Genomic DNA, 144,179 nt, shown 5'->3' with positions numbered 1-144,179 from the left:
AGTCCCACTGTCTAGGACCGGGTCACCTCCCCATGCCTAATGCCAGTCCTGGCAGGAGATTTGAGAGGCTATAATTTATGCTCTAGATCTGGGAAAGGCTCATTTGAAAATCAGAACTCTGCCATCAGAGAGAAAGAAGGGGATGAGTAACTTTGGATATTTAATCAAATGTATCTTCTCCAGAATGATTCAAAAACAGATGTAATTGAGACTTTCAAATTTTGCAAGCCAGACAGTAGAATATATGCCCTTTCAGGTCCTTTTAAATATTAAGTTTTTATGACTAAATGAGAAGCCTGACAGAATTTAGCATTAAAAAAAAAAAAACAGTCTGGAAATAATTGCTTTCTAGTTGTGTTGTAGATACTGACCTAGACTAATAACCCACATGATAAATATGTGATGATTTATACCTTATATAATTCCAAGTTCAGGACCTATTACAGACTCCTTTCACAGGGAGGCCAATTTATAAGAAAGTCTTTTCCTTAGTTCAGTAACTCATCTCTCTGCCCTCTCTGCCTTGGGAGCACAAAACTGGAGATGTGGGACTGACTTCTAGATACTATATTGCTATGGGGTCTGCTTTTTCCACCTCACTTATCTGAGCTATTTGAGCTGCACTTTCCTCGAAACTAAATTTAGAGTTCAATAGCCCAAAGGGCCCATTTCCAACTCAGAATTCTCTGATCCCATGACTTTTGCCAACAAAGGTTGATAAACTAATACGAGTAGGATATTATTGCCACCCTGTCAAAAGTGAAGAACACACACTAAATATATGACAGAGTTCTGAATGAATGCTGGATTTAAGGTGCTCTGGCTAATCACATCTTGGCATAGGATAGGTAGGGAAAGGGTGGAGAGAGAAGGGAGAAATCAAAATCAGTTTTCTATCCTAAGAGATACAGCCTTCAGTAAGCTTTTACGGGTGGTCTAAGTCATTGCATTTTATAAATCACCAGAATAAGTCCTATAGAGATACAGATATAAAGTAAATTTCTATATTATTATAGTAGAGACACAAAATTATTTGTTTTTTGAGACTATAAATTGTTTTTAATTGAAACATGTATTTCCAGAACCATTATTTTGTTCGCATATTTTCATGAAGATGAACTTACAGAGGAGAAAGATTTTTAAGGTGTGTAGACACAGGGTTCTGTTTAAATGATTTCTTCTTACTATTTAAAGGAAATTTTATCAAGCATACAAGAAGTTCCTTATAAGAAAAAAAGACCAGAGAAAATAAATCAAAGGGAACTGCTTACAAGATAAATTTTGGGAGATGCCTGCGTGCCCATGACAAAGGTTGGTCCAGTATTGGGGAGAGGACTCTGCTGTGCTCTGAACCCCAAGGGACAAGTATAAGCACATGGAGACAGGAGACTTAGTGGGGACACGAGGTATCTTACAAGAGATGTCATTCATTGTGGCAATGAATAGAGCTCCAAGAATACTGATTATTGACTGAACAAGGTGGACCAAAACAGGAAAGAGACATATTTGGCTTCCTTAGGTAATTATTTTAAAGTAATGGTTTGCAGATGCACTGATTCACCTATTTAGTAATATTCGAAAATACTTGAGGTACAGTTTTCAGTTGTAAGAGAGGCTGCTGAAGTCAAGTGGGTCAATGTGTAGTGATGAAAAGAAGAGCTTGCTTATAATACTGGATGTTTAAAATTGGAGATATATATGTTTGTGTGCATGTGTGAAACTTACATTTTTACTAGTTTTCCTAAATATATTTTCTCTTCTTTCAGCTGGCAAAGTTCTTTATTCCTCTTGAATTCAAAGATGGTAATAAAAATAGTGATAAAAATAATAGCATATGTTGAGTGCTTATTCTGGAAACACTGTGATGAATGCTTTATATGGATTATCTCATTTAGCCATCACACTACCCTAAGGTAAGAATTAGCTACAACTAGACAGATTTAAGATATGAAGCAAGCATGATTAACTCTGAAACTCACCCTTCAAACTGCTAGATGAGGTTTCTTAATTTTGTCACTATTGACATTTTGTTCCAGAAATATTTTCAATCTTTCGTTGGGGTGGGGGTGCTGTCCTGTGCATTGTAGGATGTTTAACAGCCTCCATGGCTTCTACTCATTAAATAGCAGACAGCGCCCAATTTCCCTCGGTGGACAAAATTAATCCTGGTTGAGAAAAACTACTTATTTGACACTACTATTTCCCTAGTAATTTGTCACCTGAGAAAGGAAGAATGAAGTCATTTAGCTTGGGGATAGTTGGAAGTGCCAAATTAACTCTTTGTCTGTGGTCCTTAATTCCAAGTCACTTGGGAATATGAGGTTCAGAAAAACAGAATTTAATCTTAAAGTTTAGTACCCTGCCTATTGGACATGCACTTAGATTGCTCTTTCTCCAAGCAGAGCTGGTACCAAACCTGACCCCCAAGCATGGCTTGACCCAAGAGCTCTTTGAGCAGGTCATCAGAATAACAGCATCAGAATTTACAGCTGAAATAGATGGCAGGGAGTATAACTGAGAAGTTAAAACATCACGGTGATCTTTTGAAAAATTACTTCACAGTTTGTCTTTGTGGCCATGTTCTCTTTAGGAAAGAATGAAAGATGTATCTATATACTTTTACTTCTCCGAGGAGGTTAGCCAAGCCTTTGCTTTCCTAAAGCTGTGTATACTTCTTACCACCAGGAGGCAGTTATTAGCCTTTTGAGGGCAGTCAGAAAACAACTCATAAACAAACTTTTTTGTTTCCAAGATTTGGGCCCAGGCGACTAGGAGGAGAGAATATGCATTGTTCTAGCAAGGCCAGTATAAATGTCTGCAGCTGGGGTGAGGGAGTTGAAAACTGAAAAGAATACTTTCTGTCCTCTTATGAATATCTGAGGATTAGAAAGGACAGCATTTGCAGGTGTTCAGAATGGGAAATCTAGGCTTGCTAGGGAGAATACTGTGAAGTCTGAATAGTCTTTTTTTAGATTTAACCCTGGCTATGTGCACTAAACCCACTCCGGAAAGATTAATAAATTTTAATAAAATTGTGGACAATAGGGAAAGAATAGAATATAATAATATCACCACATGTACTTAATTTACATCAGTTCAACTCCATGCCTTCAGAAACAAATTATAAAAATAAAAAATTGCTGTAAATAGACTTTGGCTACTATTCTGCTGTTTAATATAAATTACCATATGCATTATATATTTATAAATACATGTCACTGCCCAGGTTGTACAGTCACAAAGCAATATGTAAGAGAATATTTACTCATTCATAAAAACTGTCATGTAATAATGCAATTATACATATTATTTATTACTAGTATTAGTATTAATACTGTTTTCTGGAGAATATAAGAGTCTTTTAACCATAATATTAAATGGCTACAGTTCTTTCTTATGCAATGAAATCAGATCATATTTTCTGCAAACTCCCTTGTAACACATTCTTCCACTGCAAAGAATGTTCGAACTTTTTGGAAATAAAGTTATATTCAGAAGTAATTACAGGATTGAGTAAATGTAATTAGAGAGAGCAAAACAGAAAACCAAGAGGACTTAGAGATACAGTGATACAGAAAGAGCCAAAAGGAGCAAGAGAGAAAGAGGAAAAGAACAAAGGAAAGAAGGAACTGAAGGAGGGAGGGAGGGAAGGAGGAAGAGAGAAGGTGTAAGGAGGGAAGGAAGGAGGGAGGGAGGGATGGAGGGAGGGAGGAAGGAAGGAAGGAAGGAAGAGGGAGAAAACTTTGTGAGCTAGGAGAAAACAGAGAACTATCATTGCTGGGGAAGATAAGGAAAACGTTCACGTAGAATGTGATATTAAGCAGATAGGAAGCATTAAGTCATAGAAAGAAGGGCTCTGTATTTCCATGGCATAGGCAGGGGGCCTGAACCAGCATGACTGTGTAGGGAAATCCCAGTTGTTCAGAATGGCATTTGAGTTGTGGGTAAGTGGATTGGTGATGAGCCTTATCAGTCATCGTAAACAGAGTTTGTTTGGTAGATGATGAAGAAACTAAGAATGAATTTGAGGCAGAAAAATGATATATTTATGTAATTTTTAGAATAATGACTTTGTTAGCCTGTATGAAAATAGAAAAGAGAAGAAAAACAAAGAAAGACTAAGAGTAGGGAGACCAGTCAACAGGCTAGTGCAATAATTCTTTATGAGGTCACTGAATACAAGCGCTGGCAAGATACATGTAGACAGATGGGGTGCACAGGTATGAACAGTCAAGAAATCAGATTGATTGTGATGTTAGGGAGAAGGAGTACACTAAAATGTGCATCTTGGATGAGTGCATTAAGCTGTTGCATAATGAAACAGGAAATAAAGAGAAGCAGATTTTGAGAAGAGCTTGAGTTGACCATGCGAATGTGAACTTTCTGTGTCATGGGGCCATGACTTGGTTGTAGTTTTGGTCCCATGGCTTAGATGAACATATTTTCTATCAGGGGTTAGGCTCTACATGGTTTTATTTAAATCCCTTTTATCTTTAAAATTAAAGTGTCTCCACAAAGCATTTTATTATCTTATGGCATTTTAAAAAACAAAACTGGTCAATTGTGGTTGAAGCCAGAAGTATGACCAATTTGCCATCCTCAGCGGGAGAAAAAGCCCTGCAAACCTGGAAAGAACTACCTGCACCCTTTAGGCTTGCTTTCAGCTGCAGGTAACAGAAACCAGATGACCGGGTCTTAACCACACAGGACTCTACTTTCTCATATTAATGAGGAAAGGACGATGGGTACGTCAGGCTGGTGTAACTGCTCCCTGAAGTCTTTAAGGACCAGGTGTTTGTAGGTTTCTGTTCCATGAACCTCCATGTGTGGTTTTTCTACCCACCACCCCTAAATGGAGATTCTATTTCTGTGTATCAAATCTCTAATCCAGACAGATGAAGGAAGAAAGAAGAAAATGAAAAACTAAAGACAGACATCAGCCAAATATGATCCTTTTAAATTGCTTTTCAGGTGCTCTATCCAGTGACTTCTATTTGTATCTCCTTGGCCAGAACATGTTTTAACCTCAACATACACCTCAAAAACTGATATTTAGTAGACAACTAGAAATCTTCTCTCCAATCTCCTCTCTCTCTCTCTTTCTCTTTCTCTGTGTGTGTGTGTGTATATATATATATATGCAATGCATATACGTGTATACATGTTGCTTTTAATTGATTAAATAAATCATATAAAACAGGAGAAGGGACAAAGATTATTTAATGAATTATCTTGAGATAACTGGATAAAAAATATTAGATTTATACTAAATATACTTAAATAACATTGTCTAAAATGTACTGTAGATGATCTTTCAACTTAAATAGAATAATGGAAATATATGTAAATTAGTAAGTTTTGAAGCATCAGAAGAAATTATTGAAGAAATGATTGTCAGATTTGAAAGTATGCAAATTTAGACTTCTATGTGATTAAAGAGGAACATGACTAAAATATAAAGGAAATTATCTGAATGTGAAATATTTGAGTGAATATAATAAAAATATAGAAAGGTTAATATCTTTTGTATATAACAAGCTGATTCAAATACATAAGGAACATGGTAAGATTTCAATAGATGAATAGGTAAGTAATATGAACAAACAACTTGCTCAAGAGGAAAAGGAAACAAACACTTGGAGAAAATTTCCCTCACTTGTATTCAAAGAAATGAAATGAAATCATTTGCCATTTCACTGTGTGCCTAACCTGATAGGAAAATAAGAAAATTCAAAAGAGATTGGTGACATCCCAAATTTCTATTTAGTACACATTCATTGCTGTTAGCATTGTAAATTGACACAACCCACTTGGATGTGTGATGGAGAAGAGTTTTTGAAACTCTTGTGCCTGTCTTCCCCTAAGCCCATTTCTAAGGAAAGCAGGCCCTGCTTGGGGCTCATGGTTTATAAGCACCTAGTGGGAAACACACCTATGCTTTGCCCACAATCAAAGGTATCGAAAGTCAGTGCAAGAATCAAAGGTAAGTATTTATACACTGGTATGAAGGAAACCAACGGCTTCTGGAACCTTAATCAAAAATCTGTTTCAGATTAGAGAGCGACAAACTGATCAAATCCGATTAAATTTACTGCAAAGTATGAAGGCTAAGAAGCCAGCATGGATCATTGGAGAGCAGGCTAATGATTGAAAATGATCATTTACATCTGTTTAGCTTTGTAACAAAATATTTTTGGGAACATAGAGCCCCAGGATTAATTTATAGATGAGGATGAAGATAATTTGTGCTCCATCCAATTCCACTGTATCCTTTCTACTAAAGTAGAAATTAGTGTAATGATAGTGCTCATTGATCAAATTGCTTCACATATGGGAATTATTATCAGATTGCTGTAGCAAAAGCATATTTTTGGGAAAAAAAACACAAAACATTTCATTACCCCATTTTGGAACCATCCATCCCTCACCTCAGAGCACTCAGAAACTTGCAGGTACCAAACTGAAGCAAATCAGTCACTTCCAAGTTCAGAGATATAATGTCTCAGACTCCAGTCTAAGTATAATTTCCTCAAACTTCTGACAGTACAGAGTCTCTGTCAACTATATATTAATATTCTGCCACTATGTCAGTTTATTACTGCATAGACCTGTACAGATACCATTTCTTTTCATGCATGTTCTGCAGAAGTGTCATTTACACTATGGCTTTTTCCTGCAGGCTTTTTATGGATATCCTTACATTTCAGAAAAGAATGCCTTCTATTAAGGTTTTTATTTTCTCTATGGCTACTCTCACTTAGCTCAATCCAAACCCCTCTCATCCCTTCTCTGCACCCTCCAAAAGCTATTGCTATTGTTAAAATGTCCCATGTGTGCTTTACTGGACCCTTGCTGGGTAATCATTTCACTGTTCTTTGCTTACTCATATGTAGATTGCACACAGACATAGTTCCCAAATGATTAGTGACAAGTGTTTCAAAGTCAAAGGCACCAGGCTGATGTGGAGATTGTGCTAACTTGTTCCTGTGGTTGTTTTCTGCAGATGTACTAAATTAATCCTTTTCAGTCCTCCTGGGATTTGTAGGAAGTAAGGGCAGAAATTAAGATTCAATCTTAAATGCTGCCTTGATATCTAGTAAAATCCGGAGTGTCTCAAATGGATGAACCACAAGTTCCCTACCCACTCTGCTCCCATGGATAAAGTCCCCTAGCCAAACAACCATCTTATCCTGGGACCAGACATAGGGCTTGCATATCGTGGAACAGCTGGCATCAGTCCCCTGCCAGCCTGCTGAATTATTCAAGCAAGCCAATCACAGTTTCCTGCAGGAACCTGGAGTTGGTTTCCAGAGTGTAACTCCGTGTGGCCGTGTGTAGTGCTGACAGTCCTGTGCTGGGCCAGAAGTATAGTTGACTAATAAACTGCTATCAGTTTCATCTATTCAGGGTCAGGAGTCATGAATTCAGCTATCCCCAGAACTCTAGGGCAAGGATCCCTTTGTCATCAAGGAAGTGAAGAGGAAGAGATTAAAACACTTCAGTATGCTACTTGTCAATGAATTTGCTTCAAATTCAATTAATATATTTTTTGAGTAGCCTTGAATCACATCCAATCCAATGAAATTCTCTATCTGTATGGCGTTGCTTAAAGTTGAATGAGCCAGAGAGCAATTCTAATAAATATGTGATATCATTTTTAGAGCTGATATCTCTCCTATCACTTGAAATTAAAGCTTAGTGACATTTAGATTTTTTAAATTGTACTATTATTTGCTACATATGTCTTGAAATGAGGGTCATTTTTCTATTGCATCTGTTGCATCTTTGTAATCTTTGTTAATAATAATAATAATAATAAACAGAATTCTCAATGGAGTTTTTGTTTTCACAGTCTGCATCTTTCCAGGAAACTAATACCTAAAGTTTAAATGGGTGCTCTTTTATTCAGCATCTTCTATACATTAAAAGTTTTAATTGTTGAATTAAGTGTCAGATGGGACACTATTAAAAAGCAAATTAAAGTAAATCCTCATTTCTCCATATAGTTATGGGGAAGCCAAGACTAAGAGTTTCATTAAATCGAACGACTCATTTTAGCCATTAGTTTCAACCTCCTCCCCCAACCAAACATTTGACCAGGGCTGTTTAATTAACTAATTTGACTTTTCCCCCTTTCCTTTCGGCAGCCCTCCCTCTGGGGCTAATGGGCAGCCACAGGTCTTGAAGGCAGGCAGCAGGAGGGAGGAAATGGATAATCAGCCCCATGAAGAGCAGATATTCCTTCACCCCACTTGTCTTTCTTAGACTGATAGAACGGAGGAAAAGTTTTCAAGTGACAAAACTTTAACAATTAACTCAGCATTTGCTGGAAGGTGCTACATTCCCATAGCTCTGTAGCCTAGGAAAGTTTCTCAGCTCTGCTATTCCTTTAGTCTCCAGAGCCCTTCCCTCCTTGAGCCTGGAAAATGCCTACTTGGCTCCACTCTCCGACTTCAGGCATTTTCTGCATGTCTCCCAGACACCTTTGTGCACAGTTAATCACAGATTTCTCCACATCCCCATGTTCCCTGGGGGGGATATTCACTTGACAAGAGCACACATTAAATGCTTGTCTTTGTCAGAAGCATCATAACTCACTACATGGTGGTGGTTTTAGTTTTTTGTATTTTTTTAATAAATCTATTTCCTCAAATATTATATATATGAAGAGAAAAATGGTGTGTGTAGATTGATGAATCATTGAACAGTGAACAAATATGTAAAACTGCCATTTGTATCAGCAAACGGGATGTTGTTGGCATCCCTGAATGCTCCTCCAATCACAACTGCCTCTACTCCCCAGAGGCAGCCACTACCCTGCTTTTGTTATGAATTAGTTTTTCTTTTTAAAAATATTTATATGGAGTGTATCCTCTTTGATTTCTAATATTTTTTTCTGCTCAAAATTATGTCAGATTCATCCATGTGATTGAATGTAATAGTAGTTCAATCTTCTTCATTGCTTGATCGTATACCATTGTATGTATAACAACTGTATTTATGTATTCTTGTATGATGGGTGTTTATTGAGATTGCTTCCACTCTTATGGGCTCACAAATAGTGCTTTAATTTTATTTTATTTTTTAATTTCTCAAAAAGCTTTGTATTTTTAAATTTAGCTTTCTGACTCTGTGCTTGTGCTTTCAACACTTTCAGAACAATTTTCTGCTCCCCAATCAGGAAAGCACTCTTGATCCTGTCACAGATACATTTAGCACACATGGTACCACCATAGGCTCTGCTGACATGTTTTTTGGTTTTAGGTAACTTCATAAGAACTTTAGGTCTCACAGCACGAACCCCTTGAAGTCAACCTGGGCACACACCACATGCAGATTTTGGTGCTTTCCCAACTTTCTTGGTATAAAGTTAAACAATTCTATTATCAGAGGTCTGGGATAGCCTAGTTTTGTTAGAAGCAGTATTTAGGACAGCCTACGATGGTATGTCAAATGCTGTACCATTTTGAATGCCTCTAGAAGACGTCCCTGGAAAAGTCAAATAGTGCTTTTATAAGCATTATTATATATGTCTTTAGGTGCATGTACTTCATATTTCTTTAAAATATATACTTAGGAGTAAAAGTTTTGAGACATTGGGCATGTTCAAGTCCAGCTTTAGTAGATGTTAGCATATCATATTGCAAAGAATTGTCAAATAGTCTATATATATGAGAGCTCTGGTTGTTCACATATTCATCAAAATATGCTCTCTCTCATTTTAATTTTAGTCATTCTGCTGAGTAAGTGAAGTGGTATGTCAGTGCGATTTTATTTATGACTAATGAAGTTGAGTGCCTTTTCTTAAGGGCCATTTTTTATATTCTCTTGTGAAGAGTCTGTTTGAGTTTTTGCTGAATTAAAAAAAAAATTATGTTGTCTTCTATTCCATGATGATTGAATGTATAAATATGTGTATAAACAGACATAAACATACATACATATATATACATACACATACATGTATCTATAGTAAATGTTTTCTGCCCCACTCCATGATGTGCATTTTCAGTAATTTAATAGTACTTTCGCATGGTTAATTTTAATATGGTCCAATTTTTTTCTTACTTTATGATTAGTGTTTTTTGTGACCTATTTAAGATATTATTTCCTATCCCTAAATTCATGAATGCATCGGTTTCTTTTATCTTTCAGAAGTTTTAGTGTTTTACCTTTCATATTTAAAGTTAGAGTAGAATAGGAATTTATTTTTGTGCATAGTGTGAGGTAGGGGGATAATTCCAAATGTTTTTTCTTATGAGTATCCAACTGTACCAACACCATTCACTGAAAGACTATTCTTCCTCCATACTCTGCAATAAAACCTTTGTCATAAAACAAATGTACATGCATGCAAGTTTATTTCTGGACTATCTATTCTTTCCATAGGTCAATTTATGTACCTTAACTACTGTAACAACATACAAATTACTATCTTATTTTGTTAGGCCTCTGGCTTGGTTCTTCTTCTCAATGCCTTAGCTAATTTTTGCCCTTTGCATTCCCATACAAAGTTTAGAATCATCATGTCAATTTTTAAAAATAAAATCTGATAAGATTTTGACTTAGATAATATTGAATCTATAGATTCATTTGGAGAGAACTGGCATTTCAACACTATTGAGTCTTCCAGTCAAAAAATGTAGTAAATACCTTCTTTTTTTAAGGTTTTTTTTCAAAATTAAATTTATAGCTAGGTATTTGCTTATTTTAAATAAGAAAAAAAAACTGAAAAGGCTATTTTTGTATTTCATTTTTTAATTCTTTACTTTTGCTATAAAGAAATACATTGTTTCAGTCATTGTATTTGACCTTGTATTCAGTGACCTGTCTGAGTTTATTTATTAATTCTAATATTTTATCTACAGGATCTTTTGTATCACCTACATATAAAGTCATGTCATTTTGAATAATATTTGTTTTATTTATTTCTAATCAATGCTTATATCATTTTTATCATTGAATTATTATACTGAATAGGGCCTCTGGTATAAAATTAAATAGCAGAACTGACTCTGACCTCCTTGATCCATTCTCAGACTTGAGCGCTGAGGATTTCTGTTTCACCATTGAGCATGATGTTTACTCTAGGTTTTTGTGGATACCCTCTATAACATTCAGGGAGTCCTTTCCTTTCCTAGTTAGCATGATTTTTCTTTTTCATAAATGAAAGTTGAATTTTGTTTAAAAAAAAGCTTTTACTCTATTCATGGTAGCCTATGCTACTTTTGTGTGTGTGTGTGTGGGGGGAATTTCAGTGCTTTTTTAAAAAGATGTTAATTCACATTTTTTTCCTTAAATAAACCAACTTGTTTATGATATATTATCATTTTTAAACATTGCAGGGCTTAATTTCTTAAGCTTTGATTTAAAAATTTTACATCTAAATTCATGTGAGAAAATGGCCTACAGTTTTATAATTTTGTAATGTCATTGTCCAGTTTCATATCTGGATTGCCAGGGGGTGTTCCAATTTTTTTTTTTTTTCTTTGTCACATCTCTTTGCAAGCTGGTGTTTATAATTAACTACAGGACTTTTTAGAGGTTCTAGAGGATGCTATTTTCTTCTTCCTTTAGGTTCTGGTATGCAAGTTGATACTGCATTTATATTTATACTCTCAGTGTTTGAGCTGATATAAGAGTGGGTTGCAGTCTTGGTAAGAACTGAGATACCTCTGTTCTATCTTTCCTTCTAGATTGTCATCCTTCAGGTATACCATCTGAAAGCTAGCTTGATTGCCAGGGATCCTCCACTCTGACATCCAGGTTTTCACACTCCAACACTGAGAATTGCCAAGAGCTCTGGGTAGCTTTTCGGCCTCTGAATAGAAGCTATTTTGCTTAGCTTCTCTGTCTCTGTCTCTTCTGAATGGTTGGCTGCCTCCAAGAGAAAAGTGGCTCACCTCTTGGACTCACTTCTCTGAGCTTATCTCCAGGATCTGGGACTTTCAATTATTGTCCATGTTGGTAGCTCTGAATAGCATTTAGATTCCTGAGCCTCAAAGACTCAAAATCTCTATTTAAATTTTTTGCCTCTTACCAACTTCAGCTTGACTTCAAAGACTTTCTGTCCACTCCTTTTATGATCCGGCAAATGTCTTGAGGAGAAATGTAGTATAAATTCACTTTAATGAGTGTTTCTTCTCTTTGGAGCTTAGTCACTCAAGTTCTGACTTCCTTAGTAGCACTCAGATGCCCTTAAGCAGATTTTATATTAATCCAACTGTTCAAGTTGTTCTTAGAAGGAGGATTGATCTGCTAAAAACTAGCTTGTTGTAACATCAATCACAATTAACAATTGAGATTTCAAATAAGAATATCACTGCTGTGTCACACATTAGCTACTTTCTTGTCCCTGAATCTTGTTTTCTAGATTTATAATTACTGGTTTCAAGTTTCACTTCTCTTTGAGAATCAAATGTGCCTTTCAGGCCTAAATTTCAATGATCTGGGTGTTGTTCCTGTAGATTCTAGAAATTCCAGTCTTTAAAAGAACCCCTTCCCATTGTTTGGCTTCAGAGTGGATTTCAGCTTTTCTTCATGACACCACCACAACCCCCAAGACTCAACTTCCTTCAGACAGAAACAGGTTCACAGCAAATCACAGGATCACAGCTGGCATTGTCTTAGTCCCTCTGAATAAATAAGGTAAGGATATGTGTGTGCATGTCTTTATACATATTTATGTTTGAGGATATCAGAAGAATTAAAAAGCAGCAAAACAAACAAACAAACAAAATAACAGATCCCAGAGTCCATATGTCTTGCTCTCCAGGAATCTTCTCTCTGCCATCTTTATCTTTAGCCTCAGCTACAACTCTTTTGCAGTAGCCAGCTCTCCTTTCCACCTTGGAACATGGGACTTTTATTCAAGTGGGATTCCCCAACTCCTTATAACACCACTGACAAGAAACACACACACACAAAAAGCAGTTTTGCTGACACAACCTTATCCACAAAACAGGTCACTTTTTGCATTATTATGCTGAGTGACTTCATTCTGCTGTGTCTGGAATCTGTGTTTCACATTAAGGTCTTGTTTTTAATTTTATCTAACCTACATTGCCATTAACATTTTATTGTTCCCCCTGCTCCTCTCAAAACAAAGGCACAGCCTATTCTCAAAGGTACATTCAAGTCTCCACTACCAGAAAAATAAAACATTAAATATTTAAAGCCCAAATCTTAACCTTCCAAATTGAAAAGGCGATTTTCCCACAGCTGGCTATTAAAATGCCAGTAAATACTGGGATCCAGTCTAAACCAGAGCCTCCCAATATGTCATAGGTTCATACAGTGATTCAAGGAAATAAAACAATCTCACACAATTCTTGTCTCTTACAATGCAGTAAACGGCAACTCACGTGTTTCCTTCATATCACTGTATTCCATTGACACTCTGTCCAGGCAGAGCTGAAATAATCAGGGCAAGGGCTAGGATTACTATCTTTGTCTTGTGTTCTTTCCAAGGTACTCTGTTATTAACTTTAGCCTCTGTTTTACTGGGTGGAATAGTGTTTCTCCAAATTTCATGTCCATCTGAAATCTCAGAATGAGACCTTATTTGGAAATAGATTGTTTGTGGATATAACTGGATAAGACAAGGCCATAGTGGACCCTGATCCAATATAACTGGTGCCCTTATAAGAAGAGGAGAAGAGTCACAGAGACACATACAGGAGAACCCCATGTGATGATGGGGGCAGAGACTGGAGTGAAGAGCTAGAAGCCAAGGATTGCCAGCAACCATAGAAACTAAGAGAAAGGCATGGGATATTGTTTTCCCTCAGAGCTCCCAGAAGGAACCAACCCTGCTGTTGCCTTAATTTGGACTACTGAGCTCCTGACCCAGGAGAGAATAAATTTTTGTTGTTTAAAGGCACCTAGTTTATGGTAAATTGTTATGGCAGCCTAGGAAACTAATTCACCTGCCAAATGAATGTATTTAGAAAAAGCACACCCATTCAAAATACCTCAGGGCTGAGTCATTTTTCACTGACCTTAGTGGTTAATTTGTTTCCATGAACAAAGGTGGTTGATTGAATGCACCAAATCACATTCTAGGACACAAAAAGTTGTTTGACATTAGTTATGTGACAGGATGTGAAAGGCCACTCATCAGGTTTGGTAGTTCTTGAAATTGACTCTGTTCTACCAAGCACTAACACCAAGGCAAAAACCCTGTAGCTATGTTGTTTTGATATGATTTGACAAGAATAAAGAACTACAAGGATACAATTAAGAACTTGATTTAGAAAAGTGAAGAAAGAAAGAGACTCCTGTGGGAGACTTTAGTGACAAGCAGGAAAACAAAGGTATACCTGCTCATGAACTTACGTAGATATACCCAGTTCCTTCAACATAGAATACTATGACTATGATTTTATTTATTTTTTTAATGAAAAAGAAGCATGAGAAACTAAATAAAATAATCATTGTTCACAAATATGAATCATTTTTAGAATCCATTTGCCCTACTTTGCTACAAGTCTCATACAGCTTCAGAGTATAATTTATTATTTTAAAGATGTGATTTAATAAATAGGCTCTGGAAACAAGCTGAAGCATAAACTTGGCTCACCTAATTTTTAGTACCTATTAATTAAAAGTGGATTGTTCTTGCCTTCTTCTTTATTTGGCCTTAATATGCTTAATGGTGGCAAATTGAGCTCGGTTGGGTGACCTACCCTTAGGAGCACTCTGCTCAGAAAGATGAGCTTTGGCTTCTGTGTCTGTCCCTGCCATGTGGTTGAGCCTATGAAGACCTACACACAATGGATGCTTTAACCCTGTGAGGTGAGAGGTTTGATTCTCTGTCCGTTGAGCACAAGATCTTCTGAAATACTAATATGGCAAAATAGATCACATTAGACATAGGTTAGGGATAACAATCATCCAATAAATAGAGGTAATTGATATCTTTTACTTTACTCTTTTTGTTCTTCATGAATACAAAGTAATTGGTATGTTTAAAAAGAGAACAGTACACAGACTCCATCTATTAAAGGGGCAAAATAAATACACCATCTTGTGGCATTGTTGCAATAATAATAGCTATTATATAATTATAGATAAAAGTTACTGTACGGATAATATTTCGGTGGTGACTAATGGTGCTGGCTATACAGTGGGAATAAATAAATGACAACCGTTAAGAAGATGCTGACACTGATGAATTTTGGGAGAGTTAATATTGAGAAGCATAAGGGTAGCACTATTGGAAAGGTAAAGAAAAAAAAAATGTTTCTTCGTTAAATGAAACTTAATCTCCTTTTCAGGACCAAAGTCTGAAACTATTGGGTATACTTCCATCAGTTGTCCTTGTAGCCACCTACTCCCCCATCATAGCCTCTAATTGTTCCCCGGCACACATCTCAGCTGCCAAGCATGCGGCCGTACTTACCCTCTGGCTGAGCTAGCCGTGAATGGCAGTTCTTAGCTGTCTTAGCTTTGTGCGCCTTAGATCAGTGATGTCAACTACATTTCACAACACAAAGCAACTGCTGCTTGAACTACTCTTCTCTTTTGAGAAGGATCCTGTGGTATATCTGGGTTTAGAGGGCAGAATCAATTGGCCATGAGTGTGGGATGGAAAAGTGACACTATGGGTGACTCACATTTTTCTACCCCAAATCTATAGGGTTATTATGAACAAATATTTAAAGGAAAAGAGGTACAGTTATTTTATATAGTTCAACCAAACAGCAAATTTTTGAGCAAGGCATGTTCACAGTATAAATGTAATAATGATATTTTTTATGTTATTTGTTTTAGTTTAAAATTATTTCTGTAATAATTTGGAAAGATTAGTGAAGATTAGTGCATGTAACAGGTGATTGTGTGGAAATCTGTATATTGTAGAAATATGCTAATTGGCGAGTTTTTAAATGGACCCTACTCTTCTGGCATCACTTAAATGCTAATTTGTCTTCTCTGCAGGTAGCAGTTAAAAGAATAAGCAAATTAATAAAACCTTGGTAGGATACCTGTAAGGATTTAAATGCTGAGCATGTCTTCTATTGACTTTATAGCATTCTATAACAATCTTGATGATTCTACATAACTAAACCAAGTGTATCTATTCATCTTTATAACAATCTTTAATTCTAAACTTTAGTTCTTTTTTTTCTTTCCTCCAAAGTCATCCATGTATGTTAAGATTTGCAAAATAAATTACTGTACTGAAAAAAATAGTGATTTATAAAATATATTTTAATGATTTATTAAATAGTACATAAAAATGAAACCTATAATGGAGATACTTCTTAATGTGGCTTACAAGTAAATGTTTAATTAAGGAAAAGCTTTGTAATGATTAAGTAGGGCAGACTTCACTACTTAATTAGGAAAAATGGAAGGGATCATAGTATCAGGAAGAGAATAATATGAATATTTAATCATCATGCTTTCTTTAAAGCCATTTCTGAACACGTTTAGTAATGAGACACTAAAAGTATTATTTCATGCAAAAGATGTCTCCCTTAACCTATGTATTTATATAATTTTTAAAAGTTAATATTACATGAAATGCAATGAGATAGGTAACAAAGGTGTAGTCTTTGGAACAATTTTGCATTTTTTGATTAAAAACATGAGCCTATTAACCATATAGACTCAATAACTTTAGATTTAGCTGTTTATTATTAAAGCAATCAGTTTCAGTATTTATTTTCATAGCTGAGAGTTTCTATAAATTGATCTTAATTGAGACCACAGAAAATAAAAACATGAGTACTCTGGAAGAGTATGTAAGCATCCATAAAATAACTTCACAGCAACTTCCCTTCCTGCCATCTGAGTGATTTTTTAAGCACCAATTGGTGGCTGTTAAGTATTTGCATGTGAAGATACCCAATTCTTTTAGTCTGTTTAAAGATATGTATAAACCGTATATTGCATATTCTTCATATGATAAGCTTTTGCAATCAGGTGCATTTATTAAGCAATCATATACTGAGGATTGTACAATATTGTATATAATGTGCAACTATGAGATGCATTTTTGATAGAGCAAAGTCATGCTAAGTGATTGTAAATGGTGAACAGAAGTTTGTCCTTGAACTTATATTTTAAGTACCATAAAGTTGAAGTTCACTTCAGTTGGGAGCCAGAAAACCCCATTTTAAATCACCTCCTTGTGGTTGTGAGACCTAAGGCACATTACTTAACCTTAGTCTCAGCTTTCTTACCTTCAAATGGTGATTAATAACCTCATGATGAAGTTGTGATAATTAGATGAACAAAAGTGTTTGAAATGTATTTGGCATTGAATAGGAGCACCATAACTTAATCCTTCTGTTTTGGCAGATTCAGCATCATTGTGTAGAACAAAAAGCATCTATCTAAACGCAGTTGTGGGTCATGAGATAGGAAATCCTTGTTTGCATAGGTCATGTGGCCATCTTTGTGTGTGGTCAATAAGAGCCTTTTTTACATTAAAATTATGAACTGGTCCAAAGCTAATATAGTCACCTTCATTTATTAAAAATCGTAGAGGACTGGCCTAGTCTCTGTTTATTATTGATCAAGTCAGAGATATTATTATGATTTACCTGAGTCATTCTTGTGCTGCACCTTGGCATACATTCAACCTAGGTCTAAGTCAGTTCTTATTTTCCATACCAACAGTTTCATGAAAACCAATGTACCCTCACACAGCAACCTGGAGTGAAAACATTGCCTTAGGCTTCAGGATAATTTTGCATTTCATTTATATACCTCTAAATTCTGTGGGTGCTTTGTCTTCTTGATGGTCAAACTTTGCACTCTCCTCAATTCCATTAGAAATATCATCATACAGATGTTTCATAATTCAGGTATACCCTCAGATGTGTAAATATGAATGACTGAATCTCTTCTGAAGTTGGTGCTTTAGATCTGCAAAATAATTTTGCTGTTCCTCAAAAATTATGACTCCATTCAGCTTCTGATTGTTCAATGGGGGGAAACAATCTGTTTAAAGAAGGTGAGTTCCAAAAAATGTAAACTCCATGAATAAATCAGTGGTGAGTGGCTACTTACTTAATTTTTCAGGTTTAAATCTTGTGTCTTCAGATTCTTGTAATACTAGCTAAAAGGATGAAACACTTAAGAGTCATTAGCAGCCCACCACATTTGGGCCTCAGAGAGCCGTGCAATGTGAAAAGGTTCCTGATGTGAGAGAGCCGTTTATTAAATCTCTCCAGCAATTTCATCCCCTGGTCTACTAACTGCATTTAAATAAACCAAAGCTCCAAATTCTTTTTCAAATGTTCCTTTATTTCCCTAAATCGGCACTCCTCAGCTTCACTAGGGACAGTTCCCCAAATTAAAAGTATGGCCATGGATGAAGGAAGGTTTATCCACAGGCAAACCTTTGGTTAAGGTCATGAAATCTCAGAGTTCTCATGTCTTAATTTGTTTCAATGAACACAGTATTTTTAATTATCCACCATATGTATATTTATTTTGTATTTTAAGTCACATTTTAAATTACCAGTTAAGTAATTTCATTTCATTTCTCCCAAATCTCTGAGAAAGTTGACAATTCAGAAAAAGAGCCTCCATGGGTTTTTCAGTCCATATTTATCCCCTCTCCTCCACCTACTGCCCTTGGGACGTAACTGTATACTTCTGGCCATATGTGCATACTCATTTTGAGAAGCAAAGCCATGAATTTTTGGTTTTTAAGAGGATAAATCTGATGAATACTTTTCATATTGATTACTTCCTCCATTCCATCAGGCACTAAACCTGATTTGGAAAGTTCAGGTCATAACATCTCTTGAAAAATGACAATCAAATGCAGGAAGATCAGTCTTTTGTATGGTTAGAATAAACATTTAAAATATATATAAATATTTTTTTACTAGTCTTTTCATTATAGAGAAATCATTGATCGCAAATGACCTGATCGTTTCCATTTTTTAAGATGGAAGTCTGAAATTGCTTCTTGCAGGTGTTTATCCTAACTACGTTATAAATACTAGGTATTTTTAAATGTTTCTTGTTTTAAAAACATCTCAGATAGATAAGACTTTGGAATTCAGGCATGTGGGCATAATTTGACTGGCAGGCTACATCTTGGGTAGACCTTGCAGAAAAAAAAAACAGATCTAAAAAAAAAAAACAGATCTAAAGTCAGATGACTCAAGATTTGTCAAGTATTAGCTCTGTGATTTTAGCAAATTATATTTCTGAGAGTCAATTTCCCTGTTTGTAAATTTTAAATGAAATTACCTCTCTTACCCATAGTATCAAGAGATACTATGAGTATGAAAGAGAATAGTTATGCTCTTTTTCAAGCTTAAAATGCATGCATATGAAATGGCATCTAAATAGTGCTCTCTATCTGCTAATATGCAACATGTGCTTCAGGATATTAGTCATTGATTGAACAATAATGCTTCTCAACTCTTTCTAAGTTACTGCTTCCTTTGGAGGGAAAAAATAAGCATGTCTGTGTCTACCACATACAAGCTGTGTAAACTTAAGCAAATTTCTTAAAATTCCTAAGCTTCACTTTTTTTCATATGTAAAATGGAAATAATGATAGAATACTCCTAGGAATTATTTTGATCAGTTATGATAATATGCACTAAGGGCTTAAAGTGCCTGGTACTGGTAAGTAGTAACCATGTAATTAATAGTAGCTGTTGGCACTGAACAGTAGTAACAGAAGTAATAGAAAAATGACTTCTATGTTTTTGTGTAACAAAGAACAATTTTTATTTTCTGAAAGCAAGCCAAAAAAAAAAAAACCCTCTTCTTCATAGAAATAATTAAATGTCACCCATAATCATGCAAGAGCAGGGATTCCAGGGACAGAATTGAGCTATTACATTTAATAGGATACAGAAACATGGTGTTCAGGGCAGAGTGATACAGCTACAGAATTGTGCAACTCTGCCCACATTTCCAGTATTTTACAGAGAAAAAATATTTTTCTAGGAAGCAAATAGAAATAACTCAAAACAGAAAGACTGTACAAGTAGTAAAAACATGAGCAGAGTTCAAAGAGTAATGGCAAAGAAACTACTCCCCAGACAGCCTCAATCAAATGGTGACTTATTTGATTGATGTCTGCAATAAAACTTACATATAGTTTACATATTTATACAGAATATAGCTCTATAAAGGATACTTAGAGGAACACAGAATCACTCTTCAGTTCCTTTGTCCCTAAAGAACTGGCAAGAATCCATAACTAATGCAATTAAGCAAACTTCTCGGCTGAACCCCACAGTATTCTTGTTTCACATAATCACTTAGTTTTTCTGCTGCTTTCCTCAGGCCCCTTTTGCTAAATCTTGCTCACGGTTTATACACGTGCTTACACCTTTATTCATTTGGAGATGGAAGGTGGAAGATGATTCTCCCCTCTATCTGTTAACACTCTCACCTTACCCATGGGTTGCTGCAGCTCTATGCCAATCCTGACAGCAATTACTGTTTCACCATTCTCTGCAGGAATCGATATCCTTCTACTCCCTATTAGGGAGAAGGGGGCTGTGATGGTTAAAATCCCTTTGTTGTGGGGGGGAAAAAAAAAAAACCTCTCTTCTGCTTGGAAGCAAGAATTACATTACATGTCCTCATTTGCACAGAGCGATAACAATTTAAAAGGCACCTTATTATTATTATCTCCTTGGGAAAAGTGAGTTGAATTTTAGTGTTAAATCACACCACATGTAATATCATTTGACTTTCACTAGGGGAGCATTATTATTTCATATCATGTCTAAGAAAACAGCTGTGGACAAGTCACAGGTACCGTAAGCTGAGAGGTGTACATTTTTGCAAACATCCTGTTCCTTTGCCCATTCCTTACCCTACCCTGCCCTCACCTGTTTCTCTGCAATTAAAGGACTTCACACACCATAAAAGCCTTAAGCCAAATTCTATGGCATATCGCCTCACTTTCAAAGCCTATTGACTTTTACCTGAAGTGTCTGTACCGGTCCTCCCCGTGGACTCTTGCTCTTTCTCTATTTGTTATTGTTTAATCTTCTCAGAGGTAAATCCTCTCCACATCAGAAGCCAGTATCACAGATATAGAACAGAAAAGAGCCTGGACAACTTTAGCATGATTTTCATTTTTCCATTTCAGATCTATTTTGATTCCCTTCCATTCATACAGTGATTAAACATCTTAAATTGCTGCTGCTTCTAGGAAACCTGTGATTTTGCAAGTAGAAATCTTTTTTTTCCCCAAAAAAAGCACAGTGACTCTGAGAAGAGCAAGCTGGCTTCAACTTGAGGCACTTTGGCTTTTATGAGCTTTTCTTTAGAATCCTCCTTTCAGGCTCACTTTGAAAGGCTGACTCTGCTCGGTCCTTAATTTCATTGTATTTCACGGCTCCCTTTATTTTTCTTTTAATGGACACTATGGAAACTACTTTGTTCACATTAAGATCTATAGCATATATTGTGTTTATTTTATTCGGCCATTTATTAATGGGCCTATTTTCTCTTGCATATTTCTTTTTCTTCATACATTGCTTAAAGTCATTCATATTCCCACCACGTTATGGGGCTAGATTAAATTCTTTATTTCTAACTCTGATTGTGCAACTTTCTCTTGCACAATTTAATTGCACATTCAAATTGGTGTGCCATTCTGAGCCATGTTTTTTCTGATACTCTTGTCTCAATTAAAACACCAGTAGCTTTTGCAACAGACATACGAAAACAAACAAACCAACAACAAAAAATAATTGCCAATGTTACAGTGTCTACCAGGAATGAGATGCTTTGGCACACTGACTTGAGTTTATCAAGCCTCTTAGGTGACTATACTTTAGACTTCACAGATAAATTCCAACAAATCTGCCAAAAATAGATAAATATATTATCATATTCAGAATGGACCCATTAAAGATTTAAAGATTATGAGACTGTGTTAGCAGAGAGTAATAAATCATTCCAGAAATGAGCAGAAAAAAAACTCTGAGTGCTGTCAAACTGCACTAATATTGAAAAATAAAAGATGTCTCTCCTTTTCATCCTACGCAACTCAGCTTCGCTCCTTCTGTATTTGTCAGAATTCTAAACTGAGAATCCAGTCTAGTTAGTTCACAGAAAAGTATTTGCTAAGGCATAGATATTCAAGTCAAAGGATTGTTGGGAAGATTGAACCAACAGACTATTTATAGTCTGAGCCATCAGGAATGATCCTCCAAACCACAAAGCAAAAGAGGATCTTTTGTCTGTCATGTCTGCCATGATTTGAAAGCTGAAGTTTGTGGAAGCTTCCTACCTAATAAGAAAGCTGCTTTCCAAGTCGACGCCACCACAACAGTTGCTGGCTCCCGGAGCATACCTCCTAGATTATGTCTCTCTAGGAGGGTTGTCGTGAGGAATAGTCATCTAATCCTTAAAACCAACTGGCCAATCACGGGTCTCAATAATCCTAAGGGCCATTATTAACAAGTCGCTCTTCAGACCTTATTCCCACCTTGTTGCTGACCCTCTATACGAAAAACAGTTTTGTTACCCAGCCTCACTTACATCCATCCAGACATGACAGCAGCCACTGGTCACTCGCTTCTCTTCTGTTTGTTTCCGCTTCTGGCTGCTCCTTCTCTGCCTTTCTCTCTGTGCCCCAATTTTACTCTACATATAAAAGACTCCAGTAATAGAATTAAGACCCATCCTGACTGAGGTGGGCCACACCTAAGTGAAGTAGTAACCTCATCAGAGGTCTTCCTTATACTGGGTTCATACCCAAAGGGATGGCTTAAATTTAAGAACATGTTTTTTTTGGGGGTATATACAGTTTCAAACCACCATGGTCTCCAAGAAGACACTGATTTTTCAATAAGAAGTAATCTTTGCTCTAGACTAAAGACAATACATTCTGTACCCACGTTATTGGATACAAACTGAGATGGAGCCCAAGGTGCATTTTTACAGATGAAATATATTTATCTTACACTGCTAAGAAAGTCAGGGATGAATGTATGAAACGTAACCTTCTAATCCTAGCATATTCTTTATCTGTGAGTTCATAATTCCCTTTTGGTGCTTACCATTAATGTAGAAAAATACATCAGTTCTGTGAGAATAATTCTATTTGGTATATATGATATTCCAAACCCTGATACTGTATACAGAATGTTCCCATATTACACAATTTGATTGTAGGAGAATACAGAAAATATTTCTGAAGAATGTAGGAAATATTTCTATTTGCCCTGTGAATTTTGAATTGCCTTAATGTTATACGTGGATAGCAATGTTTAAAAATACTTATTAAGTCAACTCCAAAACTGGACATTTCATGTGCTGAGCTACTTGAAAAATTCCCAAATTTTAGTAAAAAGGCGTATGCTTTTTTTGGTCTTCAGCAGAGTAATTTTCTTTTCCCATTAAAGTGAAAGTAGCTAAATAGTGTATGTGTTATTAGGGAGCCAAATTCCTGAGGGCTTGACATTTCTGGCTCTAGAAGCAGAGGCTTTGTTATCTAGTTGATATACTTAGAGGGACAATGCTACACAATAGACTTGGTTGAAAAGATTAAGAATCCTGTGTTTGTCTAACTCAAGAGCAAGGCCAACATCTTCTATTTACTCCTATGGTATAACTTGGGGCACAGACAAAAGTTTTCCCAGTTGGGGCTGAGATCCCCAACAACCCACTGGAGCCAGATATTATAGTCACCCAGATATCTGTCTCTATTTGTTAAAGTTAGTCTTGTTTAATTTTATTCCCTCATACACAGTTCTTGAGAGAACATTAAAAAACTGTACTGAGTGGTGAGCATGATTGTTACATATGCTATTTCTTCTTGTTCAACCCTGGGTCTAGATCTTTTTGGACCTTATCTTTGTCATGAGCGGTGGTGTAATATTCAAAGGAGAAAAATGAAGATGAAGTTGAGTAGCAGAGCAGATCTCAAGCTACCAGCCTAGCCAATGCATGCCATCAGCCTCTGTTTACTAAGCACTGGTAAAATCAGAGAAACCAGAGAAAGCATGAAGTTTAGTGGCACAAGTAAATGGTTTTGTCTGACCAATGGTGTTATCAAAACAGAATTTCTGTTAAGGGAAAAGTGAATCTTTGGAGGCTGCTTTTGTTATGTCTATTTCCTTGTTCTTAGGGTTATTACGCAGTAGCAAGATCAGCAGAAGTGTACTTAGTTACTGTCCTTTCCACCAGGCAAAGTAACTTATGGCAGTGGAAAATCTTAGTATGCTGGTGTTCCATTGGAGAATTTGAACAATTTCCAGCAAATCTCCTTTCCTTGTATTTCAGACTGCATTTCAAGCCCCCACAATTTTATCCACCTGGATAATATAGTATGAGCACCTTGAAAATTCCAGATTCCCTTTTAAAATAAAGACTTTTAGGAGGCAAATTTGGTTTTTTTCCCGGGAGCCTTCCAAATTGCCCTAGGTGATTTCCAAAATCAAATACATTGTAGTTGGGCTATGTAGAGGTAAATCCTAGAAGGTGGATTGAATAGCATTAAGTGCTCTTCCTTCACTGTGTGCAGCATGCAGAACTGAACTGGCATGGTTTGGGACAGCTAGTACAACTCTTCAGGGCAGCACATAATATTAGTGAACACAGTGTTTGTTTATACAGTTCCTTTATCCAAAATCTAAGTCTCTCACAGGGCCATTAATTCTTACAGCATTCCGTGGAGGTAGCAAGCAGGTGCTGCTCTCCCGGTATTGGAAAAAGAGAAATAAGTGGGTGTGTTTAGTAACCACTCAGGTAAGCAATTTCTTGATTGCAATCGATACCTGGTAGTCACTGGGTCTTGACAAGAAGTTGGATACTGGCAGCCTTTGTACCCAATTTGTCCCACACATTCTGCTCAGTATGACAATGCTGGCCGCATTAAAGATCAGAGGATTTCATTTAAAACCACAACTTTTGACTTCTTTCTGTAAATGGAGAGATCTAGAAGCAGTGAACTGCTCTCCCATATGACAAAAACAAGCTGGATGTGGGTAACCTTAGCTTCTTTACAGGAGCATGCACTTTCTCACCTGTCCTCCCTTCCTTGCTGATACCTCCCTGGTCTCTGAAGGCATTTGTGTTTCAGGCACCTTATCAGAAATCCTGTGATCTTAGAATCAGCTGAAAGGTTGATTTGTAAATAGGAGTTATGCTCACAGCCAGGCTTCCACCTAATTAGCCTATAAGCTCTTTGAGGTAGGAACAGTGCCATCTTCACAGTTTAGACTCTAATGCTTAGGACATTGTGTTATCAACATTTGATGGATTAATGAAGGAATGAACAAGTGAATGACTTAAAATGACATTTGACTCAAGCTGTTAGCTGCTGGACTTCTTTAAGGCAGGAAACTCTCTCTTTAAAAGGAAAACAGACTTGAGATGTTCCCAGAATTGGATTTTGTTGAATGATTTTACATTTTCTATAATGAAAAGTGCCTCAAACAAAGGGTTCATTGTAATTTGGATTTCAGCCACAGAGTCAAGGATAGTGGTGGGCCATAGAACATAACAAACGTGTATGTTATAAAGCTTAGTAAAATGTAAAGTTAGGCCATAGTCAGGGAGAACAGGACTTGGGAGTGTCAAATTGCACATGGGCTGCTGTCTTATTCTAGAAGACTCACTGTAAGTTTCTATTCTATTCTGGATGTTTTCTGCTATAAAAGAGTCCGTTGTAAATTGCTTTGTGAGAAGGTACCTTATTTTGTGAAACTTTCAGTATGGACCATTTTTATGGCAAGGAAGAATGTCCATTGGGATTTGTCATTTCCACGATAAGGCACTGACTAATGCAGTTACAACAGTTATGTACTGTCTGTGGCATGTGATAGAGGACCAATAAATGGTATCTGAATATAAATCTGAATTTCAAGTGATGGGTAAGTAAGAATTCTATTTGGAGAGATTGTGGAATTATTTTATTTAAATAGATGTCACATGCATAATTGTTATTTTTATTACAAAGGAATGAATGAATATATTCTAATGTACAATATTCAAAATGCATAGAAATATACACAGTAAAATCTGAAAACCATTGCTTTATGACACCCTAACCTTCCAGGTTTCTTCTCACCCACCCATAAACACATCTGGGTTACTATCCCAGAGATATATACAATTTCATACACCAAAGATATGTTTAAATAATTTTTTTTCTATTTCCCTAACTCTAAAAATAGCTGTTCAAAATTGAATGAAATTTGAATAAAATCTGATTGAAAAATACAGGCAGCATACATACAAATAGCAGTCAAGGAAATTTCTAATTATTTCCAAATGAAGTTACTGCTCCAAATTTTAAATTTAAGTTAGTTTTTTCATTGAGGACCAAATAATTCTCAGATTACAGCTCACTGATGGACTTCCCATTAACTCACTTGTAGCTGAAGTTCTTTCTCTTTCATTTTTGAGATCAGAATAAATTACCACAAGGAAAATTGATAAAGATAGGCTAATGCGGGTTGAGACTACTGTTTAAGTAGTTTAATGCTCCTTCCAAATGAAATGCTATTTCTGGCAACATGGTTAAGTTATAAGAATTCCGATTTAAAGATGATCAAGAAAGCTAACTATCCCTAAGACATCTAACGATCTAGAAAGAAGTAGCAGGGGAATAAATCTTACTTATCCAATGAGAACATGTATAAAATGTATATGCAAGTTCTTTCTAATATGGAAATATATACACATATATTAATAAGGATATTATTTTATTAATTACTTAATATCCTATATTGTGTCTTTTTCCTCTAATAATTTTTATTAATATATTTAGAAAATAATAGTTATAATTGATATTTACCCAGTATATTAGAATTATGGGAAACGGAAAAAATGGGAGTGTAAACTCCCAGTCTACCAATTTTTATCATGATAATTGGAAGAGTATTAAATCAATTATAGTAAGCATTAGAAAAATGGGAATTTGTATACTGAGAAGAAAGGAGAGAGGCTGAGTAGATGATAAAATAGTATATTTTCAGGGAATAGTTGGGAAACTTGAAGAAAGCTGACGCAAACTACATGGGCCATCTGGGACATTATTTTTACCTCTTAGAGGAGGTGTATCTAAATTTGTAGTGATGGAGCTAATAGAGCCAAAGCAAAGTATTATTTTAGGCTCCTTTCTGCTCAGGAATTGACTTGAAAAGGACAGAGAAAGTTACATAACTTACACATAGATGTCATTAAAAAAATGTGCACTTAGAGTGGTTTTTTTAAAGTACATTATCCATTCATGTATTTATTTACTTTTCAGATATTTCCTGAACTTTTACTACGAACAAATGATATTCTAGTACCTGAAGATAAATAGTGAAAAGGCAGTCACTTTGTCCATAATGCTTACATTTTAGTGAGGCAGACAAAAATTAAAAATACAGAAAAGTAGACAAATGCATAAATAAGCCACAGTTGATTTGCTTGGCCATAGTGATCTAGTTACCCAGAGGCACCACAGAGATGTCCAGAACTGGAACACAGAGGCATCAGCACTCTCTGTGTGGTGTTAGGTAAGTACTGAGTGATTTGTATGAATAAAGCATTATGGGAGTTCTTTGATACAAGGATAATTTTCTGTCCTCATGGAAATTTTGGTCCCCTTACCTATAGAATAATGTTTGTACCAACTGACTGTTCGGACCCCTTTATGGTCTAATGTTTCACCCAGCTGTGGTGTAGAGAGGAAATGTACCCTTCCCAGTTTCTAGTTCTTTACCTGGAGGGAGACCTGGCCGGGATTATCGGACATCCAAAAGCCAGTCAGATAATCACACGCAGGTCTCGCTGGCAGGAATCCTAAAGAAGGTATCAGTAACAAAGGTCAGAGAGGTGGCAAGATAAGGAGACTTTGGGTAGAACCAGGAAGTGCGTGTGAATACCAAGGACAGTCAACTTGCTTCTGCTTGATGTTTACTCACTCCAGGCAGTGCTTTTCATGTGGTATTTGAATTCATATTTATAATTGCTTTTTTTTGGACTGTTCTCCTCACCTGTCTGTGTAGTTAATGGTATGCTTTATTGAGGTGAAAACAATAGTTTGGATCATTGACCTTGAACAAAACATGACCAATGAACAGATCAGCACCCAGTCAAGGCCTTGACCAGTTTAGTGCATAATTACTCAGTCTTCTACGGCTTGTGTGCTGAGCACACTCTGGGGATATGAAGACATTGCAACACTCCTGCCCTTGAGAGCAATGAAGTCTGGAGGGTTGCAGTAACACCGTCAGAATGCAAAATCACATAGGTACTATAGCCAAATATTCTCAGAGCCAATATATGTTAGTGTCTTAGAACTCCTTCTAATAGATAATCCAGAAAGGGTTAGGAGATCAGCTTTTGTTTATCATGCTTGAGCAGATAAATCTGGTATCTTTAAATTGCTTAGTCATGGACTTAAATTATCATGCTTCATAATGACCTGGTTAATAAGACAAAATCAATGACTCAGCAGTTCTTTTTCACATTGCCCCCTCAGTGTTCTGTATATATAAATTCTTATAGTTCTTGCTTCCTAGAGTCTATCATGGTGCGTGGTCCATAGAATACCTGTTGAATTGTTGAAAAAGTAGAATTCAGAAGATATTTTATGAGACATAATCCTGAAAATTTTATAAAAATTATTTAAAATTTTTATTATTTGACATGAAAATTTTCACAGCTTCTAATTTTCCTCATAGTCTCATTCAAAATATATTAAGTCCAGCATGTTCTTATTTTGTAATAAAAATATGTACCATATTCTTTCTTTTTTTAATAACTGAAAACGAAGAATGCTGTGCATTGCTTGTCCTAATAATATCCTTAGCCAGTGTGGTCCGAAGTTGGTTTTAAGTAAGGCACTTAATATCTAACCCTATTAAAATTTGCAAACACTGGTTTGCCTAAGGCAGACAGAATCTTAATTTGAATTTTAAGTGGAAAGTTAATTGTTTTGTAAATTAATCAGTAATACGACTTAGCTCTATTTGCCTGGTTAATTACTTTTCCCTGTCCTGTTAACTCCAACTTTACAAGGGAAAATCATGTCTTGTGTTCATATATTCATTGTTTGTTCAGAAGGGCTTTGTGGGTAGGTGTGTGTACTGTATGTATCTGTGACCTTTTCACTCATAGATTTCGGCTTATGATATCTTATTTTGTGCAATGTTTTTGCTACAGGAAATGGAAAAACATTATTTCTCTTTGTCCTGCTCCAGAAAATACCTCTTGCTCTACCAACATGTAAACACTGCAAGAGATAATGCTATAAAATGATGCAGCAATTTGGTTGGTTATAGAGCAGGGTCTCTAATGATCTATAGTGTATAGTAGGTCAAGAGTATGACCTTGGGATTCAGACAGACTTGGTTTCCTCCACTGGCCTTTAAACATGTTAGTCATGTGACTTTGGACTGGTTATTTAAGCTCCATTAGCCTCAGTTTCCTCCAGTAAAATTGACGTTATAGTTGTACCGGCCTAATAAGGTTGTTCGGGAGATCAAATCATATAATTAATTGATCAACTAGCTAATTTAGTTAATTATCATTTCACTTAAATTAGCAATATAGCATAATAATTACTGAGTATTTTAAGATTAGAATAATATTATTATGTATTATTTATGAAAATGTATTATATTAAGCATATATAGCCATATTGAAAATATTTTCCTATATGCTTTTTCTTTTAGCTTCTTTTTGGTAATTAACTTGACTTAAATTTGATATGAATTGCTGTGATTTCAAAACAAAATTATGAGAAATTCTCTTTTTGGGTCCTATTCATTATAGAGACTTAACATTTTTTTATCACTAATTAATGTCTCTACCTGGCCAGGAATTTGTTTCTTAAAAGCGTTGCTCTACTCACTCAGGCTGCACATTAACCTTGGCATTTCATTAGAAAGGGTTATTATATGAGATTAAGAGGTTGTTGTTGTTGTTTTTTTTAAGATTTATTATTTATTTATTTATTTATTTATTTATTTCTCTACTCTTCCCCCCCCCACCCTGATTGTCTGTTCTCTGTGTTTATTTGCTGCGTCTTCTTTGTCCACTTCTGTTATTGTCAGCCGCACGGGAATCTGTGTTTCTTTTTGTTGTGTCATCTTGTTGTGTCAGCTCTCTGTGTGTGCGGCGCCATTCCTGGGCAGGCTGCACTTTCTTTGGCGCTGGGCAGCTTTCCTGAAGGGGTGCACTACTGGCGCGTGGGGCTCCCCTATGCGAGGACACCCCTGCGTGGCACAGCACTCCTTGTGCCCATCAACACTTCGCATGGGCCAGCTCCACAGGGGTCAAGGAGGCCTGGGTTTTGAACCGCAGACCTCCCATGTGGTAGGCGCACGCCCTAACCGCTGGGCCAAGTCCTGTGTGGAAGAGAGTTTTAAAACTCAATAAATGTTTTTATTTTGGCCTTTGGTGAAAGGTAAAGAATTGTTAGTGAGTTATTGAAAAGAACAATCCTAGTGGACTAGTAAAGGAAACCACGGCATCATACCTCTACTGGTCATTAATAAGTCCCTACAAAACATAAAGGAAAGTTTGCCTATATGACAGAAGCTGAGTGCACTGATTCATGAAATTGTTCACTTCATTGCACTATATTTATTTAGTTCCTATTTTAGGCAAATGCATGTTCAGTGGAGGTAAGATCAGTAAACACCATGGCTTAGTGTATAATTAAGTCACTATCGAGATGGAAAAGAGAACCAGAGACTAATGAAAAAGGAGGCCTGTGGTGACTTCAGGGGGTGACCTCTTGAGGTCTAAATAAGGAAGGATGATGGTAGAATCTCAAAGATTTCCCTAGTAGAATCTTTTCTGAATAAAATATCTAAAGACATATATTTCAAATTTCAGTGAATAAAATATTTTGGAAAGAATTACCAAGTTTGGCCATACAAATAGTTTTTATCAATGTGCTAAGTATGGAAAGACTGTGCTGAATACATTTTGTTTCTAACTGAGACCATATGTACCAGGATAATAAATTCCCTTCCTCTAGTTTCCTTTGAGTAGATAGTAGGCTATTACAGGGAAAAGCACAGGCTTTATATTCAAATCTTGTTTCATTTTCTGTGGATTCAGCAAGCAAAAGATGTATGACCTCAGAAAAGGCCCAGTCTCCCTTGAATAGCAATTTTTTCAGTTATAAAAAGGGAGTAATAACCCCTGTCTTCTAAAGATATTTAAATATAATGTGCATGTAAGGAGCCTGTCACAAAAAAGATGTTCAACACTCAGTAGCTACTGTTATTTATAGGGAAATTCTCTTCTTTTTAAATTTTTCCCAAATAATTAGAAAAGGGAAAGTTCATGTTAATTCTGCCCATACAAATTACTCATTGATTTAGAGAAAAGAAACCCCTGAGTATCTATCTGATTTAAAAAAACAAAACAAAACATGTTTTTCCCCGGGTTTCCAATCCTTTAATGGTGCTATCAAATAAACTATACTCTTTAGAGCACACAAATCTGTTTCCCAAAACATATCAGGATTCACTCCACACTCAGAGTTTAATTTTTAAAAATGCAATGAAAAGTAGAAGAAAGGTAAACACATTTCAGTAATAGCTATTTTCACTGCCTATTTTTTAATTTATGTTCACCTTTTTTTTATCTTGACAAAAAAAAAATGCTGAAGCAATAGGAATAGAACCTCCAGAATTATCCAATTATACTCCTTTGGACTATTAGGAGCTAGACAATTTCTATATAGGAAGAGTGACAAATATTTGCAGTTCATTTTTTAAGCAGAACAATGGAAAATCTATCATAGAAAAGTAACAAATATGGAGGACTGCTGACAGACACAGAGCTTTGAGAATGGAAACCAAAAAGGGCAGCTAGCCATCATGAAGGACAAATAGTATGCTGGTTTAAGAGAACCCATAGTAATTTTGCACAAAATTTTTGGGAACAACAAACAAAGAGATCTGTTGATTAGTTTACTTGTTTTCTCAGGACAAGATGACTAGCCAAGTAGATAAATTGACAGTGAAAGATCATTATAAATAAATACGAGTTTAAAACTGTCAATGCAACAGAGAAAAAACACACAAATTCAGAAAACAGTAGAAACTGGCAAGTGCTAGATGAGCAGAAGCAGTCAGTGCTAAGAATTAATTAACTGAGAAATTGGGTTTGATTGAGGATTAATCAGAGTAAGAATAAGGATGACGAAAAGGGCAGTCTAACAGTGACATTGCTTGTCATCATTTATAAAGGAGAAGAATTTTCATGTGTTACGGAGTTCTCAGGACTGAATTTAATTCTGTATATTTAAATGCTAAACTTAACTCATGCCAGTGCTGATCTAGACAATAGAGAGACTGTGATGGAGGAAGCATTGGGGGTCATGAAAACACATGTCTCTCTTGAAGTCTTAGTAGATTCTTGATTCCTTCATGGAAAAGGAAATGCAAATTATAGAATTCTATGGAGGTTGCCCTGAAACTCGAAATTAAAGAATAGTAAGAATGCCTTTAATCCTCTAATTCTCTGTCAATTGTTGCTATCTGAATTTTGCAGTCAAGTTAACCATCCCAGCAGAACAGAAAAGCAGTTAAACAGTTACTCTTGACGTTATAGTTCTGAATTCAAGCTTCTCTATCCCCAAAAAGAATCTTGGCATTAACATTTATCCTTTGTCTTACCTGATTTCCCATGACTTTTAGGGCTTGGTTATTTCAAAATATTGTCGTTTAACTGATCCTTGTTTGAAGAGAAATCTTGAGATTCTGGACCAGAGCAGTTAACTCTAGAATTATTCTATTAACCTAAGGTTGCTTTCCCATTCAGATTGTGATCTTTTGGTTTGGAAAATGTGGTAGTTAAGCCCCTAATGTTTTTGAAATGAGGAAAAGATTTTGGCGTAAGATAAGTTCCAGGTAAAGTTCAGTTCTGAAGGGAAGAGAAATTTGATCATATACAAACCCAGGACATATCAATGTACACCTACCAGGCAGATTCTGTGAGACCAGAGGCTCCCATCTAGATGCCTATTTCTGTCTCATGCTTTCCTATTTTTTTTATAGCTGTTCAGCAATAATTAAACAGAGTTTATAAAAACATGTCACACATGACAATAGAAAAGAAACTTTGAAGGCTAAACTATGTCCAATGTCATCGAAATTATTTTTTTTTTCATTTTTTTCATTGTTTCCACTTAACAGTTCATTCCTTTTTTATTTTCCAACTCTGTCATTCCCATTTCTCAGACTGGCAGTGAAAGATAAGACATATCTACAGCTTGGGATTTCAACACTCTTTTTGAGAATATGTAGAATATTTTTCCAAGTTTAACCTTTTCGCCCTCTCTTCAACAAATGTGTTAATAGGTCTGAAGAAGAAAATGCTAGATATTTTCTAAGTCAGTATAAGGAACACACTATAATTTAGCACTTAGCAGTGAACAAATGAGAAAATTACCAAAAAGATCAAGATTTAAATTTTTTTCATACTTTTGGGATGCCCAGTCTGGTAATAACAAAAATTTGGCTATAGCGCATTCCCTTTTTAGTTTTATTTTTAGAAGGCAGTTTACTTTGGCATCTTCTTTTTCCCCTTCATACCATGTACCTTTTTTTGTTTCAGTAGTCTCCATAAACCACTCAGATTTGTTGGACCTTTAAACTTTCAAAGTTTAGTAAGTGAACAGAAAACACTTTCTCCCACATTTGGATTTAAGGTAGTACAAGGAAATGGAGAGAAAGTAAAATTGTTAGGAAAAGTTCATTTTTGTGATACTAAGAAAGAAGAAAATTAAAGTGCAGCTTGAGTTTTTTTTTTTTCAGAAAGGAAGAAGAGAGTTCAAGGTGATCTCCAGAAGAATACTGTTGCTGGAGTTTTCCCAAATAAAGTTGTATGTTTATTTTAATACCAGTGATTTCATCATCATTACCTTCAGAAGAGACATATCAAATTGCATTACATTTAGCTCCTATTTCTTATTGTAGGGCCCTTTGAACAAACCAGGCTTGGCTCTAAAAGGTGGGAAAGACTAGTTTACAGTTAACAGCAAATAGAATTCAGTTCAAAGTATATAGTTGCCTTGTCATATAAATATTGCTGTTTGCATAGACCCAGGGCTCTCATTCTATCTACAGAATTCTAGTTCCATCAGCCTAGAGAGGCAGGACAGAAAATAACAGAGCCAGAAAATAAACTAAGAAGCTGTAAACCACTTCATCTTGTAAGTTTTATAGAGCTTACAACATAAGGAAATCAGAGACTGTTTTGTTTTGTGTTTTTTGAAATTTTTGCCCCCATAAATCCATATCATCAGAAATATGCCAACAAATAGTTTTCCTGGATAAAAAAGAAGTAATGTGTTTTTGTTACCAAGGAGGAGGATAACCTGTATGTTTTAATTATTTTTGCCTCATTTTGTCCTTTGGCATTATCTCATCCTTGATTTCACCCCAGTAGTGCTTGCTTTGAGTTGTAGGCAAATTAAATCAACCACTTGGGTCACATGTATCCCAAAGAATGTGGTTTCCCAAGTCTGAGCAATCTATCAAGCCCCTACTCTCCTTTCACTTTGGCATTTGGACAGTCCAGGCAGCTCTGTTAGGCAGATATTTTATTTTATACCTAGTCACAGCAGCTCTAAGAGTTTCAAAATTGCCTGTACGGTGTGTACTTTTCCTGCCCCAAGGGACTGGCATATTTCTTGATGATTGTGCAAATGTTCATAATTATGCCCACAGGTAAATATAGTGCTGTCTTCTTGGGAAAATGAGAACTACAAAGAATGTTTATGTGCAGGTCCAGCCGTTCCAAGTATCTCCTGTCGGTTTAGACACACCTGTGTTACCATCCCCCTTATTGGCTGAGAAAGTTGCCACACCTGATTTGTAAGTTTACCCGTTCTAGTCAACAGGGGGGGCACCTCAACCAGCCAACAGTAGATTTAATCTCTCTAGAAGTAGCAAAGCAGCTCTTATTAGAAAAACCCCTGGTTACCTGAGTTCATTACTAGAAGAAAACTATTTTCTCCTGGAGAACAAAAAAACTTGTCTCAGAGTCGGCACTCCCGTCGGTTAAAACCCAACCCAGAGGATCATGGCAAGCTACGCCCTGCAAATTGCTGGACTGGTGCTTGGTAGTGTTGGCATGGTGGGGACAGTGGCTGTCACTGTCATGCCTCAGTGGAGAGTGTCTGCCTTCATTGAAAGCAACATTGTGGTTTTTGAAAACCTCTGGGAAGGACTGTGGATGAATTGCATGAGGCATGCCAACATCAGGATGCAATGCAAGATCTACGATTCCCTGCTGGCTCTGCCTCCGGACCTACAAGCATCGAGAGGACTGATGTGTGCCGCTTCAGTGCTGTCCTTCCTGGCTTTCATGACAGCCGTCCTTGGCATGAAGTGCACCAGGTGCACTGGGGAGGACGAGAAGGTGAAGGGTCACATCCTGCTGGTGGCTGGAATCCTCTTCGTTATCACAGGCATTATGGTACTCATCCCTGTGAGCTGGGTGGCCAATTCCATCATCAGAGATTTCTACAACCCAGTAGTAAATATTGCACAGAAACGGGAGCTTGGCGATGCCCTCTACATAGGCTGGACCACGGCGCTGGTGCTGATTGCTGGAGGAGCGCTGTTCTGCTGTGTATTTTGTTGCAGTGGGAAGAGCAGTAGCAGCTACAGATACTCGATACCTTCCCATCGCACAACCCAAAAAAGTTATCACATGGAAAAGAAGTCACCGAGCGTGTACTCCAAAAGTCAGTATGTGTAGTTATGAACTCTTTTTTTTTTTTACTTTACCTATAAAGCCATACAAGTGACTAAAATGTTCCCTATGATCTGAAAACCGAACTCAAAGGAACATTGATTTGCCATTCTTAATTGCCTAACATTAATTACAAGAACTGTTTTTATGATTCTATAAGCTATTTCTGCAGAATGAGATAGTACATATACTTTTTTTGATTGTTCTAAGAAGTACAGTAATTTGTTTCTTAAAATGGTGCATGCATCTATTCTTTTTATCAGTCACTTCAAAGGACATTTAAGACTATTATTTTACAACTGGGATTTTACTATGATTGAGCATTATGTATGTAGATGAGTATGACATTTATATCTTGCATAAATAGAGATGGGCTTATATGATTCTATTTAAAATGAAATACTGATCCATTACATTGAGTAAATAGAACTTAACTGTTGCTTTTCAGGGGAATCGGGGATAAGATTGAAGGAGGCTAATATTAATGGTTTAAAAACAGCTTAGAGATTAATGCACTCCATTTATAATGAAAGTTAAAATGAAAGGCTTTAATCAGCAGTGTAAAAGAAACTAAATGGCTTTTTGCTATCCCGTTTATCAGCCTGGGAGTTAGAAATCCTAAATTTCTTTATCCTCTTTCCCCAGAGGCCTTCCTTCTCTTGTATATTAAATTAACATCTTTTAAGAGGCAGATATTTTGTAAAGGGGTTTTGCATATAAACTACTTTTCCCAGGCTTCAGGTCTGTATTAAGAAGAAAGCTAAAACCACAGACTAGGAAACATTGAGGACGTCAGGAAAGTGGTTTTCTTTTTTTCCTCTTAAGTTTTTATAGTTGGAGCTGAAGGATGCCTTTCAACAGAGAATTATCTATCTATGTAAATATTTAATAATGCTTTGAGTACAGACTTGGGTCTTTTATCAATATAAGAAACAAAAGGACAAAAAAGTCTTAGATTTTATGTGCTTGAAAAAAATTGTTCTCCTTTATGAACTTCATCTGCTCCTGTATGGATGTGTGGATACCTAAATCAAAACTGTCATTTCTATTCTGTCTAATGATGAATTTCCTACTTATTGTTCCATTCTTGGGGGGAATACTATATCTTCATATTTCTCCTCAAAAGTGATGCAACTGAAAGTTCAATGTCAAAGTTTATATGTAAATTTATCTAGCATAACTATATATTCTATTTGTTTTATGTCATTTGTATTAATAAATTGTGCCTTTTATATTAATTTAATATTTTTAATTATTCTCCAATTGTTTTATGTTTTATTCATCTGTAATCTGTAAAGTCTGTAAAAACCTAATATTTTCAGTTTTCCAATTTGAAAATATCAAGGGAACATTTTAAAAATAAAAATAGATTCAACATTAACTTTTGAGACTATAAAATACTATATGTCTCATAACAGTGGTATACCTTATAATTAGTGGATTCATCCACTAATATTTGATGTAGATAATACGTTTATAATTGATTAAGATAGTATTGAAGATTCCAACAAATCTAGTGTATGATAAGTATTATGTATGTAATAGCCATCTCTTTAAAAACTTTCAATAGCTGAATACGTTTCTACCTATTAGAAATAATGTTAATTATTAATGGTAGCTAATGTTTTGGGAACACATATTATGTGCCAAGCACTCTAGTGCTTTATATTAATTATATCATTAATTTTTCAAAGCCATCCCTTGAAATTGATAATGTGATTAGCTCAATTCACAGATGAAAATACCTTGGAAGAGTTCATTGATTATCCAATAGATTCAGGTGAAAAAATAAGGAATCTCTGACTTTATAGTTCATGGTCTTTCCTTTCAGGGTAGATTTTCTTCAGTAATGCCTAGTTTATTAACTGACTTTTGTACGTGGAAATGACATGTTTAACTTCTGTTAGTATGAGAACATTTCAGTTGCTTTTTCTAATATTGGTGATTTTTCAATAGCTAAGTTCTAATTCATCTTAGACTTTTCTGCCCTCTTAGGTGAAAACATTTTTAAGAACAGAAATAAAACCAAACTAACTAAAATCCTTGGAAAAGAAACCTAGAGGCACAGTTTTCTAAATTCCATTCTTTAATCAACCATTTTTTTTAACCTAGAAAACTCCCCTGAATGTCCCAAACTCAGTTTATCATTTCCTTTAAAATAGAATTACAAATCTGCTAGATCCACTTATTGAACCACTTTGCATCTCTAAAATCCTTCTCCCACTTTCCACACATAAATGCCATCGCATCCCTTTCTTACATGGTTGAAAATATCATCTAGGCTGTCACTCCCTGTAGAATCATCTCCCTCCATTTCTCCTCCATACTCCTGTCTCAGCTCTTTCTAAAATACAAGGCTTGTCCCATCATGCCCTACCCATAATCCTTGTTGGGATGCCCCATTAACTGTAAGGTACACCCCAAATTTCTTTGTATATAACAGAGAGGTAGGAAAAATATTTTATAATCTTTAAGACAAATGTTTTCAACCAGTATAACAGGCCCATTACAAAGTTGTCTAGAAACTGAATAACTCACATGACCAAAGGCTTTAATATTCTGAAGAGATGTATGTACTAGGACTTAGCAAATGGCTCAATTCATGGGTGTGGCAAATCGTGTGCAAGAATAAATTTTACAATGTAGCTTTATGGGAAAACAATGTGATGTTTTAGAAAATAATACATGGAGACAGAGGACATGGTTTTAAGCCCTCACTTTACAGGTACTTGGCTTTACAACTTGAGACAAATTATATAATCTAAACTTAATTTCCTCATCTACCTCTTCCCAATAATCAGTTGGGATAAAGGGTGAGACCCATGCATTTTTTTAGTCCTTAAAACTTTATTGAAATGCTGACACCAAAATAAAAACTATGGAATGCTTTACCAATTTGCATGTCACCCTTGCACAGGGGCCATCCTAATCTCTGTCATTTCCATTTTAGTATATGTGCTGGGGAAGCATTTTTGTATTGATAAATTTGAAACATTAAACTTGTTGTGCAAAGGAAAGACAACATGTAGACTGCAAAGAGAGCTAGCCTTTCAAAGACTCAAATGAGAAAAGATTCCATGCCTGCCCCCAGTCAACTGCGTGAATCTAGGAAAACTCCTAAACCTCTCTTAATCTCAATCCTCACTTGTAAAATGAGTAAAGTTATTGTAGAAAAGAAAAATATAAATTATATGAAACCACTGGACTAATGCTAGATTCAATGCTGAAACTCTTCCCTTTTTATAATATGCTTCCTTAAAATTCTTTGGAGTTGGGTGCAGAACACACACATGAATATAATAAGCAAATATATTGAATAGAATACTAAAGCCATGGTTTTTCCTCATCAGGTATTTATTGTGAATCTTATCAAAAGGTTATTTTGTGATTAATTATAAAGCCCTGGAAAAATGGGTTTTGCACTGATTTAAGAGAAAGATCAATATAGTTTTGAAGTTTTACCATTAACATCTAAAACAAATATATATATGTTTTATCTTAACAAGATTTAGATAACTGCTTTTGGATATAAATTAAAAATGCTTTACATTTATTCTTTCAGTCTGTTTTTTAAAAAGCTTTGAGTACTAATATTATTGCACATGAAATTTCCAGTTCATTTGGAAATGTGCTGTTTCACAAGTCTTCACCTCTGAATGAATTTTAACATCGTTGGTCAGCAAGTGAAGCTTTTAGATAGTACTCAATAGGTATCTCACTGATAAGCCAATAATAAGAATAGAACTCAGTATATTGAAGTTTCCTTTAAATAATTGATATTTAAAGAAAAATAAATATGATTTCTCAAGCTGTCAGCTTTTGATTATCATTTTTTCATATGGGATAATCAGTGAATCATGTGCCCATTACATTTTTTAAAACGTATTTTAATATTGCCGAAGCATTCATGCTTCAGGTAAACATATCACCATCTCAGCCAGAAACAATGTATTTTAGTAGTTGGGGACCCAATTCTAGAGTCTTACAGCTGTGTTTGAATCCTGGCTCTGCCAAACACAACTGCAGAATCTTAGGCAAATTATTTAATTTCATTGTGTTTCAGAGTTCTCATCTGTAAAAAGAGGACAATAGTGCAGGACTCCTAAGACTGTTATGAAGATAATTTGAGTTATATATGTAAAGTTCTTAACACTATACAGGTATATAATAAATTATATATCAAAATTGGCTCTTCAATCTACTTTTTCACCCAAAATATAATATCAATCTGTTCTCTCTTTCATCCTCACCACAAGCTGCTCCCACAATGATGCACTTCTGCTGATTCTCTATCCAACATGACATCCTCATGCATTTCAAACTCACTTATAAACTATTTTATGAAAAATATTTGGAATACAAGGATGGATAAGACCTTGAGTTTGGTTTAAAGAATTAAAATCCAACAGCAAGAGACAAATATGAGAAATGTGCCCTTTTTTGATGCTTGTCTTTCTTTACCTCATGGTCTCTATGAATTAGCTATCATGAGCCTTATTTAAATAATGAAAACACTGAGTCTCAAAGAGTTTAAATATGTGTGTGCATTTTTAATAAACATATAGAACACCCTGATTCAAGAGGCTGTGATCTTCCTTCTGCAGTTTTATTGCAGGTCATCCCTATCAGAGTTAATTTTCTCAGCCAAAGTGTCATCTTACCCTCTGGCTTAAAAGGCTTTGCTGTTAGGAACGGCAGGAGGGGTATGTGGGGGCCACCCCTTCCTTAAGGCTCCTCTCACTACTGCAGCATTCTTTCTCCTGAGCCCCAGAACCATCTCTTCATCTGGCTTTGTTACAGTTTTACCTGCCCGTCTCCACCTCCTGCCTTACCTTGAGAAATCATTGAGATAATTCACCGCTTTCAGTTCCTGACATCTATTAGCATTTCCTCAGAATAAAGTTCTATTTTTTAAGACCCCTATTATAGGGCTTCTATTTCAAATTCACAAGCCCTCTCCATTTTCCTGAGAAGTATTTTTGGAGACAGCTGCCTGAGGAGTATACCACAACCCCCTGCTTTCATCTCTGATCCAACTACTAATTCAATTCACAGCAGTAGCTGGGGCCCAGCCAACAGGCAGAGCCTGGAGGTTGTTTTTCTTTTTCTTCTCTGAAAATCTTCTGGCTTTACCACAATCCAGGAGTTCAACCCCAAGTGTAAAGAGAAGCAGAGGCTTTGTAGTGTCCAAGACTGAGGCCAGACCTGAAGTTCCTTGGGCCTACCTGCTTCACAAATGGTCCTGGAAGAGAGGAGGGGAGACACCTGTCCAGCTGTGATGCTTCAGGAGGACATTCTCTGTGCCACAAAAACCACAAGGGACATCTGCCGTGGGTTGGGATCTTCCTATCCCAAGCCTTGGAGGTGCCAATCATGAAAGTGAGGAGCACAGTTTCAGAGGCTAGAAGTTTTGCTTCATCTGGGATTTAGAATTTTCTGGCTGACAGCAACACTTGGCTTTTCTGTCATATGGTATTGCACTTGGCTGGTTCTGTTCATTTCCAGCTTTTGACCGCTCCCTGTGGCTTCCTTCTCCGTGCCCAATTTCCTTTGCTTATAAGGACGTCAGCCATATTGGATTAAGGCCCACCCTCACTCAGTCTAGGCTCACCTTAACTAGTAGCACCTTCAAAGGCCCTATTTACAAATTGTTCACACCCGTAGGACCAGAGTTTGAGACCCGAACATGCCTTATGTGGGGGACATGATTCAATTCTCAACACCTAGATTTTAAAAAGTCCTCAAAACTGCAACTGGGCTCTTTGAAGTCCAGGGAAAGGTAAAGGAAGGTTTTAGTAAAATTATTACACTCTAAGTGCAAAAAGAAAGTATTCAAGCTTCCACCAAACACACACACACATGCACACACATGCACACACATGCACAAAAAATCTTAATAAAATCATAGCGCCATCAAATATTTCAACCACAACCTTAGAATCTGAAGTTGGTGGATTGACTTCCAAAGACTAATAAGAGAGAGAATAGTCCCTAACCCAAGAAATCTATTCCTAACAAGGTTGACTTCACTGGTGAGTGGGAAAGGCATTTTGTATATAGTCCAGGCTTTAGTAACTATGTATCTCACTATACTTTATCTGAAGAAAATACCAAGGAAATGAATAACTAAAGAGATTGTAAGGAAGGGGAAGACCAAAAAGAAGGGTGCCAACATACCAATAAGAGCCGTGACTCTTAGATATGGATAAGGAAATAGAGTAAAGACAAATGCTAAATAAGCCCCTTCAGTCTTACAACACACGGTTTCCTCCAAGACAGAAGCCATTTCTTTGAAATGTAGGCATCGTAGAAGATAGCACTCCCTATTCCCCCAGTTACCAGGGGAAAGGAGCATAACTTCAGGTGGCAGTTGACTCCAAATTGCAAAGCTACCTCCAGTCAAGAAACAAGATATAAATTCAGAACGTGTGTGTGAGGGGTTGTATTCACTTTGCTACACAAAAAGTGAACATTCTGTTTGTCTTTGCCATTTTTTAGCAGATTTCTTGTGATGCATCACATACTGGATTAATATTTAATCAGTAATTAAAGTGATTTTTTTTTCTCTTCTACTTTTGTAGAGAGATTTTCTGGGTTAGGAGAAAATTTAGTTTTAATACTATTTCCTCAAAAATTGGATGAGAGTTGGGAGGAAGATTAGCAGGATTTTTCCTGAATTGGGCAGACATTCATATTCTTGTTTTTGAAAGTAGAGCTCTGAGTGGGTATCTCTTCACAAGTATATAGAAATCCTCTTTGAAGAGGAACTAAAATTTATTGGCTATGAAATCACAGAAATGCTTTAGAATCAACCTGCCCTCCAGTCCAGTTTTAAAGGCGAGACACCCTCTGAAGAGAATGTAGGTCACTCTCATAGCTTGACTTGATCCAACACTAAATCTTGAGACAATGCTTTTTACTTTTATCAAGTAAGACTGAAGAAAAAAAGAAACAACATTTAGTATAGGATCTTGTTCTGGCTATTTATTGCTGTGCAACAAACAATTCAAAAACTTGGTTACTTAAAACAACAGCCACTTTACACTCACTATTTTGTGGATTAGGATTTCAGGCAGGGCTCAGCTGACCCATGACATCAACTTTAAACAACAGCAAGGGGTCTAAAAGGTCAAGGACAAGACCTTCTCTCACTCCCTGGTGCCTGGGCAATGATGTCTGGAAGGCCGAGTTTAGATGGGTCACTCACTCTCTTTCCTTATGGTCTTAACCTTGACTTTCCAGCAAGGCTATCAGTGTCAAATAAAGAGAACTCTGGAATTAGGGAGAGGCTAAACTATTCAAAAAGACTATTAGAATAGGAAGAATGTTCTTATCTTAGAAACATGCCATCATCTCAAAATCAAACAGTAAAAAAATTTTCTTTGACAGGGGTTAGAAGGTTTTGTAGGAACTTTGTAGGGTAGGAATAAGGAGGTGGCAAATCAAGGCATATCAATAGAAACTATTTTTCTCTGTGGTCAGCCAATTTTCAAAATAGCTGTTAAGGGCTAAGGAGAGAGGCAGTGTTCTGTACCTTAGTACTTATTTAAATCTAGGGACAAGCCAAAGTTTGGAGGCATGTGGGCAGAAGAAAAGCTTGACTAAAATTTGCTCAAGCCAAAGGAGGGCAAGAAATAAGCAATTATGAAAACTTGTTTATCATATCTCTAGCATGGTGGCTGAGGCTCTAGGGAACCAAGAAAATAAATACCAATCCTTTTAGCAGGAGTAATGCTGCTTCCACCACATGCCATTCATCAAAGCAGCCCAGATTCAAGGAGAGAGGAAGTAAACACTACTTCTTGAGGGGGAGGCTGGTGAAGCCTCTGGAGCCATCTTTAATCCATTCCATATGCAAAGTCAGGTTTTAAGAACTTAAAGGAAAATTTTTCTCTCAAATAGACTTTATGAAACAAGCATTTTAAAAGATGGTGATTTTTGTTTTAAATGAGATAAAGGAAGACCTATGTTTTCTACTAAACAAAAGCAGGCCATGATGAGAAAAAATGTTCCACATGAGAGAAATGTTCCATAGTGTAGAAATTTATTCTTAGACTCAATCAGAGATTTTTATGAAGTCTTTGTAAATGCATGTCCATCTGATTGCTATTTATGATGATGAAAATTTGGAAACAATCTAAGTGCTCCACAGAAAAAGGTTAAATAAATGGCTGCATGTCCATTCAGCTGCATATTTTCCTGCTATTGAGGAATCCTTAATGACATAAATAGTATTCTTGATAAAAGTTTATGAAAATAGAACTAGAACATTTTTTAAAATTACATAAAATCCATGATTTAATTTTCTCTCTCACACATACCACGCACACACATGAAAGGAAACACATAAGTGTTTATTGTTTCTTTTAAATCATTTTCCATACTTTTGAGCTTTATAATGAAAAGATATATTTTTATAAGTGAGAAAAATAAAAACACTTATATAAATGAGTATATTTTAGGAAAAGAATTGTATAAAAAACTGGAGATAATTATTTAACTTGACAGAAAATCAAAACAGGGCTGTAAGGGAAAAGGATGAGAAAACATTATTAAATTCTGAGGAAAATAATAAAACTATGGGGAAAGGGTGATAAGAAATAGCAATGATGGTGATAAATGACAGGTAAGAAAGAAAAAAAAATGGGAAGACTCAAAATTCATTTTCCAGGTCTAGTAAAATAAAACGTGTGAGTGAATGACAGCTGATTTAATGTATGTCAAGAAAAATTAATGATCTTAAGTGAAGGCTAAGAGCTAACTTAGCAAAAATTCCATCTTATAAATTTATATAAAGAATTTTACAAATATCCAACTGGAAAATGTTACGTTCAACTGAACAAACATAAACTTTATGTTTGAATTCCACCTTTAAAAAGTAAGAGAGTGGAAAAATAATCATTCGTTTCATTTTGTTCATTGACTTTGATTTTTATAATTAACATTTTAAGTCATTTTATTCAACTGAGAAAATCTTTTTATTTACTATGGTAAAAGGTAAATGTAAACTTTTAATTTTCCAAATAGCTAATTTTTAAGCTCCATTTGTTAAATAATCCATTCTCTATTCTTGCCAAAGCATTATTTATCAAGTAATAAATGCATATATACATCTCACTGTCTATTTCTGGGTTATTTATTCTGTTTCATTGATTTCTGGATCTTTTAAAAGTAGATAATAACCAATTGATGTATGAGATGGTGGTTTCATCAAATCTTTGGATATTTGTCTTGGCTATACTTCATTTTCTACTGATTTCCATAATGGAAATACTTTCACAGAGTGCTTGCCCATGTCACTGCAGAATGAGAGCTGAGAAGGGAAAAAAATGCATCAATAATAAGGAACCTGAGATTAAATCTTCTTTTTTTTAATTTGATCAACTGTTTTAGGCATACATTGTTATTACCTTGGTCCAATCTGTTCTTACAAATTTCGAAATCAGTGCTGCTGCATAAAGGCAGTCTTTTGGCTTAGATGCATCTCACAAAATACTGGCAGGCAAGATTAGTTTGCATGCTGGGCATGATGACGATTTTCACATCTCAAGCTAATATTCTTGAAATATTCATTTGACATTTATGTGGTGGGAGGAAAAGAACTCATTTATTTTTGTTCACCTTAATTTTTATACAGAATCAGATTCACTTACAGAACATATGTCCAGGGTGCATGGTAATGTTTGGATATACTCATAGTGGCAACAATTAAAAACCACAGTAGGGGGGGTACTGGGTTCCCGGCCAGTGGTGCTCTGTCGTGGTCCCTAGGGGAGCAGCGACAGTCTCCCAGGTACAGTGGTGGGGACCGGGAGGGAGTGAGGGTTCAACAGTGAGCCCCTGATACTAATGACTATGCTTGTGAGCTGATAAACCCAAAATAATAACAAGGCCTAGAGCAACTTTGTGCCTGGGAATTTCCTTCTGTCAGCCTTCATGTTACTCAAATGTGGCCAGTCTCGAAGCCAAACTCAGCATGTAAATGCAATGCCTTCCCCCCAGCGTGGGACATGACACCCGGGGATGAGCCTCCCTGGCAACGAGGGACCACTATCAACTACCAACTGATGATGCAACTGGAAAATGACCTTATACGGAAGGTTCAATGCGGATCAGCAGAATATCCATGTCTACATAAAATACCATGACTTTAAAATGCTGTTTGACCTAAAGTAAGGGGGAAATGGAAAGGAGAAATGAGTTTATATGGCTACGAGTTTCTAAAAAAGAGTCTGGAGGCTGGCAGAAGGTTTGCCCTCATGCACAACTGAGCAGAGTCAGAGAGACAGATAAAGCAGATACAACCCCCAGATATTGGTTCCTTTGAGGGCTAAAGAGACCCATGGGAGTTATGGTCATGGCTGATGGGGTTAACTACCAGGGCAGATGGCCCCTCTTTGGAAATGGTGTTTATGTGTGATGAATCTGGACTCAGATGGGATCTCCCTTCATAAGACTTTCATGCTAATGTGCTGGAGGTGCAGTTAATGTTGGGGTTTAAGATATATTTAGGGGATTTGAATCTCTGGACTGACAATGTGATAGCCAGATCCTGAGCCTCAACAGACTCCAGCACCTACAATCTGATTTATTGGACTTACCACACTCAGCTAAGATGGAGGTGAAGAAGGACAACCACCACACCATGGAGCCTAGAGTGATTACAACTGAAAATGGGAGGATTGCATCCAGCATCCAGGTGGAATCTGAGCCTCCTCTTGACATAAAGGTGCAATGGACACAACCAATCCAGTGTCCACATAGAAGAGGTGGCATTGGATTGGGAAAAGTGGACATAATGGACAAAGGGTATGGGGAAAGGCAGGAAGAGATGAGAGGTGGAGGCATCTTCGGGACATGGAGCTGCCCTGGATGGTGCTTCAGAGGTAATCACCGGACATTGTAAATCCTCACAGGGCCTACATGATGGAATAGAGGAGAGTATGGGACATGATGTGAACCAATGTATATGAGGTGCAGAGGTGCCCAAAGATGTACTTACCAAATCCAATGGATGTGTCATGATGATGGGAACGAGTGTTGTTGGGGGAGGGGAGAGGGGGGGTGGGGGGGTGGGGTTGAATGGGACCTCACATATATATTTTTAATGTAATATTATTACAAAGTCAATAAAAAAAAAAAATTAAAAAAAAAAAAAAAAAAAAAAAAAAAAAGATTCACTTTCAGAACCTGAGGCAAAGACAATGTTCTTTAAAAGTTTAGCAAAACATTTTCTACTTTTCAGTATTTTCATCTTTCTCTTTGAGATTCTTTAGTTCTTTTCCAACCTAGACCACTTCTTAGGAGGCACATTAATGGGCCTAAAATTTAGATGTTAAAATTATTACCTGTTCCCAGTAAGCAGCACCACTCAAGAAATGTGTTTCAGAATTTCAGCAGAATTTAACTGCACTTGGAATAAAATATGGAGTAGAGATGGCATTACATGCCAGTGAAAAGTGTTCTGTAACCTTCCAATCTAAGATGATAGACCAGGCCTTATAAACATTTACCAGTTTGTTACAATGATATTTGATACCCTGATACATAGACATTCAAGCCATCATCCAGCTATTGTATCATAAATTTAGGCAAATAGAAAGATGGCGCTTGGCCTATTTGGAATCCACGGCCATCACAGAATCTGTTGAAAGCCATGAAACTTCATTTTTAAAAAGGCAATTATCATGCAAACACAGAAACTGACACAGTAAAGTCTATACATAATATCTAAAGTTTCAAAGACTACTCTGATTAGCATGCATGACTCTCCAACAAGGATATATGAATTGCTTGCTTGCATGATGCATTCCTTCAAACACTAATTAATGAGCACCTACTATCTACACCTCTTCTAGATTTTACTTTTAAGAAGGCCTAGATTATCTTGAAAAGAATTTTGCAAGTAAATATATATTTAGACTAATTTCTAATTCTCCTACACATGGTTCTTCTGCCCCTTTTATCTGAACTTATATTTAGCACTAGACCTGTTAAATAGATGTCCCAAAGACTTAAATCTTCTGTCCATTCATATGCCGGTTGAGCCTTGAATCTCAGCAGAGTTGCAGTCAACACTTACATTGGACTTATTCTGGACAACTAACAAAGGGATGATGATGGGCAACATCCATCTCAAAAAACAGAGTATCTACAACTGCAAGTAAGACAGTTCCAGCCATCTGCCCCATGAGATTTAAGCTCCCTCTCAGTTAGAAGCAGAGTAAGCATCACCATCCCAAAATCCTCAAGACTGAAGAATGAACAAACATAAGGGGGGAATGCAATTATGGATTAAAGTAGACTTATTGTTATTCTAGAATGAAAGCACTTGCCACATGGATATAAAGACAGTAGTCACCAGAGCTCCTGAGGGGAGGGAGAGGGAAGAATAGACGTAACATGAGGAATTTTTAGGGCACGGGAATTGTTCTGCATGATATTGCAATGATGGATACAGGCCATTATACGTTTTTTCAAAAACTTTAAAATTGTGCAGTACAAAGTGTAAGCCATAAAGTAAACTATAGACCATGGTTAGTAGCATTATTTCAATATGTGTTAATCAATTGCAACAAATGTACCACACTAATGAAAGATGCTGTTAATGACAGAAAGTGTGGGAAGGGAAAGGGGTGGGGTATATGGGAATCCCCTGTATTTTTGATATAATATTTATGTTATCTAAAGCTTCTTTATAAATAAAGGGGAAAAAGTAGTCCTGGATTACTTTGAAAAGTATTTTACAATTAATATACATTTTATTTAATTAATTTTAAGGGAGATCCTTGCTGTGTTCCTAATACTAAAAAAATCATCAGACTTGAAGCATATGAGAAAAAGACAATGGGTGATGAAGGGAGATTAGATCACTATTACACAGTTCTGGGCACCTAAATACTTGATCTGTCTCATAATTTTGCCTAGGGGCAGACATTCTCTTTAGTGTTGGAACTTTAGTTCCAATTAAGAGCACCACATACATATCCTTAGAAAGTAAGGAATACAGAGAGGGGATGTGGCTCAAGTAATTGGGCACCATCCTCCCACATGGGAGGTCCTGGATTCAGTTCCTGGTGCTTCTAAAAGAAGATGAGCAGACAGATGGGGGAGTCATCCTGGGGGCAGGAATAAAAATAAATAAAAAAATAAAAGGGGGGAGGATAAAAAAAAAGAAAACAATCCATAGATACACACTTGTGGGCACATACTTTATGAAGAAGACAAGAGTCTATACAGATCAAAATAAAGCATACAAAAATGAGAGGCTATGTAGTGGATTAGTTAAGTTATAAAGGCTGCTTAGAAATACAGACCCAGCTGCAAAACCCAGCTTTTGCCCATTATTACAAAAATCTAGGCAAGTTTTTAATCCTCTCAAAGCCTCAATTTGATCTTTTGAAAAATGTAAATAATAACAGAACCTCACAATTCAGCTGTGAAGATTCAATGTAACAACACCTGTACAGCACTTACTCAGCACCAATTATTTTGAATTAAAGGCCTTCTTGAAAGGTTAATGGAGGCTTATCTACCATTTAAAGATTACACAAAAATGTTTAGGTATTTTGGATGAAGATAAGGGAATCTTTGGGGAAAAGCATTTGGGATTCTGAGCTCAGAAGGAAATTAGGTAGCTCAGTGGTGCCCTAAAATCAAGACGGTCATAACACAATTGAGTGGGCCTAGCATTCAGTACTAACTGTTAGAGATGACAACCTCAAAACTTCTCTCCTGCTCCACTCTCTCACTATCAGGAGGCCTTCCTTATTTCCATACTTCATGGTAACACAGAGAGCCAGCTGCAAATCCCTTCTCTTAATCCCTTTATGAGTAGCAAACTGAAGATATGGCAGTGATGTCATCCATGAGGGGGCACACCGGTATACTCTGTGCAGGATAACGGGGTAAATCATATTTTTTAATGAAAATGAAAGGTATATGTCAAAACATGCTAAATGGTTGGGCATAAATCTTTGGAATAATTTGCCATTGTGGTTCATGTGGAATTTAGAATTCACCATAACTTTAATTTTATCCTGTTACTTTGGTTTTCAATGGTGAGCCAAAGGGAACCTAATCAGATATTTCAAATTAGTAAGACCGATATTGCATAGTAGGACTTGTAGTCTGTTCCTGCTTTTAAAGATCTGTAAATATTCAATCATTTTAAAGCTATTTCCAAGTCATTCCCACTGAACCCATTTTGTATCTACACAATACAAATAGAGGAGATAGAGAGAACATCCTAAATCTCAACTCACAAAATTACTCTAAGTAATTTAGTCTCCATTTACTCCTTATGTGTTTATCTTTCCTTTATCTATTCATGAAAATTGGTAATATTGTCTCTACCCACTTTTATTCATTCATTCAGCAAATATTGATTACGCATGGACTATGTGCAAGGCAATGGGAATAAGGAAATTCATAAACTCCAATAATGGCCCCTAACATATTAAACCACCTAATGCCACATCTACCCCCAGGAATCTTACTCTTAGGTAAAGAGAGAGAGAGAGACTTAATAAATAAAAATCTAAACAGGCAAATATAATATGTCAGGTTAAAATAAGTACTGTTGAGAAAAATAAATTGAGGGAATAGAGAATACCTGGAGGGACAGAATCTTTTTAAGTTTGTAGAATGTTTTAGGAAGACTTTGTTGATATGATGCTATTTGATCTCTGGTTCGTTGGACTTACCCAGGTCAGCTAACAGGGAGCTGAAGATGGTCAACTGCCACACCAGGGATCCAAGAATGCCTACAACTGCAAGCAGGAGAATTGCATCCACCATCCATATGGAATCTAAGCCCCCTCTTGATATAGAGGTGGAGTGGACATCACCATCCCAGGGTGCACAGGATGGAGAAATAAAATATGGATTAGAGTGGACTTACTGGTATTCTACTCTAAAACTATTGTGACTAGTAATGGAAGAAAGTGTAGCATTGATGTGGAGAAAGTGGTCATGGTAGTTGCTGAGGGCAGGGAGAGGGAAGAAGAGGTGTGATGTGGGGGCATTTTGGGGACTTGGCGTTGTCCTAAATGATATTGCAGGGTCAGATGCTGGACTTTATATATCCTGCCATAACCCACTAAATGTACTGAGGGAGAGTGTGAACTACAGGGTAAACTCTTATCCATGTGGTGCAGCAGTGCTCCAAAATGTGTTCACCAAGTGCGATGAATGTGCCACAATGATGAAGGAGGTTGTTGATGTAGGAGGAGTGGGGTGGGGTGGGGGGTATACAGGAACTCTTATATTTTTTAATGTAATATTTTTTGTGATGTATGTATCTTCAAAAAATACAATTTACAAAAATGATGGAGTGGGCAATAGGGAGTGGGTTATATGGGAACCTCACGTTTTTTTAATGTGAAATTTTGTGTGATCTATTGACTTTAAAAAAAAAAGATAATTAAAAACTAAAGAAAAAGATGTTATTTGACAAAGATCTAAAGGAAGTTAGGGCTAAGCCATTTGAATATCTGAGAAAAAGCATCCCCATGAAGAGGGCACAGTGAGTGAAGAGGTTCTGAGGGGAAATACTGCTTGAGCATGTTTGCATGTTTGCATGACCATCCAAAATTTCAGTGTAGTTTTGGTAGTACATACAAGGAAAGAATGCAAAGATAAGGGGGCAGAGAGGCAGCAAGCAACATTAAGACTTTGACTCTTACTTTGAATAAGATAAGATGCCATTGTAGGGTTGTAAACAGAGAATGACAGGATTTGACCTAAATATGAGAAGCTCTTCCTGACTTCTGTGCTGAGTCTAGACTGCAGAGGAACAAGGACAGAATCTTGGAGACCAGAGAGCTGTGATGCAGATAAAAGGTGATGATGATGGTTTGGATCAAGGTGACAGTGGTGGGGTGAGTTTGAATAGGAATACGTTTTAAGGCATATGTGTAGATAAACAGGATCTGAAAGGTGAAATAAAAAATGACACAAGGTTTTTAAATGAGCAAACTCAAAAGGGGGGAGTTGCCACTCAGAAGAGAATAAGCAGTTTTGGGTGGTTGTGTGTAGCAATTGGGAATTTGATTCTGGTCATATGAAATTGGAGGTGCCTGAAACGTTTCCAAGGGACATTGCAGTTGACATATGTAGATACTTCTGAATTTCAAGAGAGAGGCCAGGCTGGGGATAAAAAATTGGGATTTATCAGTATATGTATAGGGTTGACACCATTCATAGAGTGGTCCTAGAATCTCAGATGTTTAGACATTGGGAAAATTAGGAAGAACCCATAATGAAGAATGAAAGAGTAGAAATCACTGATGACTGGAAAACAGTTTTATTGGGTTTCTCAAGAATGAAGTCTTCTGGGGAAATAAATGAAGAGCTAAAAAAGGAAGAATAATTGATTGTTTCATCAATATTTATTTTTAAATGGAACTGGAAATTAATTGGAGGGGCTGATGGGGTAAAAGAAATATATATATATTTGTTAAAGTTTGGGTGTATTGTAATAAATTTGAATGCTGTTAAGAATGATCCAATTGAGAGGGGGGAAAATGATAATGCAAGAGAAAGAATGGCAATAGCTGAAGTTATGTCTTACATCTTTGAGATATGGCATAGGACCTGGCTCACGGGGAAGCAGGATAAGTGGAGCGCCGTTCATAGAGGGCACAGATACGCAGTGGCACTCGGGTCATACATTCAGGGATGGAAAACTTCTAATTTCTTCAATTTTTCCAGTAGAGTAAAAATCAGTACCATCAGCCTGAATCTGGGGAAGGAGAAGGCAGTGTCAAAGAGAACATATGCCATAGTCCTTCAGGAAAGTGGACAAAGAATGAACCAGGAAAGAAGGGACTAGGGAAGTGCTTTATGACTACATGATCAAATGTAGGTTAGTGGCCATGAATTGTCTGCATTGTTTTTTATTTGTTTGGTTTGTTGTATGTTTTTGTTTTGCTTTGCTCTGCTTTGCTTTTAATTCAGTCATATTTACCTGAGTAAATTTAGTACAAAATCTATTGAGGAGTGGATTTAATGAAGACTAGGGTTCTGCCAGAGGAATAAAACAGAGAGAATTCGGTTTGACATTAAGGATATGTGCAAGAGACTCTAGGCTGCTTTAGGAAGTAAGTGAAGACATGATCTAGTTAGTTACATTAAAAATGTGATGAATCAATTAATGGTAGACTTTGGTGGGGACAATGAGATATTGAAGACAGAGTAGCAGAGGCAGTGGCAATCAGAGAGTGGGACACTTGAGAATGATACAGAGAGGGGTTTTAGTTATTGAGAAGGAAAATTCTAGATAGTAGATCTCGGGCAATGCATATTAGCCTAGCCTGGGAAGTTTAAATCTAAACTGAACTAAACAGGCATTTTGGGGATGGAACTCAGAAACTGATATTTCTTTACATTTCCCCATGTGATTCTAATGTGCAGCCAAGAATTGAGAAACATGCTACTGGGTGGCTGAGATGGAACAGAGACATGATCGTTGGAGGAGATGATGTCAGGAAACTGAGAGGCCAGGGCATTAGAAAAGGTATCACAGTGTATATTGAAATCACTTGTGTTTAAAATTAAGTCAAAAATTAATGATGGAAAAAGTGACAGAAAGACAAATGCTAATATTGTCAAAGACTGAGGGAAAGTGATCCAACCATCTTTAAATGCCTATAACTAGCAGAGCTGGGTAGTATCCAACAGCCTGAACTTCAAATTATGAAGTTTTAAGGACGAGGGAGATACATTTGTCTAACTTGACCATAATAAGGAATAAAAGGAAAATACTATCTCCTCTTGTGCAGTCAATGTTGGGTAGAAGGGTTTGGGGTTAGAAAGCAGCCTTCCCACACTGCTGGAGTGCTGCAGGCAAAAGGATATTCTCAACGAGTGGGCCAGGTTTCTTATGGAACAGGAGGATGTAGGCAACATGCAGGATGGAAGCTGGGAATAAGTGATTCACTGAGTATGAACAGCATGCCCCAGAAGACACAGGAGATAATAAGTCTATTGTAAAGATGAATGAGATAACATGGGGACTAGAATGTACTTTATCCAAAGAAAAGCAATAAGGAAATTTCAGCTGTTTTATGATATGATTCATAGAAACTCACATAATTATCATATATTATGTTTCAGTTCTTCTTAGCACAAGGACAATTGGATTATTTATTTTTCTAGGAAGTCTTGGGGCAGGGTATTTATTGCCTGGCTGTTGTTAGAGAAGTAAGAAAGAAAGAAAGAAGTTCCTCTCCACCTGTCTTTTGCATTACATATGGAAAATGTTTCTTGAATTCCAATTTGAAATATTTGACATAAATATGAACATAAATTAGAAGGTAAGTACAACACTGGATGTGTTTAAAGATATAAGGCTATACACCAAGATCAAACATAAGACATTCCTGGGCTAAAGTGAAGAATCACTTTCAACCATCAAATACAATGAAACTCTTAGGCATATATTTCTGTGAGACTGATAGTTATGTACCCAGTATCTATTTTTCCTTCTTCTTTACAAAGAGAACTCAAATTTTGTTCAGGGTAGAAATGTGTCTGGTTAAAAATATGCCCTACCCACCACTTTCTTTGGCTTAGGGGTTTTTAGGTGCCCTGTGACTAGTGAGACATAGGTCATACCCTCCTAGGTGGGACTTCAAGATAACTTTTGTTTTTCTGATAGATACAGGATCAAACACCATGCATCTTTGGTGACCCCTTCCTTTGCCTGCATGAATCAGCCATTTTGAGCCTCAGAGGACAAGCGTCATACCTTGGTTGCTATGAACAGGAAGCTAGATAGAGCCTGCCTGTGTCCTTGAAGATTTAATGGAAAAACTGCACCATCTCTGAGCCGCCCAACACTAAACCTTTTTTGTGTAAAGAGAGAATAAGCCTCTTACTTGTTTAAGCAACTTTAGTAGGATATCCATAACATGAATTCAATTATAACAGCTAAGCATTATAATTGCTTTCCAAGTGAGAGTTAAATACCTTACTTTATTCTTCATCATAAGGTAAAATAAACAAAGATGTTTAATCACTAAATTTAATAAATATATTTATACCAGGTTGATGTTCATTCATACAATGGAACACAGCATCATCATAAATCAGATTAGTTGGACAAATATGCAGTGACACAAAAATGCACATGATAGAGTATTAAGTGGGGCAAAAGAAGCAGTTAGGGAAAAAACATGTAGAATGAGTCCTGTTCAGATTTGTTTTCACCTAAATTTTGTCTATTTTTTAAAAGATGTAATTCTGGGCAATAAGATGTGGTTCTGGGTAGAGGGTGAGCCAAGGGGAAGATACAGCTTGAGGACCAAAGCTATGGGAACACCAAAAAGACACTACTAATCTATGAAAGGTCTAGTGTAGGTGGCTGCATCTAAATGAGGGAAAGCAACATGTATTTACTTTCCTGATGCCACTGTGGAAGGTTGCAAATTCTTCAAAATCTCAGTAAGGCAACTTTAAAAATACTTTAAAATTATATATATATATTTTTTCTGTTTTGATGTATTGGTAAATTTTATGTCAAGATATAACACTGTGAAAATATTCATCTTTGAAATTAGGAAGAGAGATCAATTTATTTGTGGATATTATGTATATGTTACTTAAATTTATTAAATAATGTTTTGGGGCTTTCTATTTTGTAATAATTTGGAACTCAGAAGACCTTGAATCACCAATTATTTTTAATGTTTATTTCACTTAATTGCAGCCAAAAAACCTTTCATAATCTGTCTTCTAAATTCACATTTGATATGCTCCAGGTCACACTGTTTTCATGTTTTTAAATGTTCTTTAATTGCTACACATTTAATTAAAGGAAAAAGTAAAGTATAAAATGACACAAAATCCATGGACTATGCATCTGAGCAAGAGCATAAACAATTAGCACTTTTATTCAGAAACACATGTTCAAAGCCAGCAGAGCATGCAGTGTAAAGTGAAACATGGTTCAATGAAGCTGTTTATACACACTCAACTCACAAGTGCATATGGAACCTAAACCTTATTTTATAACCCTTCAATCATTTGGACAAGAGTCATGATTAACAGCAAAAATATCCACAGTGTTTACACATTTCCCCAAACTTTACTGGTTAGTAAATTTACAGCCAGTTAAAAACTGATGATTTTGGCACTTAAAAAAATTATTTATGGCTAGAAGTTTTTGGATGTTCTTTAGAAAATGTTATACTATAGAGATAACAGTTTGATTTGATTTTTGAAGGCTTTTCCTTCAGGTGAATGAAGATTTGACATTGTATTGCCTTAAACTTGGATCACACATATTCTAAGTACAACAAAATGAACAAAAGCCATTTTTACTGCTCAAGGAGTTATATCTAAAATAATAAATAAGGTGAAGCATTTTGCGATCAGTAATTCTCTTAGGCTTTAAGTGTTTTCTTTTAAATTTCAATGCAGTTTTGCCTATTTCTCTAATAATTATAGAAAAAATACAGCTGATTTATGTGGCTGTAGGTTATTTCTTTGGGGCGGGGGAGGCATGCAAAATGCAGGCTTACCTGGGAGAATAATGCTTACCTGTTTCTTTAAAAGGACAGACCTTGAAATGCCTAAAAAATAGTTTCCACTTTCTCTGATAGATGACAAAACTTACCTGGCACTATGGATATGATTTTGTATGGCTAATAAATTTAGGTAAAAACTTTTGGGAACATTATTTTTTATGCCTGAGATATATAATAATGGAGGAACAAATAGCACATTGAATTTTACTAAACCTCTTATACTTTATTTTATATTAGTGTTATTTTCAAAATAAACTCAAACATATTCTTAGTGATCATGTAATGTTTTAAATTTGAGTTCTGTATTGTGGAAGAAACAAAGATGCTTAACACAAGGGAAAAGGATGGGAAGGAAGATAAGACAAATTGACAAATGACCATTATCTAAAGGAACATACTGACATAAGAAAATGGACAAAATGCTTCAAGTTTACTGGAGAGAAAGAAAATAGATAATATTTTTGGATGAGTGGGGGAGAAATGCAAGAAAGTTTTCCTGAATTCGATGGAAATTGAGAATGAGACCTGGAGGATAAGAACTGGTCAATACAGGAATATGAACAGGATTTGGAAAACTTCAGGGAAAGGTGAATAACTGTAGGCCTTTTCAAAGGCATGGAGCTGGAAAAGCACAGGATACAATAATTTTATTGAGCCTAAATAAAGGGAAATAACAGCAAATTAGATCAGAAAACTGGTTTGGATACATAATGTGGATTCAGGACCATGAATGCCAAAAGAAGATACTTCTCCAAGCCACACTAGTAGAGTCAATGGCTTTGGTTTAAAGGAATTAAATGATGAGCTGCCGTATTCAAATATCCAGCAATGGATCAGACCTAGCTTCTTAATTCCATTTCCTCTTGACTTGCATTATCTGCCTCAACAAAATCAAACCACCCTTGGTTCCCTAAAACCTCTCGTGGGGTCACATGTCTGTCCTTTTGTTCACATGGCTCCTCTCCTGGGAATTCACTGATTTAGTCAACAAGCAAAGTCACAAGTCCATTGGTCCTATTGCTTGGGATACAAGCTCCATTAGAGCAGGATTCTTGTTGTTAAGGGAGATGACACAAAGCACAGGGGGATGCCTTGTCTGGTGACTCCCACTGTGCTGTGCAAGGCCACATAAGGAGGGCTTCATTTAAACCTCAGCCTTGCAGAGGCAGAGAAAGCATGTTGGGAGAGGTCACTCATGAGCCTATTTGCTTGGCAAACACATGTTTCTAGGATTGGCCTAAGTTTCATTTCTCTACAAGGATATTACTGTTCCTTGTTTTGCTACTTAGTAGAATTTTCCATGCCATCTTTTGTACCACATGGTTACATCGAAATACTTCTTTCTTATCATTCATAAGTATTATATAGTACATAATCCTTGTAAAATACTAAGAACTCTTGTGTTTTCTACTGCTGTTGTAACAAATTACCACAAATTTAGAAGCTTAAAGCAACCCCAAATCATTCTCTTATATTTCAGAAAGTCAAGTCCTTCTGTCCTACAGGGCTAAAATCAAGGCGTCAGCAGGGCTGCCTTCCTTTTGAGGCTCCAGGGGAGATTCTGCTGCCTTGCCTTTTCCAGCTCCTAGAGGGCACCTGGATGCCTTGGCTTGTGGCCCCTCCCTCCATCTTCCTATCACATCACTCCAACCTCTGCTGCCATTGTCACATCTTCTTTTGCTAACTTTGACCCACTTGCTTCCCTCTTATAAGGACTCTTGTGATTACATTTGGTCCACCAAGGCAACCCAGGATAATTTACCATCTCAGAATCCTTAACTTTAACCACATCTGCAAAGTTCCTTTTGCCATGTAAAGTAACATATTCACAGACTATAAAATTAGGAATTGAACATTTTTGTAGGTTCATTCTTTTCTCTACCGTTCTGTAGGACTGGGACTATGTTTTGTTTACTTTATAAATCACTTTCTGGAAAATTATCAGCCTTTAGCACTGAATATGGCTCCCCGCTCCACCCCCTGGTAACTCCAATTAAACTTTTGTCAGATTTTTACTCTCTATCCTTCATAATATTCAAACTTTCTTTCATATTCTTCAATCTGTCTTTCTTTGGTCAATGTGAATACTTCTTCAAAAATATCTTCAAGTGTACTAATTCCTTTGAATTTCTGTAAAACCCATTTTCCAAATGTTTGATATTAATTTATCTTCAAGTTCTATTTGATTTTGTTTAATATTAAATATACTTGGTCATTTTTAAAATAAATTCTTTCCGTTTAATTTGAGCTTACATTTCATTTCTTCATAAATACATTTATTTTATATTCTGTTCTCAATAATTTCTGTGTCAGGATTTTGAAGGTCTGATTCCACTGTTTTATTTTATTCCTTCTGCCAGTTCTTACATATTATGATGTTTCTTTATGGGTTTTGGGATTTGTGACTGTATGTTTAGCTCTACCAAACGAAAGCCTACTATATTATAAGATAGACATTTAAAAAGAATAATTTATATTAAAATAATATGTACTTCATTATATAGTTAAAGAGGAACAACTATAAGATGTAAAAAATTTAGTTAGGTGCAGGCATTTATATGTGGATTCATCTATGAGAGCAAAAAAGACATATTGATGCAAATGTTATATTTGTGACTTAAATTCCATGAATGAAATTGCCATAGGTAATATGGTATATTTTTTAAAATTATGACTGTCTCTTGTATAAGTTCCAAACAAAACAAAATTCAACCCACCCTTGATCTACTGGTTATTTCATTCCTGGAATTTCAGTATGCATTAAAATTAAAAAATTATTTGGATTTAAATGCAAAATGTATTTGAGTTCTGTGCTTATAATCATACACAGCTTTTTCAGCTACTACCCAAAAGACCACAGAAAGTTGCATGGGATGCAGGACAATGCTTCTTTGTGCAGGATGGATTGTATTTTGTGTTGCAGGATAACTAGCAGTCCTCATCTAGTAAATGTCAGCGATGTCTCCCAATCATGGCAAACAAACTCCACCTGCCAAACACTCACACATTTTCAAAATATCCCTAGAAGATGGCATTTTCCCAGTTGAAGTCTGTAGAATGAGAACCTATTTTTAAAGAGCTAGCTTAAAAGAAAACAGTACTCTCTGTTCTTTCCCACAAAAGAATTATTGGTTCAATGAAGAGCACTCAAGAGCAGAGAAAATAAAAACGTTTTTCTTGTTACTGACTTAAAGAATGCCTTTGGCCAAGTCACTGAACTGCTCTATATTTTTTTTTTTTTCCACCACCAAGTAGAGATCTAGCACCTGCTCCTTCCCTCTTTGGAATGTTGTAGGGTCAGATAATCTGTATAAAGCCTTTGTTCCTCAGACCCTGTTACAATTATCTGTCTTCTTATTAAAATTTCTCTGTCCTGTGACATCAGTGTAATAAGAGGTCACAATGAATCATGTCCTTTTATGGATTTTCTCTGCTAGCGGAAGGTGTGTCTGTCTCCACTTCTCTTAACCATGAAACAATGTAAAATATGCATTACAGTATTATATGGTTGGGCAGAATTACACAAAGTGTCAAGTGTCCCCACGATCAGCTTTTATGATCCCCATAAAAGGAGAACTTGCTGAACTTAGATGATGGGGAACTTTGGTATTATATTGTAATCTCACAGTGAAACATCCACTTTCAAATTTAAAATGAAATAAAGGTACCCAGGAGATGGATGATTTTCTCTCTCTATGCAATTACATTAACAATTAAATGCTAATTATTATTGGCTTTTAATTTGCTCTTGCAAGATACGTTCATAAACTTTTAGAGCTGAAGGACACCTGAGTTTGAGTTTAATTAAATGCAACAAATTAAGGTAACGTACAGTATTATAAAAATATGGCTCTGCAGTCACACTGGTTGAAACTGACTCTCTGCTTTACCTATTACCTGGGCGACACTTTCCATGCTCAGCATCCTCTTCTGAAAGATTAAAATGAAGATAATACCAACCCCACAGGGTTATTTTGTGTCTTATTCATGACTCAGAATACAAAGAATACATAGTACATATCCGTGTGGCATATTTAAAACTTAATTAAACGTTAGTCACTTTCTTTGTGGGGGTCTGTTCAGAGTAATGAAGGGTGTTTAGCAGTATTCCAGCCACTAGTCATTAAATGCCAGGAGAACTGCCCAGTTGTGATAACCAAAAGAGTTTTTAAAAGGATATCCAAACGTTTCTAGGGGTGTAAAATCTTACCTGAGTAGGAACTGCTGTTTTACACTGTTACAGATTCTATGGAAGACAGCTATGAAATGACATAGTCTCTCAAGTCCTCCCCAAAGCCCACTGGAGGAGGAGACATTTGAAGTGAAGAATTTAAAGTGAGATGCATCCAGGTTTGAGTTCAGGCTTGTGAGCTGTGTGGTATTAAAAATTTAATCTCTATTGCCTCATTCTCTCATCTGTAAAATGTAGATAGCAGAAAGTTCATATCCTTGGCTAGTAGGAAAATACTTGGATAAAAACTAAGTTTCTTATTTTACAGTTTAAAATTATAATTGATAAAGATTCAATTCATAATAGTAACTAGTATGTAAAATACCCAGGAATAAAATAATAAAGTTAACAACAAAAACAACAAAAGAAATACAAGCTATACAAACTAATTAATTGCTAAGTGCTATAAATTAGGAAACAGATATAAGCATTTGCTATGGATCATCCTCAACATGATCATACCATTTATGAATTTCCCATTTGAAACCAATGTCTTCTTTTGCTGTTAGTATAACAACACAATTTTAACATTTACCTGAGCAAAAGCCGAGAAAGTTTAAAAGTAGAATAGCAAGGATATCCTTTTAAAAACTCTTTTTATAAAATTGAAATAATTAAAACATTGCTCCCTTTTTGTAAAAATAGTCTAAAAAGAAATTGAGCACAATGTATTTGTAAAAGCAGACACAGAATATGAATGGGTGCCTGGCAAATTAAAAGATATAGATATCTGTGAAGATGTCAGTATAAAATGCAGAAATAGTCCAAGTATGATTTTGTAGTGCAAACACTAAAATTATTCTTATTGTGTCCTGCCTTAGCACATGAAACCAGGAGGGTCTTGTTGCCTGTGCACTCTGTTCCCGGGGATAAACTCCCCCAGGACAACTTTCCTTATCACAGGAACCAGGCACAATGCCTGCTTATGCCTGAGTGACTGGCTTCAGATCCCTGCCAGCCTGTGGAATTATTCAAGCAAAATAAACACACCCTCCCACAGGAAGCCTCTTGCTAACCCACAAAGCCAGACTTGCACAGCCCCTGCTTGTTCCACTGTTCCTGGGTACAAATCCCATGGGGTTCTGTGTGGCATGTGGTGTCCTCCTCCCCCCGATTGTGAGTGTATGTGAGTAATAAACCACTGTCAGTATCAGCTTTCCAGTGTCTGGTGTTGTGTGCTTGGTCATCTCCAGAAGCTGAGGGCAATTGGGGTGATGATGGGGTATTTAAAACAGCTTTCCACAAATTAAATAATTCCAGAAACATTTGTTGAAGTGATACAATTTTGGGGGAGAGGTGTCCACACAGAAAAAAAAATGGCTGTATCCCTGATCTCTTAGAGCTTATTTTGAATCGCAGAATGATAACACAAAAATAAACATATGTGCGCTCACCCCTCGGGCTGAAGTGTGGTTTGCTGGCCTGGCGGGGGAGCGGCCGCCGCAGGCCAAGCCGCTGCCCCCATAATAGGGTGGCTGGTCGGACTCGCCGCCACCCCCGAAGGGAGCTCGGCATGGGCGCAGAGTGCCCTCGGGTCTCCCCTTCTCGGCAGCCATGCTTCCACGGCCGCCCCTCCTCCCGGATGGCGCCACACGGTGCCTGTGGGGCGGCACCCTTCGTCTTCTTTCTCCCTGCACAGGCGCAGGGCGGAAAATTCCAGTCTGCCCTTTTCCCCTCCCCCGACAGCAGCAACAGCCAGGCGTGGGCGGAAAAATCCAGTCTGCCCTTTTCCCTCCCCCCAACAGCAGCAACAGCCAGGCGTGGGCGGGAAACTCAAGTCTGCCCTCCACCCCAGCAACAGCAGCCACCAATCCCTAAAACCTGCCACTTCCCCCAGCAACAGCAACAGCCAATCCCTAATCACCACCCCTCCCCCGTCCAGTACCGCCCACTGACCTTTCTCCGGCAACCAATCAGAACAGGGTGTGGCTTCGACCAATCAGCCTTCCCCAGTCCCTATAAAACTGTTGCCTCTCCCTCAATAAAGTGGACTTGCATGTTTGTGTCTCCGCAGTAGTTCTTCTGCCATGCGCCCTCCAGTCCTGAGAGCCCCCGACAAGGGCCTGGCCTCCCTTGTCCCCAGTTTGTCGCCTGCTTCTCCGGGCGACCCCTTCGTCGCCGGCTTTGCCGGGCGACCCCGTCAGTCGAACCGCGCAACCCCTGTGAGACCAACCCCTCGTCTGCTGCCGGACCGACCCCTCGTCCCAAGTGGGACCGACCCCTCGTCCCAAGCGGGACCGACCCCTCGTCCAAAGCTGGACCGACCCCTCGTCTGCAGCCAGACCCCACCTCTACCGACCGAGCAAGCCGCCACACATATGGATTCATAATCTATTGTCAAATTGATAATGATCATTAATTTAAAAACAAACAAAGGATGGCAAACTGACAGAGAATGATAGATAACTTCTTATTCAGATATGTTGGTCACTCATCAGGAAGTCTTCTTTTAAAGGGTAGTATTCGAACCTCTTTCAGAAAACACAAAGGTTGCCTCATAAATATTTGAAGAAAGAGCATGGAAGGCTTTGGGGCTGGAGTAGGAGAAGAAGAGTTGAAGGAGTAACTAGTGACCAAATACTGTAGGGATACTGAATTTTATTCTAAGTGTGATGTTAAAGCCATGAGAAGGAGCTGGAGGTGGACATGATAGGTAAAGAATAAATAGTAACAACAAAATGGCAATGGGAAGATTTATTATAAAACACTCTGTAGTTCTGTGGTTTGGATTATGAAGGTAGTGATGGAGGCAGTGAGAAACAGAGAAATTTATTATTTGAATGTAGAAATGGTAAGAATTGCTAATAAGTTAGATAGGATGTGAGATAAGGAGTGAGTTAAGGTTGTCTCCAAATTTTTTGCACTGTGTAAGTGAGTATGCAAAAGTCATCTTTACAGAGACAGCAGAGGAGTGATTTTTGGAGGAGTTTGGGTAATCAAAAGTTTGGTTATGGTCAAATTATATTTGAGGTGCTATTTGAATCTCACCATAAAAAAAATGTCCAAGAAACTATTAGGTAGATAATTCCAAAGTTCAAGAAAGTGGCTACAGCTAGAAACAGGAATTTGGCAGTGGTTTGAAAGCATAGGGATGGATGAAGTTACCAATAGAGTGCTTACAGAAGAAAAGTACAGCGATCCAAAGCCCTGGGTGCTTCAAGCACCGGACAATGCAACATAATATGTGCTTAATCTCCTATTGCTGCTGTTAACAAATTACCACAAATTTAGTGCCCTAAACAAAAATAATCTTACACTTATGGTGGTCAGAGGTCCAAAATGGGTCTCATTGAGCTCAAATCAAGATGTTGGCAGGACAAGATTCCTTTGAGAGGCTCTAGCGGAAAATCTGTTTCTTTGTCTTTTCCTGGAGGTAACCAGCATTCCTTGGCATGTGGCTCCTTCCTCCACCCTCAAAGCTAGCAATGTCAATCTGTTCTCACCAGCCATCTCTCTTGTTCTTCTTCTTCTGTCTTTCTTTTCCTCTTTTAATAACCTGTCTGTGAAACTTCTACATGACTCAATACCCCTTTTTTAAACATCTGCAACCATCTAATTCCATCTACCATCTTAATTCCCCTTTGCCATGAAACAATACAGTCACAGATTCCAGGGATTTGGATGTGATATCTTTGGGGTATGATTATTCTGCTTATCACAGTATTTGATAAAGGTGATGTGTTGAAAGCAATGAGAAAACAATGGATTACTCAATAAAGGGTGTAGATACAACTGACTAATAATGTGAAAAAAAGAATTAGAATTCTTTATCCCACACCATTAACTAAATTTAATGACCAATAGATTCAAAGCCTCATGTAAAAATGAAAACCTGCTTAATAGCTTTGTAATAGTTATGGAAAAACTTATTGAGGAACTCAATAAAAATAGAAAGCATAAAGGCAAATATTGCTTTAACTATATTACATCAGTACTGCAAAAAGTAATTACATCCAAACAAAACATAAGTAAAATTAAAAGAGGGCAACAAACAATTAAAGTTGTATACAACATCAATGTATAGTTAATATTGTTATTTCTAACATGCATATCAATAATTTTAAAGAATATTCACAAAAATAAAAATAAGCAAAGAAATGGAAAGACAATCATAAAATGCTTAAAATGGTGAAGAGTTACACGAAAATATTTTAAATTCATTCACCAGTAATCAAAGAACTGTGAGTTCAAACAGTCATAAGTTACTGTACTTCACCTGCTAAATTTAAACTTTTTCTTATGATAACCCAATAGCAGTAAAGAAATACGGAAATGGGTACTTCCGAACACTGCTGGTGGAAAACAGTTTTAAAATATTCCCCCCAAACTTGTATATTAGTATTATTTGACCTGATAATGGTAAGTCTTATAAAAAATTATCAGAGATACTCAAAAGGAGAATTTTTTAAAAATTTATAATTGGAAGGAAATTAGAAGAGACTGACTAAAGTATTTTCTTAAATGCTTACTATATGTTAAGCATTGTATCAGGTATGTTACATAGTTTACCCTTAAGCCATATAGTAAAAGAGTCATTTAATAGACTGTTATTCAACTTAAAACATGATTTCATAGAAAATTATTTAGTATAATCAAAATATATTTACAGTATATAATTATTGAAATAATCAGGCTGTTCCTTCACTTTTTTGTTCAATATATATTCATCTTGCACTAATTTACTTGCCAGGCATTTTTCTGTTAGAAAGACAACAAATAATAAGATAAAAGATATTTATCCTCATTGAGTTTATATAGACAATGAATAAAGAATTGCAAGGGTTTGAGGACCTAACATTACATGTTTGTATCTAAAAGTACAAAATAATATAACAGTTTGCAAATAAGGGAACTTAATATACTAATTTATGCTAAATGTATTAACCCATGTTTTATGCTTAAAATAAATTTAGGTATAAATAAAAGGTGGGAATAGTTGTTATTATCAGTGATGGAATATTGGTGATTTTTATTATCTTATTCATAGAAATCTGTATAATTATGTATCTGTATTTTTTAATTACTTAGAGATTTTTCCCCTCAATTCTGCTATTTGTTCCCAAGTTCTGCCCCATGGACCAGGAGAATAGAAATGAACACTTGGATTGGTGATTGAGTTATACTTAAAGTGGAGCCTGGACACTGAAAATATAATCAAGGAGAAAAATGCTTTTGCATTTTGAGAACACAAGACTGAGATTGTAGCCTTCTAAGAAGGCTGACAAGTTATCACAACCAGGTCTTCTTTCAATGGGAACCTTGTTTATCTCAAAGAGACTACTACAAGGAACACCATCATTAAAAAAAGAAAACTCAACTTATTAATGTAGTTATAGCAGGAAATATAAGTACAACTTTAAAAGCCTTGTTTATCTCCAAGTTAATTTTTGAAATGGTCTATTGAATATTCTACAGGAGAAATAACCTGCCTTATAAATTCTTACATTAGACCAAATCTCTTTCTATTTCCAGAAAGAGTTTTCATTTGTTTGTTTGTTTGTTTAATCATTAGTTAAAATAATATTGACTGCTAGGTTATCTGAATGGACATAAGAAATAATAATAATAAATAAAGGAAGTTGTATAATACGAAGAAGGCATGCACACTGTGACAAGAGATTTAACTGTACTACAAATGTATGTAACAACCTTCCTTAAGGGAATGGGGGAAAATGTGTTGATTTAAGTAACTTTGAGTAGAGCTTGTAATACTGGAGACAAAATAAACTGCACATAAGTACCATACTCTAGTTAAGAAAATGTTTCCCATGAGACTGTGGGTTAACAATTCTGATACTTCTGTATGTGCATACTGCAACTGAACAAATGAATAAATGGATGGAAGATAATTGGACCCAGGTTTCTCACTGATGGAACAAGAATTTATAGACAAGACTAGAATGATCCATGTGGTAATACGGTAAATGGACTAGAGTTGGATAATTCAGTTTGAATTTATTCTTGGTTAATTTAGATACAAATGGCTACATATAGTAATACATGTGTGTGTATATACATTGGCTAGCAAACATATATATATTTCTTTGCTATGTTAGCTGAAGGGGCCTAAAATAAATGACACCACAAGAGAAAAAACCAAAGCCCAGCTATTGGTTCTTAATGCCATTATCCAATAAAAAGGACCAAGACTTCTTAGAAAAACGGCTGATTCTAAAAGTGGGGCAGGAAATCTGCAAAATGAATCTGAAACATCTTGTGGTATCAGGAAGTAAGGAAATGTTAAAATTTTTTTTTAAAATCATTGACGGGATATTTTAAAGAGGCAAGGAGTCAATGAAAAGAGCTCCCAATGGCCAAACTTGAAACAATTTGGGCAACAAAATTGTTTTAGATTATAATCCAAAATATAAAATAAATAACCATGAATCCATTTGTATACATAAATTATTGAATGCTTTAATAAATAAGGAAAGAGACAAATCTCCCATGCAGAAGAATTATGAGTAGCACTTGGAAAAAGAAAGGGGCAAAGTAAATTTTCAGTGTGCATTAGTCAGCTAAATGGATGCTGACTCAAAATACCAGAAATCTTTTGACTTTTATAAATGAGTATTTATTTGGGGTAGAAGCTTACATAAAACATAAGCTCCTTCCCTCACCAAAGTCTGCTGCCACATGTTAGAGCAAGATGGCTGCTGACTTCTGCAAGGGTTCAGGCTTCCCCTTCCCCTGAAGCTCCATGGTTCCAGCTTCTTCCAATATCAGCTGTAGGCTGGGATAAGTCCCATCTCTATCACCGGACTTGTTCCTTGCCAGGCTCAGCTGCTCTTGTCTCTGCACAAAGTCAACCATATACTACCAGCTGAACAGCTCGTCTCTCTTCCCAGAGTCTCTGCCGTGTCTAATGGAGCCTTCTCTCTCTCCTCACATATCTGCTTCTCTGTGTATGCTTACTTCCCAGGCTCCAGGATCAGAATTCACACTGTAGCCGCTGCCATGTCATTTTCCTACTGATGTGGCCCCATCAAAGCCTTAATCATAATTTAATCAAACAAAAGTGAAACCTCTAAATCCAAAACAATCTAAAATGCCCAGAGGAACAGACCAGTTTACAAACATAATCCAAATTCTATTTTTGGAATGCATAATGAATACCAAACTTCTACACAGTGTAATAACCTGGCAAACTTGATCGCAGTCAGATGACCTAAATCAAACATCAGCAATCATAGATCACAGTGATAATATGTACTCATAATATAATGAGATGACAATGACACTTTACTTCTGTGATCTTCCTTCCAAAAAAACCTATAATCCTGGTCTAACAATGTGGAAAACATCAGACAAATTCCAATAGCTGGGCATCCTAAAAAAACTGAGTAGTACTTAAAATTATCGAGGTTGTAAAAATCAAAGAAAGGCTAAGAAACTGTCATAGCCTAAGGCTATGATTAAATGTAATGAGACATCCTTGTTGCAATCCTGGAACAGAAAAAGGACATTAGGTACAACTAAGATAACATGAATCAATTATGAAATTTAGTTAATAATAATGTATCAATGTTGGTTCATTAATTGTAACAACTGTCCCAACTAATGCAATAGGGAAAACTGGGAGTGGGGTACTTGGGGACTCGCTTTATGATCTTCTCTATTTCTCTGTAAATCTAAAACTATTCTAAAAAAGAAAATAATAAATTTTGTTTAGGTTACCTCATTGGAATGTCATAAAAATAATTATTAAGTAGACAACTTTTGATCAATTTTTGCTATAAAATTAACAAAATGATTTATTTACTGTTTGCCAGGCAGCAAGTTAAATAATTTACTTTAATTGTGTCATTTAACACTCATCCCAACTGTGTGCAGTATCTGTTACTATTCCTTTTTACAGATGAGGAAACAGAGGTTTAAAAGAGTATATTGGTGTCTTTAAACTGAGATCCATGGTGACCTGGAAGTCCCCAACATATTCAGAGACACTAGATCTTGGATCATGTGGATGACAACATTTGTGTGCTCCCCTATGATTTCCTGTCCTTGCCTGGCAATTTTGTTGATGAGCCCATCAACCCAAGCAAACACCAAAAGACAGAATATGTACATTCAACATATTTGACAAGTGCTTTGGTTTCTTTTAGGTCAACTTGCTCAAATTTGAAAATAATCATATTTGGGCTTCCTAATGTGATTGCTGGTTAAATTATTTTTATTAGTTTAAAGATAAGATCTATTTTTTTTTAAGATTTATTTTATTTATTTATTTCTACACACCCCCTTATTGTTTGCCCTTGCTGTGTCTGTTTATCTTCCTTGTTTCTTTAGGAGGCACCCAGAACCAAACCTGGGACCTCCAATGTGGGAGGGAGGCACCTAATCACTTGAGCCACCCCTGTTAACCTGCTTTGTTGTGTCTCTCATTATGTTTTTCTTCTTGTGTTTCTTGTTGCATCATCTTATTGTGTCAGCTTGCTGCACCTGCCCATTGTGCCAACTCTCTGTCTTCTTTAAAAGGCACCTGGAACCAAACCAGAGACTTCCCATGTGGTAGGTGGAAGCCCAATATCTTGAGCCACATCTACTTCCCAAGATCTATTTTTTACAATGAGAGGTCTCAATTTAGACTCAGTTTTAGATTTCTTAAGTCATATAATCAATTTTTAGATTCTTAAATCAGATATAATTTGAGACATTGATTAGCCATCATGAAAAATGACAACTTGCTATGAAATAATCTTCAAAATTATAAGGTCAAATATGGTCATGGCATGCTGTACATATGTAGAGTTCAGTCTTCTGAGGATAGCCTATTAGTGGGATAATTGAGCGCTCCTGAAATACAGAGAGAGATATATGATAACAAACAGAAAGAACTTGCTGTACTTTTCTCACATTCAGATCACATGTAAAGAGCAGATCTTATGTTTGTAAAGCTCATTAGTAGTAATGTAAATATGTAGAAGTAAGTATACAGTAAAGACACTATTTCTGCTAGTATTTTACTCAAGGGCATGTTCTCAAATGTTTTGACCCATTGGAAAACTGGATCAGTGATTGAGAATATTATCATTGTTAAAAAGAAAAAAGTAATAATAGTGACAAATGGATGCTTCAAATAATAGTGCACCACACCCAAAATCCAGCAAATAAACAATGACAAGTGGAACACAAGTTATGAATGTTCACCTTTCTGCCAGTTAACCTCCATCCAGAATTCAGTTTCAAAAATTCAGTATTAACTACCAAATCAAAGTCATGTTGACAATTCGAGTTTTATCGTTTGTGTGGTTTTTGGATGTATTTAGTTTGTAATTATTTTGGTTTTATGGTTTTTGCAAGAACTATAAGCATAAAAATTTACATCATATTTTAAGCTTGAAAACAATTAAAGTAATAATATAAATATTTAAAACAAAACTTAAACTTCTTTTTCAGAGGTATTTGAACATTAGTCACAGTTGGGAATCATTCTCATTGCTCCAGTCGAGGTGATTTCAATTGTAGTTGATACATATCATATCCTCCCTCTGATTTGTAAAAATAACATTGTCTAAGTGCAAAAAGGTAAGAACATTTTTATTTGAAATCTTTCACCATCTACTCACATAAGACTGAAATTACCCAGCATGGTAAAATATTTACATTCTAGGTTCTTGTCAAGGAAGATAGCCTCAAATTTACTCTCAAGGCCCAAAAGATCCATTGGGAGAAATGATATTAATATAAAATTACCTTAAGGATATGCAATCCATTCATTCATTCATACACATCATCAGCTCTCAATCCTGGCTGCATATTAGATACTCCCAAGATGCTTAGCATAATATTATGAAGCCTGAGTCCCACCTTGAGCTATTCTGATATAATTTGTTTGGGATGGGACCTGATATGTGTAATATATTCCTCATGTGTTTCTAACTTAAAACCAAACCTGAGAACCACTGGGATAGAAATTCTAAGCAGTGTTTCAATCCCAGTTTGTGTACTAATATTATAAGGGTTGATTTAAAATACTGATACAGCCGTAACAAAACATAACAAAAGTGAAAATACTGACGCCAGGGCACCACCCCCAGTGATTCTGGTTTAATTAGTCTGGGGAGGACTACCATTCACAAGTATTTGTTCAAAGCTCCTGCAGGAATTCTAAAGAGAAGTTAAAGCTAACCAGCACTGTTATAAAAGTTTAAGATGTGAACACCTGGACCACATTATTTTGACTCCTGTAAAATAAGAAACACTGGGCAAATCTGTCTTCTGTATGTACTGTAAGGATGTTGTTCATTGCATTCCATAGTGAAAGAGGTTTTTCTCCAGTGTCAGAAGCAAGAAGAGTTATACTGCACATGAAAACCTGTTTTTGCTTTTTTTCATGGACTCTGCATTGCTCCTTAGAAACTGAGAGTCATGTTCATGGCCAATATCTAGCACATGTGGCGTGTATTTTGTGGGCAAACTTGTGTCATTTTCATCTATTTGTTACCTGTGTTTTAATCTGTTCCCCAAATCACTTGTTTTTCATTAGTCATAAGCCTTATTTTTTTTCAAGTAATCCTAAATTATTTTCGTAGCCATATGAAGTGAGAAACAAAAAGAGAAAGAGAAGGGAGGGAAGAAGATAAATTCAATTATTTCCATAGCATATACTCATATTCATGTTCAGAAGCAAAATCACATATATTTAATACAGATTACTTAGAGGAGGCTCTGGGATTTCCCCGATTGGTTTCCATGTTCAATACTTGACATGTTAGTAGCCTCAACAAAGTTGAAATTTGAAGTAATCATGCAAGATAATAGAACAAATTTAATTGACTATCCACAATAGATGCAATTTAATTTATAATGAATATATACATATACATGTATATACACATATCTTTACATATATCTTTAAATCATTCTAGTGGGAATCCAGTTAAAACCTTTTTGGCTCATTTATACTTAGTAAAACTTGAAATGCTCACTGAAGGAGATGTTAGCTTTCAAAATAGACATATGAAAACATTTGGAGGGTATCTGAACCTTTTCAATTGTAAAAACTCTTAATAGGGAGAGAAATAACACAAGATGAGGATTCTTTGATTTTTCCATTTTTATGTTAGAACTCTATATGTAGTCACTTGAAGCAGATGCTGCAAGTGAAACTCTGACACATTTTTACAGAGAAGTCAGAAAGGGCCTCAACCTAAATTAGATTCTCTAAAACCTCAGTAAAAGTTCCAGGAGAACATGATGATAGCCTAAGTCAGCAGTCCATGCCATCAGATTCCTCTTACTGACCGTAATATAATCATAGGTAATTTGTAGTTAGGGTGGAAGTTCTGGGTTTTTACAAGGTATGCAGTCCAGTGTTTTCCTATGAGCTCCAGAACACCTGACTTCTCACTTTCTTTACTAGGATGGCTCATAGGCTACACAAATATGTTTTCTAAAAAGTTGTTCCACTTTATGTCTCACACCTCATTAAATGCACTTCGCTGCACAGTGATGCTGATGTCAATGAATGATGTGCCTGCCATGTTTGATATCTCCAGTTTCTTTCCTTACCTCTAGCCCATCTCCCACCTTCTCCAGTTCTAACTCATATGCATAGCATGAACCCATCCACTCCTCTCCATCTCCACTGCTGCCACTCTAACTGAGCCTCCATCCTCTCTCCTTTGGACTCTTGCAATAATCCTCTATCTTAATCAATCACTTTCAATTTCTTCTGGTTTCCAATTCATTCCCTCCAGTATAGAGTGTTGCGTTTTTTGAAATGCAGATCTGATCATGTCAGTCCCCTGCTTAAAATCTTTTACGGGCTCTGCATTGATTTTAGGAGATGATTTAATGGTTTACACGTCCCTGCATATTTGGACCTTGCCTACATTTGCATTCTTCACCCAGATAGACTCCATGCCTGGACTTCTCTTTATCCCATCTGTTGCCTGATTATCAAACTAATACCTACTCAGTCTTCAGGTCATAGTTTAAATATTGTTTCCTCAGAAAGCCCTTCCTTAATCCCATAATTAAAACTAAGCTCTCTTGGTTATAGTCTTTTAAAACCTATTATTTTTATACACATATTTTCCTTCATTTCTATGTCATAATTGTTAATTTTTTGCAATTCTTTGTTTAATATTTATTACTTTCACTAGAATGTAAGTTCTGTGAGGACTTTGGATGGAATTATAGTTATAAAATGTTTTAAAGCTTTGCAGGGGACAATTCAAGCATTGAACTTTTTTGCAATGCTAAGAGTTTTTGGAGGAGAAAGAACTATTGAAAACATTATGCAAGGTGGTGGCAGGCTCAGGTACTGTTTGAGAAAGGTCTTTATGGTTCCCAAATGGGGTATGGATTGCAGAAGAGTAATATCACAGCAGGGAGATTATGGGAGATATTATAGAAGTGAATCAGGTGAGGCACATTGGACACCTGAAGGCATAGCAGTGTTAGAACAGGAAATATATTCTTTAAATTAGAATGAAGTGTCAATCAATGGTTGGATTCCTGGGAGGCAGATTCTGAAGTGGTGATTCATGTTAATTATGCTTAACATGGATTGTTAGTTGGATCAATACCTGAGGAAAGGAGAAAGAAGATAGGGCATAGGGACAAATCAAGCTGAATTTCAGACCCAATGAAGACCTCACTTGAGCCACTAGTGAGCCCTGGAACTGGGATGGACCCTCAGAGTTAACATCTAGTTAAGCTAGGAAGCTGGCCCTTTATCCCCCCATGCTGATCAGTCATTGGATATGATATTATCCCCAGGAATGGTTCATGTTAGATGCTATTTTCAGGCAATACCTAAAAGGGGTTGACAGCTGAGGGCAACAATCCTACATTCCCAATAGGCATCTGGGCAGATGACCACACTGTCTATCATAGAGTCCTATTAATTGAAGGGTTTGAAAGAGAAAAAAACAAACCAAAAAAGATCCCAGGATGACAAACAGAAATAGGTCTGGATGGAAGATAGTAGATTCGGAACTTGTAGCCTAACTGCAAGTAGTAGAAGTTGTGGCCATGGATGAGACTTCCTAGAGAAAGAATGTTGAGTGAGGAAAAAAAAAATTAGGTATATATGGAAGCATGGAATAACAACTAAAAATAATGGATAAGGGCACCTACAGGATAAAAAGACTTAAATGAATAGGTAGGGTAGTAGTAAGCATGCTATTATAACAAAGGCAAATGGGGAAACTATTGACAGCAAACTTGTCTGTTTTTCAGGGCTGCTATAACAAATGCCACAATGGTTGGCTTAAACAACAGAAATTTATCTACTCACAATTTTGGAATGTAGAAGTCAAGATCAAGGTGTAGGCAGGGTCATGTTTTCTCTGAAGTCTGTAGCATTCTGTTACTGGCTTGCAGGTAATCCATAACTCAATCTCTACCTCTGTCACATAACCATATGTCTCTTTTTGGCCCTGCTCCTGTGCCCAATTTTCTCTGCTTATAAGGACTCCAGTCATATTGGATTAAGGCCCACCCTGATTCAATTTGGCTTCACTTCAACTAATAACATCCTTAAAGATCATATTTACAAATGGGTTTACAACCGCAGGACTGTGGGTTAGGACTTGAACATGTCTTTCAGGGTGCTATGATAGAATCCATAACACTTTTCCAAAATAGGTGATGTTCTGGACACATTCTATAAATTTCAAAGCAGCTTTCTGAGGTTGATATGATTATTATTCTGATTTTGCTGTATAAGCAATTTTGAGAGGTTCAAAAATTTGCCCAGGATAGATGGTTAAGGTACTGAGTCAATACTGAAGTATGTCTCTCTCTAAGAACATGGTCTTTGCGACTAAGCTATAGTGACTCCATCGGGAGATGGTAATTCTTCAAGTTGGACCACAGAAAGTCAAGTAAGCAAGAAAACCTGCCATACTTTTAGCCCCACTTTACAGGGTATTATGGTGATGAAAGACAGATTTCAGTGTGTAGTGTCGTGGAAAATGTAAGGGTAAACTAACAGATATGAGGATAAATAGCAAGGAATAGAGGTCTGGCAAAATGGAATTTTAAAATGGAAAAGAATTGTTTATATTCATGTTCTAAAGGACAACTCATTAGGAGGAGAAGGTGGAGCTACAGTTAAGGGGATGATCAATGGAACAAAGACCCCTAAAGAGGTAGAAGGAAACAAAATTCACAAAAATGTTGGAGAAGAAAGAGCCATCTCCTTCAAATGACGAGGAGAGGAAGTAGAGATGGCTACGACAAATGGCTTTAAAGTAAAGGTCAAGAAACAAAATCTCTTAAAATATATATGCTTCTCAGGTTATTCTTATCTTCAGGATGCACCTACATATTCTAAGTAAACATATGCTCCAGTTTCTATTTATTTGCAATACAAGCCAGATGCTCTACCTAGTGAAAAACTTAAAAATTGGAAAAGAACAAGTTGAAAACTTCCAGGACAAAAGGAGGGCATGGTAAAAATGAGATAGAATGAGGAAGAGGAACCAGAATGAGTAAGAGGAACAGGGAGTAATAAGTCAGAGAAATGCGGACAATTCCTATCCAGGTGGGAATTAGTAAACAGGTTCCTCAGGGGTGCAGCACAAAGGGCTTAGAAAACCCTTCATCCTTCACTGGTGTTAGGGAAATGTTTACTATATGGAAGTCATTATTTCCTCAATGATTTACATTCCTTAGAAAGGAAGTTCTCATTTGGTCTAGGACAGTGTAAGAAAGAAAATACACACGCATATATACAGTTAGAAAATAGTAAGCCTAAATTACATGATCTCTCTAGACAATCCATTTTGAAAGTGCAATGCCGCTCATATTTCCTAATTCAATTATTGGGATTAGTGGGCTCTTTAACTATGGATGATTTTAACCCACCCATCAGCTCTTTGGCTTGTGCTTGACTGAATGCGATATTTGCAAATTCTATCTCCCAGCTCGCAGCTGGAATATGCTTACTGTGCTTGCTTTTGAGTAGTTATCTACCTCAAAAAGATTGCCCCACTGTGGGCTGCCAAAGAAAAAGGAGAAAGGGCCATGCTTTCCAGATTAAGCCCCTCAATCTCTGGGTGACAGCAGGGAAGTGGTAGGCAAGGATGACAACCTAACTCTTGAATGTTGAAAGTCTCAATAGAATTTGGTATGCTTTCAAAATCTTGTTGGAAAGTATGGTGTTACATTTCAAGTTTAGTCCCACTCACATATAAAAGTTTTGTAAAGGACCCCTCCGCCCTCCACTTTTGTTAGCGAGTCACACCAGATAGAGGCAGCAGGTGAGTTAGAGACCTGTGTTTATTCCTGGATCTATTACTACAAGGCTATCGTTGACAAAGCATTCTGTAAGCTTGACTCTCTACATCTGGAAAATGAGGGACCTAACCGTGAGGACCTCAAAGAAAACGTTCAACTCTGAAGGGTTTTCTATTTTCTGAATTTTAAATAATTGCCTAACTAATCCAAAGATCCACTTTTATATTGTTCCATAAAAATCATCAACTGAAGCCTTGGCTTTTATAAATCTGTTATATTTCAAGCAGTCATTGAAAGAAAAATCTAATGAAAGTTTATATTGTAGACATTATTTTTAGTAGATACCAATGAATTTGAATCAATTATGGGGGGGTTCTCTTTGTACTTCCTTTCTGAATCTTAAGAATAAACTGGAATCTAAATTTTGCCCTTAGGATCCCTCCTTTGCAAAGTATCAGAAGTTTTAGTGGAAGCCTTATAATTAATTTAATACCTAAACATTTCTTCTAATATAGAAGTCTTCATTTAAGTCAGAGTTGACCTACCATATTAAAACAAAAGTGGCTTAGACTAGAAGAAAGTACTAGATCATCTGAAGTTCAAAGTCTTTTTCAATTGCTCTCCAAAGAACTGGCAACATTTTGGCGTTGTCTTCAATTGTAGCTTAACACATGTATTTATACTTTTATATCAGGGTGATTTTTAAGCAGGGAGGTTCCAGCTCTGTAATTAGCAATTCACAATGGAAGCTTTGGCATGTAATTACAGCATTGCTAAGACAATAATAATATGAGAAATACTAAAGTTGAATGCAGTATTTCTTGACATACCACTGGCTACCTTCTTATTGGCTGAGAAGCAATTATACATGAGTAGTAAATAATCCATACAGAAATGAAAACATGTGCATACAAAGGCAGTATGCATTTACAACAGGTACTTCTAGTTAGGCAAAGTTCAGTCACCACTGCTGATTTGGAATGTTATGGGTAGCCACAGTGGAAAGCACCATCACAGACTGCTATAGACTCAGACAACACTGCTTTCCGGATCTTGAGCATCATCTTCCACCATTCCAGATTGGACCAGTCTTCAGGGTGAAGAAGATGGCATTTTATTCCCTGCAAATTGCTGGACTGGTTCTTGGGTTCTTTGGAATAATTGGGACTCTTGCTACAACCCTTCTGCCTCAGTGGAGAGTATCAGCTTTCATTGACAGCAACATTATTGTTTTTGAAAGGCTCTGGGAAGGGCTCTGGATGAACTGCATCCGACAAGCCAAGGTCAGACTGCAGTGCAAGTTCTACGGTTCTCTGTTGGCTCTCCCACCTGCTCTGGAAGCATCCCGGGCACTCATGTGTGTGGCTGTTGCTGTCTCCTTGATTGCCCTATTTATTGGCATTTGTGGCATGAAGCAAGTTCAGTGCACAGGCTCTACCAAGAGGGCCAAAGCATACCTTCTAGGAACATCTGGAGCCCTCTTCATCTTGACGGGCATCTTCGTTCTGATTCCAGTGTGCTGGACAGCCAATATCATCATTAGAGATTTCTACAACCCAGCCATCCATGTAGGTCAGAAGCGAGAGCTGGGAGCAGCACTTTTCCTTGGCTGGGTGAGCGCAGCTGTCCTCTTCATTGGAGGGTGTCTGCTTTGTGGGTATTGCTGTTGTAACAGAAAGAAGCAAACATTCAGATATCCGGCCCCTGGCTACTGTGTGCCACACAAAGAAAATCGAAGGAACACGGCAATGATTAGTAAGACCTCTACCAGTTATGTCTAATACCTGCTTTCAGCAAAAACTATGGGTTTTTGTCAATGTGATTTTATAAATTCCTGCCAGAAACGATAAGTATGTCAGACAGAAGAACTTCCTTTATTATTGGATTTGAACTGATATGAAACATATAAATGTCATATGGATTGTAATTTGTCACCTGTAGTAGGAATGGAAATGACAATTTCAACATCTTACTTTATGTGTGTTAAATGCATTTATTTTTGTTGGATTCAAATAATCCCCATTCCAATTTACATTGTCTAACATCAAGGAGATGAATAATGACTGGCAGCACTTATTTGACAATAATATAATATCTGCTAAGAAGTATAAATAATACTCCAATTGATAATCCAAGTTCCAAAATACTAACTGGTTATTTTTTCTCCGATTATTTCTAATATGAACATAATAACAAATAAATGGTATTTTTCTTGTTTTAGCATTTAGCTTGAAAACTGTAGGTATTAAATAAGTTTCTTTTTAGTTGAAATTATCAAATATGGAAATGTCCATTCAAAACAGTTAGTATTCCTCTAAGACACCCAAATACACTAAAAATTAGATTCTTTTTAGGGAAAAAGAAAATCTAATTTCCTTTAGGACATTTAAGAAGATAGGGTTAAATGCCTAATTGATATAGTAAACTTATTAAAATTATATTTCAAAGGAAAATACTTTATTAATAGATGATAATATGCTCCCATAATCTATGATTTTCACTTAAAAGCAAATTGAAGTATCTGTCTTTGTTAACAAGATACACCAAAAGAAGGATGTGAACACTCATTTCTCATAGAAAGTAAATATGGTCCAGATTAAGGAATTGAGGCTTGGGTGTTGAAGGGAATGGTTTCTGTTCCTTGTTTTATTCTTTAGTCATTGATCAGGTCTAGACATGCAAAGTAAAATGGGCAACTGAGGTAATGATTCAAGCAATTAGTCAGGTCAAAATAAATACCTCTTTTTTCTCTGTAATAAAAAGTAGGTATAGCTAAGGCATTTTGTTTTGCTTGTATTATATGCACCATTTTTTCAATTTCTCCCTTTCAATGTGTGTGTACCAATATCAGGATTAAAATGTATGTGATGGAATGGGGTAGGGGATCAAGTAGGGAGTGTTTGTGGGATGAGCTTCTGAATATCTTAAATATCTTGTGACAAAGCAACGTTTGCATATTCACTTTTAGCTGTTCAGTTATTATTATGGCTATTTTGTAATAAAAAAAGTATTTTGTAAACAATATGTAATTGCAATGGAAATATTAAATGTGTTCAAGTATTCATTGCATGTTCTTCTATATTACAACAAGGTTAAGTAACATATTTCAATGATGCAGATATGATTAACTGTGGGATGAATTTGAAGATGAAGATCTATCCTGAAAAGATCATTTAATTGCTCTGAAACATTGAACCATAGATACCTCAAGACTAGATTTTAATATCAACCCCTCACTCCATCTTACGAACTAAATCCAAAGCTTCAGTAATTTAAAACCTTGGTTAATATAAAATAGAACTAAAAGCAATTGTAATATATAAATGAAAAGTACCACATAGATATCTTCAAAAAACAATAAAAGTAAGAAAATAAATGATTTAAACTGATTTTGTCTTAAATTTCTGCTTCAAAATGAATGTAAAGAGGCCTAATATGGGTGAGTTCAAAATGAGTCATTTATCTTATTCAGAAAAATAAGAAAGATTTCAAGACAAGCAAGTTGTATGGTTAAAGATTGTCATCGAACCATTTGTCTTACTTTTTTGCCCATTAGAAGAAGCAATTAGCCTTGGAAGAAGGATTTCCCAATAAATGAGGCATATTTTCGGCTAGCCAGAGGACCAAAGAGTATCATGGATGGAATGATAACATTATTAGAGATAACATTACCTATAATGAAGTTCGAGTAAGATTTCAGTAACAAAGAACTCTGTCATTGGTTCTCTCATTATTTAATGTATATTCTTGGAGAAAATATTTCTATCTACCCACCCTATTTTAATATTTTCTCTATGACACCTTAAAAAAATTCAATATTTTTCAATGAATTTTAGAATGTAAATCACATATTGCAAGCCTAAGTATGCAAGGAATGTATTTTTATTTTCTATAATTTAAATTAAATTCAAATTCTTGGGTACATTCCCACATGTTACTGTTATTTGGGGTCTTATACAGAGTTAAGCACTGTTCAGAGTGGTAGATTCAGGAGATGAAGAGTACTGCTGATTAGTCTAAGATTGTCCATCCACAAGTTATTGCAAAGAGTTCTGTTGTGCCTGCCCATGTGGTCCTTTTAGACTGCTCCACTCTTTCAATTCTTTGGCATGTTTAGGCCATGTTTTTTAGACTCTTGTTCTGGGCTGTTTGGATTAGCAGAGTGCAACCTTGGATGCATATTAGAATTGTTTATAAAAAAATCAAAAATACCAAGACAGCCAATGTTGGGACAAACTGGTCTTCATGATCAATGTCACCATTTCCCAGAGTCATGGCCAAGAACTTGACCTGCTGACCTGGTCTCTAGCTATTCAGAGGAGTGGTGGAGGAAATGGCACCTTCCCCTATAAGATTTTTTTTTTTTTGTCATCTACACAAAATTCCTTTTTTTCCACTGTTAATTATTTATATGATTTCATAGAGGCTTAGGCTTTCAGGATAAAAAAAAAGTTCACAAATAAAGACAGAATCTTTTAAGCTAATTTTGCCTTCAGTTTTGCTTTATAGCCCATCGTGCAGTGAAATGCATTCCTGGTCATCTTCTGAACTGGGAACCAGGAAAGGAGAGACAATATAAGGAGGAAAAAAATAACTAACATTGAATAATATTAGCCAGTCATGCATGGGTGAAGATGCTTTAAAAGAATAACACTTTGTGATTTACAAATTTAATTAAATGGGCACAAGTAACACTTCATTTGCAAAAAAAAAATCACCTTGATATATTTAAAAGCATTTTATGGGGCTCATTTGATAGATATTTTCTATACTACCAAGTCTGGCTCAAAATTAGACATTCCTTGGCCTTAAGATTATAAAAAGATTTCCTTTGCAGAAGATAAAATAAAAATGAGCAGAGTAAAGAGGGTTGAGACATCAGTGAGCCTCTGAGAGGGACCCTGGTGGACTGTCTTTCCCTAGCTCAAGTCCTGGGGAATGGGATAGGGAGAAATGAAAAACTCTCAGATAAGTGAGAAGCCAAGGGCAGAAATGATTTGTGCCCCGATCCAGAATGGAGCCCAGGAGGTTGACAGTTTTATCAGTGCCCTCAGGCTGTCAACAGAAGAAACACACCTGGCTTGTATTTATTCTGTCAGGACCAGAGATAATCTTGCCAGTTAAAATATCATGGTAACAAAAGAATATTTCCCACCGATGAGAGATGGGCAGATTCAAAAATTTCTGGTAACTGGGAATAGTGAGAACACAGCAGTGACAATCATGGACAGTCAGTGGGACTACTCATGGCCTGTTTGTCCTCAGTTTCATTCCTTGTCCTTTGTTTGAATGTAACCCATTGGGGTTGATTCCTATGGGCTGTGCAGTGGTATGCCAGGACTGAGTGGTGGGGGTAGCCTTCCCCATGGACTAGCAATAAGAGGGAACACTATCTGTAGAGTATTTAAAAGCAGTAAGAAAAGTAGCTAACTATTGGGTCTGCTCTTTATTATCATCATGTGCTAATCTTCTTGAACAACGGCAGTGATAAAATACTCCTGCTCAAACAAAATATTTTGCTGGTCTAAGTTCGAAAAAATTGCTATGGTTATTGTTGATGACAGATAGATAGGTTAATAGATAGATAATAGAGATGATAAATACATTGATGTACAGGTAGATGATAGAAATAGAGGAGAGATGGCAGATAGATGAAATAGATAAATGATTGACATACATTAGACAGGTGACTAGATAGATAGAGAGATAAATAGAGAGATAGATAGAGAGATAGACAGATGATAGAAAGACATTTTCTATGGTACAGTAAGCCCTAACACATATGGATTTTGCTACATAGGTTTGTTTCAAGAGTAAATGTAGGAGTTTTTCCCAAGGTTCGGAATCAGCAAGGCATAGTTTTCAAATAATCACTCTCCAGATGAAATGTTTTATTGTTTTAATTTTTAAATACAAAAAAAAAAAAAAACCAAAAAACTCCCAGTCACTATAAAATGGAAGAATTGAAGTAATTCATGTTCTCTTAATGTGTCCTCATAATTTCCATGCTACTGGAATTGGTATCACCAACTATACACTCTAACTCAAATTACTCTAAACTGTTTGGAACCTACTGGATTTCTCCAGAGTAATGTCTATAAACAATAAAATGTTTATTAAAGAATAAATAATAAAAATGTTCTAGCTTCAAGTTTATTACTGAAAAAAAAAAATCCTCTTACATTGGAGTGATATATTTTAAAAGTCATTGGCTTCAGATATCAAATACACCACGCAGGCACTGAGGCTGTCTTTTCCAATCTCCTATCTTCAGCTGATTCCAGATAGATTTTGCCAGCAGGAGGCAGTTGGAGGGCAGTCGTAAGTCTCCCTCTCTCTCTCTGATGTCTCCAGGGATGTCTCCAGCAGTGACTGTGTCTTTTCCCCAGCTCTACCAGAAGGGCCCACCTTAGTTACCACTCCTGCCAAGTGAACTCATCCATGGATCGAGTAATACTGCTTTTCTTTTTGTTCTCCCATCCTCAGCGTTGTAGCAATTGTCTTCGGTTGTTAGTATCTGGAAGGCCCCACAGTCCTCCCTTTGGCTTCTCAAGTCTCCCCATAACCTGTATAACCAATTCTGTCAATAAAATTCCACTAATTTGAATGTTTAGAGTGATTACAGTTTTCCTAGTTAGCCCTGACAGATATCACATATGAAATCATCCTTAAATGGTATCTCAGTAGAACCCAAGGTGGACAACTGAGGGTATTAGTGAGGAGATCAAGGATATATCTCTGTATGAGCACATAGGACTTAGATACAATTCTGAGAAAACCGGAGACCCTCACTTAATAAGATGAAGTTTGTAATCTGTGGGAGCTCAAAACAAAAAGTAAGTTCAGTTTAAAACAATAGGTACATTTACTGTACTTGGGGATTTCAGATGACTCATGTGGGAAAGGGCTTCTAGCAGCTTTTGCGCACCAGGAATTTGAAAAGTGGTGCCAAAACGAGGGGAGCCAATGGTGAGTGCTGGGGGTGGGGTCAAAGTAAGAAGGGCCAATGGTGAGAAGTGGGGGCGGGGCCAATAGTGAAAATGGTGCCAAATTTGAAAGGCTGCCAGGAATGAAAGCAATGCCTAGTCTGCCCAGCCCACCAGAGTGTAGGGAACACAGGAGCAGAGACTGAGAGTGGGAACCACAGAACTTAAACTATTAGGATAGGCTGTAGCCCCTGAAGTACCCAATCAATTGGGAACAGGGGAGGGACCTGCATGTTAGGTTTAGGGTATAAATGTCAGTGTTTCTTGCTGTTTGGTGTGCCTGCCATTTTATCCAGGTCATGCACCCATTCTTGCAAGATCATTAATACAATTCTTTTCTCCTCCATAATAGGGTGAAATTTTGATCTCTTACAGGTGCAGCTTTCTTTCTAACAATCATATCCATGATTTTATGCATACTGAAGAAATGCCAAATGAACTAATTTGAAGTATTTTGATGGCATTTCCCTTTTTAGATTTGGAGAAATTTAGAATAATGTTCTTATTTATCTTATTAAAGGAAAATTTCCAGTATATTTTGTGCTGTTTACTTTATTCTTAAAAAGATAATAATCAAGCTGCATTGGATTCCAAGTAATAACAACAACCACATCATCAAAAAACAATTCAAATAGACTTTAACATCAAACAAAACTTAGTATCTCATAAAGCAGGAAGCACTTCAAACATAATTTGATAAGGGTCCAACTTCATTTTTCTCTGGTGGTTCTTGATTTACCTCTTCATGTACAAACTTCATTTTTAGATTGTCTCCTTTCATAGTGGGATATTACAGTAGTTCTAGGCTTCAAAAATTCAAATGTCTATGACTAAACTGTGAAAGAGAACAAAAAAAAAACAACTTTGTGCTAATTTTAAGGAAAGCTACTATCTGATTGGTCCCGAGATGTAGCTAAACCAACCACTTTGTCAGAGAGGTGATGGAATGGTCATGACAGATAGAACAACTGAAAACCATCCTGAAATGGAAGCATCTCAGCAGAATCTAAGGTGAAATATTGAGAGTTTCAAGGATCAGATTCTTATTTTGAATTAAATGCAAATTGAAAATCTTTGAGAAACCTGCAAAGCAACTCTAGTTTTCATATTTATGTGCATGTGTGTGTATATTATATATAACATGTTATACATAATACATACATCATTATATATTATGTCATTTATTCATACATCATATCATATCATATATGTGCATGCCAAGCATCTGGCACATAGGAGATGGCAATTGTTTGCTGAGAGAATGAATGAATGATCATTAATGTAGGAAGAAGAACATAAGCAAAGCATGGTGTAAAGCATCTTATCTAGACATAATCAAACATTCAATTCCTAAGAGGGTCTAGAGGAGTTTGCTCTTCTGGGTACTCTCTAGCAGGATTCTTTCCAAGAGTATATTTATTTAGTAAATAAATAATGCCCATTAAAGAATTATTGCATACAGGGCATATATCCAGGGTACATAAAAATGTTTGGATATTTTCATATGGAAACAATTAAAAACAACAACTGAGAGAGCGCTGAGTTCCTAGCCAGGGGAGCTCTATCACAGTCCCTAAAGGAACAGCAACAATCCCCCAAGTGCAACAGCACAGACCAAAAAAGAAGGAAGGTCCAACAATGAGCCCCTGATACTAATGACTATGCTTGTGGGCCTGTGCACCTGAAATGAGAACAAAGCCTAGAGCAGCAGTGTGCCTAAGAGTGACCTCTTGAGAGCCTCTGTGTTTCTCAAATGTGGCCAGTCTCGAAACCAATCTCAGCATGTAAATGTGTTGCCTTCCCCCCAGCGTGGGACATGACTCCCGGGGATGAGCCTCCCTGGCACCGAGGGATTACTACCAAGTACCAGCTGATGATGTAACTAGAAAATGACCTTGAATAAAAGGGTCAACTCAGACCAGCAGAATATCTCTGTCTACATATAATAACAGGAGTTAAAAATGCTTTTTTGACTTAAATCAAGGGGGAAATGGAAAGGACAAATGAGTTTATATGGCTATGAGGCTCTAAAAAAAAGCCAGGGGTTATCAGAGAGGTTGCCCTTATGCACACCTGAGCAGAGTCCCAGAGACAGATAAAGTAGATACAACCCCAGGTATTGGTTCTTCTGAGGGCTACAGAGACCCACAGGTTTTATGGTCATGACAGATAGAGTTCACTGCCATGTCAGTTGGCCCTGCTTTGGAGTTGGTGTTTCTGTGTGATGGAGCTGGACTCAGATGTGATCTCTTTTCACAAGCCTTTCCTATTACTTTACCAGAATTGTATTTGGTGCTGGGGTTTAATATATACCCAGGGGATCTGAATCTCTGAATTGACCATATGATAGCCAGGCCCTGAGCCTCAACAGACTTCAGCTCCTACACTCTGTTTTATTGGACTTACCCCATTCAGCTAACATGGAGGTGAAGAAGGTCAACCACCACACCATGGAGCCAAGAGTGCCTACAACTGAAAGCAGGAGGATTGCATCCAGCATTCATGTGGAATCTAAGCCTCCTCTTGACATAGATGTGGAATGGACACAACCAATCCAAGGTTCACAGGATGGAGGAATAGAATATGGGTTAGAATGGACTTACTGATATTCTATTCATGAACTATTGTGATTAGTAGTTGAAGAAAATGTGGCATTGGTGTGGAGAAAGTGGTCATGGTGCTGCTGGGTGTGGGGAATGGGAGGAAGAGATGAGATGTGGAGGCGTTTTCAGGACTTGGAGTTGTCCTAGGTGGTGCTACAGGGACAATTACCAGACATTGTAGGTCCTCCCATGGCCCACTGGATGGAACGTGGGAGAGTGTGGGCTATGATGTGGACCATTGACCATGAGGTGCAGCAATGCTCAGAGATGTATTCACCAAATGCAATGAATGTCTCATGATGATGGAGGACATTGTTGCTATGGGGGGAGTAGTGGGTTGAGGGAGGTGGGGGGTATATGGGGACCTCATATTTTTTTAATGTAATATTAAAAAAATGAATAAAGACAAAAAAAAGAAATGTATATATCTACATTAAAAAATAAAAAAATAAAGAATTATTGCAAACAAAATGTGATGCAAAGAAAGCATCTTTAAAATGGGCTATCTGTATAATCAGAATTCAGATTGTGCTTTGGTAAAGTTCAGAATTTGCTGGTAGAAATGACTAAGAAAAATATTAAATGAGAAGCAAATCTTAAACTGGGCCCAGCTAGAGCAAAATGACTAGAAACTTTTACTATGGTAAAGATATATTAGTCAGAGTGATATAAAGGGGGACTAAAAGGAACATGGAATATCACCAGAGAAAAGTAATCAGAGCAGTGGCACTCAATTAATGATAAATAGTCTTAGAAAGAGTGGAGATATCACTTCTATTTATAGAGTCCCTCTCTACCCTCTCCTCCTACATAGAGCTTATCACTTGAACCTGACTAACCCTTCCTTGCCTTAGCCTGGTCTGACTCAATCCTCACTACATCCATGTATTATCTCCATGCTTAAATCTGTATACCTAAGGAAATACCTGCCTGCTAACTACACACTCACCTGCTGAGAACTCTGAGTTCTCTGGCCTGAACTCTTACTCCCATTCTTCTAGTCCATCATCCTCAACTTGGACTCAGATCAGGCTCACTCCATACACCCAAAATGCCTTCTATTTTAAGTATCCCAATGAAGATGAACTTGTTAGGTGTACCAAATATTTATTTTAATAATCTTGTCATTGAATTTTTTAAATTTTTCCTGAACTTCTTATTTTTTAATTAGCTTTCAGAACTCTCTACATTAGGCCATTGACAGACATTCCACTTTTGTATTCCTTCATTAAATTCCATATATATTTATTTATTTGAGAACCCATTTATTCCTACTGTTTCAACTGCAAGGCAATAGCAAATGGTTGAGTAGAAAAACAACTGGACTAGGAGATCTGAGTTGGACATTTGGCTAGTCCATCAAAGCTGGTCTTTAGTTTTCTTACCTGCAAAATGGGGAGAGGGATTTTTGAGCTAAGCATGTATTATATACATATAACTATATATAATTATATATAACAAATATGTGTATATTTGCATATATATATATAATCATAGTTTTCTTTTACATGCTAAAAAACTTATGCTCAAAGATACTACATACATTGTTCAAGGACACACAGCTAGGTCACTGCCCCATCATAGCAACACATCTTGATAGATCACGCTGCCTTCTACCTAATGACCTTCCTCTGCAAATGAGGATAATAACCATCCTTTCTACCTGGACGAACTACTGTGAGGATAAAATGAAAGCATTTTAATCTTAAAGCATTATATAAATATAATATGTAATTATTGTTATTATCTCCCTGCTGTACAAGTTTTAGACTCTTTATAATTCTCCTGCTTTCTCTATCCTTTAAGCATTTCACTTATATGAACTGGTGGCCTTGAACTTAGAGGCAAAAATAGCACTCAGTATGTTTCTCTAACTTTCATGTTATACCAATTTTCCTTTCCAAATGCCATGATCCATTTAGTCCAGTTGTCCTGGTGTATTAATTACTAGCACCCACTTATTATCTCATCAATCCCAGTTTGGGTGATAAATTATACAGCCACCTAACCTTGCTTCAGATACATCATGCTATGGTCACTATCTTCTTCAGTCCTTGTTCAAAACACCGCTAATTACCCCAGCTCTTCCCTGTGTACACACCTTAACTCAACTGCTTACTCGCTTTTCTTGCTGAGATAAACCCCATGTCCCTTTTCTTATCTCATTAACTCATGTTTCTGTTTTTCTTGCATAAAGAAACGTGAATATCAATCTCCAACTATTGCTATTATCATTTCATTCCATTCATTAGAGCTCACAGAACTTTAAATTCTTGATCTTAAAGTTGAAGGTCTATTTTCAATTACACCTTTTCTCTTTTACGTTTCTTAGTTCTGCTTTTTCTCTTTACAGTGATAGATTACTACTTACCGTACATGCACTTGGGTTCAAACTGTCCCACATGCCATTAATCATACATGCTTATGTATATATACTCCAAGTCTGGGGCATACTGTTGCCTCTTCAAGGCCCGCCCTCCCCTTCCCTCCAATTAAAACTCCTTTGTTTTAGTGACTCGCAACATAAACTAAACCTGTGTAAATGCTCCAATCAAGAGATGGAGTCTACTTCCCTGTCACTGGAAACAGAGTAAGTCTTATGACTTGTCCTAGCCCACAGAATGGAATACAATACAAATTATGAGCCTAGACCTTCTAAAACCTTGCAGCTTTCAGTCTTGCTCTCTTGGAAAGCTTCCACTATGTTATTAGCCCAGCATAATGGAAAGATGAAAAGCCAGGTGGATAGTGAGTTCCAACCTTCTCAGTCATTCTAACCCAAATATGAGTGAGCCCCCCCCAATCTATGGAGCAGAGAGGAATCATTCTAGGTGATCCCATTCTAAATTGCTGACTCATATAATTGTAAGCAAATGAGTGATGCTTTAAGCTTTTTTTCAGATCTGTCTCACTTTATTTTGCTTCAGTCATTCCCCCCAAATTATTATCTCTATCACTATAATCTGCTTTTCTTTTTACTCTCCCTATTTCTTTGTACCTGCAGGGGTGTCTATGAAATATTTTAAGGGTATACAAACTAAAAACTCACTTATTCTTTGCACTAATCCTTCAAGACAGGTGTTGTTATCTTTATTTTATGGATAAGGATACCCATCATTAAGGAGGTTAAGTAACTAGAATATACTTTTTCCCATCCATAAATAATTTATATCAAAATTGAAATAATTAAATTTATTTCATTAATTTATGCACTAAATATTGGTGTACCATGAGGACTCTTATCTCTCCTTTACCCTAGAGGAGAAGTCACTCCAGCAAAACATATGAACAAAATAAATCAAATAAACAAAATATTACAATTCAGACTCTGATAAAAACTATCAGGAGGACAACATGCTCTGGGAGTTCAGAGAGGAGAGAGATAACGTGGATTGAGAATGTGGACAAGGAACATGTCTATTGGGGACAGTGATTAAGAATTGAAGAATTAAATTCCCACAGGCAAAAATAAGGAAAAGAGGGTTTTAAAAATATGGCACAATTGGAGACATAAATGTGGAAACACTCTAGGTATGTCCAGGGAAATGTGATGAAGAACACAGGCTCATATGATAGGGAGTTATTTGAGATATGATTGAAAATCTTAAGTGTTTAGAACATGGAAGATCATGAAAAGTAGGATTTTTAGAGTTCTTCCTTTCTTTTATGTGCTCTCAAGGGAATTTTCACAAGAGAATAATAATGTCACAGTTGTTCTTAAGATTTCTTTGGCATTTTAATTGACATTTTGATTCCATACTCACATTGCATTTTCTTATCTCCAAAAGGTAAATATTAAAATGGTTCCTTATCTGCTTCATTGATTAGTAAACTCCTCAAGCCATCGATATATTAACGAGGACATATTAGTGAGCATTCACTATTCAAGGAACTAGATTAGATTTTATGAGATATTAAAAACGAAACCACTGTAACCAACAATAAACACTTGCTCTTCAAAAAACATATGGTCCTGCTTAGTCTCCAAAAATTTAGCCTATAGTAAAAAGATAACGATCAATGATCAAAATTGTAACCTTCATTTTATTTTTAAACATTCAATCTTCAATCTTCTGTGTGTATATTTTTGATGATCTAAAGCAAAGAATGAAGGATAAGGGATCATATTAGGAAATTCCATTTGACTGCTATGAAATACATAATTGTCTCACATGTCATACTAAAATGCATGCTTTTCATACATTCTTCCTATATCCTAGGCATTATGGTTTTAGGGAGCTTGGTATCAAGCAGCAATTCTTTCTTTCAGAGCACAGATATTTTCCACAATCCCTAAGACACAGGCATCGCACAGTATACTGTGAAACTCTTATTTCTCATTAGGTCTTGAAATTACTAGACAGAGTTTCATCTCTACTTGTGAATTGAAAGAACCTGTCTCCCCTTAAAAGAATTTCAAGCATTTGTGGGCTAACAGAGGAAGTGATTTGGGAAGAGACAGAATACATCTACCATTTAAGTTTCTGAAATCTCACTGAGTTTCCCTGCACCGACTGTCTCAGAAACACGTGGGTTACTTGTTAAAAATGCACATTCCAGCACCTCGTTCTAGATTTACTGAATTCGATTATCTGGTGTGGGACTCAGGATCTTGTATTTTATAAGAACTCCCAGAGCAATCTTTTGTATGTAACTTAAATTTTGAGAAGGATTCACCAAAGGTAATAGGACTGGCAAACCTGGGTTCTTCCTCACTTGATAATTAAGCAAATGGAATAGGTCTTGTATGGTTGTCGAAGGTATTAGTCTAACGGTCCGCTCTGAATTTCAGGGAGTACCTTGAACTAGCCTTGTTATTGCTGCCCTTTGCCATTGGTGAAATTGTTACTGTATTTTAAATGTAGTCTCAAGTACAAAACTACACTTGAAAGAATATTCACCAACCCACTTACAGCTGCTGGCAAAGAGACTTTAAATTGATGTTTGAGATATCTGCCCATAAAGGAAAAAAAATGCATCATTTTTGTCAGAGCCATAATTTAGGGGAGTGGTTTAAACATACAGATCTTTGGAAAGGGACTTGTAGCAGTGACAATAGCTTTGTCTTATGCCTGGACAGGACCGTATACTTGGACCTTGGCTGCTTTGGTGGAATCATGCTTACTGCATAGTTATAATTCTGCCTGCATTTTGGCAACAAATAAATAAGAGCCATCATAATCTACTGGAAAGCCACCTCTCTTTATCATCTCAACAATTTAAACTCATCATTAACAGCATTTGACACATATATACAAAAACACACAATATAGTACATTACAGCAAGATATATAAATAAATAATCATTTGGCTTTTGGAACAACTAATAAATAACTCAACTATTAGCTGATATTAATTTGTCTGTTGAGAATTAAACACAACTGGAAATAAATTTCTGTTACTTGGAAAGCTGATCATCCTCCAAAAGATATCTGAAAATTTGACATTTTTTTCTTTTTGATAGCTACCTTACATCTCAACCTAGCTCGTTGGGCTGATTTTCTTCTCTCTGTTCTCTGCTAACTGAAAAATAGATTACAACTCATTTTCCTCAATCCTCACCGCATCTGAATCTCTCACAAAGAAACTTGCATATAGCAGATTTTAGCAGAGCTTTGATAGACAGGGCCTGGGTTACAAAAATGCAAGGAACAACCAGGCTTAAAAAATTAATATTAGCTAAATCCCAAAGGTAGAAGCTTTCAACCACTTGAATAGCATATGTATCTCACCAGCCAGTTTTCTTTCCTGCTTCCAACCTTCTACATTCACCCCATTCCATGGCATATATGACCTGCAGGATTTTTAAATTTTTAGGATCGATCCTCATTTCTTGGGTATTTTGCATTTCAGGGAAATTCTGCTCCTCAGTTCTAGGCTTCATTTTGCACTTTCAAAAATCCTTTCCATCTTCTCTCTCCAGTCTTTGTAAGTGAGAAAAGGTTTGGGTTTTTGTTTTGTTTTGTTTTTCTCTATTTTTTTTTTAAATGTTACATTCAAAAAATATAAGAGGTCCCCATATAACCCCCTCCCCCCTCATCCCACTCCTCCCACATCAACAACCTCTTTCATTATCGTGGCACATTAATTGCATTTGGTGAATACATTTTGGAGCACTGCTGTACCACATGGATAATGGTTTACATCGTAGTTTACACTCTTCCCCAGTCCACCCAGTGGGTCATGGCAGGACATACAATGTCCAGCATCTGTCCCTGCAGTACCACCCAGGACAATTCCAAGTCCTGAAAATACCCCCACATCATATTTCTTCTCTCTCCTTACCTTCAGCAGCTACCATGGCCACTTTCTCCACATCAATGCTACAGTTTCTTCCATTACTAATCACAATAGTTCCATAGTAGAATATAAGTAAGTCCACTCTAATCCATACTCTTTTCCTCCATCCTGTGGACCCTGGGGTGGTTATGTCCACTCTACCTCTTTATCGAGAGGGGGCTTAGATTCCATATGGATTATGGATGTAATTCTCCTACTTGCAGTTGTAGATACTCTTGTCTCCCTGGTGTGGTGGTTGACCTTCTTCACCTCCCTGTTAGTTGGCTGAGGTAAGCCCAATGAACCAGAAGGTAGGAGTTGCAAATCTGCTGAGGCTCAGGGCCTAGCTGTCACATGGACAGTCCAGAGATTCAGGTCTCCTGAGGATACACCAACCCCAGTGACAACCTCAGGTCCAGTAAAAGTGAGAGAAGAGGCATGTGTAGAAAGGTCACATCTGAGTCCAACTTCATCATGCTCGGGAACACAAACTCCAAAGTAGTGCCAACTGACATGGCACTGAACTCCAGAGCCATCTGCCATGACCATAGAAACTGTGGGTCTCCGTAGCCCTGAGGAGAACCAGTACCTGGGTTTGTATCTACTTTGGCTGTCTCTGGGGCTCTGCTGAGGCGTGCATAAATGTGACTCCTCTGATGACCTCCTGACTCTTTTTTGGAGGCTCATAGCCATATGAACTCATTTGTCCTTTCCATTTCCCCCTTTTATTTAAGGTCAAAAGGCAGTTTTTAACACCTGTATTACATGTAGGCTGAGATATTCTGCTGGTCTGAGTTGACCCTTTTATTCAAGGTCTTTTACTAAGTACATCATCAGCTAGTGCTTGGTAGTAATACCTCAGTGCCAGGGAGGCTCATCCCTGGGAGTCATGTCCCATACTTAGGGAAAGGTAATGTATTTACTTGCTGAGTTTGGCTTAGAGAGTGGCCACATTTGAGCAACATGGAGGCTCTCAGGAGGTATCTCTTACACACCCTGCAGCTCTAGGCCTAGTTTATATTTCAGGTGCACAGGCTCATAAGCATAGTCATCAGTATCAAGGGCTCATTGTTGGACCATCCTTCTTTATTGATCTTTGCCACCGCACTTGGGCAATTATTGCTGCTCCATTGGGGAATGTGATAGAGCTCCCATGGCTAGGAACTCAGAACTCCCTCAGTTGTCATTTTTAATGGAAACTACTATGAAAATATTCAAACATTTTTATGTACCCTGTATCTATGCCAGGGAGAACTCCTTCCCAACCATATGCCCCCCATCAATAACACCCCACACCAGTGTTCCTCCCCTGCCATAGTTGAACCTCTGTGTGGTCCAAAACTTCTTCAAAAATGAAGTCTAATATATTGCCAAGTTCCATTAACAGTAAAATGGAATATAGTGATGGGTTTAAAGGTTAGATGTATAATACACACTAATTTAGAAAAATAAATAAAGTAAAAATAAATTGGGGTATCAAAACATGAAAAAATGAAAAGGCTTTGTTTTTGACATTTTTCCTTTCATCACTGGAATAGGTGTTACCCTGTATGTACAATGACAAGGCAATTTCTTTCATTTCTTCCTCAGTGTCTACATTCTTTCTTTCTTTTTTCTAATTATTAAGTTTATCTTCACAAAAGTTTTAGATCACAGTAATTCACATATACAATATAGGGTACTCCCACATATCAGTTTTGGTTTTAAATATAACTGTTTTACCACAATAACAATAAATAGGGTGATACATAGAAAGGTGAATAAGAACATAGATGTATACCTGGATGGTAGATGGATGGATGGGTGGGTGGATGATGTATAGGTGGATGGAAGGAGTTGGATGATAGTGATACAATCTAGCTAGCTAGATTCATATTTCTTCAACATTGTGTTTCTAGTAGTTGGAATATTATTTGGCACATAAGAGTCTTTTGTCAAGTTTCTTCTAATTGGCAGCACTTTTCAAGACTCAATAAAGCAGAGAATAAAATAATCAGCCATCTCTGCCCCTTATAGATCTTGCATTCTAATGAAATTTCCATTCCTGTTCATTCTTTCTCCTGAATAACTTTAGAATCCATCTCCCATGCTATGTTCTTGCCAGATCTTCATTATCTATTTGTGGGGACAAATAAATAGCCTCCATATATGTTTTCTCTCCCACCCCCCCACCATTCCTATCCCCAGCAGTCTTGATCCTTTACAATTCAAAGTCTTTATTTTAATGACAATTTTATTTCCAAGACTTAAATCTGATCTTGTCCTTACTTGGAAATATTCACCAGTTATCCATCCTCTACTACAGCCTGAGTTCCTGATCTCAGCATTTAGGGTTCTTTATGAGTTCACCTATTTTTTTTAAAAAATGTGATCTCCTGGTGTTCTGAAACACACCATAAAGTTAAACCATGTTGAATTACTCAAATTCTTGAAATTTGCCTGAAGTTTCATGCTTTCAGCCCTTCGCACATGCTATTCCTTCTGCCACTCCCACCTTCCCCAGCAATATCCTATTATACTGAAATGTTCCACACAAGCGTTTCCTCTCTCAGATAATCCCTAAACCTTCCCAGACGAGTTAAGAATTTCCTCCATTGTATTCTTCAATGACATACATGAGTCAACTATTGCTCTGACACCATAGCTTTCATTCTGGCCCCTCCTACCCATAATGTGGTCAAGACAGAGTTTTCGTTTTTTTCATTTTTCATTTTTTTAAAATGAAATTCAGATTGTGTTATCCTCATGCTTTACATTTTCCCACTGATTTATTCCTACTATTTCTTCAATCTCATCTCTCAAGTTCTCTTTGTTCATTATACACCAGCTCCAGTGTCAGACCTCCTAATTTTTTTAACGCATTATGGGAAAGACCTTTGAAATTTATCTTTGTGGTTCCCTCTGCCTATAAAAGAAGAATAATAGGATTCATTTTTTGATAAGTGTAGCAGTTTGATACTGTTGATGAATGTCAAAAAGAAATATTGGATTATGTTTTTAATCTGATTTGTACCTGGGCATGACTGAGTTATGACTAGGATGCTGAGTCCCCACCCCTTGGTAAAAGGCATGGCAAAGAACAGAGTTGAGGGTTTCTGATATTGGAGTTTTGATGTTAGTGTTTGATGCTGAAGACTTAAGCTGGAGGCCTGGGAATTAAGCTCACAGAGGAAAGAGGAGCCAGCCCTAGGAAGAAAGGAACCTTGAACTCAGAGAAAAGCAAGCCCCAGGAACTTAGGAACCCAGGAATCCTGAACCCTCACAGATGTTGGCAGCCATCTTGCTCTACATAGACTTTGGTGAGGGAAGTAATTTATGCTTTATGGCCTGGTATCTGTAAGCTCCTATCCCAAATAAATATCCTTTATAAAAACCAACCAATTTCTGGTATTTGGCATCAGAATCCCTTTGGCTGACTAATACAGTAAGTAAAACTGATCAAGTCTAAGGCTATATACTGTCAAGGAAAATAAGAGTGGAAATAAAAGGTGCCTTTTATCAGTCCTGCTCTAAGTTTAACTTGCGTAAACCCAGGACTTCTCTACCATTTCGTTGATGTGGGGCAGGGAGCAGGCTGTATTCTTGAGTCATGGGCCTCACTTCTCGTGTGCATGTGATTAAAGGAAATGACAACCCACTGAGATGCCTAGCAGAGCAAGTATTTGGCACATCACAAATACTTGGTACATGAATGTTAACCCTTATATTTAAGGAGGTGAAAAAAAATCTAATATAGATTAAGTGTAATAAAGTCCAGGCTCAGTAAAGAATTCACCTTTGAAGATTTGGCCAGTGCATTGCAGACTTTCAAGTAATTTAAAATTCTAGAAATTAATGATTTTGTTTTTCTCAGATCATTGCCAGTATACAAAAAATTATAAGAGAAACATATATTAATAATATATAATGATATTCCATGTGTTTTATTTTTTAAATACTAGTTATTTGTTAGTTTCCAAGTTAAGTTTTGGGTCCATGGTTTTGTGGGAAGAAGTATAATCATTATTGTTCAAATCATCAAAAAGATAAATACCGATTAATAACTAACTTTTACCTTAAAGCAATAACAGGATTTCTGGTCTTCTGACATAGTTAAAAAAATTTTTTTTTTTTTAGTATTGGGGTAGTCAGCTTCCAAGATGGTCCCCAATTATGCCTACCTTCTCGTATATACAGCCTGTGTTGTCTTCTTTCACATAGTGCCAGTTTTGATCAATGTCACCAATAATGTATGCCACAAGTGATGGCATGTCACTTCACAGGTTACGTCTTTAAAAATTGTGCCTTCTATCTTGGCTGCTTTGGGAAAAGCATGCTGCCATTTTGTGAGCTTCTATGAACAGGCCCCAGGGTAGGAAAGTGAAGCTTCTCCTGGCCAATGGCCATGGAGGAACTGAAGTTTCCCAGTCACTAAGTTAATGAGCTTGGAAATGATTCTCTAGCACAAGTTGAGGCTAAAGATGAAACTGCAACCCTGGCTGAAACAGCTTTTCTGACATAGAGTCAGAACATTACAGGACTAAACGTCAATCAGATTCCTGACCATCAGAAACTGTGTGTGCTTATAAAATTTGCTGTTTAGAGCTGCTATGTTTTGGAGTTAATTGCTCTGCAACAACAGATAACTGATATTAGTAACAAATCTGGTATATTTGGTACATTGTCTATCTGTAACCCAGTATGCTAAAATATCCCGTCCAAAATTAATTACAGGATATTTGTAAGTGCCAAAAAGTCAGACAAGAAGAAATTGGATGACCAAAAGGAAAAAAAAGGGGAACAGATAGTAACTGGCCTACCGGCAGTAGAAGTTTTGGCCATATGTCTGTGACTATGATAGAGTTCAGAGATGAAGGATTGGGCTGAGCTATAATTCTCTGCGTTAGAGCAGAAATCTTACTTATAACTTTTAGTGTTTCCTTATATAACTTTAACCTCATTAAATAAAGTTTAACTGGCAGTGTCCATTTCAAGTGCTTTTTGGATGCTTTTCTTGATTTTCTAAGCTTTCCACAATGAGCCGATATGAAGTTTGTAATTAGAAAATATGGCTATTTTTTAAACTTAGTTTTTATATGGTCAAAAATCTTAGTTATTCAGCATCCCTAAAGCTAAGCATTGGAAATTAACAATTAAATTTTCTATGGCAGATTTTACCCAAATAGGATACCTGAAGTTTAGCTCTAGAGCCTGTGTATTTGAGAAATGCTTGGACCAATTGGGGATATTTATTTTGGAGAAGAGATGAGTTGAGGGCAGTTTGAGAACTTCCACTTATTTCACAACTTTTGTGTAGTAGAAGAAATAGACGGGTTCTATGTGTGCCCCAGCAATCGAATTAATACTAAATTACAATGCAATACTTTGTAATACAAGATATGTTACATTCCTGAAAACATAGAAATGTCCTATCTTTTAGAGTAAGTTCTTATCACTAAAGATGTATAAACAGAGGTTTACTAACTCCTTACTATATATCTTCCACATGGACCAGAAATAACATGTCATTGGTCAAAAGGTAAGCCCCACCAGCCCTAGGATTTGGTAGTTGTACTGATTGAATGATCAATATTTTAATAAAGTTGATTAATGGACTAATAATGCACACACTGGAAAAATCTTTGTTTTAGAAAATGTTCATGCATTATATATATCATTGATGATATTCCTATGATGGTTAATTTCATGTATCAACTTGATTAGGTGATGGTGTCCAATTGTTTGGTTAAGCACACTGACTATTAGTGTGAAGGTATTTTGTAGATGGAATTGCATCATTAGTCAGGTGGCATCTACAGTCAACAAAGGAGAGGGCCCTCAGCAGTGAGGGAAACTCCTCCTCCAATCGTTTGAAAACCTTAAAAGCCAGAACAGAGTTTTTCAGAAATCAGAAAGAATTTCTGCTTCTACTTCAGCCAGTCAGCTTCTCCTGGAGAATTCAACTTTGTCTGCATAGAAATCAATCTCTCTCTCTCTCTCTATTTATATACATACACATAATTATATTTATATTACATATAAAACAAAAGAAAAAATATATAACTTTATATATTATAACTATATGTCATAACCATATATTTTATATATTATAATTACATATTATAAGTTATCATATATTTTTAACTATTACATATCCTGTAGGTTCTGTTTTTTCTGGAAAACCCTGACTGATACATTCCTCAACTGTATGAAGATGTTTAAGTACTCCCTTACACTGGCTTTTCCTATGCTAGTTCTAGGTTGGCTTCTGTAGCTGAGAAAGCTGCTGAGGGAGCTGACAGAATTCAGGGAAGAGCTGCAATAAAACAGGGTCTCAAGGACTAGGACCGGGCTCCAGGCTGCAGTACTCTCTTCATGCTGCTCTCGTTTTGACATGTCTCTGCATGTTTCTATTTCAGACAAGTCTTCTTAATATGGCCCTAACTTCTCATATTGCTAGCTCTGTAACTCCATAGGTAAGGCCCATATCACCTAAATTTCTAGAACAGTAACTCTAAACCAATTGATCTAGCTTAGCTCAAATGCCCATCTCTGGACCAGTAATTATGACCAGTAGAATGGAAAAAAAATACGATGACTGGGCTTAGTCTATGTGCCCGTCAGCATTAATCAGGGTCCTCCAGAGAAACCAAGCTAATAGGATATGTGTGTGTGTACACACACATACACACATATAATATATTCATTATCATATAAATATACAGAAAATTATACACACACACACACTTCCTTTAAGGATTTGGCTCAAATAATTGTGAGGGCTAGCAAGACCAAACTCTGTAGGGCAGGTTCTGTGTAGCAGGCCAAATTCGTAGGACAGAGAAATTCCAATAAGAGCTGATGTTGAAATCTCGAGTTGTAAATCCATGGAGGAGGCCAGCAGACTGGAAATGCAGAGAGAAATAGAAGGCAGAATTTCCTTTTCTTTCCTCAATCTTTGCCCTTAAGGCCTCCAACTAATTGGATGAGGCTCCCCCACATTATTGAGGATTATCTCCTTTACTTAAATTCAACTGATTGCAAATGCTAATCCATGTACAAAACACCTCCATGGAAACATCTCAGGCAACAACTAGACACCATAACCTAGTCAAGCTGACACATGAAATAAACCATCACACTATCCTAGAGTTAAAGTACAGGGGGAAGGGTATCAGAAGTTAGAAATTGCGTATGGCAGTTGTGATGGTTAATTCAGCCCAGATTGGTGCCCAGATGTTTGGTCAAGCAATCACTGGGCTAATTGCAATACAAGGACATTTCATGAACTTTAGTCATCAGTGAATTGATTGCATAGATGGCTGGCTACATCTACAATTAGCTGAGGAGACTGCTGTAAGCAATGAGTGACATCTCATCCAATCATTTGAAAACCTTAAAAGGAGAAGTGATTTCAGCCAGCATCACCTGGGAACTCATCAAGAACCCTCACTGGAGCCCCTGGCTTATAGTCTGCCATATGGAATTTGGACTTGTGCATCCCCATGCTCACATGAAACATTATTGTCAAATCTCATACTATTTACAGATATCTCTGATTGGTTCTTTTCCTTAGAAAGCTCTAAAACAACAGTCAAAAGCAATTCTTATTTCTATCTACTATAATCTTTCATGTCCCTTTTTCTATACTTTCATAGTATTTTTTCTGGTCATAATCTAATTTATACATGTCCAAACATTATAGTCAAATGCATTAGTGCTACCTATTATTTTTAAAAAAATGCATAACTATTTTCCTTCATAAATTACTGAGGTGTTTCTGCTATATAAAATATTGAAAGTTTATTTGCTTTAGAGGAGTGATTTTTTTTTTTATTGTAAGGTGTTCAGAGTCACTTCTTTTAGTTACTTGAGTAGTTTCTAACAAGTATGATAGAATCCATATGAATGAAAGATTTGTTAATTACGAAGCCATGCCCTAGATATTAACATCATTTTAATTCACAGAGAATGTTAGTCAGATCCACAGAAAATCTGTGCAGAGGTGCCAACAAGTATTTCCACAGGATCCTTAGTAGATCCATCTTCCATGAATGACATCTTAACTCAGGCAGACAGTGTTAAATGGAGACATTGTTCTTTTTTAATTTTTAATATTTTAAATTTTTTAAATTTTTAATATTTTAATATTTTCCTTTTCCTTCACTTTACCCTATTTTTCCTGGTCTTCAGAACAGAAATTGGAGATTCTTCTTAATGAAGATATTATGCTAATTGAGCTATAGAAATAATAATTTAAGTGCATATTTAAATTATTTGATGAGAATCAGATTTGATGGGAATCAGACCTAGATAAATATGGAAAAATTCTAGTGAACACATAAATGTAATTATTTTCTTTAGTACTTAAATTTCATGAAAAAAATAATGGTAAAGCACAGAACATAACTTTCCTTTATTTTCACCTCCTGCCTTCTAAATTCAAAACACAAAGAGAAAACCATGAGCCAAAATACAAACTCTGGGTAAAAGCGTGACCTGTGAAAACAGTAACTCCATGCGTGAAAATATATATTCCTCTTACAGAATACTTGAGCCAGTGGAATTTACCTGAACGAAGAATAATATCTATACTGGAACATCTTAATTGTGTGGCTGGCTACAGTTCAAACTTCCTGGTGTGCATGATGCAAGCTGTCCCTCAGGCAATCCTGGTTTCCTGGTTAATCTGGGAAATGAACACAAATGACTTAATAGATAATTGACTGTTTGTAGAAGGAACAGAGCCAGAGAAAAGAAGCATTCCCAGCCAGGTGTTTTCAAACATTCCAGGATAATTTATTCATTGTCTCAGTTTTTACTATTCAGAATGCCTTTGTAGGACAATCTGTCTTTTGACGAAATTTTCCACTTGTGAACACAGTAGTGTGTATTTTAAGGAAAATAACCCATTTATTGTAATTTCCTAGATTTGAGTGTGCGGCTGTTTCATATTGTCTAAAGATATGTTATATATGTCAATAAAAACAATGTTTCATTTTTGTCAAAGGAAATAAACAGACCAAAACAACTTCTGCTTAAAACGTGGAAGTAATAAAGTGTTTTAAACTATTTAACTGCTTTTCATAGATTTTTATTAACTTTCTAATATTTTACCTAATTATTTCAGTGGATTACCAGCATTATTTGAATTTATACTGGTGAAAATTATGCCACACATTATTAATATAAAGTAATACTCCTTCTTACTTATTGAGAGACACACTTTTTTGATATTTTCAATGAACAAAAATTACAAACTGTGAAGTCAATTTATATTTACTTCTTGCAAAAGCAAAAACTCATTGACAGCAATTATACAATTGAAGCATCTAAATACATTGGACCAGATGGTGTAATCCTTAACCAAAAAATAGAATTTAATTTTAAAAGGGAATTACCAAGTAGTTGGTGCAAGCATTGAGTCAAGGACAAAATGATTTAAAATTCTGGGACCTGCCCTGCAAAAATAGAGTGAAAGATTTTGTTTAAAAAGTTTAACATAGGGGAGGAGATGTAGCTCAAGTGGTTGAGCACTGCTTTCAATGGATGAGGTCCTGGGTTCAATCTCTGGTACTTACAAAAAAAAAAAAAAGGTTGAACATTTTTTATATGTCAGGGTCTTGGATGGTAATTGAGATCCAGGCTCCTAGAGCCATCCAGATTCTGCCATAATCCATGCTACCTACCAAATCACATTAGAGCAGCCTGAAGCAATACTACTTCAGAGGAATATTCAGAGCTCTGGGGCCAGCTAACTTTCCCTAGACTTTTTATATCCAAAAAGCAAACCCCTCCAGTCATTTTTATCTCTCTCTCATAGCCTTATCTCCATAGAGATCATGATCCCTCCCACTGTGGATTTCCTTTCAACACATTTAATTGTGCTTGCTAGAATCCAAACATTTAATTTCTTCCTGGAATGCTCCCAACTTCACCTCCTCTCCTTATCAGTAACCAGACTCCCTCCAGAGTCACTGTGTGGGAGATCTGATTTAAGGTGGCTATTCATTCTCATCAACTCCACAGATCAGCCTCTCAGTAGTGTCCCTTTGCTCTTTTCAAAGCTCTTGACTTTCAGACAAATAGAGTCACCTTTTTTAGATTAGTGGTATTTTATTAATTCCACCTTGCCTTTCCTTGTCCCAGTTAATAAATAAACTGTTATTTATCCAAAAGCAAGTCTCTCTCATCAATATATTTTGAAATCATAGACTCTCAGTTCATGGCCACATGAATGTTACTATGATTCTAATGTTATAAAACTAATTCTGTAGTACCTCTCTCACAATAGTTTTAACGGTTGACCTTTACTTTGACCTCCCTTGCTCTATGTAATTGAATAGTCCTGTTTTAGTTTCCTAGCTGCTAAAACAAATACTATACAAAGGATTGGCTTAAACAACAGGGATTTATAGGCTCACACTTTTGAGTTTAGAAGTCCAAAATCCAAGCATCAGCAAGGCGATGGGTTCTTCCAGAAGACTGGTATCCTGGGACTGACAGCCAGGAGCAATCCCTGGTCCTTGGTTTTTCTGTCGCATTTATTCATTCATTAAATGGTTCAATACATATAATTCATTATATATAAGCCAATATATATAATTCATCCTATATAAAATATACATTGAGAGCTTATTCATGTGACACAATGAGCTAATCTGGGATTTCAAAGACCAAGGAGGCACACAGGTTGGGCCTGCTTGCGTTGAGAGGAAGTAAAGGTTCCTGGGTATGAAGAATGGAGGTCCTATGAGTATAGGTGCTTATAGGTCAAAAACAATTGCATTAAAGTCACCAGAATGTTATCAAGATTTAGGTAGAGAGGAAAACCCTATTGTTGCAGCTCAGTTTCTTGCAACTATCCCACGATTTTTTGCTCATTCAGTTTCTTGACTTCTCCCTTTATTATCCCCAGTCTATCAGACTGGTTTCATCTCCTTTTTTCCTATTCATCAGGCATTTCTCTTGCCATCATTATCAACTTTCTTCCTCTACCTAAAGACTTTTCTATATTTACACTTACTCTTCACTTTTATGCCAAATAAAGAGAATCATGTTGCATTCATGATTTTATATATATATATATACCACAGATTTTACCTCTTCCAGATTTTGCCAAGGTCCCATTCACCAGTTATACCTTGTACCATGGATCTTTAATTTCTCCCTCTCTTTTCTCTTTTCTTTGTGAGCATATACATATACTCAATCCTCTTCCATAATGAAAAAAAAAAAATCCTTGATCCTTTCCCCCAACATTTTCCCCCTTCCTAGCCGAAACTTTATACCTTTCCTGCAGCTATTTATTTTTCTTACATTCCCATTCACTTTTCTATTTGTGATAAACTGACCTCTACCCTTGACTCTGACAGTGAAACTCCTGATATCAAGATTGCCAAATCCAAAGAACACCTTCCTGTCTTTACTTTGCACCATTGTAAGGCAGTATTTGACAGTGATGAAAAATAATTCATCTCTGAAATGTCTCTTGTATCCTCTTCTACCTTTCTCACATTCAATTCTTGTTTTCTTCAATTGTCTTCACTCCCTCCCACAGCCTTTTAATGTATTCAGCATGATTTTGAGAGCAAGGATCCTATTCTCTTTGCATTCTATTTTCTTTCTCCAGGCATTTCCTCTACCCCAATTATTTCAAATGCCCCAATGGTTTAATCATTCCCAAGTTTCTTTTAACACCCAGATCATTTTCCTGAGCTTTAGACCCATATTTCTATTTTCCTGCAAGCCACAGCCGTCTAGATATCCTTCATATGCTATCAACTCAACCTACCTGTTAATGAAACAACTGTTTTCATCCTCCATCTTGCTCTCCTTACTATATCCCCTAACTTGCTGCATGGCATCACCATCTGTTGAGTCACACAAGACAAACATCAAGCACTTCCTTGATTCCTCTCATTCCCACACTCACCAATTCAATCAATAACAATCCCTGTCAAATCTTCATCCTAAATATGAGTTGAAGTTGGTTCTGCCTCTAACGCCACAGCCCCTCCCTCAGCTGGGTCTTTGGAATCTATATTGTGCACTATTGTGTTATCACTTCAATTAGTTTCTTTGGTTCCAGGCTTCTCTCTTTTAAATATTTTACCAAAACTATAGGCAAATTGAGCTTTTCTTAAAAAATAAAAATCTAATATCACCCAGCTTAAAATTTTTTGCAGTTCCTCTTGGAGATCAAGATAAAGTTCAAACTACTTGTGAAATGACAGAAAGCTCTTAGTTATCTGGCATCTGCTTACATTTCCAACTTAATTTCTTAAGACTTCCCCATATGAACTTTCTACTCCAGCCAACAACAACATGTTCTCACTTAATTCAATGCAACTGGGCATTTGCCCTATCATCACAGTAGGAGATCCAGAAACATGCTGCCTCCATATCTTGATGACATTTATTCCTTTTTAATTAGGTCACAGTCTCATCTTGGTCCTAAATAATCTAAGAAATTGTATAACTAATTACCACCAATACAATTCAAATATTATCATTGAGGAAAGAAGGAAAATTTTTAAAAAAGGCTGATATAAATAAATACAAATAAACCAAGCATGAAAAGATGGTCTTTACGCAAGACCACTCTAAACTTGTCCTTGAGATCTCCATCTTCCAGGATCAAGAAGGAGTTACAGAATTCTATGTCCTGATAATGACTGTCATATCCACTCATCACTCCATGTCACACAAATGTAACTGACCATGGAGACTATTGGGACAAGTCACCTGATAACCTTTACTTCTGTATACATCAGGCACCTCAATAAGCCTAATATTTCTGGTCATCTGGGTTTACCAAGGTCATAACCCCCTATGATTATACTCTGTTTGCATGTCTGTCCACCTCTCTTCAGCTTCCCAAACCCTTATACTTTTCTATCACCATTCTTTTCTCTGACTTTTCCCTCTTCTTCCTCTAAAATGAGAGTCTACCTACAAAACATTGATTTCTCCATAGTTTTGTCATAAAACTTGTTTTTCTTTCTCATACCCTTTGTACCACCACCTAGCAAGTTACAGTGGTGGTCTTTTTGTTCCTGATTGCTAACCAGACCACAGCCTTCACCTTTCTTGAAAGCCTTCACTTCAGAGTTCATATGTTCAGATTATAACACCAATTCCTTCACCTTGTAGTCACCTGAAAACCCCTGAGTCACTCATACTCATTCTTAGAAAATTTGTATATCCTTACTCACCATCGTTTTTCCTATCACTTCTGATGTGATAATTATCTGTGATTTCAATATAGATGGCATATATAATAATCTAGCTTCTCAATTTATTTCATCTCCTCTTTTATGGTGATCATGTCCTCTGCCAAATTTCAGCAAGTCACTCTCACAGTCATACCATGAACCTGGCCATTACATTAATTGCATACTCTCAATTTTAAAAAATTCATTCTCTAATCACTATCTTCTGTTATTCCATGCCATTCCCAATGATGCCCCAACTCAATTATTTGGCTGTACCAAGATTTACTATATATTGATAATCTGTATTTTTACTATATACCATCCCCTCATTGTTTCATTTTTTTGCTTATCCCTAATCCTTCTTTATAATCATTCTATTACACACACCCTTAAATAACTCACCACTCCCGTGCTACATTATTATCAACTGGACAAGTTCCCAGTCTAATTAAATCCAGCGCTCCACCCTCTCTACATCTGTACCCATGTCCCTGAACAAGATTGAGAAAGACATATGAACACTATAAACTTATTGACTAGTCTGATTTTGGTTCATGACCTCAAGTGTGCTCTACTGCATTTCCCTAGTGCATGTTCTCTCTCACTTTGTGGATGAATATTCCTTACCTCTTTTCCCCTCAAATATTTACAATCTTCCTTCCATTCTCAGCTGAGAGTCTGGCTACAATGAAACAATCAAGGCTATCATAAAATAATCTCTAGAAATTTCCCAAGCCAGTTACCATCTCCCTACACAGAGCCTTCTGTCAGTTTTTCCCAGGAACCCCTCCACTTGGGTTCTGAATCTCTTTGACTCTTGCTTAATTAAGGGAATGGTTCAAGAAATTTCCCTCTGTTTCCTATATATTATCATTTTACTTTTGTAATTGCAGCATTCCCATCAGTGTACAAGATATTGTATCTCCCATTTTAAAACAAATTAAAAATATATTAAAAATGGCAAATCTTTTGTTCCTGGTAAGACATTCCAGCTTCCTATCCATTTTTTTTTTTTCTGCAAAAACCTGAAAATATTTTTATGCCTGCCATCTCCAATTCCACTCACCCACTCTAGGCTACTACACCCATAATTTCATAAAATTGCCCTGTAAAGACCACTAATATTGCTACACCCAGGAAAAATTCTCGGTCCACATATCGCTTGACCTTTCAGTAAGTGTGAGTCCATCACTCACTCTCATTTACTTTTACATTTCTTCACTTGGATTCCCAGATACCACACTATCTTGCCTACCCTTTTATCTGCTAACTTTGTCCTCCTTAGTTTCTGGTTTGTTTTGGCTTGTTCCTCCTCATCTGCCAATCAATCCTCTAAATACTGGAGTTCTAGTTTCTTTTTACATTATATATATATTTTTTACAAACCGATTTTATTGATACATATTAATAAAACATAAATCTATCTAAAGTGTACAATCAATGGTATTTAGTATAATCAAATAGCTGTGTATTCATCACTTCAATCATTTTTAAAACATTTTCATTATTCCAGTAATAACAATAATAAACAAACACTAATCAACCAAAAAAAACTCATCTCCTCTCATTTTCTCTATGCTTCCCCTACTGAGCATAGCTGCTATTCTGTTTCCTTCTAGTTTATTTCTATTTTGTAAGAATTAAATATGTAGTATCAACCATATTTGCATTTCACATGATGTTTCACTCTGTTATACAGTTCCCTGCAATATTTTTAAGCTTTCTTCTAGTAATATAAATGTCCTTAGGCTTTCCCTTTCAACCACTGTCATACCATGTAACAGCTCTACTAGTCACAAACACCATGATGTGCTCTAACCAGTTCCGTTCATTTCCAAAGATTTACAAACTACCTTTTAACCAATTCTGCATAGATTAATGATCAGCTTTCCATTCTCCACACTCATTTTATTTTCTGGTGACCTATATTCTAATTACTAATTTAGTGAGTTTACATAATATATATTTAGCTCATAATAGTGCAATCATACAGTATTTGTCCTTTTGTTTCTGGCTTGTTCACACAACATAATGTCCTCCAGTTTCATCCATGTTATCATTATTTTCACAACTTCATTTCTTCTTACCATTGTGTATAAACGACATAATTTGTTTATCCATCATGAGCCAACTTTTGGCTGTCACGAGTAAAGTCATTATAAACATCAGTGTGCAGATGTCTAATCATGTCACAGCTCTCAGTTCTTCTGGGTATACACCTAGCAATGGTATTGCAGGTCACATGGCAAGTCTACAGTGAACTTCCTTAGGAACTGTCAAACAGTCTTCCACAGTGGCTGTACCATTCTACATTCCCACCAACAGTGAATAAGCGTTCCTATCTCTCCACATCATCTACAACATATGCAGTTTTCTGGCTTTTTAATAGTGGCCAGTATAATAGGAGAGAAATGATATCACATTCTGGTTTTGTTTTGCATCTCCCAAATCACTAGTGATGTTGGTTGTTGTTGTTTTTCATGTATCTCATTGCCATTTAAATTTTTTTTGTTGGACAATTGTCTTTTCAATATTTTATCTGTTTTTTATTGGGTAGCCTGTCTTTTTATTGTTGAGTTATATGATCTCTTTATATATCATGGATATTAAACTATTATCAGATATGAGATTGCCAAATATTTTTTCCTATTGAGTCAGCTACCTTCTCACCCATTTGACAAAATCCTTTGATGTGAAAAAGTGTTGAATTTTGAGGAGGTCCCACTTACCTATTTTTTCTTTTGTTGCTCGTGCATTGTGTGTAAAGTTTAAGAAACTACAGCCTACCACAAGATATGGAAGATGTTTTCCTACATTTTATTCTAAGAGTTTTATTGTTGTTGCATTTATATTTAAGTCCTTGATCCATTTTTAGTTAATTTTTGTATAAGGTGTGACATATGAGCCTTCTTTCTTTCTTTTGGATAAGGCTATCCAGTTCTCCCAGCACCATTTGTTGAAAAGACTGCTCTGGTACAGCTGGGAGGACTTTACAGGCTTATCAAAAATCACTGAACAGTAGATGTGAAGATATATTTCTGAGTTCTCAATTTAGGTTCACTTTTCAATCTGTGTGTCTTTATGGTGGTACCATTCTGTGTTTACCATTGTAGCTAAGTAATATTCTATAAAGTCAGGAAGTGAGAGTCCTCCAACTTCATTCTCCTTTCTAAAGAAATTTTTGGCTACTGGGGCCCCTTACCCTTCCAAATAAATTTGACCATTGGCTTTTCCATTTCTGCAAAAACAGGCTGTTGGGATTTTTATTGGGCTTGCATTGAATCTGTAAATCAGTTTGAGTAGAGCTGACATCCTAACAATATTTAGTCCTTCAATCCATGAATACAGAATATTTAAATCTTTTTGGTTTCTTTAGCAATGTTTTGTAGTTTTCTGAATATAGGTCTTTTATTTCTTTGGTTAAGTTTATTCCTAAATATTTGGTTCTTTTAGTCTCTATTATAAGTTGAATTTTTTCCCCTGATTTCTTCCTCAGCTTGCATATCAGTAGTGTATAGAAAGACAATTGAGTTTTGTGTATTAATCTTGTATCCCACAACTTTGCTGAACTTGTATATTAGTTCTAGTAGTTTTGTTGTTGTGGATTTTAATTTGCCCTTCCTAATAATCTTCATTTCTACATTCTTCTCCAAGTCTCTCACCCTTGTTTTTTCCTTGTTTTTTCCTTGTTTTTTCACCTTGTTTTTTCCTTTCAGGCTGCTCTCTTTAATATTTTTTATAATTGTGGTCTTTTGTTAACATAGTCACCCTTACTTTTGAAGGACTATTTTGCAGGACACAGAATCGTTGGCCAGCAGTTTTTCTCTTTCAGTACCTTGTATACATCATACCACTTTCTTCTGTCTTACATGGTGTCTGATGAGAGATCAGCATTTAATTTTATTGAGATTCCCTTTAAATGATGCTTTGTTTTTCATTTCCTACCTTTAGAATCTTCTATCTCTGATATTTGTCTTTCTGAATAGTAGGTGTCTCCAGGTAGGTCTATTCAGATTTATTCTGTTTGGAGTACATTGTCCTTCTTGGATATTGATTTTTTTGTCTTTCATAAGCATTGGCAAGTTTTCAATCATTATTTCCTCAAATACTCCCAATAGTGCATATGTTTGTGCATGTCACATTGTTATTCCCTGATGCTCTGCTCCATTTTTCCAATCTCTTTTCTTTCTGTTCTCCTGTCTTTTCCAGTTCAGGTGTTTTGTCCTTGAAATCACTGATTCTGTTCTCAAGCAATTCAATTCTGCTGGTATGTGCCTCTAATATATTTTTAATCTCATCCTTCTTGTCTTTCATTCCCATAAGGTCTGTTACTTTTCTTTGCAGGCTTTTAAATTGCTCTTTATGCTCACTCAGTGTTTTCTTAATATTCTTTATCTCTTCATTCATATTTTCTTTCAAGTCTTTGAATTGATTTAGGAGATAGATGTGATTATAATTGATTAATTGTCTTAAATCTTGTATCTCTTTGGTATATTTGGTTTGTTCTCTTGGCTGGGCTATCTCTTCTTGTTTCCTAGTATGGTTTGCAGGCCTCTGAATATGTTGGTGAATTTACTCTGATGGCCAGTTTCTTTCTTGCTTATTTTTTTTCATAGTTCTTTCTTGATATTTGGTTCAACTTATTCTAAGTCTTTAATTGTTCTGCTAATGCTATCAAAACCATGCCAGGGACTCACTAATCATACCTGGAGCTCAGATTTTCTCCTAGGAGTTAAGGTACCGAGAAGACCAAAAGCAGTTTTTGTCCATGCAATTTCCAGTCCAGCCAGCAGATGGCACTCATAGAAGCACCTTTCCACGTAGGTATTTCAAGCTCCAGTTTCCTGTGTTGGCCTGGCCAGAGCCAAGATTCAAAGCAGGCTCTGCTCAGCAAATTCACTGAAGAAAAACCCCCCAACTTCCCCGCCTTTTTCTCTTATAACAACTGACAAGGAGGAATATGTCTGTTCTCCTCTCAGGCAGCTGCAGTGAGCCCTGAGTTTTACCCCAGTTCTTGTAGATGGGGGAGGAAAACCCTTGTCAGTTGCCAGGGGTGTTTGGTAACTCATGTTTGTTGCTTTGGGTTCTTCATCCCTCTGGCCCTTACTCTACCGCTTGTTGTGTAAGGCAGTCCTGGTCTGCTGACCCCTAAAACAGGTCCCTCAGACAGCTTTTGGCTCTTTCTCTGTTGTTTTGGTGAGAGAGTTGAGCCCTGCCTGCCTAATCCAATGCCATCTCCCCATTCCATTTACATCATATTTTATGGAATTCTTCTCTAGTCTCAGGACTTTCAATATCAGTTAACAACCTAAATGTATGTTTCCAGCCAGACATTTCCCCTGAATTTCAGCCTCATATATAAAACTGTATTTTATTGAATATTTAATATGCATCTCACAATTAACATTCCAAACTCAGCCTTGGATTTCCCCACCTCTTCCCTTCCCCACAAGTATTTTCTTCCTTGTGTCTCCTCCATTTTAACATTTGGTAATTTCATTTTTCTTTTCATGTAGCTCAAAAATCATGAAATCATTCTTCGATGCTTTTTCTATCCTATCAATACTTGAGCAATTTCTGTCAGCTCTACCTTTAAAATGACTTCGAAATTTGACCACAAGTCTTCCCTGCCACCATTACCACCTTTTGCACACTACTTTTTCTTGACTGGATTTTGTCTGTAGCATTTTAAAGGGTCCCCCAGCTTCTCTACTTGCTCCACTATACACTATATTCAACTCAGCATCAGAGTTATCCTTCTAAAACCTAATCTGCATACCTTGTGACTAACAGTATCAATTCTGGAAGCTGACTTTATGGGCTCTGCCACTCATTAACTATGTAACCTTGGATAAATCACTTAATCTCTCTGTACCTCTGTCCCTCTATCTATAAAATAGGGACAAAAATATTATTAGCATGTGGAATTGTAATGAGGATTAAATTACTTGATATATGTAAATAGTTTATTGTAATGTCTGACATACGAAAGTTAATTTAATTATTTATTTTACACCTATATTGTTTCTCTGTCCCAGATCCTTCATTGACTTCCTTTTTCATTTATACAATAATTTCTTAGGTCTTTCATAATGTTAATCCCCTCAAAGCTCTCTGACATCACCAGTTACTAATTTTATTTGATTGCAGTAATGGAGACACATTAATTTCTTTCTTCCTAAAGCATATAAATCATATGTGACAAAATAATTTTGTACTTTCTTGTCATTCAGCTCATAATGTTACCTCCCTACTCCCCACCCCCCCAGATATCTTTACAGGTCACAGTTTCAGTTTCTTAGCTCAGATATTACATTCTCAAATGTGACCTTAATAAATGTGACCCTATATAAAATATCAGTCACCATCCTTACACTGATAGTCATCTGATCCCTTATTCTGCATTGCTTATCATGAAAGCATTTACTGTAATCTAAAATTATTCACAAGTGTCTCTTATTTTCCAAATATATTTAATTAATTCAAATATTTTTAATTTCTGAATTTGGATAGGAAGAGTAACTTCCTAAGTTTTGTCTAGTGGATAGCAGGTGTTCAATTAGTAAGGGAATCATCTGAGGATTTAAAAAATAATATCAGAATAAAAGGTTTATGAATTCTTAATAAGGAAAGTTTGGGAATAGTGAATATAGAGAACATAGGTAGCAAGGGATATTATTTTTTTTAATTAATTTTATTGATATATATTTACATACCATACAACTCATCCAAAGGGTGCATTCAGTTGTTTTTGGTACAAACATGGTGTTACACATTCATCATCGCAATCAATGCTAGACCATTTTCATTCTTAAAAAAGAAAAAAACCCTACTCTCTACCACTTAGTAGTAACCTCTCAATCCCTCTATCCTTCCTCTACCATACACATCTCCTAATATAATTCAATCTCTTTAAACGTATTTATACTTACAATTTATATAAATGCGGTCAAACAATATGCTGTACTTTGTGTCTGATTTCTGTCACTTAGGATAATTTTCTCTTTTGTTGTGATTAATGAAAACTATTGATATTTTCCTATTCACTACAGTCCATAGTTTGCTTTAAGTATATTTTTGCCCTATATAATCCTATTATTAATATATTTTAATATTAATATACATTTGTTCTGATTCATGGAAGAACTTTCTTCATCATTCTATGCAGACATGTGTTTTTTCCTTCTAGTGAATTACACAACCCTGAACCTTTTCTTTCAACCACTATCATACCCATATATCAGCCTGCTAACTACATTTATGTTAAATGTGCAATCATTTCCTATATCCAATTCCAAACATTTACAATCAACCTTATTACAAATTTTGCACAAATTAAGCCTCTTGTCCATATACTCTTCTATCTTCCAGGGACCAGTCTTCTAGCTATTGAATCCATGGCTTTTGTTCATTATATTTAGTTCACAGTAGTGAGGTCAGAAAATATTTGTCCTTTTGTCCCTGGTATGTTTCATTCAGCATAATGTTCTCAGGGTTCATCTCTGTTGTCATATACATCAGAATTTCATTTCTTCTTATAGCTGACTAATATTCTGTCATACGATCATACCATTTTGTTTATTCTTCCATCAGTTGATGAACACCTGGGTTGTTTCCGTCTTTTGACAATTGCGAATAATGCCTCTATGAACATCACTGTGTAAATGCCTGTTTATGTCCCTGCTTTCAGTTCTTTGAGTATATACCTAGGGCCAGGATTTTCTGATTGTATGACAGATCTATATTTAGCTTCCTTAGGAACCACCAGTCTTCCACAGCTGCTGCACCATTCTACATTCTCATCAACAGTGAATAAATGTTCCTATTTCTCCACATCTTCTCCAACACTGTAGTTTTCTGTTTTTTTAATAGTGCACATTCTAATATGTGTGAAATGATATCTCGTAGTAGTTTTGATCTGCATTTCCCTAATTGTTAATAATGTCGAATACCTTTTCACATGTTTTTTGCCACTTGTATTTCCTCTTTGGTAAAACATATATTTAAGTCATTTATCCATTTTTAAATTGCGTCGTTTGTCTTTTTATCTGTGAGTAGGAGGAATTCTTTATATGTCCCTGATATTAAACCTTTATTGGATATGTAGTTTCCAAATATTTTCTCCTGTTTGAGTAGGCTGCCTTCTTACCTTCTTGACAAAATTATTTTTGTAACACCAAAAGTATTTAATTTTTAGCAGGTCCCTCTTCTAGTTTAAAAGCCCAGGTGATGCAAGGGTACCAGAAATGGGTTGGCTTTTATAAAGGAGATTTATTTGGGGGTAAAAGCTTACAATTCAGAGGCCAAGAAATGTCCAGATTTAGGCATCATGAGAGGTTCTTTCTTGCCAAAGTCAGGTGACACGTGGTGAAGCCAGATGGCTGCCCATCTCTGCTGAGGTTTCTGCCTTCCCCTTCAGAATCTATCAACTTCTTGTGGAGCACAGCTGTGGGCAACTAAGCAAATGACTGTCTCTTTCCAGACCTCCTGTAATAACAGTCTTAGCTGCTCCACTTTCTTCCTGAGATTAGCTGCAAGCTATCAGGCATATGGCTCATCTCTCCCTGGACCTCAGCTCTTTGATTCTCTCAGAGGCTTCTCTCCTTGCAGTTCAGCTGTAGGAGAAACTGGTCATTTCTCTCACATTGCCTGATCAAATATGGTGGTTCCCTTTTTCTCTCTCTTTCTTTCTGTCATCAGACCAAGCCACTCAACCTGAATCACTCCTCATTGACGTAGTACTGTAAAATGGGTCTCAAACCCACAGGAATGGATTAGTCCAAAACCACAATCTTTCTCTTTTTGGGATTCACCAAATTCAAACTGTCACGCTCTACACTCTGAATCCCAAAAAGACATGTTCTTTTTACATGCAAAATGCATTTATTACATCACAATATTCCAGAAGCCTGAAATCATTCTAGGAACAAAGGTAAGTACAATATATCATAAAAATCAGTTATAGGCATGCAACTGTCTTGGGGCAATAATTCCCCTCTGAATGAAGACCTGTGAAACTTAGAAAACAAATTGTCTGCTGTAAATATACAAAAGAGGGACATACATAGGATAAACATTTGCATTCCCATAAGGAGAAATTTGAAGGAAAATACGCCATCACAGGTCCCAGACAGTTCTGAAAACATGCAGGGCATATTCTACTAGATTTCAAAGTCTGAGAGGCTTATCTAGAACACTGTCTTCTCTTCTTTGGGACCTCAGGGAGGCCCACCCCTTCCATAGACTTGCCTCAGTTCTTTGAACATCTGGAAAACTTCTCTCCATTGAGCTCAGCTGTGGGAGAAACCCGAGTCACGTCTTTTACATTGACGGATCAAATATGGTGTCTCCTTTTTTCTGTATCTCTCTCTCTGTGTTTTTGTCAGTCCCAGCAAGTGGTCAGAGACTCATTGATATAGTCCAATCAAATGGTTCTCACACAGGAATAGATTAGACTAAAAACAATATTTTTCTGTTGAGGATTTATCAATTACAAACTGTTACAGTCCTACTTATCTATTACATATTTTCTTATTTGTGTTTTGGGTGTAAGGTCTAGGAAACTATCTCCTACCACAAGATCTTGAAGATGTTTCCTACATTTACTTTTAGGAGTTTTATGGCCCTGGCTTTTATATTTAGGCCTTTGATATATTTTGAGTTAATTTTTGTAAAAGCTGTGAAGTTTGGGTCCTCTGTCATTCTTTTGGACATGGATTATGATTTTCCCAGCACCAAATATTTTTTTTTTCAAGTTTTTTAATTTTTATTTTATTTTATTTTTTTCTCATTTGTTTTTATTTTTATTTTTTATTGACTTTGTAATAATATTACATTAAAAATATATATGTGAGGTCCCATTCAACCCCATCCCCCCACCCCCCTTCTCCCCCCCCAACAACACTCGTTCCCATCATCATGACGCATCCATTGGATTTGGTAAGTACATCTTTGGGCACCTCTGCACCTCATATACATTGGTTCACATCATAGCCCATACTCTCCTCCATTCCATCCAGTGGGCCCTGTGAGGATTTACAATGTCCGGTGATTGCCTCTGAAGTACCATCCAGGGCAGCTCCATGTCCCAAAGACGCCTACACCTCTCATCTCTTCCTGTCTTTCCCCATACCCTTCGTCCACTATGTCCACTTTTCCCATTCCAATGCCACCTCTTCTATGTGGACATTAGATTGGTTGTGTCCATGGCATCTCTATGTCAAGAGGAGGGTCAGATTCCACCTGGATGCTGGATGCAATCCTCCCATTTTCAGTTGTAATCACTCTAGGCTCCATGGTGTGGTGGTTGTCCTTCTTCAACTCCATCTTAGCTGAGTGTGGTAAGTCCAATAAATCAGATTGTAGGTGCTGGAGTCTGTTGAGGCTCAGGATCTGGCTATCACATTGTCAGTCCAGAGATTCAAATCCCCTAAATATATCTTAAACCCCAACATTAACTGCACCTCCAGCACATTGGCATGAAAGTCTTATGGAGGGAGATCCCATCTGAGTCCAGATTCATCACACATAAACACCATTTCCAAAGAGGGACCATCTGCCCTGTTAGTTAACCCCATCGGCCATGACCATAACTCCCATGGGTCTCTTTAGCCCTCAAAGGAACCAATATCTGGGGGTTGTATCTGCTTTATCTGTCTCTCTGACTCTGCTCAGTTGTGCATGAGGGCAAACCTTCTGCCAGCCTCCAGACTCTTTTTTAGAAACTCGTAGCCATATAAACTCATTTCTCCTTTCCATTTCCCCCTTACTTTAGGTCAAACAGCATTTTAAAGTCATGGTATTTTATGTAGACATGGATATTCTGCTGATCCGCATTGAACCTTCCGTATAAGGTCATTTTCCAGTTGCATCATCAGTTGGTAGTTGATAATGGTCCCTCGTTGCCAGGGAGGCTCATCCCCGGGTGTCATGTCCCACGCTGGGGGGAAGGCATTGCATTTACATGCTGAGTTTGGCTTCGAGACTGGCCACATTTGAGTAACATGAAGGCTGACAGGAGGAAATTCCCAGGCACAAAGTTGCTCTAGGCCTTGTTCTTATTTTGGGTTTATCAGCTCACAAGCATAGTCATTAGCATCAGGGGCTCACTGTTGAAACCTCACTCCCTCCCGGTCCCCGCCACTGTACCTGGGAGACTGTTGCTGCTCCCCTAGGGACCACGACAGAGCACCACTGGCCAGGAAACCAGTACCCCCCCTACTGTGGTTTTTAATTGTTGCCACTATGAGTATATCCAAACATTACCATGCACCCTGGACATATGTTCTGTACAGCTCCCTGTCAACCATATATCACCTGTCATTGGTACCCCATACCAGTATCCCTCCATTGCCATTGTTGAAACACTCTGTGATCCAGAACTCCCCGAAATTTGAAGCCCAATATAATTTCATGGTCCCTTACTAGGGAATGGCATATAGCGATGAGTTTAAAGGATAGATAAAGAACTTGGATAAAGTTAGATAAAGAACTTAGATAAAGAATGTTGACTTGAAAAAATTCCACATCCTATCTTTTTCTTTTTTTTTTTTTTCTTTCCCCCCCCCCCCTAATTATTCAGCTTTTCTTCACAGGAGTCCTAGACCACAGCAATGTATATATATAATATACAGCACTCCCACACATCCACCAGAAAACCTTTTCCCTTCCACAGTGATAATCTTACGCCCTATTCATATCATATTTACTTAAAGTGATGTACAGAGTCTGAGACATTAGCTTTCTAACAAGGTGACATCTGTGCTTACATTGTGGTGCATACTTTAGGATACACAGTTCTTTACATTTTTAGTTATCCTATGTTTTACATTATGGTTTACATTATTAGTCTGTCATCTCCTATATGTTATAGTGTAATATTACATGTTTTATATCCATCCTTGTGTACTCTCAAGAAACTCCTCTCTTACCCCCCATTTACTTTGGTTCCACACATTTAACGTCCATTTTCCCTTCCACCTTGGTGCCCTCAGTGATAGCCAACCTCCGTTTCCTGAGGAGCCACTTCCAGAGATAGATGGAATAGTGTTCAGGTCCTAACTTACTCAACTGCCCCAATGCCCTGGGAGCCACCCTTTCTCTCGAGGGATACAGTTCCCTCTATTTGATGGCATTAGTCCTCCCCAGGATGTGGGTCCACCCCCACTCTCACTACTTGGGTTTCTACCCCATGGTGTCACCCACTCTGGCAGAATGAGCATTTAGACATTCCCCAGGAGGCGTCCTGCATCAGACCCTCCCCTCCGAGCATTCTAAACAGGTAACCCTCTTTATTATATTTTGATATGATTTTCTCGGCATTTTACTCTCCACCAACACCTGACCCTCTCCTGGTTCGTATGCTACCCCTCCCTCCCCCCACTTTTGGGCAACGTTACCCACCCGTCCCTCCCCAGCCACCCTCAAACCCGCAAAGCCCCAAGCAAAGGCAACCCCTTGCCCCCCTTTTATCTCTTCTTTGTGTTCATACTTACCACCATCTCGTCTTAAATTCGACCCCTGCAGACATCGGCTCACATCCTTCCTCCACCCTCCAATTTCCTGTAAGCCTATCGTTCAGTCTCTTGCTATCTAGGGCAGCTTGTTTATTTCATATCATTGAGGTCATGTAGTATTTGTCCTTCAATGTCTGGGTTGCTTCACTCAACATAAGGTTCTCAAGATTCATCCATGTTATCACATGTGTTTGTAGTGTGTTTGTTCTTACAGCCGAGTAGTATTCCATTGTGTGTATATACCACATTTTATTGATCCACTCATCTGTTGATGGGCATTTGGGTTGATTCCAACTTTTGGCAATAGTGAACAATGCTGCTATGAACATTGGTGTACATATATCGGTTTGTGTTCTTGTTTTCAGTTCTGCTGGGCATATACCCAGCAGTGGTATTGCTGGGTCATATGGCAAATCTATGGCTAGTTTTTTGAGAAACCGCCATACTGTCCTCCAGAATGGTTGGATCCTTCTGCATTCCCACCAGCAGTGGATGAGTGTTCCCCTTCCTTCACATCCTCTCCAGCACTTGTATTCTTCTGTTTTTTTCATAGCTGCCAATCTTATAGGTGTAAGATGGTATCTCATTGTAGTTTTGATTTGCATTTCCCTGATAGCTAGAGATTTGGAACATTTTTTCATGTGCTTTCTTGCCATTTGTATTTCTTCTTCGGAGAAGTGTCTGTTTAAGTCTTTTTCCCATTTTTTAAATGGGTTGTTTATCTTTTTATTTTCAAGATATAGGAGTTCTTTATATATGCAAGTTATAAGTTTCTTATCAGATATATGATTGCCAAATATTTTCTCCCACTGTGTGGGCTCCCTTTTTACTTTCTTGACAAACTCCTTTGAGGTGCAGAAGGCTTTAATTTTGAGGAAGTCCCATTTATCTATTAGTTCTTTTGCTGCTCGTGCTTTTGGTGAGATATTCATAAATCCATTTCCTATTACAAGGTCCTGTAGATGTTTCCCTACACTGCTTTCTAAGGTTTTTATGGTCTTGGCTCTTATATTTAGGTCTTTGATCCATCTTGAGTTGATCTTTGTATAAGGTGTGAGATGGTAATCCTCTTTCATTCTTCTACATATGGCTATCCAGTTCTCCAGACACCATTTGTTGAATAGGCCACTCTCTCCCAGTTGAGAGGGTTTGGTGGCTTTATCGAATATTATGTGGTTGTATATGTGAGGTTCTATATCAGAGCTTTCAATTCGATTCCATTGGTCTATGTGTCTCTCCTTATGCCAATACCATGCTGTTTTCACCACCGTGGCTTTATAGTATGTTTTGAAGTCAGGTAGTGTGATTCCTCCAGTTTCGTTTTTCTTTTTCAGTATGTCTTTGGCTATTCGGGGTCTCTTTCCTTTCCAAATAAATTTCATAGTTAGTTTTTCTAGTTCCTTAAAGAAGGCTGCATTGATTTTTATTGGGATTGCATTGAATGTGTAGATCAGTTTTGGTAGGATAGACATCTTAATAATGTTCAGTCTTCCTATCCATGAACAAGGAATAGTCTTCCATTTATTTAGGTCTTCTTTGATTCCCTTGAACAATCTTGTATAGTTCTCGGTGTATAAGTTCTTTACCTCTTTAGTTAAATTTATTCCTAAGTATTTGATTTTTTTATTTACTATTGTGAATGGTATTTGTTTCTTGATTTCCTCCTGATCTTGTTCATTATTGGTGTACAGAAATGCTACTGATTTTTGCGCATTGGTCTTATAACCTGCGACTTTACTAAACTCATTTATGAGTTCTAGAATCTTCGTTGTAGATCTCTCAGGGTTTTCTATGTATAGGATCATGTCATCTGCAAATAATGACATTTTGACTTCTTCATTTCCAATTTGAATGCCTTTTATTTCTGGTTCTTGCCTCAGTGCTCGAGCAAGTACTTCTAAGACAATGTTAAATAGGAGCGGAGACAGTGGGCATCCTTGTCTTGTTCCTGAGTTTAGAGGGAAGGAGTCTAGGATTTCTCCATTGTAAACAATATTGACTTTAGGTTTTTCATATATACTCTTTATCATGTTCAAAAAATTCCCTTGTATTCCAACCTTTCGGAGTGTTTTTATCAAGAAAGGGTGCTGTATTTTGTCAAATGCTTTTTCTGCATCAATAGATATAATCATGTGATTTTTTTCCTTCAATCTGTTTATATGGTGTATTACGTTGATTGATTTTCTTATGTTGAACCATCCTTGCATACCTGGGATGAATCCCACTTGGTCGTGGTGTATAATACGTTTAATGTGTTGTTGAATACGATTAGCAAGTATTTTGTTAAGTATTTTTGCGTCTAGGTTCATTAGAGAAATTGGTCTGTAATTTTCCTTTCTTGTGATGTCTTTGTTTGGCTTTGGTACTAGGGTAATGTTGGCATCATAGAAGGAGTTGGGTAACGTTCTTTCTGTTTCGATGTTTTGGAATAGTTTCAGCAGGATTGGTGTCAGTTCTTTCCGGAATGTTTTGTAGAATTCACCTGTGAAGCCATCTGGCCCTGGGCTCTTCTTAGTTGGGAGATTTTTAATAACTGATTCTATCTCTCTGCTTGTGATTGGTTTGTTAAGATCATCAATTTCTTCTTTTGTCAATATGGGCTGTTTATGTGTTTCTAGGAATTTGTCCATTTCCTCTAGATTGTCATTTTTGTTGGAATATAGTTTTTCAAAATATCCTCTTATGATAGTCTTTATTTCTGTGGGGTCAGTGGTGATATCGCCTTTCTCATTTCTTATTTTGTGTATTTGCATCTTCTCTCTTTTTTTCTTTGTTAGTGTTGCTAAAGGTTTGTCAATTTTGTTAATCTTCTCAAAAAACCAGCTCTTGCTCTTGTTTATCTGTTCAAGTGCTTTCTTATTTTCTATTTCATTTAGTTCTGCTCTTATCTTTGTTATTTCCTTCCTTCTTCTTCCTGTTGGGTTGCTTTGTTGTTGTTTTTCTAATTCCTTCAAATGTGCAGTTAGTTCTTCAATTTTTGCTCTTTCTTCTTTTTTGATATATGAATTTATGGCTATAAACTTCCCTCTCAGTACTGCTTTTGCTGCATCCCATAAATTTTGGTATGTTGTGTTATCATTATCATTTGTTTCAAGGTAGTCATTGATTTCTTTTGAGATTTCCTCTTTGACCCACTGTTTTTCTAAGAGTGTGCTGTTTAATTTCCAAATCGTGGTGTGAAATCTGGGCTTCTGTCCCTTGCAAATCTCCAGCTTGACTCCACTGTGGTCAGAGATAATGTTTTGTATGATTTCAATCTTTCTGAATTCGTTCAGCCTTTCTTTGTGGCCTAGCATATGATCTATCTTGGAGAATGATCCATGTGCGCTTGAGAAAAATGTATATCCTGCTGTGTTTGGGTGTAGCGATCTATATATGTCTATTAGATCGAGCTCCTCTAATATGCTATTCAGATGTTTTGTTTCTTTGGTGATTCTCTTTTGAGATGTTCTGTCCAGAGTTGATTTGTTAGGGGCATAGATATTTATGATTGTTCGATCTTCTTGACAGATTTTCCCTTGGACTAAAATGTAGTATCCTTCTTTGTCTCTCACAATTGTTTCACATTTAAAGTCTATTTTGTCTGATATTAATATAGCTACTCCTGCCTTTTTTTGGTTATTGTTAGCTTGTATGATTGTTTTCCACCATTCACTTTCAATCTCCATGCGTCTCTGGGTCTAAGATGTGTCTCTTGTAGACAGCATATGAATGGGTCATATTTCCTTATCCAATGTCCCAGTCTGAATCTTTTGATAGGTGAGTTTAATCCATTGACATTCAGTGTTATTACTATCAAGGAATTATTTGTGTTAGCCATACATTAATTGGATTTGTGTTTGTCATATTTGTTTGTATATTTTTTTTGTCTTTTTTTTTGTTGTTGTTGGTCTTATACTCTCCTCCAATTTTGCCTTTCTTGTTTTTTCCTTTCTTCCTGCAGCACTCCCTTTAGAATTTCTTGAAGGGGAGGTTTCTTGTTGGTATACTCTTTCAGTTTCTGTTTGTCTGTGAATATTTTGAACTCTCCATCATATTTGAATGCTAGTTTAGCTGGATAAAGTATTCTTGGTTGGAAATTTCTTTCCTTTAGTACCTTGACTATATCATACCACTGTCTTCTTGCCTCCATGGTTTCAGAAGAGAAATCAGCACTTAATCTAATTGAGCTTCCCTTGTATGTGATGGTTTTCTTTTCTCTTGCTGCTTTTAGGATTTTCTCTTTGTCTTGAGCATTGGATAATTTGACAAGTATATGTCTTGGGGTGGGCCTGTTGGGGTTTATGACTTGTGGAGTGCGCTGTGCTTCTTGGATATGTACATCTGTCTCTTTCAGTATATTTGGGAAGTTTTCAGCCATTATTTCCTGCAACACTCCTTCTGACCCCTTTCCCTTCTCTTCACCTTCTGGAATGCCTATAATACGTATGTTTGAGCGTTTTGCATTGTCATTCAGGTCCCTAAATCCTAATTGGATTTTTTCTATCTTCTTATTGACCCCTTCTACTATCTGTTTGATTTCTGATGTACTGTCTTCCACATCACTAATTCTCTGCTCTGTCTCTTCTAGTCTGCTGATATTTGCTGCAAGTGTATTTTTGATTTCTTGAACTGTGGTGTTCATTCCCATCATATCTGTTATGTTTTTGCGTATGTCTGCAATTTCCCCTCCAAGTGATGTCTTCATGTTGTTAACCTCTTTCATTACTGCATCAAATTTGTCGGTGATAAATGTTCTGAGATCTTTCATTGCTTGTGCCAAGTTTTGCTCCCCTTCGTGATTATTGGTTTGTTGATTGGATTCAGCCATGTTTTCCTGATTATTGGTTTGGTTTGTAGATTTTTGTTGCTTTCTGGTCATCTCTTTATTTTGACGAATTTAATCAGTTCCTTAGCTTCTTTGTCTGCTCTTGGAGGTTAATTAGTTGTTATTTTTGCATAGGTGTTATATCTTCTCTTTGTCAGATTTTTCTTCTTATTCTAGTTACTTGTTGTTGGTTAAGTTCACTTTAGAGGAAAGTATTAGTGTTGGGGAAAGGCAATTGTGTAAGCAAGGGAAAAGTGTAAAGTTGTATTGGTGATGTATGTTAACAAAGCAAGAATATGAGATCTGGAAGGATGGAGGTTAGATTCATGTAGATTGTATAGAGTTATAGCTGTAGGTAGAGTACCTTTTATGAAGTAGATGACTGAATTTGGGAGGAATATGGTATGAACTACAAAGCTATTGTTTTCATGAGAGAGGGAGAAAGAAAGGAGAGGTAATAGTTTCAAGAGTGGATAATAGACAGAAAACAGAACAAAGGTATTAGAAATTAAGAGTTAGACACTTTGTGGATCAAAGAACGGGAGGTGGGGGATGGAATATAGGAGAGACAGTAGATGATAGTGGATATCAAGATGCAGGGGAAGGGGGATAGTGTAAGTAGCCTAAATCAGTTCACACAGAAATGAGGCAGTGGAGGATCGGAAAACCCAGCAAATGTGAGGTGTTCCCTGTAGCACCTATTGTATACTTGAATTAAAATAAAAATAAGTGGAAGATGAGGGACAAGAGGGAAAGAGAAAACCGAAAAAAAAAAACTAATTATAATAAAGAAAAAAGAAAGACAAGAAGAAAGGAAGAAAGAAAAAGAGGATGGGCAAACGGTGGGGAACGGATAGGGAGAAGAGAGATACAGGTATACACGTGTCACAATTGCAACACTATCTAAAACAACAACTTCCCCCCGCTTTCCCAGCACCAAATATTGAAGAAAGTGCTAGATCTCAGTTTAGTGAGCTTGGTAGTCTTGTCAAAAAAGAGGGAAATGACAAAACAAATGAGTTTATATGGCTAAGAGTCTTCTAAAAAGAGTCAGGAGGTCATCAGAGGGGTCACACTTACACATACCTCAGCTGGACCCCAGAAAAAGCCAAAATAGACACAACCCTAGGTGCTGGTTCTCCTGAAAGTTGCAGAGATCCGTAGGGTATATGGTCATGGCAGATGGATTTGGAGTTCTGTGCCATGTCAGAGGGCCCTACTTTGGAATTTGTGCTCCTGAGTCTGACAGAGCTGGACTCAATGTGACTTTTCTACACATGCCTCTCGTGTCACTTTTACTGAACCTGTAGTTGATGCTAGGGATGGTCCATATTCAGGAGACTTGAATCTCTGGACTGCCCATGTGCCAGCTGGGCCCTGAGCCTCAGCAGAGTGGTGACTCCTACTCTCTGGTTCATTGATCTTATCCAGGTCAGCTAACAGGGAGGTGAAGATGGTCAACCACCACACCAGGGAATCAAGAGCACCTACAACTGTAAGCAGAAGAATTGCATCCATCATCCATGTGGAATCTAAGCCCCCTCTTGATCTAGAGGTGGAGAGGACATCACCATCCCAGGGTCCACAGAATGGAGGAATAAAATATGGACTAGAGTGGACTTACTGATATTCTACTATAAAACTATTGTGATGAGTAATAGAAGAAATTTTAGCATCGGGGTGGAGAAAGTGGCCACAGTAGTTGCTGAGGGCAGGGAGAGGGAAGAAGAGATGTGATGTGGGGCAATTTTTGGGACTTTGAGTTGTCCTAAATGATATTGCAGGTTCAGATGCTGGACTTTATATATCCTGCCATAATCCACTGAATGTACTGGGAGAGAACACGAACTACAGAGAAAACTATTGCCTGTGTAGTGCAACAGTGCCCCAAAATGTGCTCATTGAGTGTGATGAGTGTGCCACAATGATGGAAGAGGTTGTTGGTGTAGGAGGAGTAGGCTGGGTGGGTGGGGGGTATATGGGACCTCTTATTTTTTTAAGTAACATTTTTTATGTGATGTATGTATCTTCAAAAATGCAATTTACAAAAATGAAGTGGTGGGGAGTGGGGAGGGGGTTATATGGGGGGGAAAAACTCAATTGAGAGAGATTGTGGAAATATGGAGTCATATTAGGCAGACAAAGTGCTCAACTCTCTCACTAACACTAGGGAAAAAGAGCCAAAATCTGCCCGAGGGACTTGCTGTGTGGGTCAGCAGACCAGGGCACTGAGTCACAACTCTCAGGAGAGTGAGGGACAGAGAGACAAAGAAGCTGATACAACAAACATTAGTTACCAAGCCCCTGTGGTAGCCAGGAAAGGTCCCCTTTCCCCAACCCCAAGATATTAAGAGGGGATAAAACACCTGGGTCATTGCAGCTGCCTGAGAAGAGAGCAGATGTCTACCTCCCAATCAACTGTTAAAAGAGAAAAGGAAGGGGTAGTGGGAGGAGCTTTTCTTCAGTGAATTTGGCTCGCAGAGCCTGCTTTGAATCTTGGCTCTGGTCAGACCAAAACACAGAAAAACAGAGAAAGATACAGTTCTAGGGCAAGGTGTGCCACAAAGCACCATCTTTGGCCATTACCACTGACTCTACAGAAATCAGAGAGATCATAAAAAGATGCTATGAACAACTCTGTGTTAAAAAACTAGAAAATATAGACAAGATAGACAAATCCCTTGAGACACATGAATCACCTACACTGACTTTAGAAGAAATAGACCTCAACAAACAATCACAAGTGAAAAGGTTTAAAGAGTCATCAAAAAACTCTGAAAATGAAAAATCTGGGACCAGATGGTTTCACAGGTGAATTCTGCCAGTCATTCAAAGATGACCTAACACTGATCTTGATCAAGACCTTACAAAAAATTTGAACATGAAAGAATGCTACCAAACTCATTCTATGAAGCCAACATCACCTAATACCTAATCCAGCAAAAAGCAGAAAGAAAAAAGTAACAAAGATTAGAACTGAAATAATGAAATTGAGAACAAAAATACACTAGAGAGAGTCAACAAAACCAAAAGCTGGTCAATAAAATTGACCAATAAAATTGACAAATACTTAGCTAGAATGACAAAGAAAATAAAAGAGCAAAGATTTTAGTTCTTTCTGCTTGCTTGAGATTAGTTTCCTGTTCTTTTTCTAATTCTTCCAGGTTATCTGTTATGTCTTTGATTTTAGTTCTTTCTTCCATTTTGCCATAGGCATTTAAGGCTATAAATTTCCCTCTCAGCACGGCCTTCACTGCATCCCATTCATTTTAATAGGTTGTGTTCTTGTTTTCATTGTGAGATATTTACTAATTCCTCTTATAATTTCTTCTTTGACTTACTGATTGTTTAAGGAGTATATTGTTTAGCCTCCCTGTATTTATGAATTTTCCCCTTTCATACCTACTATTATTTCCAGCTTCATTCCATTATGATCAGAGAAAGTGATTTGTATAATTTCAAATTTCTTAAACTTACTGAGAGCTATTTTGTGACCTAACACAAGGCCTATTCTGGAGAAAGATCCATGAGCACTTGAAAAGAGTGTATATCATGCTGATTTCAGGTGAAACAGTCTTTATATGTCCATTAGATCTAGCTGGTTTTCACATTGTTCAAGTTTTTTCTTTCCTTCTTGATCCTCTATCTAGTTGTTCTATTTAATGATGTCAGTGGCATATTGAAGTTTCCATCTATTTTTACAACATATGGTCTACCCTGGAGAAGGATCCATCAGTACTTGAAAAGAATGTATATCCTGTTGTTTTGGGTGTGTAATTTTCCATAAAGGTCTGTTCTATTTCATTTAACATATTACTCAAGTTCTCTGTTCCCTTATTTAATCCAATGTGCCTACTCTTCCAGTGTCCCTGCCAACAACAATATTAATGAAATGTTCCAGTCCCTGAAAATTACTCTTCCTATGGATCACAGCTTTTATACTTCACTTAAATGGCTTTATTAATGACATCATTATATTGTGCTCTATTAGTTCTTATCCATTTTTGATTCAAGGACTAGTCCTATTATGCTATAAGCCACTCATTGTTTTCCAATATCAACCATTCACATCTTCATTCCATATATTTTTAATTGAAGTGATACCAGAGATGTTAGAGGAGAAAGAAGAATGGGTGAATATACAGAAGAATATGTAGTGGAAAGAAATTGGTGACATGCATTGCTTGGTATCCATTTGTCCAATAAAGTGAGAAACAACAATATGCTCTGAGAGGAAGGAGAATAAAATGGGTCTGAAGTTTGGAAAGAATGGGAAAAGTGAGAAAGTTGGGAAATGTATTTCTAGAAACTGCCAATATTTGCAGTTCTCCTTCTAGCTTGTGTGTCTATGACTCACTGTCCCTAATAGAATAACTCTGAAGCCTTGTTGTGATGAAATCACCATTAGAGGGCAGAGACACCATCAGATTGGATCAGCAGAGCTATCCCTGTCAGACATGAATTAGCATGGGATCTGTAGCATTTGTTAATTTAAGCCAATAATATCTGGGAGTTATGTGTTTCTGAAGCAAACAAGCATCAACTCAACTAATAGTCACAGTGATTCAGTGAAATTACTGAGAAAACCAGAAGATCCTATAAAATTTTTAAAATCACACTTGTCAGTGGCATGTTGATGATTTAATTTTATTGCTTTTTTCATAGAAATGCTGAAAAGCTTAGCTATATATAAGAAGAATAGTCACCTAAGATTGTGTACTTATATGTAAGATATTGCAAAAGTTTGGAAGAGAAGGAATTCTAAATCCCTAGCAAAATTACTGTTGAAATGATTAATTGTGACACACAGGATATTAAGAAGCAAATTCAGGGAGGACCTAAAAGATTGGAAGAAAAGACATCTATAAAAGAAGTGAAGAGCATAGTAAGAGTGGAATCCTGGTTCATTAGGGAAAAGAAATGAATTAAGTGTAAGAAATAGTTATTACAGAAGAATATTGTGGTATAAGACATGGAAAGAAAACAGTTCAGGTGATGGTGAAGTCCATGGTAGGACGGTACATAAAAGACAATAAAAAGGAATGGGGGTGAAAGTTATTGATATGGAGGAATTTTATAGAGTTTGAGGAATTATAGAAAGGGAGAGTTATTTACATGATCCGTGATATTAACCATTGCCATAGCAGGTGATGCTCTAAGGAGAGACCCTGTGAGCCACACAAAATTACATCATGACGAAAAATAAAATTATAATTCTCTTATATTTCCCATTCAACCCTGATTATTTTACTTTGACTTCTGAGTAATGAGAACAAAATCTTATATTTCATACTCTAGGTAGGTATCTCATTAAGGTAACTATGTGATTAAAAATGCTTAAAATATAATGTATATATAAAAATAGCTGATATTAAAATTTGCATATACTTTAAAATATATTAGTTAGAAAAAGAGGTTCCCCCCATACTGTCCTAGAATATATACACACTTCAAATAAAACATTTAAAGCATACGATGAGTACTTCTGTATGTCATCTAGCTCACTATTTGATACTAATAATGATGGATTTTAATTTGAGTGAAGCCACATGGGAAAATAAGACAAATCTTCAAAGTAAAAGTCTGTAGTCAGCTGCCAATATAAATCTAAATTAGGATGAAAATAGGATACCTCAAAATTTATAGAACTGAAGACAGTTGCAGGTAGAATTACCTCCTCATTTATCAATTCCCATGTGCTGAGTAAGCCTGTCTGACCAGCTGGTCTTTTTCAGGATTTGAAAACATTGACCTCTATCCTCAACCTAATATCTTTTTTACTTGTAACAGAGGAGAAAGATGATGCTATTATTCTAAATTATTGCACATATTATGTAAGTTTGGAACTGTATTTTTTCTCTGATTATTAATTTAAATGAGTTTATATCTATGTTTATTTATAGGCCAGTTCATAAAATGGGGACAAGACCCATTCATTGTAGTTATCACCTCTGAATGCAGAAATGGCGAACTGATCAATTAGAGACTGTGCTTGGAGCTCTCTCATTTCCCATGATGTGAAAACTTGTCACCAAGATCCAGATGGACATACATATAGTGAGTGAATGAGTGATGGCAATTTAATTCATATATTGGTAGAGTGGGAGTAAAAATGAGTCTTTGGCCTACCATACCTAATGAAATGGAAAAAAACTACTATTTTCTCTCTAGACATCAGGAATACAGAGGAAAAAAAAGAGAGCTACATTCCAAATCCAGAGAAATGCTACATATGTGGATTATTTGGGAACAGACGTTCACTGACCTTCTTAACCCTTTGGTTCAATGAGAAGACATACTGTACAGTAATTAGATAAATATATTATTTGGCTTTTTAATCTATAATGCTTACAGTTGTCTATTACAGAACACTGTACCTTGTAACAAATTCATTTGTTTTTGAACTGATAGAAGAGAGACTTGTTGAAAAAGGATGATCTGGGTGGTAGAAACGTGAAATCAATTCACTTGACTGTATAGCAACAAAGAGATATAAATAGAAGAATAATAAAATGTCAACAAATTGACAAACATGAAAAAAATTGTTTTACAGAATATAGCTTTATTTACAGAATCTTACAAATAAAACATTTATAGTCCACATCACATAAGTTATTTTCTTTTCTAATTTCTTCTAAAAATACCAGAGTTAAAAAAATACTGTGATGGAATTATAGAACTGTAAAGGAAAATATGAACAATAAAACCTAACCGCTTTTGCAAAAATCAAACCTTTTTTTTTTTCCTTTAAGCAGATATCCAGATATCTAGCATAGTACTAAGGTTTTGGAAGAGGACTTATTAAAACTATACCTTAGATAAAGTAGATACAATCTCAGTTATTGGTTCTTCTGAGGGCTACAGAGACCCACTGGTTATCTGGTCATGGCAGATGGAGTTCAGTGCCATGTCAGTTGGGCCTACTTTGGAGTTTGTGTTTCTGTGTGATGGAGCTGGACTCAGATGTGATCTTTGCTCACAAGCCTCTCCTGTTACTTTTACTGGATCTGTAGTTGGGACTGGGGTTTAGTGTATACCCAGGGGACCTGAATCTCTGGACTGACCATGTGATAGCCAGGCCCTGAGTCTCAACAGACTTGCAACTCCTACACTCTGGTTTATTGGACTTACCCCATTCAGCTAACATGGAGGTGAAGAAGGTCAACCACCACACCATGGAGCCTAGAGTGCCTACAACTGAAAGCAGGAGGATTGCATCCAGCATCCATATGGAATCTAAACCCCTTCTTCATATAGATGTGGAGTGGACACAACCATTCCAGGGTCCACAGGATGGAGAAATAGAGTATGGATTAGAGTGGACTTACCAATATTCTATTCATAAACTATTGTGATTAGTAATCGAAGAAAATGTGGCATTGGTGTGGAGAAAGTGGCCATGGTGGCTACTGGGGGTAGGAAGTAGGAGAAAGAGATGTGATGTAGAGGTGTTTTCTGGACTTGGAGTTGTCCTGGGTGGTGCTGCGGGGACAGTTACCGGACATTGTATGTCCTCCCATGGCCCACTGGGTGGACTGTGGGAGAGTGTGGGCTATGGTGTGGACCATTGACCATGAGGTACAGCAGTGCTCAGAGATGTATTCACCAAGTGAATGTCTCATAATGATGGAGGAGGTTTGTTGTTATGGGGGAAGGAGTAGGGTGAGGAGGGTGGGGGGTATATGGGGACCTCATATTTTTTTAATGTAACATTAAAAATAAAGAAAGAAAGAAAAAAAAAACAACTATACCTTAGAAGACCCAAACAGATAAGCCTTCTTTTTTAAACCTAGGGTGAAGGACCAATGGGATAGTTCCGAGTTGACACTAGACACAAAATATCTCTGGGGACAAGGACTGAAGACAACCTGCATCCTAGCGGTGAGGGTGAGAAGTGACAGAAACCCTTGGATGATCGTTCCTGCACGTGACATCCATTTTTCTTGATAAAGTTAATAGAAGCTGGTCCATCCAGAAAAAAGAGAGGTTAAAGATGCTATTTGCCAGAGGTGAAAACAGTCCTCAAAATAACTCACTACTCCTTAGTCTTCTAATATGTACCGTTGCTTAAAACAGCAAATTCAAAATTTTTAAAATTCTAAAAGAAATTGCCACATTTCCAACTCATGAGGCAAATCTGTTGCCAATGGCAACTTATAATCAGTCCGACTATTCAAGCGTCTCCACCCCTCCTCCAAAGCTCCGACTTGAATGGCCTCTGCACCAGTTAGAGTTGAAAGAGGATTTCCCTTTGAGGCAGCTCCCTAGGAGAGTTGCTCTACTATTGCTCATATTTTATTTTTCAATTTATTAAAGATTCTATTTTTGAGCTCCTCTCTTAAACCAGAAACCCACTAACTCTTAGTTTTCTAAGACAAATGGCATTTTGAAGAAATGACTGGATCTACAGGGAATGTTCAAATTATAAATTTAAAATATCAACCTGAATTAAGTAAAGCAAAATCTTCCAAAGTCTTAGATTTTGAGTGTTAATTTTCAGCTAACTCCTGAAAGCTCTTTGAGGAAAGTAAAACAGAAAAGACAAAGAACTGTTTTAAACAGTAACAATAACAATAATGACAATATAAAAAATTAGATTCCAACATTCAGAGGAATTGGTTCTTTGGTAAAACTAGACCATAATCCTATCAGGAGTCAGTCCTGATATTTAATCTAGAATCTTGATAACAAAAGTTTTCCTTTTGCTTCAGTCCATTCTCAAATCTTTTAGAATCAACAGGCAAGATAAGGAGGAAAACTTTTAAAGTATCATTAGCAGTTTCCCTTCTCATGTTCTTTTCAGAAACTGTTCCTGCTTTGAGGAGAGTTCCCCAAGAAGAAAAAAAAACAAAAACAAAATAGATGCTGCTTTTAATTACTATGTAGTGGAAGCTCTTCTGTATAAGGACAGAAACACTCACTGGTGTTGGCAATGGACTGGTGACTTTTGTCAGTCACACACACAAATCAGTTTGCTAAATCCACCCCTGGGCGGCAACTCTGAGTACCGCTGAGAAAGACTTCTGGAGAGATGAGTACCCCAAAGTAGCTAAAGAATCTCATATTATCAATATGATAATAATAAATTAATTCACCTAGTGAACCTGGAGATTAGCTCTACCCTGGAACCAAAGTCCTGGGGAGATAGCTCCCCAGTGCCAGAGGCTGGTCTACAGAGTCACAGATGAGCATATCCATCCATTTTCTGAAGAGAGTTAAAGCAATTAACTATATTCAATTTGAAAGAGAACTCATCCCTTTTGTTTGACGGGAGAGGGGAAGAAGTAACAGACAATTCACCACCCACTTGCAATGTAAACATGAAGTCCTCTGCCCTGCATCACATGCAGGGCCCCATCAAAGTTTCCGACCCTACATCTCTGAGTTCCCTAGTACTTGCACTTTTATGTACTTAGCGAATTCTCAATCTTGCTTGCACTGATTCCATCTCCAATTAGCCTTGTCTAAGTAGAGCATAAGCCACACTCCAATTCTCCAAGTCAGCTTGTCACTCTGGAGAAGTCCTGACTGGGGAGGGAAGTTCGTGCAGGGTCGCCTATCAGACACGCATCTTCAATGTGTTCAGAATGTCTTTCTGGGGACACAGCTAAAACCTCTCCCAAAAGGTGGGAGTGGGGAGTGGGAAATCACAGCAAAACTAATTAATTTCTTGCAGATCTCCCTCCATTCTGTCAGTGTTAGAATGAAAGAAGAGATGGCCCAGGCAAACTGTTTGATCACCTGGTCAGCCATGAACACCAGGGGTGCTGCTGTAAAATCAATATCCAGCATCTCAGTGGGAATAACTCATCTCCACTAGGGGACACATGTCATCCAGTTCTACTTCCCTTGTCATCCAGGATTATCCTTGCATCTTCTCTTGCCTTACTCGTATGTAAATAAGTTTCAGTTGTCTTTAAGGAGTAATACACAACTGAATAGACTTTGAAAAAAATGGGAGGGCTTTCTGTCTCCTGTATCTCTTGTGTAGAAACAGATACCCCATTTCAAAAGGTGCCGTGCTGAGGCCCAGGATGGGCTCCAAAATATGGACTCATCTCCTAATATTTCTAATCAAGTTATGGCCCCTGCCTATATTTTCTCATGGAAGGGTGAAGGATTCAAAATCTCTCAGTGCTGGTTCAAAGAGGTTGCCAGGGTAGCCAGAGGAGAAAGTTAGGCTTGTCTTCTAAGCTGTATTCAGGCCCCTAAGTTGCTCTGAGAAGAGAGGGAGAGGAAAGGCTGAGAGACAGTACCCTAGAGACAGGTTGCCAACGTGGCTTGTTCCTGGGAAAGAGTATTTTAAGAACAGCTGACATCTGAATGCAGAAACACAGTCCATGTCACAGTTTTTAATGGATTTGCCTCTTCCATGATGATTCATGGATACTGGTTCCTCAGGGATCAGGCAGCCAAGGCCCCCCTTCCAATCCTACTGGCCCTACCCAATCTGGATCTGTCCTGAGTATGTCGTGAGGAGCAGCATGATGGTCAAGAGGCCCAGGTTCTGGATGATAAAGGGGACCAGGATGCTGGCCTTCCTTTGATTCTCTTGACAGACTTCATTCATTTCAGGGAATATGTCAGCCAGAGAAATATGCAAGAACATTCCTCCAGCTAGTGCAAAGATCCCGTTGGCAGAAAAGTGACTGCCAGCTATGATCCTGAAGGTCAGGCCAAGGTAACAGCAACAGGCAGAAAGGAAATTGAAGAAGAGGGCCTTCTGGATACTCATCCCGGCATTGAGCAGGATGACAAAGTCTCCCAGCTCCTGGGGAAACTCCTCACAGAGGATGGCCACTGAAGTGCTGATGCTTTGGACAACAGAGATGGTAAAAGAGGCACCAATTGCCAAGTCATCAGTGAAATTGTGGAGGCCATCGTTCAGAGTGATCAGCCAGGCCAGAGTGCTGATATGAGGGTGGTGGACACCTTTTAGCCAGGAGCATGCACTCTGGAAGCCTGGAGGTCCTGGACAGACAGTGAACCCATGAAGACCTTCTCATCAATTCTGGGGGTCTTGCCATCTAGCTCACTGTTCTGGGGTTGAGGAATCATGTGGTCCAGATCCCCATTCTGCAGTGTCTCAGTTATACCCTCCTCCTGGTCCTTCTTGGAAGGCTCATCAGAGGCAAAATTGTTATGTCCATGATGATGCTCATTTTTTTGTGTTTAAGAAGCATCCTCAAAATCTTCTCTGTGAAAAAGAAAAGATAAAATCCCCCAAACACCACTGCAGACTTCGAGACATAAGAATCTTCCTGAGGGTTGAAACCTAAAGTCTCGGGGATGAACAGGAAGACAGCATTGAAGTAGAGGGTTTCAATCACTAGAGCTAGGAAGTAGAGCAGCAGCCTCTTGTAAAAAATCTTCTTCATGAAGAGCACCACACAGGCCCCCATGAGGGAGGAGAGGGAGATGATGGTCACAGAGGAGATCATATCCCTACACTCTGGGATTAACTGGAAGAGCACGTTAGAAAGCAGTGTTCCAATGGATAGGATAATGAAGTGAGTGCACATCTGAAAAACACTTTCTCCATGCAGGGCAGGATGAGGACTCTCCAGAGAGAGGTTAGGTTAATCAGTGAAACACTGAGGAAACCGAAGTCCCACACTTCAATTGTGCTTGGCTTTCCTTCTTTGGTCTGTTCATTCACTTCATATTCCTGGTCCTCAGAGGTACAGGCCTGCTAGAGAATGGTGGGGCAGAACTCCTGGAGCTCACTCTTCCCAGTCCATGACTGGTTGCTGAAATTGTAGGCACTAAGAGTTCTTCAGAATTAAAACACCTGGAGAGGTTCTTCTGTTCTTGTTTGGACAGGGTGACGATATCCCGACCCACTCCCATGCCCAGATGTTAAGCAGGACCTTCAGCTGCTGCAGAGTGAGGGTGTTGCCCTTGCCATAATGATGCATCAGATTCTGCAGGAAGGAGGTGGCACTGATGGCTGGGGCTCCATCTACAGCATGTGCACCTCAGGAGCAGTTCTTCATGTCTTGAGCAGGATGAGCAGGAAGCAACTATGCAAGGCTAGGTGCAGGGGCCTCATGGTGAGCAAATAAACCTAGTTTCTCTGTGTGGACACCCATCTTTCCAGCACGGCTGCCCTGGCATGCTCCTGAAAAATTTTAAGACAGAAATATAACCAGGCTGAAGCACATTTTTCTCATTTCAGTTTGTGGTAGTGGTAAAGGAGAAATTAACTTCAAAGTCTGTGTCAATATGTCAAAACATCTCATCTATCAGTTTGCTATTTCAATCAATAAAATAAATAGTTCTTTTAAGAATATCCATTTTTAACAGTGACATCAATAAATGTTTAATTAAATTCTTTACTTTCTAAATGTCATATAATTCTTCTTTTAAGAAATTGGTAGAATAAAGAAATGTCATGTAGGGAGGGAATTATCATAACATGATGAAAACCACCAAAACATTAAGTACTTAACAAAGCCTTCTGTCCTAGAGGAGAGGAAAGAAAAGGCTGAGACCCAAGTATGTTTTTTATTAAGATATTCTGAACATAGAGTTTAACACCTTAATTTCGGCTACTGTCAAGCAATGCAACAGGTAAAAATAATTAAACCAAATATTTTGTTAAGTTCAGAAAGATATGCCTGTGTATTTTAGTTTATTATTCACTTAGGATGTGAAGAGGAAAAAGACACAAGAGTCCTTGTTGCATTAAAACTATAAAACATTACCATCTCCATATAGTGCTTTTGTACTTTTAAGAATAGATTACTTGTTGCTCAGATGTGGCCTTTCTTCTAAGCCAAAATCAGTATGTACATGCATTACCATTCCCCAGCATGGGCCATGACTCCCAGGGATGAGCCTCCCTGGCATTGCTACCAAGCACCAACTAGCAATGCAACTGGAAAAAGACCTTAACCAAAAGGGGGAAAGGGTAAAGACAAATGAGTTTATATGGCTAAGAGACTTCAAAATGAATTGGGAGGTCATTCCAGAGATTACACTTGTGCATGTCTCAGCAGGATCTCATTGACTGCCAATGTAATTATTGCCTCATATAGTGGGATTCCTGAGGGAGCTGGAGATATCCAGACACTATAGGCTGGGCAGACAGCTCAGGAGTTGGGCACCCTGCCAGTGGGTCCTACTTTGGAATTTATGATTCCCAGTGAAACAGAGTTGGACTCAGTTGTGGTTTCCTTACACATGGCTCTTCTACCCCATCTATTTGAACCTATAGTTTGTGCTAGAGTTGATAGGTGTATATCCAAAAGACTTAACTCTTTGGTCTCTCCATGTGCTATCTGGGCCCTGAATCTCAACAGATTTGCAACACCTACTCTTAAGTTCAATGGACTCATCCAGGACAACTAACAAGGAGATGTTGATGGATAATGACAATCTCGAGGAACAGAGACAAGTCAGCAACCTTAAGAAACATAGTCCCATCCATCTGCCCCATGGGATCTAAGACCCATTTCAATTAGAAGTGAGCATCATCATCACTGAATATTCAGGATTGGGGGGGTGAATGATGGACTAGAGTAGCTTCACTGTTATTCTACTGTAGACTTACTGTGATTCAAACAATGGAAGAACTTTTATCATTGATGTGGAGGCAGTGGTCACTGGATGTTTTGAGGGCAGGGAAAAGGAAAAATAGGTGTAATTTGGGGGCATTGTTGATACTTGGGAATTGTCCTGAATGACATTACAATGACAGATACAGGTCATTATATATCTTGTAATAACTTACAAAAATGTGCAGGAGTGTAAACTATAATGTAAATTATAATCCATGCCTAGTGGCAATGCTCCAAAATGTGTTCATCAATTGTTACAAATGTACCACACTAATGAAGGATGTTGTTAAGGTGGGAAAATGTGGGTGGGCTAGGGATTAGGGCATATGGGAATCCCCTATATTTTTTTATGTAACATTTATGTAATCTAAGTATCTTAAAAAATAAAAACATAAAATAGTGTATTAAAAAAAAGAGTAAAGTCCCCAAAGAACCCCTGTATCTGAAACAGGTAAATGAAGAATTTTCTCTTTTCTAAACCTAGAAGAGTAAGATGATGCACTTCCCTATGCAGAAAGGAAGAAGAGGAAAACTCAAGCTGAAAAGTATATGCTCCAGCAATAATGTTCTCCTAGCATATACCTTTCTGGGGGTAGGTGTGGAAGGGAGATGGTAACAGGTTGGTTGTGCCCACGCCTAATTCTCTTAACTTTAAAGAAAAATATGCAACACATTTAGGTTTCCCTTGATGCAATTTAGCTCATTCCTTCTAGAATTGTGCTTTTTAAATTGTAGTGTGCATACCAATCACTAGGGACCTATTATAGTTATGTTACAATGCAAATTCTCATTCACTACAGCTGAGCTAGTGTCCTAAATGAGAGGCTGTATTTCCAGCAACTCCCAGATGATGCCAGTGTTGTTGGTCCATGACAATGCTTCAGGTGTATAGCTCTAATCTAAACCATATAAGATACAAGAACATTAGACCTAAAAGGGACCTTAGGTGACATTTAGTGCAACTTTTCGTTTTACAGGAGAAAAGTTAAATTCCCAAAAGCATTATAATGACACAACTCTTTATTCATTGTCTTGATACTACAACCCAAAACGCCTGACTCTTAGTCAAGTGTTCTTTCCATGAATAGAAGCTCTTTAGAAAGATTCCTAAGCTTTGTGTGAAAGAACCCCATATCAGTAACATTTTTCATTTAAAAAATAGTACTACTACTCCAACTAAGCTTGAATTGTTGTTTTAAAGTAATGTTTCCCTTGTGAGCATTTTAAAATTCTATTCTCCTGGTTCAAGCTCCCACTCCAATTTTGTCAATTAAATGTTTACATTCAGAACAAAGTTCATCTAAATTATGGACTCATCTTATAATGGCACATGTGTCTTTGTAAAATATGTGGAGCACCTTGAAAAACATGTTTGCACAAGTAATTGAAACTATGAAAGTGCAAAGGATAGCATTCAACCTTCACCCTGTGCATCCATTTAATAAGCAATTATCAAGTAATGAGTTAGAGAATGTTTCCAAATCAGTTTAAGGCATGGTACCTCCTTTCACAGAGCTTTTAACCCAGTGGAGGAGATTAGATCTACTTGGTATGTGCTTTTAATATAAAGTTCATACTATTAGAAAGAAGAGTGTATTGGAAATATTTTGAATGGACTTTGTAACATTTATATTGGGTCATGCAAGAAAGGGTAGACATATTGGACAAGAATACCCTGGGATAAATGTCACCTAGCAAACAAAATACATAACATACAGGATTAAATGAAGAAATTCTAAAACTGAGAGTGCAAAAGCAAAGATAGAATGCTTTAGCTATGCATGCCCATCCTCCTTCCTCTTTACTTGCATATGGACCATTTGACAGTTGAGGAGCTGAGGCAACTTGCAGCCTGAGGCATCTACCTTTCTGAGCAGAGAAGGTAGTTGAAAAAGGCACATCATCTTGCTCCATTGCCTGTCCTGGACTGGAGCAGGCAATGGGACCGAAAGGACCTGGTTTCTAGACACCGTTCTGTTATTAACTCATTGGGTTGTTGGTCAGGGCCTTAAATTATCTGCTTCTTATATTGAAAAATATTTTTTTAAATGTAGAATCCTTAGACAATTCCATGAATACAGTCATGCAGTCTATGAATAGACAGTTTTATTTCTTCCCTTCTAATTTTATGCCTTTTATTTCTTCCTTGTCTTATTGAACCGGTTGAAACTTCCAGTGAGAGTTTGAATAGAATTGCTGAAAGAAAGCATTCTTACATTTACTCCAGGTAAAAAGAGAAAGTGTTTCGTGCTCCACCAGTAAGAATGATGTTAGGTATAGTTTTTTATTTATAGATTCCTTCATGAAATTGAGGAATTGTTTCCTTTTTTCCTATTTTGCAAAAATGGTTAAAATGAATGTGCTTAATTATGTTAAAATGTTTTGCTTTATCTATTGAGATGATTTTATACTTTTTCTCCTTTACACTGTTGATATGTATAATTACATTGATTGATTTTCTAACGATAAAAGTCAAATTTTATGTTGGAAAAACTCAGGTGTCCATTGACTGATGAATGAATAAACAAATTATGGTGTATACATGTGATGGAATATTATACAGCTGTAAGAAGAAATGAAGTCATGAAGCATATGACTGCATGGATGAACCTGGAGGACATTATGTTGAGTGAAACAAGACAGACACAAAAGGACAAATAGTGTATGATTGTACTACTATGAACTAAATATATTGTGTAAACTCATGGAGTAAATGGTTAGAATATAGGTCACCAGAAAATAGGAGGATAGAGAATGAAAAGCTGAGATTTAACCTCCACAGAATTGGTATAGGGTGTTTGTAAATCTTTGTAAATGATTAGAAATGGTGAAAGCTTTAAAAAACAGTAATTTTGTATTGTTGAAATAAACTCCACTTGCCTTAATCTCTCTATTTTTTTTTTGTTACAAATTTTGTTACAAATTTTGCATGCATGTTCATGAAATGTATTGGTCTGTCTTTGTTATTAGGTCTATGCTGAGAAATTCTATTACTCTTTTCTCACATTTGAGTTTTCTTAAATGTTAGAATTCACCTCTTATAATGCTTAGATTTTTCTTTGTTGGATTATTTTAATTTTGAATTAAATTTCTTTAACTGATGTTGTGTTTTTCATATTTTTTTCTCTTGCATTGGACATGGTAAATTTTTCTTCTTTCAAAAAAATTACTTATCTCTTCTCAGTTGTTCAATTTATAAGCATAAAATAATCCATAACATTCCCTTATTTCAAGTTAATATCTATAAAATAAGATATTCATGATATTGGCAATTTGTGTTTTTTTAATTTGTCTTGAGCAGTCTATTTAGCAGCTTTTCAAAATTCAACTTTTTCTCTTTTGCTTGGCATTTTCTATTACATAAACACCTGATCTCATGTGTATTATTTCCTTCTTTCTATTACTAATAAATTAAATTTGCTCTTCTCTTTCTAGTTTCTAAAGATGGGAACTTGGGAAACGGACTTTGGCCCGGTGGTTAGGGCGTCCGTCTACCACATGGGAGGTCCGCGGTTCAAACCCCGGGCCTCCTTGACCCGTGTGGAGCTGGCCCATGCGCAGTGCTGATGCGCGCAAGGAGTGCCGTGCCACGCAAGGGTGTCCCCCGCGTGGGGGAGCCCCACGCGCAAGGAGTGCGCCCCGTAAGGAAAGCCGCCCAGCGTGAAAAGAAAAAGAGCAGCCTGCCCAGGAATGGCGCCGCCCACACTTCTCGAGCCACTGACGACAACAGAAGCGGACAAAGAAACAAGACGCAGCAAATAGACACCAAGAACAGACAACAAGGGGAGGGGGGGAAATTAAATAAATAAATAAATCTTTAAAAATAAAATAAAATAAAATAAAATAAAGATGGGAACTTAGTTGATTTAAAAACTTTTTTATATATAATAATTTAAAACTCTAAATTTCTCTGTAAGAATTAGTTTAGCTAATTTGCAAATTTAAAAAAAAAATTGCATTGTGTTTTCATTACCTTTGATTCAAGATGTTTCCCAGTTTCCCTTGTATTAGTTTTTCAATCCATGGGTTTAGAAGTGTATATTAATTTCTAAATAAGAGGATCTTGCAGAAAATTTTTGTTTTGGATTTTTTAGATTTCAAATTCAATTCCATTTTGGTCAGTAAAAAATATTCTACAAGCTTTAACCCTATTATATTTTGAAAATCGATATATTTATATATACACATATATACATAAACGTAGTCTAGCTAGGGAATGTGTTCATGAACCCTTGAGAAAATTGTATTCTCTGTATTTGCTGATTGTAGCATTATATAAATAAATATTTAAGTATTCAATCAGATCAACTTGACTGATGATTTTATCCAAATCTATACTGACACTGATTTTTAGTATGTTTGTTCTACCAATTGCTGAGAAGGAAATATTAAATCTCAGTCTATTTGTGGGTTTGTCTATTTTCAATTTATTTCATTAGTTTTGCTTTATTTTGAAACTCTGCTAAGAGGTACCTACACATTTAGAATTGTTGTCTTTTTGATGACCATTTTATCATTTAAAAATGGCCCTCTTTATCTCTGGTAGTACTTTGTATTTAAGTCCATTTTGCAGGATATTAGTATAAGCCATTTCAGCTTTCTTAGGATTAGTATTTTCATGGTATATTTTTCCATACTTTTACTTCTAACCAATATGTATCTTTTCTTCAAATGGAATTATTCATTGTCCCAAAACATAACTGGGATTTGAAAATCAGGAGCAAATTCTACCATCGCCTTCAGGTTTTTCTGGATTAGCTCCAGAGGGAGTTTTTCCTTAGATTGCCTTTTCAGAGCATTTTGTTTGTTATTCTCAAGCCAGCACCTGTCAGAATATACTTTAATATGTTTTTTATATGTCTATATAGTATGTTTATGATCAACAATCAATAAATTCTTCAGCAGTCTAGATTTATATGGTATTTGTTTATATGTGGGCCCTCTCTCCTTCTCAATTTTAAACTGCTGGAGGTAAAATCTTTGTTGTGTGTCTATGTTGTTTGGTCCAGCACTGGTTCCATACTTTTTATATAGTAAGTGCTCAAAATACATGCTAAATAAATGTGTTGCATGTGTGGCTCTGACAATATTAGACTTCATTGGATTAATTTGGCATTGCATAAATGTAATGGAATCTGTGAATATAAATGAATTCCAGAGTTTCAGCAAAAAAAAAATTCAGGACCTCATCAAAGGATTGTGAGCATTTAATCTACAATTTTTCCTTCTTGTTTCCTACCTTTATCTTCTAATTCAATTCTCTTTAATTCCAAACTGATTCACTTTCCTTCCTCTTTAATTAGTCTCTTCCTCCCTTTGTTTTATTCACTGACTCATATATTGCTTTAAAAGCCTCCCCTAAATGTACACCCTCCCTTAATTCCTTCTTCCTCATAGAGGGCGTATTTATCTTCCTGCACCTTTGTTGACATTCTTGACATTTGTTATTAGTCAGTTAGATGAGGTGGCCAACCTTGCCCTGTTCCCCAAGCCCAACTGGACTATAAAGATGGTATGAAAGCTCTGTTTTTTGAAATGAGAGACTAGGTAAGGCTGAGTTATATAGTGTCTAAATTAGCTTCATTCTGTACCAAGACCCAAGAATTACATATCTCTAACTTCAAATTTTGGCCGAGTAGGTTTCTGAAAATGATCTAATCCCACTTTGCTGATTTGAAAAATGAACATGCATACACCTATCTTAAAGATGTGTTGTTAAGCTCAAGTGAAATAATTATGTAAAGCCCATCACAGTGTTAGTTGTAATAGTGGAGAGGGTAGAATCAGTAGTAGCATTTTAACTGGTACCGTTTACATTGTCTGGTGTTTCTGAGCTGTATCTAAATTTTATGAAAACCATAGAAGCAAGTATTTCTAGGTACATCTGGAGGACAGATGACAAGCAGCAGGAATGGTCCTCAAAACCTCATGATCTTTGTCCAAAGGCAAGGATTGTTCTCTTATGGGAAAGAGAGCTTTTTAGTCCTCTCTATGTAGCCCAGCTCTTACTCACAGTACTCTGCATTCATGCCAGTCCCTAGGGAGAGATATTTATAAGAAAGAAACAATGGAAAACAGACAGCTGTCTCATGAAATGTCTCTGTGGATGTAGACCTGTCACTTTGGGAAGCTTGCATACTACTGGGCCTGAGGTTTAGCCTCACTTATGTGGTACCCTCATTGGAGAGATACAGTAATGTTCACCAGAAGAGAAAAACATGGTGCAAAACACACTGGGTAGGTGGAAGTAGCAGAGAAGTGGTCAGGTTGCTGAAACTCATCTAAGGCAGAAGTGAGAGACCTTCTATGGTCCTCCTCCTGGTAAACACATGTCTCTTCCAAAAAATCCAGTTTGTGGTTATTCCTAAGACCCACTGAAGCAGAACCTCTGATAAGGAGTTCTCATAAATACTTCAAGTCAAAGGTAGAAGTACAAATAAAAATATATTGTAAGTAGTAACTAAAAAGACTGCTGGGTTTGCCATTCTTTGGGAATCAGTGCACTGATTTAAAATGATTTGAGATGATCTCTTATTCTCAAAATCTATGGGAGGGGTTGGACAAAATAAATAATATTTCCTTCATTTGTACTGCTATAACTTCAATATGGAGTGACTTAAAGAAACATAGGCTACAAAAAGTCTGATAATTGGCTGTTGCACATTATTTTTTATATACAAATTGTCATGATTAACTTGGATTATTAATTATAAGAAGGACAAATAAACACCTTTACTACTGCTAAATTCACTAAAATGAATTCCTTACAGATAGTGGACGAGAGTATATATATATTTAAGTTGAATATTGATCCTGGAAAACATCAAACACTTTTATTTTCAAATTCTTCCTAATAGGGAAATTAGAGTTCAGTCTGATTTCAAGAAATCACCATCTCTTATCCTTACACTACTCCAACTTCATTTACAAAGGCTTGATTCCATTTACTTCAGGTCACATGATTAAATTCAGCATTTCCCAAAGTGTATTCTAATAAACAATATTCTGAAGAAATTGCATTATAAGTGGTTCTATGGTCAAATAAGTTTGAGAAGTGCATGCTATATCCGTTTCCTCTCAATTGGTAATTCAAAATATCCATTAGTATTAATATTAACGTCAACTCCCAAAACTTCTACAGTAAAAAAAAAACAAAAATTGCTTGATTTAACCCAGCATTTTCAAAACCCAATCAAGCATGGAACTCAACTATTTGAAATAGCATCTTTTAAAAACACAGTAAACTCAAGTTTGGAAAATGTTGATAGTGTATTTGTTGCAGCATTCCGTGTTCTAATCAGCTGTTTCTGTTTCATTTTCTTAATTTGTAACAAGGACTTATTTCTAAGTATCATCTCACAGAGTTATCAGGACTTCTAATAGACAAAAATAGGAAAGCATTCTCAGAGTATTTGGTGAGTAGCTGACATTCAGCAAATAATAGTGATATTATTAACTTCGTACAAGTAATAATTTTCTGTAGCCAATACATTTGGATATTGATACTAAAAAGCAAATAACTGAAATGCTTGTGAATTTTTTTGGATTTCTCTACAGTTAAAAGAAGTGTGTATATATATTACCTACCTAAATATATGCATATATTTTAAATTGCAATGAGTACAACATGAACACACATATATACACTCACTGATATTGTAACTAAAAGTTTCAGAAAATACACTATTACTACTTTTTGTGATACACTCCATTTTCTATTCAATAATATTGTAATCTACCTCTTAAATTTAAATCTGGTTGTGAACCAATAAACTAATTTTGTGAACCACTAAGGAGTTGAACAATTCATCTCTACAAGAGTTTACATCCACAGTAAAAATATGGGATTTAAAATGGAACAAACCTGTGTTTATTGCTTGAGTCTGGAAGTGGCTAATATAATATTGGATGATTTGCTCCATACCCACATACCAGGAACTCAAATTAAGAAACTGATCAGTGTTTGATGTTCAGATCTTGTTTCTGAAAACGAGACATATTTAAAAGTGGTCTACTTTCTTTGCATAGACCAGCAAATGTGCCCTAAAGGTTGTGCCAGGCACATCAAAGATCATATTAGAAATGGATACTCTAATTTGCTACAGTACTTAGAAGAAAAAAATGAAGTATTTTTTTTTAAATGGAGTGCTATATCTTTTGACAAACAAAAAGTCTTCTTTATAATTGCATAATAGATAATTCCATTAGGATTTCTAAATCGATATTTTAGATAGGTCTTTAATTTCTGAACTTCATGTTACTGGAAGGTAAAATTGAACAAAATTTTCATATGTCAAAGATGATGGCTAAATTTGCATTTTTCTTCTATTCAAGGATTCTTTGATTGACAGATTGATATGCAATGTTTATTCATTAAAAAAAATTTACACTTCATTTCCAGATGATGCTCTAAGAATAAAAAATTAAAACAATTGAACTCCAAATAAACATTTCCTTTCCCTGAATACTTCCATATATTTTGTGAAAAACAAATATACCAAAGGCAAAGGATTCAAATATTCACAGAAAATTCTATTACATAAATAAATGCATTTTTAAAAAGTCTTCAACCCACGGTAGCTACATTGATTTATAATCTCT

General features: G+C 36.7%; 2 protein-coding genes and 2 pseudogenes across 5 annotated transcripts; 2 read left to right on the top strand and 2 right to left on the bottom strand.

The window, feature by feature from the left end:
* The first annotated feature begins 34,797 nt into the window (after positions 1-34,797).
* CLDN8 (claudin 8) lies at positions 34,798-140,487 on the top strand. Of its 4 annotated transcripts, none has more exons than XM_071214916.1 (2): positions 34,798-35,665; positions 100,025-100,248. In XM_071214916.1, the coding sequence occupies exons 1-2, from the start codon at positions 34,999-35,001 to the stop codon at positions 100,201-100,203; spliced, it is 846 nt and encodes a 281-aa protein (XP_071071017.1). In that variant the 5' UTR covers positions 34,798-34,998; the 3' UTR covers positions 100,204-100,248. The 4 variants fall into 4 exon arrangements, with proteins under 4 accessions (XP_071071017.1, XP_058152130.1, XP_071071018.1 ...); XM_058296147.2 differs by lacking the exon at positions 100,025-100,248 and adding an exon at positions 139,014-140,487 and having other exon boundaries at positions 34,800-35,665; XM_071214917.1 differs by lacking the exon at positions 100,025-100,248 and adding an exon at positions 127,920-128,069 and having other exon boundaries at positions 34,800-35,665.
* Positions 38,546-38,643, bottom strand: LOC111766619 (U6 spliceosomal RNA; annotated as a pseudogene).
* On the top strand, positions 76,646-77,696 carry CLDN17 (claudin 17). Its single transcript, XM_004468599.4, has one exon. The coding sequence runs from the start codon at positions 76,737-76,739 to the stop codon at positions 77,409-77,411; it is 675 nt and encodes a 224-aa protein (XP_004468656.1). The 5' UTR covers positions 76,646-76,736; the 3' UTR covers positions 77,412-77,696.
* LOC139438827 (metal cation symporter ZIP14-like) lies at positions 132,458-134,077 on the bottom strand (annotated as a pseudogene).
* Positions 140,488-144,179: the final 3,692 nt, after the last annotated feature.

This window comes from Dasypus novemcinctus, chromosome 4 (assembly GCF_030445035.2).
Source record: "Dasypus novemcinctus isolate mDasNov1 chromosome 4, mDasNov1.1.hap2, whole genome shotgun sequence".
Taxonomy (NCBI): domain Eukaryota; kingdom Metazoa; phylum Chordata; class Mammalia; order Cingulata; family Dasypodidae; genus Dasypus; species Dasypus novemcinctus.
Note: the sequence above shows the minus strand (reverse complement) of the source record. Positions and strands in the feature narration are given on the sequence as shown.

Coding starts and splice junctions, on each gene's coding strand:
- CLDN17 (XM_004468599.4), top strand. CDS start 76,737: ATGGCATTTTATTCCCTGCAAATTGCTGGACTGGTTCTTGGGTTCTTT.
- CLDN8 (XM_071214916.1), top strand. CDS start 34,999: ATGGCAAGCTACGCCCTGCAAATTGCTGGACTGGTGCTTGGTAGTGTT. Junction 35,666..100,024: donor ACCGAGCGTGTACTCCAAAA/GTCAGTATGTGT, acceptor TTCCTCTTACAG/AATACTTGAGCCAGTGGAAT.